The sequence below is a fragment of the Rhyacophila brunnea genome, unplaced genomic scaffold (assembly GCF_057557595.1).
Source record: "Rhyacophila brunnea isolate RB1 unplaced genomic scaffold, BYU_Rbru_1.0 scaffold_10, whole genome shotgun sequence".
NCBI lineage: Eukaryota > Metazoa > Arthropoda > Insecta > Trichoptera > Rhyacophilidae > Rhyacophila > Rhyacophila brunnea.
The window spans coordinates 41122303-41243770 of NW_028232752.1; the positions used below are offsets into that span (position 1 = coordinate 41122303).

Sequence of the window (121468 nt, forward strand, 5' to 3'; positions counted from 1 at the left end):
CAAAATATACTCTATTCTTTGATAGTTTTCATTTCACTTTAAAATGAAGTGAAAATAAACTTAAAAATATACATATTATTTACAATACAATACGACACTTTAATAATAGTATCAGCTCATACCACAGTTTACAAAAAATAATTTGCCTATGAGAACTTATGATGTCTATCAATCAAGTAGTTAGCCCAAATTTTGCCTGCAAAAATACAAGAAAATATTTAATTCAAGGGTCGATATTTTATTACTGTAATATTAATAACAAATTTATTATCCGCTTGCTTTATTTAACCCAAGCCCTTTAGGCTTAGCTACTGTAAATGTTAACCCAAAAAAAGCTTGTTATATTCTATTTTATTTCCATTCTATCAGGGATGGGATCTGAACCTGCACCCATGACTACAGGAACAGGCACTCCATAACCTATCCCACCGTAAATATATACATAGTATTAATAATTATATACAGAGATGAATACATTCAATTATAGCAATAAGAACAGAATAGAATAGGGTGTGAAGATATAGAACGTGCCTATTTTCAAAAATCGATAGGTCCACAATTCAATATTACAATGTTTCCGTCAATATGTTAAGTATAATTAGTTGTTTTTAAACATACATAATTTCAAAACACCTGTGAAAAATATATATCCACTATAAAAAATCTTTTTGAAAAAAAAATGTGACACCCAGCAGGATTTGAACCCGCGCTCCCTGGGATTTGTGCCCGTGTGCCCTTTTCCATCGTATTATATTGTATTTACAAATTAGAATCAATATGCAGTGAAACCTCGATTTTATGTACCCAAAATTCACTTTTTCCCGCAATGTACGTGTAATTTCTGCTGTCATGTTTTACAGTGTAGTTTTTACTACAAGACGAAACCTACAAATCGTTTTATAATATTGAAGAAGTTTTATATAAAGAAGCCAAAAATATGCAGTGAAGCAATTTGAATGATTTTTTAATAGAAAATAATTTTTGCAATAAATTTAATATAAGCAAGATAACATTAGATTCGGTTCTGTAAACCATTTTGTGTTTCGAGTTTTTGAACATTTTTTTATATGATTTTGCTGGGTTATAGAAGATATAATAATTACTACATATTATGTGAAATCACACATAGATTATTATGTACTTATTTATTTTTTGTTAATTTCGACAATATGTGACATCGGTTTTTAAAAATATATGTCCCATATGTATTTTTTTTTCCACATACATTCTTCTTGAAGTCCTGAATTCAATTTTATGAGAACTTGATAATATCATCTGGTAAATTTTTAGTGATATAATTATGTAATATTTTCCATTTGACAACCAATGCGAATCGTATGCGAAAGGCGTTAATAATGTGCTTTCACTGTATTGATTTTTATTAACTTATTAGTCAATACATTTCTACATTCATATAGACAATCCGTGTTCGATGTTCTTGTTTGTGAACTACTTCTGCAAAAATGTTCTAAAAACCGATGCTAAAGTGGAACTGCAGTGAATTTTGGGAACAACAATCCTTCCACCAAATATTTGCGTACACTTGAAACATTTGTTGTTTGTACAACAATATAGACTTACCTTTGTTCTAGTCATTTCAGATTACGAAGATACTTTATCGAACGATACGCAAATACACAATTTGTGATTTAACTTTATAGGGTTCCGTTTATTATGTTAAATGAAAGAAAACTTGTTTCACTATAGGTTAGACTGAATAAAAGGGGCACAGCAATCCATGCGCAATCAATCACGTCAGCAATGATTCCTCCATAGTGCGACCTCTATATTGTGGCTAACTAATAAGCCCACCCGTTAATTTGCACATATCTCTATATCCCATTTAACGCTTACTACAAATCCCCCCTCTAGTTCACATACTTTTTAAGGACCTTAACCTCCCTCCCCGCTTCCATCATTTCACAATACAGTGCTCTGACATATGCGCCACAATATAGAAGTCGCACTAAACATCGTGTTGTAGGGATGAATGATGATGATGATAAAGATAAAGGAAACAAGCAGATTAAAATTTGGACACGAAATTTATTAAAATGAATGATGTAGAAAAATAACACATTGTTACATAAATTTCACCTTTCATAACTATATATATTAAAAAAATCAACATAAATTTTTACACATCAGCAACATCAAACAAAACAATAAATGTTATAGATCTAACATTTTTTTACAAAAAAAAATGTAAGGAAAATGAATATTTTATTTGGAATAAATTATTTCCAATCATTGGCGATTTTTCAAAGCTTTGCCGCACGCGGTCCTTTCCTATAAATGTATGAAAAATGTTGTGTTAAATGAATTCAAAACTAATTTCTGAAAGATATAGGATTTTAAAACATTAGTAAACTTTGAATTGTAACAATGAAACTTAGATATAGATAAACCTTCCGTACAAAGTGTTGTGGCACACAAACAACTATATTATTTATTTCACTTTATAATTTTATTAACATTGGATATTAATTTATCAAAGTTAATTAAGATGACTTTTTTTTTTATTAAATTAGCAAATTGTTAAATTCGACTTTTAACCATACTGACTCAGTCAATGTATTATAATAATTATATACATAGTATAGTTATAGTTGGCAATAATATGTGCTTATGTATATAATATATAATATTGGCACCACATCAAACACCTTATCGAGCAATAAATTATTTCAAGTACCTACACTGTCACTCGATGCATGTTTCTGACAAAAACATTTATAAATCACCGACATCATATTATCACGTTGTTTAAACAATAATTAAACATGTCATATTAAAAACTCTACTAAAAGCTATGAATTAAATGACTGCAGAATTTTTGAAACTTGTTAAATATAACTATAATTAAAATAGTGGAAAGAATGGAAAAGCAGTCAAAGATCTGATATGATATGATCCAAGTGGTAGAACAACATGTAATGAAAATTGAAAATAAAGGTTCATTTATACAAACCTACAGATGAATAATCTTTTGCATGCAGATTACAAAAATAGTACATAATTATAAGTACGGTATGGTATGCACTACAGACTACAATAAGTACAAAATTAAGTACATATTATGTTTGTATGTAAAAGTAAAAGTGCTTAAGTATATACAAAATAATTATTGTTTCAAAACAAATATTTAACAGTCAAACTACTTCAGAAACCCAAGACGAAATATACCAAACAGAAACAAATATTAGTCGACAATGTCAAAATGCCGTTGAATCTTTTATAAACAAATTCTCCAGATCTGGTTTACGGCTTTCATCTCCTTGATTAACATGCTCAGTCTCCTTCATTAACATAGTCAGTTTGGACAAAAATAAACTTATACATTAGGTTGAATAATGAAATTCATACATTCAATCATTAAGGTTGAATTATGAAAACTTTGTCACATTTCGATGATCTGTAAAAAGGGTCGCTACCACCCTAAGTCTATCTTTTTGATAACAATATTAAAGCTTATTACTTATTAATTTGCTCTACTATTCGGCCATAAATGTCAGTACCGATTATAAAATAGATTTAATTGTCTATAAACTTCGCTTCACAACATGAATGGAAAGAATAAAAAATAAAACCATCAACATTTTTTGCGAAAACAATCTGCATTCTAACTACATAGGATATTTAATAGGTATCAGGTAACCGACAATGAATAATATACCCCATAAAGTCTAAAATTTGGATGACTACTTATATATAAATTTTATACTGTAAACCTATTATACACCCAAGTAGTAAGGCAACAATAATTATTATTGATTAAGTAAACTACAATGCATACTAATCAGTGATGCACAACCTTTTTATCAGTAGAGCCATATACTCAAGACAACTTATAAAAGTTATCAATCAGTCAATATAATGTCCGTATGGCATCGTCAAAGTGCAAATGAAGCAAAAAATACTGATTTTAACAACTCTAGACAACAGCACATTATATCAACGATATCTGTCGTAGTACAATAATTTTTAAATAATCAATGAATGAAAGCATTTTATGATGTTTCAATGACATCCTCCGTTCACGTTAATTATTAGGGTATGCCCGGATTTTTTCGCATATATCGTTAATCGGTGGACCATAATAAATGGCATGGCGGGCCATGGGTTGCGCACCGCTGATCTGAATACATGATTGATATCTGTTTAAATAAAATTGATAAAAAGGCTTGGAGAATTAAACACCGATAAAGCAGCATCTAAACACACAAAAAAATATCTTAACTGCTACTCACATTATCTAACCTAACCATTATAAATATGATATATTTAGATAAAAAAATATATAATATAAAATTTAATATTATTATTTTTGTAATAACTGCATTAGCGCGAACAAAATAATTTTGACAATATTTGAAACCGAAAAGTGTAGATTGCTACTTTGATGAGGATGAATGCATATTAAAAGATACGGCCATTCCATTGGGTGATACATAATATGTAATGTGTAAATAAACTGATGGCTTACAATAATAGTTCAATAATGCATGAATAAATATGAAGTAGTTAGGTATGTATGTAGTTTACCCACTATTAGAAACAGTGAAATATTAGCAATATTCAGGTAGATAGCTGAAAACATTCTAAAGACAAGCCCATGTTATGTTTTATTGAAAATTCATACTTCTACGCACTATAATGTATTATTATTAAAGGAACACTAAATAAATCCATTCAACTAAAATTAGCAATACAATGTCATCAATCTGTATCATAAAAATCACTGCTATATTTGTTATGTAACAACTGATTTGAAGTAACTGATGGAATTAAATATTTTACTCATAAAATAATTCCTCAGGAATCTTTGAGTGTAGATAAAGCATTTGTAAAACCACAGCTGTTCTATCACACCTACTCATACTGGTGTTATTATTGTTAATTGACTTAGCATTTCATTCTTGAATAGTGAAATAATTACATAATATGTACTTTCAACTATAATTTATTATAATATAATAGCTATATCGGCTTTTACACCATTATAAAGATTACTTACTGTGCACAACTAGACAGTATTGATAATTGTGTAGAAGTCAAAATATAAAACCAAATTACTGTAAATAGAATTACAGTTATTCATGATTATCCAGTTGCAGATTATCGGTCCATGAAATGAACAGGTTTTCGTAATGTTTAATTGACTCTCATAAACAAATAAAAATTAAATTTTCTCAGTAGGTTTATTAAAATATGTTTTGGTTTATTTTGAGTTTGGGTGTTTATAATAGGTTGATTTTTTGCATCTAATTATATATTGTTTATGCCACAAGTTTAGTTAGATTGTTTTTCAAGAAAATATTGCATTTTTTATAATATTAAAAAATGTTGATACTTCGGTATCGATCCTTTCCGTCTTACAAACACGGATATAAAGGACATTACTCTATGTGAATGGCAACCATTGACTTTGTGTTCGGTGCCAATTCTCATTGAACAAAATATAGTATAAAAACCTGATACATAGCAGTGATTTTAGGTAGATTGATGATATGAGCGCATTCAGGAAGATAAAATAAGTCAACTAAATTACACCGTGATATGTTAAACACAAGACTGATTTCTTTTGGTAACAAGAGGAGAGTGGAGTGGTGATGCGCTTACATGTGCTCGGGGTGACTCCGGATGCAATCCACCATGTCGGCGGGCTTCAGTTCGCCGACGCAGATGCGGTGAATGGCCGTGAACAGTGGAAATCTACGCAAACAATCATCACTTTATTATTCCAATATAGATTGTCCAAACGCCCACGGTGGCCGCGCGGCATAAGCGTTGGGCTATAAAGCCGTGGGTCCCAGGTTCGAATCAATTGAAAAACAATATGGCAAGTACACATATTGTTTTTCAATTTGTGTGTGTCAGGGTATGGACCTAATAGGTTGAGCAAGTGGCTGACATCCATTTCTCGTAAAAAACAAAATCTGTCAATACAAACCTCCACTCTGTGGAGGCCCATATGATCCTATTAGGATCGGACAAGGTCGAAAAAAAAAAAAAAAAAATAGATTGTCCACTCTGTGACTGTATACCGGTGTGAAAATCCTACACATTCATTTGTTAATAATTCTGCTAACAATTAAAGTTTTAAACGATTAATGTCTAAATAATTCTGAAAAGTATAAAAATACGGTTGTAAAGGGTAAAATGTGACTATTCACCCCATTTCACAGTATCAATAGTTTAATATCATCATACAGCATACTAAACTGTTAATATAATATAATAAAGTTAATATAATAAAAATATAATATGTACAACTCCAGTGACACTCGTGGAAAATATTTTTTTATAGTAAAATATATATTTTTGAACAGTATGATTAGAAACCAAGATTTAATTTGCGATCCTGTATGGACAATTTATTCCAGTTATCAATACACAAGTTAAGGTTCAAATACATTATTATCACATTATGTGCTGTCACAGTAAGCTGCCGCTACGGGAAGAAATAAAATGTTATCAGAATGATGCTGACATCCCGTAACACATTGTCGGTAACCGCATGACTCAATGAACGTTTTTTATTTCTTACAGGCCTACACATTTTCGACTCATGTTTTGCTTGTTTGTGGTATTTTTCTCTGTAGATTTTTTAAAAATTTTTATCTATTAATTTTTGTCTATTTTTTTTGTCTAATTTTTGTCTATTGGATATTTTTTTTAGTTCTTGCTTTTTCGTATAAGGTGGTTGTTAATAATTTTGAACAATCACAAACACCCAGGCTTTGAGAAAAGCACATAAATATTGTGTCCTCACCGGGATCGAACCCAGAACTCTCGAGTAGTGTAGAAACTGTTAAAATTAATTGAAATTAGCATGAATAATGAATAATAATTCAAAATACTAATACATTTGGCACTCTCGACCATTGAATTTATAGAGATAGTGATCATTCAAAATATTGTGCGGAATGACGAAACCATACACTAAATTTGTCGCCGTACCAGCATGTGACAGTACGTGACTTGATCATAATGTAATTATTGCAGCATTAGAGATGTTTTAAACTTTTTAAAAGGCAAGTATTCAGTGCACTACCACCTAATAGCGGCTGTACATGTGCATGGATTTACTGGCAACAATATCGTGTAAATTAAACTATCGCGACAATAACTGTTTATACACAAAAGTGCTGACTTTCTCGCCAAACTCATTCTTCAAGCGTAAACGAGACGCGTTGTTGTCATTGTATGATGCTATTTAATAGATTGTGAAAATTGGCAAACGTCAAAATGCGCGGTATAGTTCGTATTTTTTCCATCAGGTTTGCCACTATATTTCTAATGCGTATGCGCAGATATCGTGCAAGTTGCAACTATCGTGTAAAAATTCAGAAGCCGCTGAACTTTTTTAATTCATGCATGCAGTCTTACAACTTGCACAATAATACATGTTCACACTTCACGCATTTTTTGTGCATGTGTAAATGGGCTATAATGCTAAGGTGAGATACAAAAAGTTTAAAAAAAAAACTCCCTCTAACATAGCAGTACATATGTATCTCTACTTTAGTCATTGTCCCAACGTATCACAATGATGAAAAATTACAAATCTGCAAATTCACCAGGATGTAGTCAGTAGGTACATACTTGTCTTCCATTCCTTTGTTTTTGAGCATATGATTTACTTCTTCGGCAGTGAATGGTCCTTGCAATTTTTGTCCGTTGAGCATTTCATCTTCCAGCTCCTTTATTGATTTACCCGTCTTGACAAACGCTTCTGAAACACGTCTATTACGCCCTCCTATGATAAAACAAACATTCCATTGTACTTAACTGCAATATATAACACATAATACAATATGTACATAAATGGCAAATACATAATTTTGAAAAGCCTTACAATATCTATTATTTTTCAAATAGGTATATTTTTGAGGCTTTTAAAAAGATGTATTTTCAATACAAAGAATGCTACCTTCTTATATCTTGTGAACATTGTCTTGAATAAAAAATAATAAATAGTTTTTAGAATCAATCAAAATATCAATTTTGCATCGATACTATTAAACATCCTATAATTTTGTTTTGTATACAACATGAATTTACTTTGGGGCTAAAGAAACTATAGCCCTCCTTTCTCCCGCCCCTAAATTGACAGGGACCTCGGGACTAGAAAAGTAAATTAAATGACATGGGGAAGTCTTTTTCCAAACTGTCGCAAATTACAAGTCATTCACTCGACACTATACTTTACTGACACTTCAGTTACCACTCCCGCCAACATAGCCAACGTAGCGTGATAAGGTACCAAGTGTATGTGCAACTGCCATACAAAATAAATTCAATATTCAAATGTACATCAACCATTGGCGTAAGTAGGTTAGGTAGGTACATACTTTCATTTTCTAGGTAGATTTTTATTAAACAATGTGATTTTTCAAATGAAAATTATATTTTTAAAACTCAGTTACATACGTTTTAGTAATTAACTTTTTGGACCCCCCCCAGTGGTTTTACAAGGGTAAATCCGGCCCTGCATACCATCATACCAAATAATAATGAAATAAATTTTATGACATTTTATGTAGAAGATATGATACCAGATACCAACTGCAACCGAGACTTGATATCCATGTTAATCATCAGGATTACAGAATGACTTTTTCAAATAGTACCGTAACACGTAGTGATGAGATCTGCCACTCCGCAAGACTCGAAGAAGGTGGTCAATTTGCTGCCGGGATAGAAGACGTCCACGAACTTGATCATCTCCATGAGACCTAATCGAATGACAGCCGCCTTCGTGTTGTCTCCGAAGCCTAACCCGTCGATGAAGCCTGCACCGCAAGCCACAATGTTCTGTATCGAATAAATAAATAGCAATTTGATTATTTAATGATTATCTTGATTCATAAAAATAATTGAAATAATTCCTTCATTTATATATCATTTCATCTCAAAGTCGCCTTAAAATATAGTCAAATTAAATCTGAATACTAGCAAACAATAACACCTTAGCAAGTATTATTACTCGATTTGATAATTACTTAACCCTTAGAATGCTACGCAACGATATATCGTTGTTTTTGATAATGGCCAGAAATGCTAACAACGATCATCGTTTTGCTTTTGATGCCTGAAATGTTAAGTTAATTTAGGAACATACTACTGCACCAGTGGTACGAAACATTGTTTTATCTATTTAGTTTTATTGTTGTGTAATATAACACGATTCATATATGTTTTGTGACTGGGTAGGTTTAGAACTTATAACTATTGTATTTTTTTTCATGGCATCACCCTTTTTACAATAAAAACAATTCCAAATACAAATTTCAGTTTACCATATAAAAATTTGTTTACAGTCAAATTCTTGGTGGAAGGACAATGTTTTATTTTATTTTATGCATTTGAAATAATGGGAAAGACTTTTACTCAACTCAGTGTTTAAAGTAGAGTGGATTTGTGCTATATAAAAACAGTTTCATTCATAAAAAAATAATGAAATAAAATCATTTGCAATACATATTTTAAATGTTCCAATAAACAAACACCATGAAGACCTTTTTCACAAATCACGCATATTGTACGCGTGATTTGTGAAAAAGGCCACCATGCAAAATTTTTCTTTTCAGCCGGGTAGTTTCCTAATTCCACTACTTTGTATTATCCCTCGTGTGGGATAACCGATTGTTTCCAATAACTGATAAAAATCAAAACTCTGTGCACGAATCATGCATTTCGCTCGTTCTCGCGATCGCCCGTATGATAGAGCGAGAAAGAGATATGTCAATTACTTGCCTCGTTATCTATTCAAAACAATAAATTAATTACGAAACGTGTTTTCATAATACTCCGATTTCGCAGAATCAATTAGAGTGGTAAGGTGTCTAAAAATAATACAATACTTTAATTTATCGACAATTATTGGTAGCAATCCTCGACCGGATTTTGCACAACATCGTAGCAGCCAAAGGGTTAATTAAAATAATGTTAGTATTTTGTCTTTGCGCAATTTCCTTAAGCATGACATAAGAAACTATCGGTTGCAAAGATATATTCACTGCGGATAAATCGGACAGTGTTTTACCTTGAGAGCTCCGCAGATTTCAACGGCATCTTCATCACTGACCACGACAACTCTGAAGTTGTGAGTTTGAATGATGTCCCTCAAAATTGGAGCCAGTTTCACGTCCCGACAACCGATTGTCGTTTCACAGAATTTCTCCTCCGCCACCTGTCGAATAATTACACATTAAAAAGGAAACAAAAACATAATGGATTTGAAACATGAAGAGAAATAGAAGTTATTTTCAATATATCATGTATTCCTCGTTTTTTACGTATGTTTAAAAAATGAACTTTGCTACCATCAACAAACATGTTTAACATCATATTATATTATATTGTTTATTGCACCTCATTCCCTTTTTGCACGGGTTTTTTTTACACTGTTTTGCTTTAACACGGTTAATTTAAACAAAAAAAAAGAATGTTGTAATCCAATGAACACCATATTTTGTTATAAGAAGCGAACCCGGCAAAGAGGCGCTAATAGAACATCATGAGACATGTGTTGGCAGTTTTTGACATTGTGACGATAGGCAGGACGTGCCGCACTTCCAGCCTCGGCTGGAATATGTATCTTTTTATTTACCAGATACAAAAAAATAATCCTGAAATTCTTACCGAGAATAATATTTTAGGTCATCTTCAAAAGCCTTCAAAGCTTCAAAGTTTTAAGTTCGAACATATAAATAATAAGAACTATAAAAAGAAATAATGCTGTTACTAAACGATGTGTAGTAAAAGATAATATTTTTTTTTGCATGGAGGTCTGGAACGTATGCGCAATGCAAAAAGAGAATTAAATATAATTATATTGATTGTATGAAGAAATGATAATATTAAGCGCAATTTGAAGTAGGTAGGTACGTAAATAGTACAATAAATAAAGAATAATGTGAAACATTACCTCTCCGGCGAGATTGGCTCCCATAAGGACATGGCAGGGTATTTTAAGGTTTCTTGTGATGATGTGAGAAATTAGGTCAATACCGCCTCCTTCCGCAACATCAAAGCCCTACATAATTAAAAAAATAACATAATTTAAAACAACTTCGAGTTTTATAAATACCAAACAAACAAACAATGAATACACTCGCAGTGGAGTAGTGGCAGTGTCCTCGTGTGGTTTAGTGTGTTTATTTAGCAGGGCTTCAAACCAGAACCGAAATGTTAACCGAAAACCGGAAAAACTGTTATTTTTGACAGAACAAAAATCGGAACCGAACCGGAAAAAAAAATATCAGTATTTTCAGTTTGGTACATATTCAAACATGATCTTACTCCCCACTTCAGTTGTCGTAGTATTTTAAAAATTTATGGCTGCACACTATCATGCTGCACTGCATGGCCGTATATCCATTGGTTTTCGAAGTGTGGCGCCAGGCTATCATACAAATAGCATAAAATGTTCTAAATTATGGTAGAAAATAAATTTTTAATACAGATAAAAATATTTAAAAATTAATCACTTAGAGATGAACCGAAAACTGGAAAAACTGTAATTTTTTTTCAGAACGAAAACTGGAACTGAACCGATATATATTTTTATTTTTACAACGTTTTTCTTAGCTCGATCGATTTTTAAGTAACTTCCTAACTAGCTAGACATTTGAAACTTTTTGAATATACCAGAACACGATGCCAATGCATTTTTTTAATACTTTTAGCCATCTTTAAGTAGAATTCATTCTTCAATTCTTCTTCTTCATTCTTCTTCTCCTCAATTCTTCATTCAATTCATTTTCAGTTAATTCTGTTTTGTATGAAAAGTAATTTCGACACCATTATTGGTTGCTAGAGCTCTGGGGTCCTAGCAACTAAATTATTAATATATACGTGTGTTACTATGGAAATCAATATGACATGTCAAAATGACATTTCAGTATTATTTTTCTATTAAGTACAAATTTTTTTGATCGTTTAAGCTAGTCAAGTCAAGTTTATATGATTCAACAGAAAATCTTAAAACGTTGTATATAAAAAGTTTTTTTATCATGTAATTATTTTATTTGAACTGGAACATAAACCAAAACAAAAAAGAATAATGGTTTGAAAGTAAGGCATAGAATATTAATATATTTTTTAATTTGCGCATTGAAACATGTGGCATTCTTTATAGCTGGCAGTTGACGTTAAAAACACAATAATTGACACTGTCAGTCCTTTCACAGCCATTTATAAACTACATTACATATAATTACAAAATTAATGCTTCGATATCAGTACAAGTCAAATATGTCTAATGTCGAAATAGTCAACGATGTAATTAAAATGATAAACTCTATCAGTAACAAACACAAATTTCAGGGTTTTCTTGACAATATCTACACATTCAATAAATTATGGAATTGACTGTCGGAGTGAATCTAAAAATGCGCCGAGATGCATGCGGCTTTTGACAGATACAAGTGATTATAGTGTGAAGGTTGTTACTAATTTCGCAATGCAAAATAACTTGCAACCAATTTAAATGTTAGTCAATTATCAGTACTTTCTTTGAGCTCCGCTTTCACATACTTATACTCCATCTGGTAGAGAAGGTTTTCTTCAATGTCCATGGGTAAATAATTGTAAAACAACTATGATACTATATACTATGCTATGTAATTTAATTGTTGTTTTTTTTACCTAACCAAAGATATCTTAGATAGGTATATTGTTTGTTATAATATCATAATGTATGATGATAGGATATCCTAGTGATTAGCTGGAATGTATCAGTACTTAGAAATAAGTAATAATAATGTAGTAAATTATTTTTATCATAGACATGGCATATCATAATATCATATCACAAAATAATATGCTGATATTTTACATAATATTAATTTAGGTATGTACTTGAAGATAATAATAAATTATCTTTTATCTATATATTATAATATGAGATAAGTGTACATATTATGATTTATATTCATAATGTTGAGTTTAGTTGTACATATACATAATATATAATAATATACATATATGTTCATTCAACTGATTCAATAATAATAATTGTCCACCTGTACAGGTAATGAAATAATGACTTCTAATTGAATACATACAGAGAATTTCTTTTCTTGTGTTAGTCAATTCATGGTGGAACTGCATTGTATTATTGATTGATTTAATAGAATGCAAAATTTTTAGTACTTTTTCCACTTTTATTATTTAATAAATTTGGACTAAGTAGGCACTAAAAATGTTGCGTTTTATTAAATTAATCAATAATACATACAGAGCAATCGAAAACCAATCAATTTAAATTACCATACAAGAACATACATTCTGTAGTCATGTCAGTTTTATTGCAACTGGCATAGTCGCATTCGAAATAAATCACCATAGTTTTCAAAATGCTGCAGTTTAGAATTTTGTTGATATTTCTTATTTATTTATATTGTTTTAGTGAAGACTTCACAAGTAGTACCTAGGATTGAATTACAGATATCTTTTATTATTTAAAGTTTAAAATAATAATATTGAGCATTTCAATTTACTTTGATAAATTTCCCTGACATGATAATATAAGATGTATAATTTATCTATATACAATTAACATGTCACCTACAGTGTAAAACGCAAAATGAAGTTTGGAAATGTGTAGGTAAGGTTACTCGTTGTTTAGTGGCAATACCTTAATCAATGAGAGTCCTGCGGCTGTGAGTTTAATTTTTCCAAGGAGAGTGGAGCAGAGGTTGCGGATAAACTGATGAGGGACTACGAAGATCAGAATATCAGCGTCTTTGGCTGCTTCCACCACATCTGGGACGGCTACCTGCAATGCGTTATTCACTATTAGAATGACTATCCACGATGACTGCCAATAAAATCATGTTTGATGAAAAATGTTTAATGTAAACCTAATTTACCCATATTTACTTTTTTTAGTTAACAGTTTTGTGCTTTTTAAAAAAACAATTATATGCACGTTCCAGATAAAATTGGTTGATAGAGAAGAGTAATCATATTTGATTTCCAAAGGGACCTATTACTTAGACCAGTGCTCCGCAACCTTTTCTTACCCACGTCACACTAAAGGTCTTCGCAGAATTCCGCGGCACACCACACGTAAAACAATTTATACACCCCCCCTAGGCTATGGACCCCAGGCTAGAATCTTCGGCGCCCCCCTACCTATCGCTATGGTTAAAGACAGTGTGATACTTTAAAATAACGTTTTTCAAATGGTGTTCGAGGTAAAATTAATTGTATTGATTCTATGTTTAGCGTTTTTTTTGTATATATGAATACATCCACTTGAATTATGGTTAGTTGTCGGATTAACAATAATAAATTATTTGTCGAGTATTGATACAATAACAATAAATTGTATCCCACAATCGTATGTGTTAAAATATTAAAGGGGGACATGCTCAGCGTAGGTCAAAATGGAGCTTTTATTCTATTTTCAAAGCATGATCCTGGACATTCCTTAAACGTTGTAGATAATCTATTTATATAATTTTGAAACCTTATTATCCTTTATATTTATTTTAAACATTTGATGACTGCATAAAGTATTTTTATTACATAAAATAGTATTCTTTTAAACCTCTCGCTCAAATGTTTCAGAATATAGTCATATTTCAATACATAAATGTGCAGTGGTGTTAAGATTTTTTACGTTTATTAATTTTTAAACGCATTTATAAAACCATTAGTATAATTTATGTCGGCATTATTATAGTGAAATATTTACAATAAAAAATTATATTGATAATCTCTGTGATCCCAAATTTGACAAGAATTAGGCATTTTATTATTCAAAAAATGGGCAAGATTAACACATTTGAAGATAATTCTAAAGATACTAATTATAAGCTATATCTTTGACCATTCAAGTGTGATAAACATCCTACGAATAATGATTGCTTTATAATAATTATTGACCTAAGAATAAGGTAGTATTTTTTTGAAATACGCCATTTCTTTTGGCATTCCCCAGTGGTTAAGCTATAACATACAGCCGTATCCATAAATTGAAAAACTAAAACTGAAGTAGGGAGTAAGAACATGTTAACGCGCGTGTTTGAACATGTACGAAAAAAAAATCTTTTTTTTTAAACGGTACAACGGTCTAAGTCAGTGCTCCGCAACCGGTGTACTGTGGCACACTGGTGTACTGCGAGACGATGCTAGGTGTGCCGCGGAGCATTGCTTCAAAAAAAACATGAATAATTTTGTATATCATACAATACTTTACTTAACAGCCAAATTTGCGTACATGGCTGGTAATACATTTGAGCACCTGCATGGACTTCATAAAACAATGCCAGGTGAGAATGAAAATATATTGACGTGATCTGATAAATTAGATGGAGTTAAGACAAGGATCTCTACAAATGTACCAAAGGACCTACCAGAACACCAATGAAAACAAGCCATAAATTTTGGATCCGTCTCAAAAACATTTAACTTTGCTTCAAAAGAAATTTCATCGTTACTTTAATACAATCAATACGACTGGATTCGAAACCCTTTTGCAACCAATGCCAAAAATTTTATAGAATCGCTTATGCTATTTTCTGGATTTCAGTTAATAAAGAATATCCTCATATTTCTGACAAGGCTACCAAATTAAGTAAAGTAGGGCTAAAAACTTTTACGTTCATTGAAACAAGCTCAGGTATCATTAATTAGTTATCTTATTGATAATTACGGATAAAAATGGGAATTTATCTTACATTCAGCTCAACGTACTATTTGAAAAGGTCACAAGCTGCTAATCTATGCTATTGAAGTCTTACCATTAGCTACAATATACCTAGCCTTTAGCGGTAATAGGGTATTATCGAATGTTTACATAATACAAGTTATATTAAAAAATACTCCAATACTGATAGCTTTATCTTATCATCAGTGGATTGACTTTAGCAATAGGGGGATTAATAATTTTGTTACTTGGCAACAATTTTCACAGTGTAATAAATAGACATGTGGTGTCGTCATACACGTGCCCTTCAAATAACTGAATAGGCAATATTATGAAAGATTAATTTTTGGCACGTGTCACTGGCACCTCAGTAAATATATTTTCATTGTTAATGGTATGGCTATACATGTACTAACTACCGCAACTCTTCACAATTGGGTCAATGCACATTGCGTGTGCATAGCCAATATATTATTGAAACAAGTTTAATGAATTTAAAAAGTTTAAACAAGTTATGAATGAATATTCGAGATTACAATCATGGCACCCTGCTCGATTTCTTCAACCGAAAATACTGGCATTTAAAATTATGGAATTCTGGAATTAGCTTTTGAATTATTTTTTTTTTGACTTTACTAAAAAAATATAATTTACAGGTGATTTGGAAATAAATAAAAAAAAAATTCTATTAAATATGTATTTTTTGCACATTATTTTACGGTGAATACAAACCTCAGTATAAATTCTTACATAGTAACTGAATCATAAGAAGATTTAGTAATATACATACTATAATATAATATGTATTACTTATTATTACATGCAATCATGCAAATTGTATATTATATAATTTATTTTTGTTGTTGGTGCAGATAGTAAAAAACACTTTTTTGGAGAATATTTTTAATCCCAGAACAGAAAAAATACTAAAACTGTAATTGCAATATCTCAATTCTTCCATGACTGGTATGGATTACATTGCATGGTTGAGTAATAACATGTATACTTAAATTGGTAATAATCAAATTCACATGTTATGTATACAAATTTTAAAAAAGATATGTCATAAAAATTACCATCTTAAAAGCATATACTTATTGAAAAAATATCTAATAATTCAACAAAAAAAGAAGACCTATCCCTTATTTCCTAATAACTAGTAATTAAATATATGATTAGGTATATGTTTTTTGATATTCCGTGTCAAATTGCATTATAACCTTTTTACATTTTAGGAAGTTAATTAATGGTGAGAAATAAAGTCTAATGTCAATTATTATACAGTTCGAATCGAGGGTGCCTAAAGCAGTTTAGAAATAAGATACCTATTTCAAGATTGCTATCAATAATCTCCGAGTTACAAATTATAACAGCCACAAAGGTTAAAAATAGAGAATGGAATTCAAAATAAATTTTAATTTTATGTTTCAGATAAAAAATAATCGGAGAGATATCTATAAATGGCCAACAGTACACACTGAAAGTATAGATTACAAAAATTGAGTGATTTGTTTTCATCTACTCAATAATTATGTATTTATTACCATTATAGTGCATTATTTGTCATTAAATTTCATAAAACAGATTAACATTAAACATTTAAACTACCTATCGATGAATGGCTTTTAAAAAACAATAGATAAAAGCAGCAGAAGCTATGGAAACAATCAAATTAACTATAAAATAGATACAATTTGGAAAATTCAGCGCGTTGTGGAGGAGAAGCCAGAATTGTCACCACTTTTTCAGTAGGTCACAGGTTCGAATCCTGCAGCTGGATTTGTTTCACATGTTTTTTCCCAATCAATCCACGCATGTGTGCCTGGATTCAGGGCATGGACCCAATTGTTTGAGAAAACGGCTAATAACCAATACACAACAGTCTGTAAAGATACTTCCACATTGGAGGTTCATAAGCCCCAGCTTCGAGCTGAAACAGTGATTTACTCCGTCTTCGTAGCTCATTACGACACTATGCAAAAATGCAAAGCATCAGGGCCAAGCTAGACGAGGGGCTCTAAGTTTCCGTCGGATGTATGTTTTTGAGGAAAGACTCCTGTCACATTATACTATTATAAAACGCTCACAAATAATTTAATCAGAAATCGTCCCAAACGAGATAATTTTTGACGCATAACTTAAAACTGATACTTAATAAATTACACACGCAATAATTCCTGTTGTTCACTTGCTTTATAGCGTATTGTTTTAGTCATAAAATATTCAAGCACGCTTGATAAGGCTCATGAATGAATTCATTTTGTTTCAATGTCAAATCTTTATTTTAAAATAATCATATTAAAGCAATTTGATTCCATCTAATTATGGCATCCCATATTAAGAAACATGGAAATGGGAGGAGGGGCTAGTATATTTTTAGTTTAGGGGCCCAATATTAGGTGCGAAAATGATTCACCATTTTTGTAGAATGTATGTAAACCAATAAATACCAATAATTTTACATATATGGAGACAGGTTGCACCAATGTGTTTTTCAATTCAAAAGTTTAATTTAAATACAGTACAGTAAGTACTCTGATGATGATACATATAAGCGACCTCCGCCAGGGGATGGCACGACAAGAAGGTAACTTAAAATGTCTTGTATTGTGCGCACAATTTAGAAGGACCATTGCTACAATGTCTATAACATCTAAATCACCTTTCTTGTATTTTTTACTAAAATTAGATATATTACACTGTAGTTGGAGGGCACAGTGTTCATCAATTTTATTTATTCATAATGCTTTTTAAATGAAACTAAATCAAGCTCGTAACCAAAAAACTCTATATGAAACTCTCCTGTGCCCAGTATTAACATATGGATCAAAATGCCGGGTATCTTTGAGAGGAGTCTTATCTTAGGACCAATATAATAAGGAGTTGTACATACTTTATGGGAGTGAAAAAATCATGTGGCATATAATACTCCAGAGACTACGCTGGAGCATGTAAAGCCGGAGGAGTTACCGGTGAGACAAGCTATGTACGCATCCCTTGAGATTTAAGAATGCTCACCCAAAGCAACCGGATCATCCAGGATTTAAAAATATTTCGACACCTCCTAGGTAAAAGCTATTTTATACCTTTATTATAATTTTAAAGAAAACGATACCATTAAAAAAAAATCAATCAATATTTCATAGGCATAATTAAAAAATTTCAATTCCGGCATTTAAATTAACATTGAGGTCTAATTAAAATTAATTGAAATCATACTACTGAAAAATTACCATTTTGCATTTCCGACCTTATGCCGGGTCCACACTGGCAACATGTCGCGCGACAATCTCGTTAAATTTTACGATAATTAGCATACTTATCGTAAAATTTAACGAGGTTGTCGCGCGACATGTTGCCAGTGTGGACCCGGGATTATACATAGGAAGGAGGTGTAGATTTGCTTTCACTTGGAATTCTTTCAGTCATACTGGTTACTATGGGAAGCATAAGACATTGAGATATCTTTATTAAGTTGGCTCAATTAATAATTTACATAATCTAGCTTACTGCTTTATCACGAAGAGGTTTCTAAACAGATGTTTTGTTTTACAAGATATGAATGTTAGTCACTTGCTCAACCTATCAGGTCCATACTCTAGGTCCAAACAATCATTGAAAAACAACATGTGAATTTGTACCAGACCCGTGATTCGAACCCGGGACCAATGACATTATAAGCTTGACGCGTAGTCGCTCAGTCAATATAATAAATTTTTAAACATTAAATTTTAACAATCGATAAGTAAGTATATGTAAGAAACTCATAAAGTACAATGATGAGTACACACTGTAATAGCAGTGCAACCGTCAACATAATATCAACCAATAACAACTGATACCAATTTAAGATAGATAAAAATATCAGTATGTATCTGATAAAATGTTGAATTACTTATTATGTAGTAAAAAATTATCGATTACTTACAACATTTGCGGGTAATATATGTCCTGGGAGGTATTTAACATTTTCGTGAGTTTCATTAATAATTTCAGTCAGTTTTTTCCCATTTATCATCTCTTCATATACATACATGGTAACCCTGTCTTCGAAATTCGGCAAAATGGCCGCATTATGACCAACGATTTTGGCTATGGCGGAACCCCTGCAAACAAAATCATAAAAGAAATGTAATCGATGGTAACAACACCTTGGCCCTTAGTGTAAAAGATTATTTCACGGCGGCCTGAATCATAGATAAAATATATGATTAAAGACCGTCAGAAAAATAATGAGACTGCGGCTGTAGTCAAGCATCAACGTGAACGGTGACATATGGTAAATAGAGTTAAACGCTGATTGATATAATTAAAAGATAATTCACTTATAGAATTTTATTTTATAATTATTATTTTTAGTGTTTACTGCCTATTAAAAATGACCATTTTATCCAATATGGCAAAGATTCACATTTTACTTAGCTACCACAAAAGGGAGCCGCTTCAGGGTGTGGAGACCATGCTCTCATCCTACTTAGGCTACATGATAAGGGAAGATCAGTATGCTGCATAGAAATAATATCGTTTGATAAAAACAGCCACAGTACATATGAATGGTTTTATGTTAATTTGTTTGCAATAATCCTGCTAAGATTTGAGATTCTTCAGAATTCATCAAACCTTTCGACACACCGCCATATTAATGTGACAACATTTTTACGCATTTACGCTAAGCGCTGTCAAATTATATCCATTTCGCTCTGAGCTGATTACTCAGATAGATAGTGAATACGCATTATGAACCATATTGCCACTGAATATAAAGTAATCCCTTATATAGGGTGTAACAAAGACCTAATGATTTTCAAATGCTTATTTCTCAGCCACCATTTTGATTAGAATAGTAATTGGTGGGGGAGCTACATCTCAACGGGTGCCATTTTTTTTTGACCATGTCCGATCCTAAGATCACATGGGCCTCCACAGAGTAATCCGGCACCATATGCTGTAATCTGTATTCTTAGTTCAGTAAAAACAAATAAGTATGACTGACAAAGTTTAGTGTGCACTATTTATGTCAGATCTCCGCAGCCTACCTTCACCCTTCGTCACCAGTCTATATTCAAATGTTGTTGTCAATTAAATTGCTCAATGAATCGGTTTTTGATTACAATTTTATCTTTGAAAATCATTAATGTTAATAAAATCGAAAGGCAGTAAAAGTTGTCAAACCAGCAGCAATTGAAATTTGCAGTAATATATAAAATCAGTAGTTATATAAAATAACAACATTTATTTGATGAGTATCAGTATATAATAGAATAGCTATCGAAAAAAGTCATTCATTGGAATGATGCAATAAATTTGCTGACATTTTTTGTATCAAATATCTGATGGAAATAACAGTGTATAAGTTATTTTTTACACACATTTCAACGTTAGTAGTTTAGAGAAGAATTATTATTGGAGCTAATTTTAATAAAACTACTGAGTGTTTTGAAACATCCGTGGGGTGATTCTATTGGCGATGAGCCATTTATTGGAGTAAAAAAGTATTATGAAAGAAATAGTAAGCAGCAATACTAAAATACTACTTTGAATCGGACAACATTATGCATTTTGTACATCAAGTGAGATAATTGACTTAAAGCAAAGTCTTTTTTTATAAATACACAATCAGCACAAAATTCCTTCAAAGTAACATGGATCTATAATATTATATACTTACTTTCTCTTTGTTTAAATTACGTCCACTAAATTTAAATATTCTATTAGCAATTTGTAATTCTACTAATTGATTTAAGGATGAATGCATAGCATATTTCAACTTTTATACTATGATTTATACCAGTGGTTCTTAACCTTTTGGAAGTCACGGTGCACTTTTGATCATAAGAAAAAACTGCGGTGCACCAAAATCAAACGGTCAGAAAACAAAGAAAAATACGCGGACATAACTTTTATTACAAAATAAACAGATTACATAACAGTCAAAAATATATTAAAGAAAAGATATATTTATACATATGAAATGATACCTATATACATATATGGAAAAACTGTAACTAAAATTACCCTTAACAAAATGGAATTTATTTGATGTGAAAATCAATTAACATGATACCTGAGCTTGTCGGATATTGCATATTTCAGAAATATTAGGTCGAATATTTGATATAAGTAGCTACCCTCAATTCTTTGTCTAAATTCGTAAGTCTTTCTCGTTTTTTAGTTTGTGATTTTCAGCGCCCTCACGTAGAGAGCTGGATATTCATCTTGGATAGAAATCCGAAATTTCTCCATAGTTATTTCAGAAAATTTAATATTTACACAACGATCCGTTGACAGGGTGACTAATTCTTCTTCTTCTTGGTACGAAAATTCACAACTCGCAAACGCAAGAGTGAGAAGGCGGATGGTCTGGCGGGGTATTCTAGGGTCCGGCAAGTGGCGCCTGAGGCCAACGGAAGACGCAGAGTGCGATCGATTCGGCAAGATCGAAATCACATTAAATCTTTTGTCGGCTTTCGTAATTTCACGAAGGACTTTTTTAGTTTTCACTATTTCGCGGATTTTTCTGCTTTTATCATTTTTTCACGGTGCACCGGTTAAGAACTACTGATTTATACAGTAATTGACTCTTCATTAACAGGGGTCGTGTAAATCGCCACGAATTAACAATACATACATAGTTTTGAATCTAAAATCTATAAAAAGGATAACCGTAGTACATGTGAGTTTTCATTGTAATTAGTTGTGAATAGGAAAAAAACATGTCCCTTTCACATTCAAAATTTTTTGAAATATATTATAACTTTTGAGGATTGTCTATGTCCACCTAAAAATTCAATTGTCCATGTATGGTTATTACTGCACCATCAGACAATAGTATTATGCACCAATTCTGGACATTCATCATAAACATTGTTTTCACACGATTAAATTCACAGTACAGTATGTTGATAAAAATATTTATTATGGATTCATTAAATAACGCGTTTACGATTACTTTTGCAGCTAGGTAATTCAAATGTAGCATTTAAACATTCAACACAATCAGTAAAATGGAATAGGAAAATTGTGACAATTCTGTATGTTTGAATATTAACAACTCAACATGATTATTAGGTACCAATACACTTGGGTTGCTTTAATCTTCAGTTTTTAAATTATTGCACAAAAATAAAATCAAAATCTATATTATGCATTACACTTGCCATAACTCTCTTAAAGTGACTGTGACGTGAAAGTGACTGTCACTAGGTAACGATTTGTTAATTATGACTAAATAAAATTGATCAATTTGTATCGACAATTTGCTCAGTCTGTTTAAACGTAAAAACAATAGCTTATTCTGTGAGCAATATGTCGCTTGCTACTCCAAATTGACATATTCAAAGAAACCGAACAGCCTTAAATATAAGTACTCAAGCTCCGTTATAAGCACAAAGTTTGAATTCTCCAGATGCTGTACAGTGTACTCGGATCCGTGGCCGGCAACTTTAATGGTGGAAGTTCTACCACTACTCCACTGCGGGTGTGATTCATATTATCGGTTCTTCTGTTTTTTATCACTTCGGCTGCTGGTTTCAATCATTTTTTTTAATTTCTCATTCATAATCCACTATTTAATAAAAGCCAATACCTCTTAAGCGTCTATGACATTGAGCTACTTTACAAGCTGCTTGTTGGCGAATTTACAATCTGCTTGTAAACTCCCCCAGTGTCATCATCGAACAAGCAAACAAGCAGATTATAAACAATCTACCGAGAAAAGTTGAAAGCCGGTCAACTTTATGCGCTACACATTGGCGTGTGGGCCTACTGCATCTGTGCAGTAGAGCGATGGTAACGAACTCCCGGTAAAAAACGAACTACTCAATACGTCCTATCAAATTAGTACCAAAAATGACGATTTCAACTCGCTAACTTGTTGGCTTCTGATCGAGTGGAAAGTTTTGTATGTCATCATCACAATCGCACTAACTGACTCGCCCGCTTTTAAATTCGCCAACAAGCAGCTTGCAAAGTAGCTCAATGTCATTGACGCTTAACTCAAACAAAACAAAACGATGATACTTAAATAAGTAAGTACCAACATACTTTAGTTAAATGTAGGTAAATAATTAGATGACAGTAGGTATGACAATCTGCTGAACACTAGATGCTTAGGCAAAACTAAATATCGACAGTTGCTATGTTGAAAATAAACAAGATTGTGTATCTATGTACATTTATTTATTTTTAAAAGTTGGCAAATTAAATAACTTTCAACACAAATAAACCAGTCATTTGTGACACCATAAAAATAACACTATTGTACAAAAATTTATTTCCGTCAATATGTTGCAGCCACAGGACAGCGTTTAGTAAAATAGCGATCACACAACTTTCATCTATGGCATGCAAACAATAAATTTAATTTCAAGGAGAAGCATTATTATGAAAGGTTTTATTTGAAAACAATATTATGGAAGAAAGTTTTACTTGTTTCGCTTGCAATTGTGACAGTAACATTTAAATGGTAGGTTAGGTGACTTACCAGTTTCCCGAACCGATAATACAAACACTTATCTTCGATGACATTTTAAAAAAAATTAAACTTCAGCACGCAGAACAGACAAGAACGACCTGTGCTGTGCGGTGTGTTGTGTGCGCTGAAAGACTAATTTTTTTCTCGTTCTTGTAGCAATCACGAAACACGATAAAGATATTGCTATTTCAACGTCACCCAACTCCATGCCATACAAAACAAGATCTTATTGCAGCCAAATAAATGAACGTTGATCGGCTCGACAGGAAAACATTTTCATACGCGAAACATTAAATACTACAAAAACTAGTCTTTCAGTTATCAGTTATCACACGTTCGATTCAAAATGCCTTCATTTTTGTCACTATTTATTTACCAAATAAAAAAAAATACCGAAGAGGTTGACCTTGTAACGTCAAAACAGACCTCTATGGCATAATCGCATAATCGCGCGCCGGCGCAAGCACGTTTCAAACTTGTCAGTGTGTGTGTGTGTGGATGTGTATGGGCGTGTGTTGTGTGTATATGTGTGTGTGTGCGTGTGTGCGTGGTTAGACAAAACCAGCGATCATAAACTTCGTGAACTTTCATAAAATAGGATAATATATTATTTTTCTGTCTATTTGGTTCTGTTCTGTTTTATACTTTTTTTAAGTGCTATTTTATCTTCGATTATTGGATATCTACATAGTATCGTGGGTTCAGAATAATTTTGCCAATATTATGTTTTATCTACATTTTTGTTTGATAATAAACAATACAGAATTGGTGGGAGTTTTGGGCATATTGTTCAGCGCGAACCTGATAACCTGATAACCTGGAGAGACTGGTGGTTTTGGGTAGCCTCCAGGGAAGGCAAAGCAGAGGAAAATCATTGGAGCAACCGATTGAAGGAGCTCACCGGGGGGGGGCAGCCTTCACTCTGCTCTGAGAGAAACAGAGGACCGAGAGGAGTGGAAAGTCTTGGGCACTCAGAAGATGATGGAATTTCAAGGTGGTCATCCGTGAGGGAACGACCGAAAAGAGAAGTAGGATTCAGATCTTTCAATAAGGAATTACCCTCTACTCCGAAAAAATGTTTGTTTTTCGTTTAGCAATTTATTTTTTTGCAAATATGTAGGTACTTAAAAAACGCATCGGGAGGGGTTAAGGACTAGTTCGGTCGATTCAAGAAATTTTAGGCACCGGTTCTTGTGAACCAGCTGAATAATTAGTTGGATTGAATATTATTTATCCTTCTTCGTCTGGACCTCATGACTGAGGATCGTAACCCGAATGATTTGGCTGTCAATCAGCCTTCTCAACAGGTAGACCTCTATCCTCTTGGCATTGTACGACGCGCAAGGCCTGTGTCAGTGGAAGATCCGTGGAACTCATACATTGGTGTAAATATCTGAGGTATTCAATGGTTGCTTTAATATTCTGACGCGGCATGTCTAAAAGACAAGACATTAGTAATCATAATAGTTATGACTCTTGGACCACTCGCACTCGATAACCACTTATGGACACAATAACTTATAGTTGAGCACCCATAATTATAGCTGCAGGCCAGGTGTTCATCACTAGACTCAAAATGCAGTGTCTGGGTATGAGAAATGTACCAAGAAAATTGGGGCACTAAAACGACGAGAAGCTATAGGTAGTCGGCGGGATAGATGTGGAAGTGAGTGGCACCTGCTAGATCTTTTTAACCCCACCCCCTCCTGCCGCCTTAAAAATCATTAAAAAATGGTTATAGATATTCTTTTCAAAATGCACACAAAATTATATTTTAATTTATATTATCTAACCAATGTGTTAATACCAATGACATTAATATGGATGAATCATCTGGGAAAAAAAATGACAATCACTTTATTGTCGGATCTGCCGAATGGCATAATCTGTTCTAACGCCATTACAATAAAGGTGATATTGCTATAAATTCCTGATGCTTTTTGTTGGGTCTGCCGAATGGTTCGATTCGAACGGGTTCGCTCAAATGAACATTGACATTAGAAACACTGCTCTAACGCCATTACAATAAAGGTCATATTGCTATAAATTCCCGATGCGTGATATCGCATAATGGAAATTGCGTGACGTCTACCTATACATGCGAATTTACTTGCTAGCTACTGTATTGAGTGCGTCGTCCATTAATAATGTCATTGGTTAATACATATTAAATAATAAATTATAGGTAATATTTACATTTCATTTATTATTATTATTATGATGTAGGTAGCACTTGTGTTATTTCCCACTTACTTAACAATAGTTAATTATTATCTGATAGTCAAGGATATTGGAAATCTGCCATACAATTACAATGAGACAGTGGGTCAAAACTTTTCTATTGCAGATCTATTAATAATGTACTTCTCAATGAAAAGATACGTACACTGAAGATTGAAAGTATTATTTGTGAGGTGCATTCTCTTACATGGTTTCATATTCCTTCGAAAATTTGCCAAGTTGAGCTGATAATTGATAAGACATGGATAAGAGAAATAATAAAATTCATACTTACCTACTTTCGGTGAATGGCTTTGCAGGGTTTCTCAAACTATGTTCCGTGGAACGTGAATAGGTGTTCCGCGAATTCATCAGAAGAGTACCCCAGTGTCTCAAATCAACTTATTATTGTTTTACTTCCGTTTACAATAATATATTTATATGAAGCAAAGTTATGCCAATGGAAGTGCAACCAGCTTTTGTAAATAAAAAAGTAATTATAACACGGTTGTGGTTGGATGTTAACCAAATTTATCGAGGACATTTTTTACTTCCAAATAATCATTGAATCTGTAACCCAAAGGATAAGAGCAATCACCCGGACAGTTAACTGGATGGCTGCCAATCACGTCTTAAGACGCGAACTTTTCCGTGAATGGAACGCCGCTAATACAAAAATGACATCCCGCTTTAAACGGGATTTTACTAACATAAATCAATTATTTTAAACATGCAAATAAATTGAACCCACAACGACATATATTGGGAATATCGTCACATACTTAGAATTGAAACAGAATTCGTTTTTACCACTTGAAACGTAAATTGATTTTAATTTTTTATTTTTGCAATACAATTCGCGGCGTGCAAGATACCGCCATACATACACCTGCCGGCAGTAAAAAGGTTAAAGGTGTGACTTCAATTTCTAGTTGGTCTAACTTTTTTTCTAGGATTTTTTCTAATAAGCATGTTTCTGAGGTTTCAAAATTATGTATTTTCATAAGTATTATCTTTTTAATTTTTTGTTAACCTCTTCACTGTTTCTCCAATTTTACTAGGTGGATACCTGTAGGCCAGTTGTTTCTGAAATAAAATAAATCACTTCAAAATCGAGTCTTTCGTAAATATTTTCATACTAAAATGATACCTACCATATTGGTTCAAGTTGCAATACCATGTTTATGTGAAAATGAAATTATTAAACAATCTCAATAGTGTTTAGTTCAATTTAGAATATTTAGTATGGGTTTGAGAACCACTTAATGTATTCTGTATTATAGTAATACAGATAACAATAAGTTGCAGCACAAAAATGTCTTGCATAAATAGTGAGTCAAGATTGATAGCAAGTATTCCACGGAGTACAGGCATAAGTATAGAGCTATATGGCTTACGCTTACATAATGTTTATTATACCATCTAAATAAACGTTGACAATGCAATCTCAAGCAATGATAAATTTTCATTTTTTCTACAGCTTATTTATGTTGCAGTATCATGGTTCTATCTGACTGCAGGATGAATGCCCTCCCTGATTTGATAATAAATTATAATACATGATTATTTTTATTAAATCATCAAGCGAATTCCGGGAGTGATTAATGCTTCAGTCTCGCTTGCATGTGTTGAATTAATTGAATAACCCACAGCCACTTTAGTTTTTTTTTATTCTGAGATGTTTCATCATTGCAGGAAACAATAATATAAAACATACAATTACCCATAAGATACCCACTTAATCTTTTCTGTGATTCAGTGTTTAGTTGGTGGTAATTCCATGACATTTTTTTAAATTATTCATTAATTATTTATCACTTGGCATGTATCGAATATGTGGAATACCTTTTTTTCATTGTAAAAATTGGAAAACCGGTATATTTCCATGCTGTGTTTATCCTCTCATAACAGAATGCCCCAATGAAACAGTATAACGTCGTTGCGCCTTCAAAATCTTCTATGTGTATAACTTTACAGGAGAGGCTAAACACAATACGGATTATAATGCATGTCGCCTACAATATCGCAATATATTTTTTAAAGCATTTCCAGAATACATTTTATAATAATTATTATATTTTTTCCTTGGTATAGAAGAAATTATTATAAAATTTTTGGTACAAAAAACCTGTTTTGTGAAATTTATGCACATTGCTGATTTTCATTGATTCATATTTTGTACTCGTTTCAAACTGAACATAATATGTATATATATTATATACCATAACCTATAAAATATATTATCAGAGTATGTCCATGCGGTGACATGGCTGTAGCTAAAGTACTGTAATATGTATTTTTATTAACCAGTAGTAAATGAAAAATGTCTGTATGTAAAATAAGTCACTGAGAATTAGACACATCAATTTGCATATATTTGTATGGCTGACAACCTATCATGGTAAAATGTCTGTTAAGACAAATTCACACTGTGAAAATCCATATTTTCCATTATACTATAGGTAATGATTTATTTTAAAAAAAATCATTATTGTAAATTCTACGGGAGTGGAAAAACTCAAGAAATGTAAAATAATTATTTTTGATGCATTATTTATTAGTTATATAGATAGAATACATTATTAAGACATAGGTACATATACATTATCTAAAATGTTAATATTTAAAATGTCATATTTCATAGTCATAAAAAATGGCAAGAAGTTTTAAAATCAAATTATAGATAATAATATAAAAAAATATCATAGGTAAGTACTTCACAGACTTATTATTTTTAACATTAAAGCAAAAATGGCCTCCACAAAATAAACACAATATGTATATAAAATGGGAAAAAAATAGAGCTTCAAAGGCGTCAGTAATCATTGCTCTTAATTAGATACTGACATAAACAAGCAAACATAGAAATTAAAGGATAGTAAATACATACATAGATATGTGAACATTATTATAGGTCAGTGTTCTCAAGATTCCAAAATGGTATAGCTTCTAAATGGCCAAATAATCTACATTTATTTTTGAGTATTCTTACGATATTTCTCTAATTTCACAATTGCCTAAATGTAATAGCAAAGCTGGATTTTAAAACCTACAGACAACATTGAGATTTAAAATTGTTTTATGAGATTTATAATAATATATCATTATGTTTACTGAATTAGTCTTCTAATCATTAACATATTTCATTACAATAAGCTAATACAACCTCCAAAAATCTGGTAATAATATAATCATTTTTTTAATAACCAAAATTGAACTAGATTGATTCTAGATTTCACACAAAATATTTCAGCAATATTAACACAATTTATTTTTTCAAATATTTATGTATATAAAAGCGACTACATTTCAAATCTGTGTGTTAATTGAACATCTTTTACACTCTAAAAATAAAGCCACACATTTAAAATTATTCTTCAGATGGGTACGTAAGATAATTTATAAATACTTCAATATGAGATAAACACGCCCAGAGAATTGCCATGGTTAGTAATATAATATAGTAAATTGTTTACAGATAGGTTTAAATTGTGATCTATTCTTCCACGGCTTGAGAAGCCACATCCAGGATGGCCTCAAACGCAAATGGCTGGAATCCGTGGCCGGCTCCTTCGTAAAATTTGCTCTGAAACTCCACCCTGAAAAATATCAATGGATTTTATCAATGAAAATTGTTTTGTTTACTGTCAATCGGTCTTTTGAGATATAATATGCATGGGTATTTTATTTAAAAATGGACACTATGTACATGTAATGCATTAGACGAAGCAAGCTAATATTGTAAATTAATAATATCAACCGAGAGAGAGCCCCTCACACCTAATTCATTGTCAAGAATCTGTGTATTGATTCATAGAATTGCGATACCAAATATACACTTTGCATAGTTCGAATAATTATATACATATGTATTATGCAAATACAAGTGTAAACTGTTAAACTGCTGTGCATAATATGTATGTACATATCACTTTTTTGGGTTAAAATCAAGACCTGAACAAAACAGGCAATATGACAGAAAAGGTAGTCAGAAGTGCTTAGTGACAGTTAGACGATGAGTTAGACTCAATGACATTAATATGGACGAAGCATCTAGAAAATAAAATGACACTCACTTTGTGTCGGGTCTGCCGGATGGCGAAATTCATATTTTAATATCGGTATCCTACGCTCAAATGAACATTCTGCTTGCAAGCGGTTTGGCGACACCGCTGGGTCTGCCCATACAAAATTTCTGACTGTCGGGTTTCGACTCCACTGTTATTATTGTGTTACAAAATGCCAATGTGCCTAGTTAAAAATTGTAAAAAAAATCTACTAAACACTCCAAGAAAGATGGGATATCACTTTTCATGTGTTAGTATTATTCATTATTTATAAAATGCCATTTTAAGATAATGTTTATTCAACGCAATTGAATGACAGAAACCATTGGACAGTCGCCTGTGATACGCTGGGCTCACTTGCGTCTAATCTCCGAGAAGTCGTAAGTAACCGAGAAACTGTTTCTAACGCAATGAGTCATGACACTAATACGCCATTACAATAAAGGTTATATTACTATAAATCCTCGAAGCTTGTATCGCATAATGGAAATGGATACGTCATATGGTCACGTGACATCTACCTATACATCTGTGAATGACTTTCATGCACAATTTCTCGTGTGCGCCGGTATGAAGTGAGTTGTCCATTTAATATGTCATTGGTTAGACTAAGATCATATAAACTGCAATGTGCCGTGAAGCCACAACCGCAGTGAGTGTTCGGCTTATAGGTAATGAAACAAATAGTGCAGTGTTTTATTAATTTAACTTATGTTGACCAGTGTGCTTTATTTAAACATTATTTATATAATGGATGATTTATTAGCATGTCTGTAATGAAGTTTAGTATCCAAACGGAGAAAAACAGAGGACGGTATAATGCTTTAATTTTTCAAGCACGCAAACCTCGATTATCTGATTTGCAATATGATCAATAGTTTTACATAATTATAAGAACATCTTGCGTAATTGTGTGCCTTTCATCTTTGTAGTAATGATAATTTATTTTAATTGTATTAAGTACATATTGGTATTTAAAAATAAAGGTGCTCCTTATCCATGTAATATGGTAGTTAAACGGTATGGTCTAGTCAAGTTTCGGTAAAAAGGTCTCCTAGGAATAAGCGGGGACGATTTTTAGTCTCTGACCCCCCATTCCGCATGTCCCTGAGGTATACCTAACATTTAGTACGATCGCTAATGAGATTTGAGAAGTATTCATTTTTGCTTACCAATGCAAACGCAAGGTGTGCAGGAAAGCAGATAAACCTTCCATCAAGACCAGAATGCCGACAGTGAGCACGGCCCAGAAGGCAAATACGATCCACAGCATGATGCCTCCCACCCAGCCCTCGTAGATCAGACCTGCATAAGTAATAATACATGAGAGGCAATCCAAATAGCGGTGATCCGAAACCTTTTTATCAGCAGTGCTGACATATCTATTTTTGATATGCCGTACAGGATTCTAATATCGCAAACATCTTTGTGATTTTGTCAAACCTGGGTGTTTTTGTGATTATTTTACTGCTACTACAACACTAATGCAGTTGAGTCATGTGGCCTGTTATTGTGTTAAAAAAGAGAAAGAGATTGTCATAACTAATAAACAATACACTATCTCCGTCAGTAAATTTTTAGTCGCTTGTTTGGGGACACATTATAAGGGGCATGCAATTTCTGTCTCCAAACTCAATAAGGATGTGAGCTACTTTCAGAAATTAAAATTGTCTGGTGAGCTACTTATACACATTCCTTCTTTATATTTTTTTTATCATTATCCTTTATTGGTACGCCATACATAATATTATTATATAACTTAAAATAAATTAGGACGTCGGACTTCCAATAAAACATAAAATGCGTACTTTAATTATTTATTTATAAACAAAATAATAATTGAAAAATATCTTGGAATATGTGAGTAAAAATAATGGCATTCACTTTCCTCCACAATTTTTTCAATTCTCGGTGAGTACCTTGTCACTCCCATCCGAATGCAATTATCAAGATGTACATCTGTGAGTCTGTTTCTACTTTTAACCACTTTCATAGTGGAAAACGTTGATTCACATAAGTAGGTAGAACAAAACAATGCCTTCATTTGATTTCGGAGTCCAATAATAAAATTTGAGGAGCAAATTTATAAATATGATAAAATAACCTACGCGAGCTACCGAAAATGCCGCCCCGAGCTACCGGTAGCTCACGAGCGACCGTTTGACGATCACTGGTATTGTCCAATTGTGAGAATGCATTGTTTTTTTTATCAATGTTGCTCCCTGCTTTTGGCGTTTTAAAACGTATGTGTTTATTTCTTACTTACAATTTGACACATTCATTGTTATCTTATGTGCCGCACATCAAGCTATGGCAAGGGCAATACATATAACTATAGACTAGATAGATCTTTAATTGATATCAATGGTATGTAACTTTACTGTTGCATCATTAAATTCAAGCAGCACTAACACTAACTGAACGCAAAAATGTGTACTTCATGAAAAAAATATAAAAATTTCTTTCCAGACTTTCAGCTCGACAGATTTGTGCATCGTGTAATTATTGGCATAAAAAATGTTGACTATTTACCGTTACGCATGACCATATTCCAGAGGACCTCCGCAAGTTGGGCGTGGGCCAGGGAGAGAGCCCACAGACGGAGGTAGGACGCCGTGTGCGATACACTACCCAAGACATACTCAATCGTATGAATACCCTGAAAAAAAACAAATTCCTCAAATTATTAATATTTTCAAAATAAAATACTCACTGAGAAACAAAGATTATCAGAAATGGCTTTGAAGCAAAGTTATTTTTTTGAATACTATTACATATAATGGAGTTATACCACATAAACACCAGTTCAATTAATAAATATTCTAAGGTTGACTATCAATTTACCGAGGTTGTGTTAACCAAGCGGTAGCGGGTAGACTAACCATGATGGAAAGAAAAGCGATTTTTTTAAATAGGAAAATACTTTTTATGCATTCGAATAAAATTTTCTATATGTGGTCACTCTAGTAAGTACCATGTGATCTACTATTACTGGTATATTTTTATGATTGACTCATTTCATGTCGTTGCCATTGAGATCTGTGGGTCTATTCTATACACAAGGCAGCTATCGGTGGCTATCGACTGTAGTTTATCATATTTATGTATTGAGGAGGTTAATTATTACAATAAGTTAACTGTCTAAAAGTGCTATGTTTAACGGCCCCTCTCATGGCTGTGTTAACTTTTAGAGCGAGATAGGCAGTTTTGACGGCTAACTTATTGTAACAATTATAATCCTCAATATATAAATATGATAAACTACTGTCGATAGCCGCCTTGTATATAGAATAGACCCACTCGATGTTCGACATGTGCAATGAGATTGGGTAGGTAAGTGTAATATGACAATTTTATTATATACATAGTCTATATTATATAATATTTTCATTGATGTTATGGATTTACCTGGGAAAATCAATTATCGAAGGAATAGATTTTCACATAAACTCAGAAAAATCGTCAGTCAACTTAACTCTGATATTATTGAAATACATAATATTGGCCAGTGGCGAAGACTTGATACTTTATAGTTATTTAACATTATTATACTTTGACTAATTGTAAACCGACACCATTTCTCATCATCATGTCTCTTTAGTGTCTCTTCTCAATAGTGACTTTTTCAAACAATGTTATGAAGAGTTTAACCCAGAAGATATTTTTTTTTTTTGATGGTTTCGATGATGATGATTTCAAATTTATCAATATCCAGATTGCCTTCATCCCCAATAATTAGCCTGGTCAATCGAAGTTCTATTTAACTGCTTCAGTTAGTTAACATCGATTTATTATTCAAATTAGAACATGAGAAACAAGTGACATCTATAATTAGAATGAAATAATTAATGGTCTTAACATGGTCTTAACTAACATTTGTATGGAATCCACTAGTTTTGTGAAAATTTTAAAAATTCAGAAATTTCTACGCAAGAAGAATAGGTTATACCGAATAAGCTTGAAAGAATTACCACTATTACATACTTAGCATCGCTGTCTACCTATAACACAGTGACTCCTAGTGCATTTTTTTCATTTGCAGGCAGTCTTCGCCACTGATAGTGACAGCTTTCTTGAATAAATCGCACTAATCGATTATGAACATAAATCTCTTGACTAACTCCAATGATAATATTTTAAGAGTACGATATCTTAATTACCATGAGAAAATTTTATTATTTGTAAATAAAAAGAAATTTATTAAAAATGCAACGGAGATAGGATGATTTTACCTGATGAATGAACATGTCTTGCATATCTTCAGCGTGGCTAGCCTTCTGAGCTTCTGTCATCTGTGTATTTTGACCATTGCCTCCAACGTCTCCATTCTCTCCAGAATGCATTGGCTGATGATTCATCTGCAACAGGAATGTGCTTGAAAATTCTCTCAAAACAGACTGGTCCAATGATAAAAAAATCAATGCTTCCATTTAACAAAAACAATAAGGCATCTTTTACACTAAATTTAATATGCCCGGCTGAAAATCATTTTTCAGATTCATTTGTAGGCTAAATTCACACTTTTATGCTCCGAGATTTATTGGCCTGGGCCATACCGAGATAAAATTTACTCTGCATTGGTGTTGCGAGCCCGCAGTCCAGTACACATATAATTTATAAAACAATTATAAAAGGTTCATTGGCAGAAAGGCCTCATTATTGTGTATCTATGATATTTAAATAAACATTATTTATTAAAAAAAATATATTCTATTTATATAATAAGTCAGAATTCTGGAATTGTAAACACTAAGCAGTACAACCGCTTTAAATATAAACAAATATAAAAAGCGGAATACTGACGGTTCGCATCTTGTGCTCTCGCAGAATGTAGTATGGCTTAGCGGCGAGCATGATGGGCACACAGAAGAGAGCCAGGACCACCAGCATCTTCTGAATGCCCATCTGCCCTGCGTACATGGTCTCCGCGCAGTGCTCCCGGATAGGCGTCGTCTTGAACAGCACCATGTTGATGAACGTTATCAAAATAGATGGCGCGCAGTAAGGTGACGTTTGCAGATACTCTGAAATATTTCAAATATAAACACATTATGATTAGTCCATCTACGTACCCAAAAATTTGACCTGTTGTGGTGAATCTGTGAACATGCTTATTAAGTGAATAATAATTATGATTGATTTTCGCATTGAAAAGCTATTTGATGATGTTAGAATAGTTTCCCATATAACACCGCATATTTTCATTTTATGCTATTCAATAAAACTACACAGATTGGCAACTTCATGAATAATTACATACATAATGAAACATACGTGGAATTGACTGTTTCGGGGAACTACACCTGTGTTGAAAATTGTTATAAGTGAATTTGAAACTGATGAGGACTTTATGAGGTTGTTGGTTTCAAAGTTGGTAACGTCCATTTAAATTATTTTGATATTTTTCGTGATTCCGATTGTTGAAGTACTTTTCCACCATTATGTATATTCATAAAATATCAAATCCAGCTGTTTGTTAGTTAAATGAAATTAAACTGGAGGTTGATTGCAAAGTTGTTTACCGCCATTACGTTGCTGTAGGATTGGTTTGTCGAATAGACCAAATGTCAAATGTTCAGGAGACGAAAAACAAATTTCATTATCCTATATTTTAATTAATGGAGGTATTTAAATTGTTGTTTTTACAGCATATGAATGCTGTATTCATTACAAATCAATTTAAAGAAAAGGATGGTTCTGGTCCATTTAGATACAAAAAATCATTCTGCATTAAAAGGTTGATTTCGACAAAAACAGATATTCGACAAACCAATCATATAGAGACGATTAGTCAACCACCATTTCTTTATATTTTATTATAATACTAGCTGACCAGGCAAACGTTGTTCTGCCATATAAATTATTTCTAGTGAATATTTTGGTTGTTAAATAAAAAGTGACGAATGTATCGTAAGTGTGTGGGGATGGGATCTATGACAGAAAGAGGAATAGAGCACTGTAGACGATGACCGCCGATAAAAACAAAAAAACATCAACCATTCATTTTCTCAATTCAAAATGAGTAATGATGTTCATAATGAATGAATTACCTGTGACAGGATCTCGTTGTTTAATGTTTATGCAATATCCGTCTTGTCCCTTCCAGAAAATTAGCGGATATTGGAGGGCGTCGTATGAACGGTGTGTGTCAGCGATGAACTCCAGATTATTGTTTCTTCTTCGAATCACGATTTCTATTATTATATTTCGATGTGCGGTCGCCAACCATGATTCCAGCAATGTCGTCAACAACAGTCGCATTGAATCGACGTACGTGCTCTCCAGCTGGTGTTTTATCAGGATTGATGACAATAGCGTGATTGTCACTTTGCAATTCGTACATGTGTGCTTTGAAGAATTTCAATAATTCATTGTGCTCATTCAACAGGGCGTCCAGTTCGCCGACGATGCGCCTGGCATTAGGCGAATTGAGGCTATTGTAGCCGCAACGTGCATCCACATGATTGATGTCCTCACCGCCGCGCCCATGAAGTAGATTTGTAAAAATATATGTGGTTCGTTTGGCATTAGCAGCAATGAGCCTACTTTGTGGTATACTTGACCTTTGATTTTGAACGTAGAATGGAATTGTTGACCATTTGCCGCAGTATTGTGAACTATTTCTGTTGCTCCGGACGAAGTCATTTGGAAGCATGAATTGAATGTGCGAATGGACTTCAGGAACAGGTTTGAATCTGGAACCGTGCCAATGAGCAAGCTGTTCAATGGTTCTGGTGGTATCTCAATTTCTGGTAGTTGCACTTTTCCTGATGCGCAACACATCCCGGCTGACTCATGTTTGAATTTGAGCGCATGACAATGGGGACATTCTTTGTCCATAGCACCAATCAGCACTTTCGGATGAGCGGAATATTCAATATCTGGTTCGTACTCGAATGTGAGACGAAGGAACGAAGCGGATGTAAATGTTCGATGTACTTGTTGGCGTTGTCGGTCATTTGCTCTGCGTGTGTTAACTACGAATCGGCGCGCTTGGCTCCGTTCCAATTGTCGTTGTTGATTTCGTTCAGCTCGTGCCTCTTGTGATTGAGATGCACGCAATTGCGACATGCTTACACGCACGTTTTTGTTATCTTGTTGGATTTGTTCTTTCTACTCTACTATTTCGCATGTTTGTTGCTTTATTCGTTCGACGGCCCAAATGGCCCCCCTTGCGTCTTGCTGGCATTGTGCACTGTAATACACGCACATAAAAATAGATAAATTAAAATAAATCGTACAAAATTTTGCACGCACTGCGTTGTGATTTGCCGAATGAAATGTCAAAATGACGCGACGCTTCTCTTGAATTCTTCTCGGACGTAGTGCCATCTGTCATTCAACAACATAAATAATTTCGTTCTGTTTGAAATACGAACGACAGTTAAATTTGTTCATACAAAAATAATAAAATCGCGATTAAAAATGGGAGGATGGGGGTAGGAAAGTGAAAATTTGAGGTTATGGGTATTTTTTTATGCCAAATAATAAAAAAAATACAAAAAAAAAATTGTCAAAAAAATTAAAGAAATTTTTTCTGGATAGAGATACCCTAATCACCTAGCGGTATGAAATATACTTGTTGACCTATTCTCATACCTAACAAATATACATAAAAAAAAATCATAAAAATCGGTCAAGCCATTTCGGAGGAGTTCGACCACAAACATCGTGACACGAGATTTTTATATATATAGAGATTAAATACTTTAATACATTTTATTTCGCTATTCGGTTTTTATAATTATTCACTTATATGTTTACAAAATAAAATATTCTATTTCTAGTTCTAAAATGTGCTATATGGTTTATTGCTATAATCTCAAAATGGCAGAATATGAAGGTTACCGATTTTGAAACCAACAGGCCATAGGTAAATTAAATTTTTTTCAACAACTTTGTGATTTACATACCTTTATAAAGGAAAGTGAATATAATATGTATCAACTTGTAACTAGTCATTTGGACGTGTGCAATTTCAATGTGATGACAGCATATTTAAATGTGGTACACCTTACATCATATAACCAGCACCCAAATGTGGCAAAAGCTAGCAATACTTTACCTGGTTCCTGAGAGCCATAGTGTCCAGGGCTGGGTCCGTAATTAGTCCACTTAATGAAGATAAGCAACACCATGTAGAAGAAAAGGAAGGTCAAGAACACAATCTGTGGAATGAAGTCGCAGAAGATGTTCAGTCGTTTCTTGAAGTAGCTGAAAAAGAATTAGATCTCAGGTATTGCTATTAAATATACAGTATAACCTCGTTTTTACGTGCCCGGAATTCACGTTTTCCCGGCAATCGCGTGTAATTTTTTCAGTCCCGATGTATTTAAGTGCATTTAATACCCGCATTTGCGTTTTTCTTTCCCGTGATTTACGTCGGAAATATTCAAAATATGCGAGTTACGCGCGCTTGACAATGATTGGGTCGTGACATTCGAACGGCGTAAGGTGGTTGGAGGGAAAACTCCATGTCTTTAGAACGGCTCACGGTGATTGGTCGGCGAGCGACGCTGTGATTGGCCCGAGTTCAGCGCATAACAAGTTGATTGGTCCATTGGTCGCCATCTTTTCTTTTGGCATCGTGTTTGTGTTTTGTATACACTCCGTATGTCATTATTCTGTCATCAGTTTTACAAGTTACAAGTTCGCAGTTTATTTATTTCATATTGCTTTCGGTTCGATTATTATTCATTTTTACGTCCTCATTCACATAATGTCTAACCAAAGGAAAGCTTTATCAGTGCAAGAGAAAAGGAACATTCTCGAAAAAGTGAATAAACACGTTGGCTCACGTGTTTCACTGGCCCGAAATTTAGGAATACCCATTACTACTTTGGCCACAATCATCAAAAACCGTGAATCTATTTTTTTTAGAAACATAAAATTTAAATGTTCTTTTTTTCGCAGTATTTCATATCCCGCACGATTAGTTGAATCCAAAATTCCGGTATTTCAAGAATAAGGTTTTATATAATTTTCATCTAAAATATCTTTGTTAATTAAAGATGTACAATATAAATAAAATAGCTATAGGAACACCAAAACATAAAAACGTTCAGGGAGTGAAGCAAGCGGGACAGTGTAATCTGATTTGAAGGATTTTTTGAATAGGTCTGTTTTTTTTACTGAGGCTATTCCAAAATACATTTTTATCCATGTACGATCCTAAGATCATATTAATATAATATGTATGTATACGGACAATAAAATTAATACACTGAAATACTTACATATGGTTCCACAACGAAAGCGATACTCCAAACAACATGTGAATGATTCCAATTACCACTGATATTTTCATTTTAAATGCGTTTTGGAAAATGATTTTATTTTTGGCAAGCTGAAAACAGAATAATACCAAATATTAATGATGATGAGCAGAAGGAACAATAAATCTTGCTTTTATAATATGCTTAACCAACAATCTCGCAATGTGAATTTGTTACCAGTTATCGCAAAGGTTTCAGTTAGTTCACTTAATATATGAGCACAACTCAGATGGTGTTGCATTCAGAAGACTAGGTAAAGATTACCCGATGTTGGCATCGAGAAATACTGTGAAAAACGAGCAATGCATTACTAACCTGCCAAACGGGATCCATGCCTATAGGATAAGGAACCTGATAATAGTCATCAGAGTCGGGATTGAGTTGCAGCTGCTTCTCGCTCAAGACTTTGGTGGCCGTGTAGTTCACCCGCCAATATGAGCCGAATATATTCAAACTCTTTGAGAAGATATCATTATATATCAACCCCGTATACATAGAGAAGATTCCCATCAGTAGAATGATGTAGCGACCTCCGAAAAAGATGTTCCATATCTACAAAAGCCGACTACTGTTAATGAATTTTGTGACATCATTGTAAGGCTATCCATCAAGGCAAGTGAAAGACATTTCAAATAAATAATTTAACAATTATTAGGATTCCATTTTTTTGTAAATGAAATACAATTCATATTTTAGAAAAAATAAAGGAACTCAAACAATATTATCTAGTATGCAAGTGCTTTTATAGGTTTACAAAATTAATTTCTCTAATTGAGCAACCTTAGTGGTGACTAGTTAATAAGTCTACTGCGGAGAGAATTTATTTGTAAAATTACAAAACGATAATAGGTCCTCCATAAAAACAATTTGTAACAGTATATTATTAACTACATAATATTATATTAATTTTCACATGTTAGTTTTCTTCAAGTCGATTGCAATTTTGCTTGGCACACCATTGTACACTGAAGCAGAGATGTGACCATTGCTTAAACCTAACTTAGTTGTTTTAAAATCAAAAGATATGCATGTTCTAGCTACAAAATGCATCAAAGCAACACTGTGGTTTTTTACTAGTACATAATATTACACACTGTCGTAAAATGAATAATTCTACCAAGTAATTATTGCAATCTCATTAATAATGCAGGTTTACAATATAATAAGTGTGGTTGTTGATATTGACCTCGCTGTCAGATTTCTTGGCAGCCAAAGGCTTCTCCTTGATCACCATCCACAAACCAAAGGCGGCCATAATAGCGCCGTGACCCAAATCACCAAACATAATGGCAAACAGGAACGGAAAAGTTATGATGGTGTACGGAGCTGGAAAAACAATAATAAACATATTGATGAGAGAAGGTATCGGTGACAAAAATATGTCCAACAGGGTATGAAATAAGTAAATTGTCTGCAAAATATGCTAGATTTTCTCAAAATTATAAAATAGCTCAAATATAATAAATAATTTAGACTGCGTAGAGTGGGTGTCTTTGTGTAAATACGAAGCTGTGAGTTGCAGGTTCAGACCTGTAGCTACAGATAAATGCATGTTGGTTTTCAAACATGTATTTTAGCTAGTGTAACGACCCAATGAGTCAGGTGAATGCCTAACAACTATTATTCCTTGCAAAAAATCTGTTAATACAACCACCACTCCGTTGAGACACATATTATGGTTCTCTTGAGATCGAACATGGTAATTTACTTATCAAGAGAATAAAGATTGAAGAAGAACTTATTGCTTTGTGACCGACAAATAATACAATTAAGAATGAATTTCACCAATTCAGTGGCATATACAGTGGGTTATAGTGGCAGGGTAGACCCTTGGAGCCATGGTAGCAACTTACAATGAACAGGTTGGGCAAACGGTCAACAACCATTCCGAATTTATCTACGACATTTATAACATATTTTTTTACAATAGATTTGTCAGTTTTACTGCCGGTAGGTATATGTATGGCGGTACCTTGCATGCCGCGAATTTTATTGCAAAAATAAATCAATTTACATTTCAAGTGGTAAAATCGAATTCTGTTTCAATTCTGAGTATGTGATGATATTCTAAATATATGTCGTTGTGTGTTCAACATATTTGTATGTTTAAAATAATTGATTTACGTTAAATGTTTACATAAAATCCCGTTGAAAGCGGGATGTCCAAAGACGTCATTTTTGTATGAGTGGCGATCCGTTCACGGAAAAGTTCGCGTCTTAAGACGTCATTGGCAGCTATCCGGTTAAGAGGATACGCGAGTGAAACACAAAAAAAATGCAAGGTTATGAGGCACTTGTTTTCATAACAAACATCTTATGACGAAGACTAAATAATACGATTCTTCAGAAAGAAAGATATGTTTATGAAAGTATGCAGTTAATATTTTTTTATACATCAATTTACTTACTCAATCTTCAGAGGTTATTTTATACCCCAAACGAAATATCAAAAGTTTACATAGAAATATTGAAAAAATAGAAGTGATAATCATCTAGTCTTTTATACCAACTACATACATATATAGTAATAATCTTTAATCATTGATATGATTTTCTTATTTGATTCACTTCAAAATTATATCAACAATACAACAATTATTATTATTGCATTACCTGGGACTATATTTTATTAAATTGGATATAGAATCGTGCATTTGACAGCAGCTGATTTGGTCACCACAGAGGAATTTGGATGAATTTACGCTATCGCATGGTCTTAACGCATATTATAACAAGCGTGATGAAAGGGAGAATATCATATAAACCCTGGATCTAAAATACATAATACCCGGTATTAATTAAATGAAAGTGACATAAAATAAGTAAATAATGAAAGGTTTTTAAAACCTATATGATATAATATTATTTTCCACTCGGACCATTTTGTATTTTGTTGCTGCTTATTTCCACTACACTTAATCGATTCGTCAAAACTAATATTATTTTATAGGCAAATATATATTTTATAAACACTTATTTCTTACCAGGGTTGACTTCCCTGTAGGAGGCGACTCCATAAGCGTCAATCAAAACCTGGAAAGCTGACGTGAATTTGTTGGTTCGGTTGTAGGTGGGCGGATCCTCGAACGTCTCCATGCGGTTCAAAATTGGCGGCACTGAACTTCCGCTCCTTTCCTGAAACAATTCCAAATATAAATATCACGAGACGAATAGAATAATGATTGACTCCGACTCGCCGTAATTTCTCGGGTGACACTAGATGTTGCTAGATGTTGGTAACGTTAAGTAGAATATACAGCGCGATACAGCTGCGGCTGGTGTTGCTTGTTATAAAATACAAATTCATTTATTATTAATAATGTAGGGTAAAACAAAGTTATAATAATTTATGTAAACATATTATTTTATACAATATAGATTAATAACTCAGTATTCAAATCTTATTTATTGTATGTAGTGTATATTACAAATTATTGATTTAAGACGTTCACAACATAAATTAATATGCCTAATTGTGAATCGGTAAATCTATATAAAATTGACATACATATTTTAATAATATCATAGTAATTAATTATACTGATGATTGATGTAAATATAATTTTGTGGCATGTTTAAATTTATTGTATATAAAATCAATATTATTACCGTATTCTAAAAATATGACCAAATAGATAAATATTGACTCATATGTCCATTAAAGGGAATATTTTATTCAAAAGAAAAGATTATATATCATATTTTATATTTACACGAATGTGTATAATATTGTTTCGGTGAATCGATAAAATACACAATCCACTAGTGAAATCATCATTTATTTTACCAACGTCATTGGTGTGTATTTTATGTCAATTTGTTTCTAACAAAAACAATTATAATCATAATAAATTCAAAGTAAAATTATTCGTGTATCAATATCGTATACCCTACTTAAAACTAATTTAAACACTACCCCTGTGTATTATCTCCGCGAACCTAACCTCCATAGTTTTTGACACTTGCTCTGCCACAGACAATAACTGTACGTATATGGGCACGTCTGTTGACAGTTCGACATATTTAAATGGGGTAGTTTGAACTGATCTGTGCTGTGCCCACTAACGTACAGTTATTGTCTGTGCCATGTTCAACCTGCTACTCAAACCACCTAATAGGATCATATGGGCCTCTACAGGGTGGAGGTTTGTATTAACAGATTTTTGTTTTTACGAGAAATGGATGTCAGCCACTTGCTCAACCTATTAGGTCCATACTCCGACTCCAAACACAAATTGAAAAACAATTTGTGTATTTGCCAGACCCAGGATTCAAACCTGGGACCCACGGTATTATAAGCTGACGCATAAGGCGCTCAGCCATCAAGAGCATCGAGAGGCAAGAAATATGCCACCTTAAAATCATTTTTTTATTTATTAAGCTAAATTAACTCAATATGAATACAAAAAATATATTTTTAGATAATTAAATATGTACTACATCATTGATTGCACTTGTGAAAACAATGTGCTTCAGAAAAAAAAACCAGCTTACGATATGAATACAACTTTGCTGGAGCAACATTGAACCCTGTGAACGCAGAATGTCTTTGATTCTCAGCTGTACCCGGTCAGAACGCTTGTACAACAGATGCTTGGGGTGGATACTTTTTCAAGAATGAGCAAATAATCGAGCAGATTATGCTGTCTCTTATCACATCTAAGGTGACGGATGCGAACTTGACTTAGCTCGGCCATGTTGTACAGACATGTCGAGAGTCGCAACCTAGCCTGCCACTAATTCCAAGCGTAGGGTGCATATGGCGAAGCTCCGGGATGCCGACATGACATGGGAAGACGCAAAAAAACTGGCAAGCGACAATGATTCTTGTAGGTACCATCCGGTGTCGACATATTGAGGAGCAGAAATAGACATAGACAAAAAAAGATGATTTTTGTAGTGTTCAACGGGTAAATATATAACTGCCACCGGTAGTATGACAGCCATGTAAAAAGGTGTGGAATATGAAAGAGCACTCACAGTTCCTCTCCGCAAGGCGAGTTGAATGGTCTCCAAGTCGAGAGCGGGCACCCAGCACTCGGCGATGAGGCACTTCTGTGTCACGTCCAAGTTGAACAAGTTGAGCGTGTGATAGATGGCTTTTATCTTGCGCACCTTCACAAACCAGTTCTTGATGTTCTTCGCCGCGGCCACCAGCACTCGGTGACGGTGGTCTTGGGTCTGCCCCAGAACCTAAAAAATTTTAAACACCAAAAAATTAAATTGTGTCAAAATTATATAATATATTGTAGAATACCTCATCCTGGGTCTGACAAGTACACATATTGTTTTTCAATTTGTGTATGAGTCAGAGTATGGACCTAATAGGTTGAGCAAGTGGCTGACATCCATTTCTCATAAAAACAAAATCTGTCAATACAAACCTCCACTCTGTGGAGGCCCATATGATCCTATTAGGATCGGACATGGTCGAAAGAAGAAAAGAAAGAAAGAATAGCTCAACATATACAGACATACTTTGATTCAGGCAAAGATGGCAATCTTATCTATTTGATAGCTAAAGAAATAATATGCACCCCTATCACCCATCACAAGCTGACCACAAAAAAGTGTTTTTTTTTCATTATGAATTTCACTTTCATTGATTTATAAAAAAAATGAAATGATAAACAATATATTGGTGGTACTTTATGACAGATATAAGTTCAATAACATATTTTGCATTTTCGAGAGGTTATTCGTTAAGACAGAGTTATAATGTTTGGTAGAAAATATTACAAATTGCCAAAGTAGAATATTTAAATTACAATAAAATTACATTAGAATTTAATATGGAGTCCGCAGTGCCGCATCGTTGTAATATTCCTGTATTTATTTCTTAAATTTTATTAATGGTCACCATTAGATATTTTGAAGTATTTCTGTATTATTTTCCTGTTCGAATTTTGTGAGGTTTTTATAGGTTAATTTCATAATTATGTTGTGTGCACAGAGTTCGCGTTTCAATTTCCAAGGGCTTTTTCTCCCAGAAAACCCTTTTCAGTTGTTTTTCCGCATAAAAATAACTAGAATATTTTTTGTTTCTTCCAAAAATGTTTTTACATCGAAACGGTTCACCCACCAAAAGAACATTTTTGCCCAGTACCGAGAGCTTCTTTTTAGTTCTGAAAAGATTTTGCGTTTATGAAAAAAAAACCCAATCCTTCACCTCCAAATCCAAACCGATTTCCTATTTTTCGGTGTTACGTGTTGGTACCGTTAGTGATTTTTTTAAAGAAGGTTGAGGTTCACCACCACTGCCCTAGTATGTCACAGAGTATCCTTGGAATTTAAATAAAAGCAAATACAAGGTATAGAAAGATAAATAGAAATTAATTACCGTGTTAAGATCTTCAATGCGTGTCATGACACCCATGGCCATTTCCCTGCGGTCGGCAGGAGCCTCAGGGCAGGGGTACAGGGTGGCACGAAACCCTTCACAGATTTTCTTCACACGAGTCTTCAGTTGGTCTCCTTGGAAGAAGATGATGAACACCGACTTGAACACTTGATCGCCCTGTAGAGATGACATTTTTAAGATAGGTGTGATCACAATACTAAAACTCGATTCGATATAGATTTCAACGTACAATACTTTTATTTTCTGTAAAAATCATTTTTCAACTATATTAGAATTATGAATTATTGAAAAACCGCTTTGACATCTTTGATAGAACTAAGTAAACTACATTTTAATAACAAAAATAACGATGAATACTGTCCCAACAAAATACATTTTGTATTTAAAACTATTTGTAATCGAAATTATCAGTATGTTATATTGAGTGCGTTGTATTTTATAGCTGTCTGCCCCTAATATTGTTTCCGTTGCAATGCACTTCATCTTAAAAGGTTATATATTTATTTTAAGATGGCAGCAGTAACTACTATAATCACATAATAAAATCATACCGATGTGGGATCTTCCAGGGGTGTTTCGATCTCGGCTTGCCTCAGGAAAACGTTTCCTCGGCATGCTCGCCACAGCATCCTCTCGAACGCCGGAATCCTTTCGCGGAGTATAACGCCGGCAACGAAACTACATACAGCAATTCATATTGGTCAGTAACGTCTACATTATCAGTGAATACGGAAGACTGAATGTATTAGTACGACATGAATGAGAAATATTATGAGCATTTGCATATTAATTTAGATCATAAAAGTGAGATGAGTATACGGAATTCTTGAAAATCTAGGGAATGATTCCAACTGTTTGGCTCCATATAGACCAGAGAGGCAATTTGAGTTATAATAAAAATGCGCTTTTTTAGTCAATCCAAAAAACAAATTTCTTTAATTCTATTCAGATCTCCCAATCAGCACGATTGGGAAGTGTGCCATAAGATATTGTTGCGCATTTATAACTTCAATCGTTCAATTTCATTTGAAGAATGGTTAAACCCTCGAAGTTTAGTTTAAAAATTATTCTGGTTTAAATTTCTCTACCATTTTTCATCACATATTTCTGCGAGTGACCGTGCTCACCGAGAGTCACAATAAAAGACGGCAAAAGGGTTATCTTTAAAATTTTATCACAAGTAATTCCAAATAACTCTTGCAAGCATCGACCCAGGCATTAAAAGAAGTGCATAGAAAGAAAACATAATGTTTTTATACTATGTATATTTCATTATGCTATCATGAAAAACCTATAAGTTTACCTTTCATGTTGAATATATATATATATATGAAATGGATATTCTTTAGTGTAGTATATGCGAATAGTGTGCAGTGACACGCAAAAGATTGGGAAGCACTTCTCAATTTGTTTTTATCCACCATTCGTTAATTCAATTTAGCAATGAACAGTGCTTGATTTCACATAACATGTGCATTTTAGTTAAAATCGCATGCATTTTATAATACTATGATTTAGTTTTATGATTACACTGAAAAGTTACGAGCAGGTTACCTCTCTGGTCGACATAGTATTACATCTACAATAAAATAAATAAAACCAAATCAAACTAGTGAATTTGTCATCAATTTTAAAAACACTATGATGAAATTTAGTGAGGAAAAAAAGCCTTCAAAAATAATTGAATTTTCCGGATGAAATAGCAGAAGATAAAATATTGAAGGATTTTATTTAATCTTCCAAAGGTAAAGTGCCTTTCAAATGGTAATTGTCCAAGGACAACAGAATTTACATATTCTATTCTTTTGAATGGTGATAAGAATTGTTTCTTTATAATAAAAAAACATTCATGTAGGTATATTGCTATTCAAAATTATAATATTTTAAAACCACAGTTTTACACTTATAAAACACAATGAAGATGTGCGAGTCAAAATTTGTTTGAGGTATTACCATTTTTCAAATACAATTAAGCCTGGTTGGCAAATCTTCATTTAGGTTTGTGTTTTTTTGTACTGTGTACATATTATTAATGTTTAGGTCTTTGAAAGAATGATACCGAAATATAGGCGAAAGCTAATTATTATTGATATTATAATTATATTTAAAATGAAATGAATAATAATATATCTAAAATAGTAATCGCTGAAACTCTAGACCAATTTGCACAACACAAAATGAATGACATTTAGAATCAAATCATCTTAATACGTTTTAAATTATCAGTTGATACATGTTCTTCAAAACATTTCAATTTATATGCTTTATACCTTGCGCGTCAGCAGCATGTACCTTTAACACAGTGGTCATGAAAGTATTGAACGTGAATCTTTCTTATGATAAGGTAAGTAATAAGTAACATGCTAGATGCTAGTGGTGAAGGGTATTCTGTATAGATCCCACAAAAATAGTGTACACCAAACTTTGTCAGATATACTTATTTATTTCATTGAACTAAGAAACAAATTGCAGATAGATTTTTAAAATTCAATTAAACTCTGCCTAAAGCAAACCATAATAGATATTAAGGGGCCTTTCATCCAATATTTTCGAATGCGATTTTACACCAGATGGCGTGCAAAACGTATAATTTCGTTCATGGAGATTTTGTACATAAGCATCTTGCCGAACCCGAACACCTAATGCCCCTCTACCATAAGCTTAGCGAACTGATTGCTAAACTCGGCAGAGTCGATTTTTGACAGATTGCAACTGACAGCCCGCGTTTGTTGATAATTGTCATACCTAGGTACTTGTTTTCTTCCGTATTTCATTATGATTCAGTGAATTATTTTGATTATTGTCTAATGGTATTATCTATTTTACAATTGATCCTATAATTGGTGCTTCATTTTATTCAATCATGAATGCTTTATTTATAGGTACTAAACTTTGCTTTCGTAGATGAAGCTAATTTACAATGCCGAAAATTTAGTAAAAGCGGCTACGCTTTCGAATTTAAGAGTCTCGTTAGTAAATACACATCAGACGCAGATTCATGAAAATCAAATAAATATAATATAATATTTTTAAGAACTCAATTCGCATGATTATGCTGGAATCGATTTATGCATAATAGTTATATGGTAGGTAGGTATACTATCACGATAACCATTTACTTTCATTAGTTTATATTGTAATGATTATATTTATTCAATAACGTTTATTCAGCATTCAGATTATCCGACCATAATGTAGTATTAATCGAAAAATATAAGAAATAATGAGTATGTAAATGACGTAGCGATTTTAACATCTTTCATTTTCAATATTGGCATTACTACAGGTATCTCGCGGCAAAATGCAAAAATTACGTCCTGTGTTGTTTTTGTTTGACGTTTAAGCGTCCATAGACATCAAACTTGTTAACAAGTGACCATAGAGAAAGATATTCTTCTGATTTTGGTAGAATGAATACTTGATCCAAATATGCGAGCATACCCGACACTATGATTTGAGTGAAGCATAACGGAACACGAAGCGATGTCTGTATACAGTTTCGCAAGCACTTCCATGAACACTCGACTAGTTAGTAAATGGTTGTAAACGGAAACAGCGTAAGTTTGGAGGGTAATAAACGATTCGGTTTGGCTTATTCCATGGATAGGGTATAAATAAAAATATTCTTCCATCTATAAAATATCTAAAATTACTACATTAAATCATATATAACTTTAGGTATTTTATAGATAGGAGAATATTTTTTATCTATTATGGTTTGGCTTACGCAAGGTTTAATCGATTTTCAAAAACCATCTTCAATTTGTACGAAAACTAATAAATAATATGTATTATTTTTGCCAAATCTCCACAGCCTACCTCTACTATGTTATGATTTGGTCTAGGTAGGATTTCCTTGAATTTTAAAAATTAACCCATTCCATCTGTAATTTGTATTCTTAGTTCAATGAAAACAAAAAAGTATGACCGACAAAGTGGAGTATGCTCTATTATGTTGAATCTCCAGAGCCTCTCCACAGAATCTCCACCCTCCGCCACTGAAAGAAAGTGCATCATCATAATGCATGCTACTGGTTTTTGTCCCGAACTGATGATGACGATTACAGTTTAAGACGGTTGTTACCAATTTGTTTTTATTCTTCATAAAAATATAACAAGCGAAAATTGAAAACTGTCAATTGTGAGACCTGACTAATGTTAGTAAGTCCTAACGTTTGAAAACTTTACTGGCCACTGGTCTAGTACTGTACATTTTTTATTAACCCTTACATATGCAGGCAGTATGCCGATACCTATGTGAAATGTAAACGAAAAAAACTAACCGCAGATTTGAAATGATTTGAAGTTAGACCACGGAGATAATATATATTTACCTCAATGATCAGAATTTTATGTAGCCACCATTGTGTATTTAATAGTGTGCTAATAGGAGGTGAAAAGGTTTCCATCGAAAGAGTGAAAAATAAATGTAATATTCCGTTTCATCGACCGAAAATACATATTATGATGATTTAATTCTAGTTTTGATGTATTAATGAAATTTATTTAGTTAAATATCAAGTTCCATGCTAAATAAGATGAAATGAACAATAATACAGATATGTACAACGGTACTGAGACGCTGGAAACAGTTCATTGTTAAGGGAATAAAAAAAACCTGATGGGAATTGAAAACTTTGTTAGATATCACAAAACGCCATTTGCTAAAAATCTGATGTCCCCAAAATGTCACTAAAAAACTTCCATGCAACATACAACATATAATATTATATATGATTCAATGATTCAAGTCAACATTTGCATAGAAAATACTAACCAGGGCATAAATTCCAGTGCATCTGAAGGTTTATCCCGTAAACTAAATGGTATTTATATTGTTATTTTAAATGGTCATGTGTTCAAGTCGAAGTAAAACAAAACAATAAAATAATTGACAGATAATAATACCTCTTAATCTATCCGACAAGGTTAAAAAAACAACAAGAGTGTAATATTATTAATTAATTATACAAATTTATTTTACAGCCAATAGTTCAACCAGTTCTCACAAAACAGTGTGGATTAGTGTTTCCAAAAATGTGACACGTGATGGATTTGAAAACCAGAAAAGTAATATGAATCAGAAACAATACTATGTATAGACGTCGTCGACATGAGAAAGCAATCCAATATATTTGAATCTGAATTGAAAATTTCCAATTGGTACCTCAGAAAAATGAGATAAGCCAGTAAAATCAATGTTTCTAATTATTTAAATAAAATAAAAAATCTATGGACAAGTAAGTTTGGGAAACACTGATGTAGATGATCAAGACTGCTCTCGCCTTTATAATGCATGTTACAACTGACTGAATTTGAAACTACAAAAAAACAAATTTGTACAATTTACCATAATATTATTACATATCTGACCAATATAAAATGACATTCTACCGAGTGAATGATTCACTAAGCTTAGAAATACACATCAATCTATTTTGTTTACAATTAAAACACTGTCTCACTGTACCATAGCCTTGTGATTAAATTTAGTGTTTTAGTTATTTATGGAAGTAGATTGATTCTTCAACCTACATTCAATATTATTGAGATTATTGAAATACAAATCATTTATTAATAATGTGAGGCAATTCATATTATTAGGAAATTATTGATTTTAAATATATATATATTAATGCTAATTTGATTATTAAACAAATTAAAAATGGTATTTGTTTTTAAAATATGGCAGATCACAATAAATTATTAATTACGGTACAGTCCTATGCCACCCTGTAAAAGCACCGATAGTATTAACATAAATGCCGATATAGAAGGAAAACTGCATAGCTTCTTTTTATGTATTATTAGCTCCCGTATCGCATTGACCCATCTCTGCAAATTCACATGTTGCTTTGTTCAATGTGCGTGTTGGTCTAGGCCAGGGGTCGGCAGTTTGTCAAGTGAGAAGAGCCAAATTGTCAAGGAAACAGGATAACAAAGGTACTAGAGAGCTGCATATTATGTATTATACATATGTATATGGATATGAATTTATAGGGGGGAAAAGTTCAAGATTTTTTATTAAAAAAAAAATATTTAGAACGGCGTCCATACATCGATTTTGATGGCTCTACTATATCTGCCAAATAGCTACTTATTTATAATTGAATACAAATGATTGTAAGTTTTCATCCCTTATTCTGCTTCTAAGTTTATTTTTTATTTGGTTCATAGATGAGAATTTTTGTTCACATATGTATGTAGAGCCAAAGATTTTGAGAATACCAAAAGCTAGTTTTTTTTAACGCGTCATGTTTCAGGCAAACTTTTCCATGTATCAAATATTATTGTTTCTATTTTAGGCAGTTGTTTTATAGCTGTCCACTTGTGCTGAGAAATCAAATTGGATTTCTCTCTTTCGAGTTCTTCCAAGCGGCTGGTCAGATCTGTGAATTTGTTGCTCCAAAGTTCCTTGCTTTTTAAATCTATAAACTGCATCTGGAGTGAACCAGAATATGAATAGAGTAAAGAGTGGTAGAGAGTATGCCGTACGAGTCTAAGTTTGTTCGGCGGCTCTATCACATAAACTCATAAGTTATAAGGCTGGTTGAGATGAGGTGAAATTGGAGTTTATGTCTGAAGAACCACAAACGTCTATGCAAAGAGCCGCTAGGTCAAGGATCCAATAGGTTTAGCTTGAAAATGGTAATCCACCGTATACATAATCTCGGTAGTGTCGTTAATGTAACATATTAAAGATACTGAAATGAAATGTCAGTGAACACTTCAACATTAAAAACACATCAAATAGATAGTCAGTTTTCCTTCTATAATAACATGAAAAACATACCCTCCACCTGGTAATAAAAAAACCATGCGTCAAACCCTTGCAAAATAAATGCCTTACATCAAAAAATCCATACAGTACCCGAGTATTTGCCCTGACATTTGGAATAAAGATTTAAACTAAATTCAGATGCCACATTTGTATATAATTTTTTCTTTTTCTCTCACCAAATTATGTTAGTAAAACATTTCTCAAAAGTATTAAACAAATTAAAAATATGTTTTAATTGTACATTTATGTCATAATGACTAATTATTCGTTAAATATTGTATTCATTATACAGCTTATTGATTATACCAGGTGATATAACCCACAATCATTTTTGACATCCTATCATTCATCACAAACACAAAACAGTGAATAAATTACATTTATTTATATTTTTCATTAGGTTCACAATTCATACCAATTTTGCTATTAAATTGGCAAACGGTAAAATTAGATACTTAATTACAAATAAATTTAATTAGAAACCAAAAAAGTTTTGTACAGCAACATTGTTTTATAAATAAATACTAAATTTAATAAACCCCTTTCATTCGGAATAGAATAGAATATTATTTCAAAATGGTTTATTCATATTATTAATTATGTTTCGGAATAAATGGTTCCTGCTTATCATTTCAGTTAGACTTAGGACGGACAAAGTGAATAAATATACGTGTTTACTTATAAGTACTTGTAAGTTGTAAGCATTTATCAAACAGTTTTGACTATAACTAAAAGGAGTCATATTAACTTTGTATATTAATACATTTGACAGCAATTCCACAGCATTTTTTTGTGTGATTGAATTGGCAGCGATAGAAAAATGATATACATTATTATCCTGTATACATTTGGAACATATATGTATGACATACGGTTGTTTGCGATTCTTTGTGATCGTCCATCTAAAAAATACTAATGGTTCACCATCCACCCATTCTTAACAAATTCAAGTTTCGGAATTTTTCTCGACAATATCTGCACATTTCATAATTTTTGATTGTGTGGTTATAAAATTGTGTTGTAATACTAGTGGTTTTGGCACATGTGGACGGTAGAATAATGAAGTTCGCTACAAATGAATCTGCAATCCAAAATGACTTGCAATTAAGCAAATCATCAGCCATAGTAGCCTTTTTTCAACATCACTTTTAACATTTAAAAAATATTTTTCTGTACCGTGTTCGATCCTATTAAAATCATATGGGCCTCCACAGAGTGGATATATATATGTATTTTTTTATGAGAAATGGATATTAGCCACTTGCTCAGTCCATTAGATCTATACGGGTCAAAAACACACATTGAAAAACAACATGTGATTTTTTGCCACACCCAGGATTCGACCACGGGATCCGCAACATTATAAGCCGACGTGGCGACGGCTTGGCCATCGTCGGCGATGACATTTACTGTTTAAATATCAAGTAAAAGTAAATACTTATTTTTATTCACAAGAACTTAGTCACTTATAAAGAGTGTTAGAGATGGTTAGGTGGGTGTGCGGATTGAAGTGATAATAGTGGTACATACCCGAGCTGCACTTGGCCAAAGTTAGACTGATTGTTGTCGGTAATCAGGGCGCGGGTCATTGACTCCGTGGGGTTCATCCCACCCTCTTGCTAGCACGCACACAAACAACAAACAATATTACATCAAATCACCCGCTTACTGTCAATGTGTGCGGTGTGCCGTGTGCGAGCACTGTCAAACAACTCGACAGTCTCCACATCAACGCAATGAACGCAGGACAAAAAAGAAACAAAACATAAAACTGCCAACCCGGGTAACTTTTTCCTTCGGCCTAACTTTAACCAGCATAATTTTGTAAATAAAAATGATGCGTGCCAAAGTTAGACCGGTAGACAAATTTAACCAAATTGATGGAACTTAATTGAAACAACTTATTCTGAATTAAAAAATGTCTTGCAGAAATAAAGAAAAGCGCAGAGTCACCATTGTCACAAAAACTGATGATGTAATCAGCATAATTTTAATGAATTCGATTTTACATTTGTTTTTTTCTCCTTACGATGAACAAAAATGCAACTGTCTACATCTCAAAAGAAAATATATTATTATATCATAATAGTATCATACTTGTGTTATTGCATATTATAAAAATAAACAGGTTTTATGGGCATAAATAAATATTAATTGAAATGAATCAGAATCAAGTAACTTATACTTATAGACCAACTGTGAACTACCTTAGTGATTAATGGAAAGGCAACGGCAACATAAAGCAAAAAGGTGCATGCACAACTACTGATTAATTTCATTTACTGACAAACAATATTAATATAATGTTATATTAAATTTGATTGATTAAAAGCGGTTATTCATATTAATATCCATGAAAAAAAAGCACTGGTAGAAAAAATATATTTAAAAAGCATGGCATAGTTTCCTAATGAATAACTTCTCGGGACATCAGTTTACTAGCTCAAACTATTGTACTTACTTCACCGACATCTAATGAATAGATATCAATACACTCATTTTATTATTTTAGTTAAGGTTTCACCACCAAGCTTTTATCTAAAATTTATTTATACACACTCAGGCAGCACACAAAAACTATATTAATTTAAAAAAACCCCTAATCATGGATTTAAATTCATCAACAATAGAAGCTTCGAATGGATAGAGAGGACAGCATCGAATCTATATTTAGAATTTCATTTCGTTTTTGTTATAACATGAGACAACACAGTTAGAATTATCTAGATCTGGATAAGCAGTAGATCCCTTCGATTCATTGATTAAAACACAGGGACATGAGTATTCACGCCATTAAAAAAAATATGGAAGCAGAATTCAAATTACTATTTCTCGGTAAAAGATAAACAAATGATTTATTTATTTTCTTTTCCTAGAAGAAATCATTTGTGTTGCTGTGGATGGGAATTATTTCAAACTCTTCGCATAGTTAGTTAGTGATTGTAAAACACTTTAGGCGATGTACACAACTCTGCGGGACTGCCGTTTTTGAGTTTTCAAAAACAAACTGCAAACTTATTTGTTTTTTAATCGAAGGGGCGTGGCTTGCCTGAGTGGTGAACGATACTCTCCCGTGTCAGCGTCGCAGTACAATCGCTGCAAAAATAACCATACAACCAGTAAACAACCCTTCAGTCGCATTATTCACATCATTAAAATAGTCCATTACATAAACACCTAAAAAAACGATTAATCCTTCAACTCAACAACAAACAAATTTACTTTTAAAATCCGCCTCAATTCAAACTCAAAATAAGATTAGGTACATAAATTTATTGAAATGATGATAATTGATGATTATTGTGGAGTTCAAAGTATTTACAGTTAATTTGGATTATCTTTCATTACCATAGATAACTTAACAGATACGTCATAATAGTGATGAACTACTATGAGCCAAATTAAATACCGAAAGGTTTTGGCCTACATTTATCCACACCGATCATTTTACAAAACAATAAAAATTTATTCATTAATCGACATATTATTAAAAAATTCTAGCAGGGCCATAGAAAATTATCCTGTGAGCCGCGGATTGATCATAGCTGGGTTAGAGATATTCCTACAAATGAATTAATTAATCCACTTTTGAACAGCAACACTTTTAATAAAAATTTTCGGCCCCATTCACATATTACATAATTTTATTACAATCGGAAAAATGAGAACATTATTTGATGTATAAAATAAGGATTGTTAAATTAATTTGTATTACAATAGATTAATGAATCGAAAATGGACAGTGTTGACGATTTCGTAGGGGAGCTGTGGCGTGTAACTAATTGATAAGTTGCAAGACAAGAGTGCTCAGCTACTACTTCAATGAATGAGCCTGTGACGACTGAAACGTTGTCCACCGGTGTGCGAGTGGATTGTGAGAGTCGAATGGCATACCCCAGCTTGAGAGCCTGTCCGCCGGCCCGGAGGCCTTCTTCGCCGAGCAAAGTGACCTGCTCCTCCTCACGGGAAGGGTCTGCCATCTTCGGGAATAATGTCCAAGTTCATTTTACAAAATATACAATGCCGACTGTCTATTAATAGCATTAGCAGTCGTCAGGCATCTAAAAGTGATTAACGGTGATTCGTTTTCCAGTAACTCTTGAGTCATAAGGTAAAACTAGAAAATGAATCACTCTGAAAGGCGAAGTTCAAGATCTGGCTACAGTTTTCAGTGTATTATTTCATTAATATATGTAGCCGTTACAATGTATGATGATCGATATATATCTCAAATTATAAGTTAATATAAATAATACATTATGCGTAATATATTTGTATTTAAATAATAATAATATAAATATGACAACGATCAAAACCTTCACCGTCTGATGATGGGTAATAAATCAGAATCGGACAGTCCGACTGAACGTCTTTTAATAAAAATTATAAAATAATATATATTATTATACATTTGTTATTTTAATATTATGAAATATAATATTCACAGTTACATATTATTACACATATCTGAGATGTGAAATAGTTCATTGTCACAGATATTTGAGCAGTTTACATCGAGAGAGAGATAATTCAAATGTCACACTAAAATAATGCTTTCAACACATCAGTTTTGTGCGGCGAAATGGAGACCCCCGTAAAACCAATGTTAAAGTAACAAAAAGAGCATTAAATTTAAAAATCAATATTATTATGTAAACGTGTATATTGTAAATTAAATTTTATATGTAAGCTAATTACTAAAACTGAAAACTGTTTTTATTTAGATACAATGTTCAATTACAAGTGTAAAAATGGTATTTAATGGAGAGTATTGAAGCAAATCAAAAGCGTTTGAATGTAAATTGTGACAGTTCCAGTATTTCCATTGTGTTGTTTGCATAAAACTTAACAAAGGCGTAACAAATCATAATAGTTCGATGGCTTAGTCATGCTCTGTAGATTTTTGATATCCCTCTGATATATAAGCTATAACTTATAACAGCTGAGACCTAGAACCCACCACGACTGGCAGTTACACAACTATTAAAGGCTGTTTGCCTACTGTACAACAATTGTTATGTAGATTTAGTATGGCATATAATATTAGCATGGTGAATTCATATTAAGTTCTTATCTCAAATCGTTATAGCATAACCAATTTATTATTACTGAGGTGATGAACATTTTATAAACCCTTTTTTGCAGATGTGAGATGAGATAAGAAACTATTAATATTAGTAACTGATTCAGAATTCAGTAGGTAATCCTGCGAATAAAATACATATTATATTAGGTATGTGTCAAAAATAAGCATTTCTATTAGTGTTGCCATAGGGAATGTTTTATCAAAAATTAATTAAACATTGACACAAAGATCTAGATTAAAATTGTGTCACAAATCAAAAACTGAATGTTGACGAAAGCGGCTTCCATTTTTAAGCTTTTATGATTGATGGGAAAATCTTTCTCTAAATAACATACGCAATCTTTAAAAAGCTTGACGTAAATACTGCAATGTCAAAGAGATATGTCTCCAGGCGGAAAATTTAACTTTATCACAGAAAAACAAAAAGAATTCAATGTTATTTCTGCCTTTTTGAGTGTCAGCCAAATAGCAAACGGAACAAAGAATTATGCAATATTACACATCAGAACAGCCAAGTCTTTTGTAATATGTATTTTTTTTTTGTTCCCTGGCGTTCCCAATATTGTGTAAATTACACATTTATACACAAAAGACGCCTCCAGTATACTTTTTTCAAACGGCTCGCATGAGCGGGCCCGTTCAACTTACCTCATCGAAGAAGACTTGGGTCTTACGCAGAATATGTTTAAGTTCCGTCAGTTCCAGGAAGTTTCTCTTCAGAGCCTCTGCATTTTGATTCACTTCACGGAGCTCATTCTCAAGTTTTTCGAATGTCGCCTACAATAAAAGAGACACAATTATTTGCATATGAATGGTAAGCTTTTTTCTTGCATAAGAATGGAATATTCTAAATAAGGGCATCAAAATATATTTCAAATGACAGTTAAATACCATAATATATACATATTTTAGTCATTTTATATGAAATAACTAACAACAATGTTTTTACAACAGTTCACTACATCATTTTATTTTCGTAAATAGATAATCATCATGATCATCGTGATCAGCCGCTGTCTGATGGCATTTGTCCTTCCTCGGTTTCTTTTGTGGTCTTTCCACGTTATGCCCAACATGCATCTCTCCACGACACATTGCATCCTCGTATTTATTGGATTTATCTTACATTAAGAACGCATGTATCACATGCATACATGAGCGTTGATAGCACACATTGGTCGAACACTTTGCGCTTAAGACACAATGAGAGGTAGTGGCGAAGGGTGCCTCTTGAAGGAAGGTAGGCTGAGGTAGGTAACAGAAAAAACATTTTTTTTACCATATTCGATCCTAAGGAGATCATATTGGCCTCTAAGGCCTGGCGCGCATTACCGATTAAATAATCGGCCGTTCGCAGTCGGACGGTAGTTGGTTTGCTCGCACATGATCCAATTTATTATCGGCCGATATGTGTGAATGCGTACAGCCTGCTTCATATCGTGGGCAATGCGCGCACATCGAAGAAATGCGATAATTAATCGTTCATGCGTGCTAGGCCTTATAGTCTAAAGAGTACAGATTGTATTAACAGATATTTTTTACAAGAGAGGATGTTAGTCACTTGCTCAACTTATTAGGTCCATACTCTGGGTCCAAATACATATTGAAACATGTGAATTTGAAGATCCGGAATTCAAATCTAGAACCCGCAACATTATAAGCCGATGCGGTAACCGCTCAGCCATCGTGAGTATGGACAGCTATATTTACGGGAATTACATTTTAATTTTGTTTCATCTTCAATATTTTATGGTTACAATTTATTGAACATGAAATTTTATATTTTACTGTTTTATAAAAGATATTTCACTAAAAAAGACAAGATGCACTTAAAAAAATGGCTAGCTAAACGTTCTGTCAACTAAGCCATATATAGGCTTTTCTGTATGAACCTCACCCATTTCATATTGAAGCAGACAATGAGTCATGTCTTAAGGACAAACACCATCAAAGTATGTAAGAAAACACTTTGGCTTATAGCAAGCCCTTGTCGCATGTTTAGTAACACTATGACTATAATATCTATGTGTACGTGAATCCTATTAGAGACGGATTTACGGATGATACTAAAATAAATAGATGGTACTGCTGCTTAGTAAATAAATATATCTCTGATCACGGTTGAGATTTTTTTACCTATGAAATGTCTTTAGGTTATTTATTATATTTCTTAAGAAGGTAGGTTTTAAATAATCGCCTATTATGGAATCTTCGCCACTGATGGGAAGTTACTTTTGAAGATACTATTCAGGCGCCCGAATGCACCCCATGCCAGTTTGGTTCTTCGGGCAAATAGTTAATGAGAAAGGTAAATTCACATCTCCTAATAAATGGAGATTATAATATTAACAGACTCTCTATGGGAATGGTTATCACTATCAGTCATTCAATTAATTCATTGGGTCTCCGTTCTGGGTCAAACACATTTTGAAAAAACAATTCAATTTTGCTAGATGTGGTATTTGACAGAGACAGACACTCTGCCACTATTCTACCATGGGTACAAGGATCGATTATAAACAAATACATAGTCAGTGGATTACATTGCAATACACATACAGTGGAACCTAGATTATTCAGACTTGATTATCTATAAAACAAACAGAAAAAATCTGTTGGAAACCAGAAAAAGACCTCATGTATAATGACGGATGTAAGAAGTGTCTTACCTCAAGATCGATCATCTCTCGTGGCTGCGGCGCCTCAGGGCTCTCCCCGGTGTCAAGCATGGGGATGCCATCCTTGCGGATCTCCTTCTCCAAGTAACGCAGCTTGCGCTCCATTTCATCGCACCTGCGCACCTCATTTACGAACTTGCGTTGAAACGCATTCACATCAGGGTTAAGCTGAAACATTGATTTACATGTTTAACTTACTAATAATAAACAGTATTTTGGGATTTTAACTGCACAATACGGGACACTACCTTCATTCTTGTGAACATATGCCACCCTGTTTGGGTTCATATACATCTGCTTTAGGGCCAAGTCACACAACCCTGTACCTTGCAGCAAAATTGTCGCAAACTGTTACTTGTTGATTCCAACAGATTGCATTAATTTGCTTCAAATTGCAGCGTTGTGTGTCTTAGCCCTTGGTTGCAAAAAGTGGCGAATAAGGGTGGCCAAATTTGGGAAATGTGAATGTATCTTGTTCAGGTTCTAGGTCTTCTGATATACCAACAGAACTTTTTCTTTATAGATTTAGATGTAATTAAAATTATAGTACAACTACTAGTGCAGTTGACGAATGAACACTGCGCGAATCACTAATAAGTCACGAATAAAAGTCCAACAGTATACCCCTTAAAATCCTTCGTGTACCACAGTTTCGGCTTCATAATACTATTGATGGGCCTAAAGAAGTTGTCTGGCGGCCAAATTTAGAACTAAAATCATCATTATCAACAAAGAACTAATGTTTAATTGTCACTATATTAGATTTTATTTATATTTATAACGTTTTTCTTATCATTTACGTTTTTCTTAGCCGGTAGTTGTTTGTCCGGTACAGCTCTTGCAATCGATTTTTAACGAACTTCCCGACTAGCAAGACATTTGAAACTTTTAGAATATATCAGAACACGATGCCAATGCATTTTTTTAATACTTTTAGCCAACTTTAACTAGAATTTAATTCTTTTTCAGTTAATTCTGATTTCTATGAAAAGTTATTTCAATACCATTATTGGTTGTTAGGGGTCCTAAAAACTAAATTATTAATATATACGTGCGTTACTATGGAAATCAATATGAAATGACATTTCATTATTCAGTATTTCTATCAAGTACAAATTTTTTTGATCGTTTAAGCTAGTCAAGTCAAGTTTATATGATTAAGGTGATACATCAGTGAAACGGCAAATAATTTTCAACTATAGGCGCGACGAAATTTTGGAATCGCTCGCATTCAGTGAGAGAACGTCGAGTTGGAAACACGTCTCTTTGTTTCGTGATGGCGACGGGCCAATTAATTGTTAAATCGTGTAAAGATGACTAAAAACGTTACAACATTACAACATTAAGAAAACGTGTCAATGAATATCGGTGCTGCGTATAAGTCATACATTGATGGTATCGGGGGGAAGTTAGCGTCAGATCCTAAATCATTTTGGAATTACGTTAGAAGTACGCGCGACTCTTCTGCTCAATTATCATCTATGTCTCTGGAAGGGAATGTTTTGAGTGGCTCCCAGTCCATTGCTAACGGTTTCGCTCAATATTTTATGTCTGTATATTCTAAAGCTCCTTCGATATTGCCCACACCTCACCCGGATAGTATTTCATCTTCCTGGCCGGTACTAGGTATTGGTCTTCTGGATGAGACTGACATGGTGTATGCTTTCTCTCGACTATATCCAAAATCCTCAGTAGGTCCTGATGGTATCCCCCCTTGGATTTTAAAGGGCTGTCATAAGCTGTTAACTGACCCCCTACTATATTTATTTAATCTCAGCCTAAGTACTTCTGTCTTCCCAGATTGTTGGAGCCTAACCCGTATTCGTCCGGTGCACAAAAAAGGCTCGCGCTCTGAAATAATAAATTTTCGCCCGGTGGCTGTTCTATCTGCACCAGCTAAGTTATTTGAGTCTATTTTGCATAGGTATATTTATAAACATGTAGACGGTCAACTGACTGACGCTCAGCATGGATTTCGATCAGCTCGGTCAACAGTTACAAACCTTATGACGTATACTGAGTACATATCTCATTCGATGAACGTAAATTGTCAAGTGGACGCAATTTATACAGATATGTCAAAGGCTTTTGATCGGGTAGATCATGATATTCTCATTAACAAATTAAGTGCAGTAGGTGGATCTATAAATTTTATCAACTTTTTCAAATCTTACTTTTCGCATCGCTGTCAATATGTGGAGTATGCAAGGTGTAGATCCGACGTCTTTCAAACTTATTCAGGTGTTCCCCAAGGATTAAATCTTGGTCCAATTATGTTTCTTATATTCATCAATGACATTGTCAATGTTATAAATGGAATCCAGTTTTTACTCTTTGCAGATGATTTAAAATTATATGCGTCAATTCACAGTGAATTAGATTGTCACATATTACAAAATAATCTCAACTCAATTGAAATTTGGGCGAAAAAAAATAAACTCGAATTTAATACTGATAAATGTGTGTGTATTAGCTTTTCGAAATCAAGATCTCCAATTATTTTCAACTACAATATGTCAAATAGATTACTGAACCGTCAATCAGAAATTAAAGACCTTGGCATATTGTTTGACTCACGTTTATCATTTCGCTCGCACATCACTTCTACGGCATTGCGTGCGAGCAAGCTTCTAGGATTCGTCATGAGACAAGCCAAGTCATTCAAGAATCCAACTGTTTTACGTACACTCTATGTGTCGTTAGTACGGAGTATTCTTGAGTATGGCTCCATCATCTGGAGTCCTTATGAAGTTTCCTATAAGCTTGTTTTAGAGCGTGTTCAGAAAAAATTTCTTCGTCATCTCTATTTTAAAGTTTATAATTATTTTCCTTTTGACACCTTCTGAAACGAGTATTTTCCGACTAACTTTCTTCAAGGCATGCTCGCCTTTCATTCTCTTGAAGCTCGTAGGTCACTTCTGCTCTTAAAGCATTTTTCCCTGCTCTCACGTGGTATCATTTTCAATCCCGATATTCTAGAAAATTTAAATTTTTACACACCCGTCAATTACATGCGTGGTCGCAGCCATGACCTATTTTGGGTGAAAGCTGTTTCCTCATGTCAGGCTCACCAGGCACCAATAGCGAAGGCTGTGCGGTTGGTCAATGCACTCCCTAGAGATGTAGATATTTTTGGCGATCCATTATATATTCTGTTTTTTAAATTCTATTTTATTGTTTAATTTGTATTTTTTGAATCATTGTTGTTTTCTTAAATTTTATTTCTTTTGTATAAAACTATTTTTGCTTTCTTTTTTTCCTCCACTTTGTTTTTTCTGATTTTCTTAACTGATTACTTGTAATTTTTATTCTAAATGTCATGTTGTGAACGTCCTGAATTAATAATTTGTTATGTACTCAACGTGTCTTTTTCAAATAAATAAATAAATAAATAAATAAACATAAAATGGACGTATGTTAGATTTATATGACAAATTATATTTCGTTTGACAGGCGTCATTTGCACCCGCGACCCGCAATCCGCGCATCGCCTAGCCACGATCTTTTTAGACCGTGCCTCAAATGATGTACAGCCTTAAACAGAAAATTTAAAAACGTATATAAAAAGTTCTTTTTATCTTGTAATTATTATATATTTATTTTATCCACAATGCAATATTTCTTGTTGACACATTGTTGACAGCAACATGGAATGGTTGTTCAATTTAGCTTAGCATTGGATTGATAGCTCTGAATAACCTACAGCCTTTGGCTATAAGTAGTCATAATTTTATTTTGACTACTAATTAGTATGTACCTAGATATTGTAAGAACGTAAAACATGAGTGTCCACAATATTTACCAAGTGAGACAATGTAAGAAGTTTACATAAGATAAGGTGAGTATTAAAATTACTAGGGTCGCTACATATCTAATCTTAGGTAAGGTAGGTTAGGTAATTTGTTTGATTTATGCAATTACTCAATTATTGTGTAATTGAGATTAATGTTATCCCAGAATCTCCCTTTACGCAACAGATTTATATATGTGTATAAACTATATGACATGATAAACAGCCAAACACCCTCAACGGAATAAAATATTTTTAATGCAAAATACGTTTAAAAAACCTGTTGTCACCACAATATAAGCTATATCGATAACGAGTACCAAAATCTGTGTTTGAGTTTATGTAATGCACATTGCCATTACAAAAACAAATACATTTTTTATCAAAATCAATAAAAAATTTAATTGGATATTAATTACTTGATCAAAATGAGAGAAGACAAATTCTTCAGGGTTAACAATTGTTTGTTGTTGAAGTTGGGTCAGTTTATGATGCAGGTGTTCATGACTAGTTATTGTTCTACTTTCTTCTTTTGATCATGTCCGATCTTGATAGGATCATAATTATGGGCCTCCACAAGAAACAATATGTGTATTTGCCAGACTCGAGATACATAGGTACCTGGGACACACGAAATTATAAGGGGACACGTTAGCCACTCGGCCATTGTTCTACATCTGGTCCAAATATTTCCATCTTCAATTGTATATTTGGCCAAAAGTTTTTAAGCGTATACTACGTCATACTTATATTTTTATGGACAAAATTTTTTTTCGGTGTCAAAAATATATATCGAAAAAAATGCATTGGCATCGTGTTCTGATATATTCTAAAAGTTTCAAATGTCTAGCTAGTCGGGAAGTTAGTTAAAAATCGATTGCAAGATTTGTACCGGACAAATAAGAATACGAGCTAAGAAAAACGTAAAATATGGATAAAGATACAATACCTACTCTATATTGCTTTTGTGTTGAAGGTGTTTTGAGATCGAAAACCAATCAAAAACCTAACACAACTTAATACCTACTGAAAACAATCGGAAACCGAAGGCGACTTACTTATTTTTGGTTTACAGTAGGTTGTGTTGGGTTCTGTATTTTTGGACTCAAAAGACCCCGATCGTAGATATAGAGTAGGTATTTACTGTATTTTACCAAATTCAGCTATTATTGCAATATAATTCACTTACATTGCATAGATTGCTCTGACATGTAACGTTCTATTTGATTTCGACACTCAAAAATGCAAATATTGGACCTTACCACACTGTCATATGGTTAAATATAAATAATAATTCATTAATCATTAACTGCGCAAGGCGGCGTCCTTTATGGATTTGAATGTGGTAGCCCTACATTATAATCAGCTATGAATTAGATATTTCTACTGACGCAAAAAAAAGCAATTTGATCATGCTGTTCCAAGATTAAATGGGTTTTTTTGTTTCGTATTGAACATGTAACCTTCAACAGTCATGGTGTGTATCCAATTTAATTTAAATCTAACAAAAAACGTAGGTAAGATGGTACCTATTTTATGCGGAAAACTTTTTGTGAGCAAAAAACCCAAGCAATTACTACGAACTACTATGAACTAACGATAATAATATAATATGGTGAATGGTGGAGTAGAGGGGGAAAGTGAAATGTCAAAAGAGTGTGACGTAAAGATCAATTTAAAAAATATTTGTTATGAATAAGTAATAGGAGGCATTTAAATAAAAAGGTAACACTTACATCCCTGAATTGTACGAGTCCCAGTTCTCCTAACTCTGAAACGCATGCATAAGCAGCTTCGCTTTGCAAAAATAACTGACATAATGTCATTTCTTCGCTTCTAAAAAGCGAACCCATGGTGGTTTATTGAGGATAACTACAGATTGATAAATTCACTAGGGCGCTATGGCAGGCGCTCTCACCCCTTCTGCCAATGTATATTATCGATCGGTATGGCAATTACTGCCACGAAATCGTGTACTTGTCCGGAATCAGAAAACAATGAAACACTCAGCGCAAACGCAAACTCCAACACTCCGCTTCTCTTTCCCCACATCCCCGGGCAGGCAATTTGACGTAAAAATAGTTTTTGAATCTTGCCAGCTTACAAAATATTTTTTATCAAATATCGAGGTGAGAATATAATATTATATCAAAACCAAAATTTTAAGTGTTTTTTTTTTGCAATGGTAGTAGGCATTCTATTGAAATGGTTTTGAAAAAAATTAAAACAATGCTAACTAACGGCGCGAGTATGGTTCACTAGTTTTTTTTATTACATAGACAAAATTTGGATTCATAATTTTGTAAAAAAAATATAGGTACCCACCAAAGACATTGAACGGTGCTAGTGCGAGTCTAATCTCTTTAATTTGGTATGTAACCAATAAATAATATAATATTTTCTAGCCAATTAGCTTTCGATCAATTTGAATATTTTTGTAACCTGCAACACGTATAAATAATATCTGTACCTCAGAGGCAGACGGATGCAAGTGCCAAATACCCAATTGTTCATCAGAGCCAAAAAACAATTTTTATTTTAAACGAATATTCATAACTTCTAAGAAAATATACATATTATAATGATCATTATTTTTTTTATTCTAATTCAATTAAAGTACTTCTGGAATATGTAAGAAAGGAATAAATGTAATACAATTTTATAAGTATCTAAAAAAAATAAAATAAAAAACGTAGTGTGGATTTGCATCCTTCTGCATCTAAAGATATTTTGTTAATATGTAATTTGTATCTTATTTACCTAGCCAAAATAAAACAAATTATAAGTTTAAAAAATTTATAGGTATAAATATAACAAAGCAAAACACATTTTTTTTTTTAAATTTCATTATGTATTCATCATCATCACCAGCCTGAATTTATTCACTGCTGGATGAAGGCCTCGCTAATCTCCAAGTTGATTCCACTTCTCTCGTCCCTGTGCGTTGCGTTGCCAAGTTTTCGATCCAGATCTACCTTGAGGATGTTTTGTACCTCTTGGATACCACTGGATGAATAAATTTGTCCAACGATTGTTCTTTCTTCGACCTATGTGTCCAGCCCATTTCCATTTGAGGTTTTTAGCAAACACTATCACATCATTAATCCTTGTCTGTTCCCTTATCCACACATTCTTCTTTTTGTGCGTTTGCGTTATGCCCAGCATGCACCTTTCCATTCCACATTGTGCTACTCTAAGTTTCTGGATCTCTCTTTTACTTAGGGTCCATGTTTCACACGCATGTGATTACGGGAAGTACACACTGGTTGAACACTTTGAACTTTAGGCACAGTGGGAGGTAATTTTTGAAGAAATTATTCAGGCGGCCAAAAGCACTCCAGCCTAGCTTTACTCTGCGAACAATTTCATCAAATATACATCCATCTATAGACACTTGTTGTGCCAGATAGATGTAGTTTTTCACCTGTTCGAGCTGAATGCCATTGATGAGGATCTCTTTTTGGCCCGCAAAGCAGTTGAACATGACTTTCTTCTTTGACACATTTATTTTCAAGCCTACTTTGTTGCTTACTCCAGCGAGTTCCTGCATTCTGCTTTGGAGGTCTTCTGAGTCTTGCAAACTACTATTTATTGTCATCGGGAAAGCGCAGATGACTCACGTTTTCTCCATTTATGGGGGCCCGCGTCATTCCAGTCAAGTTCTCTAAATAAGTCTTCAAGTGTAGCTGTAAATAGTTTAGGTGAGATTGTATCACCTTGTCGGACTCCTTTGCTGATAGGAAATGCGCGATGGTTTATGGAGATGTTGTTGCGCTACTGTATATATTATTGAAAATATTTATATAGCGCCCGGGGATTCCTTGATTTCTGAGTGCATCGAGTATTGAAAATTTCTTTATGGAATCGAACCCTTTCTCATAGTCTATAAAACCCATGGATAGCGGCAGCTTGTATTCTTGTTACCGCTCTGATTTCTCTGATGACTTGTATATGGTCCATAGTGCTGTATCCTCCTCTAAAGCTCGTTCTCCTGGCTGGTTCTCGTCTAGTACATATTGCAGACGGTTTGAGAGAATTTTACCTTAGTGGATTATTGGATTTGCATCCTTCTGCTTCTAAGGTAGGTATGGCACTTGCATCTTTATTCTATGCATATCTAGGACTAGGATTTCCATCTCTCTGCCTCTAATAAATAAAGCCTTTAGCATGACGATTCTTAAAAAAAATCATTTTCCCCAAAAATGGAGTTGCATCCGTCTGCCTCTAAGGTACAGATATTATCTATGCCTACAACAGCTGGCATCACTTCGTCTGACAATGTCAGCTGTCAAGATAAAGTATATTAGTCTATGGTCAGTAGTAAAATAGTAGTTGTCAACAAAACTTATATACATTTAGTTCTTAGTTGTCAATGTCAGAATGAATACTGAAATGTGGTATGAAATACCGGATAGCGATACATATGGTTATTTTATAAAATATTGCACCAAAAAAGGTAGCCATACCTTCTACGTGTCTAATTTTAATGGAATATGGGACTTGAGATTATCAGATGACGAGCTGTCATCTCTAATACAGGTAAGGAAACTCATCAATATGACTCACGTACTTATACATAATGATGCTTCAAGACTTTCTCTCGCTTATATGGTCGACTAATTTTATATTCAAAGCATGGCTTAAGTGAAAACTCATAAATCAACTTTCTTTGACTTGTAATAATTAAGATATTTATTTACTCATGCTCCATGATAAGTCCTTTTTTTAACTTTCTGAGCTGCCAATTGAAAATTTTCGTAAAAAAAATTCATCTGCATTCCCTTTCAAATATTACTACAGTTTGTGAAACACTGCTCATGAAGACGTAAAAATCGTACAAGAGTCGACACATAGTTACCTGCACCTAGCGATATAAACTCTCATTGGCTACAAATAGCTCTATCTATAACAATAATTTAGCTTTAGATGATGCATCCTCCAAATACTTCTTCACCTTTATTTGTTGTGGATAACTTCCACTTCTTTACCTTTACGGTAGCTGTATTTCCTCTTATACCATGATCGGGTCACAATGCAACTTCCTTTATTAGGTACAAGTCGGTTATGGGGAAGCCAGACGGGAACCGCGCTAATTGTCATAGCCGATTTTGGGAAAATTCATGAATTTCAAGAATGAAAACCTAACCTAAACTAACCCAACCTAACAAATAATCCAGTACCTAGACTCCGATTTCTATAAGCAGCGTCACATTGACGATGGAGTTGACGGGGGGGCGGACGTAATGCAGTGTTAAGATGCTGAAGCGGGGGGAATTTAGTTCCACTAGTTCATAAAAGAACCACGATGATGTGTACACCAGCTTATAGAAATCGGTCTCTATATTGGCAATTTTCAAAATGTGCTTACCGCTGACTTCCCCATAACCGACTTGTACCCTTTATTATTGTCTGCACTCTATTGTCCTATAATTTTATTCATAATTATATTGGTTACAAGGCTATCGGTATATTTTTTATGGGTGAAATTTAAATACAAAGTTGATAGGTACAGATTGGAGGTACAGGTAGAGGTTAGAACGCTCACCTCATATTCCATAGGTCGCAGATTTGAATCGCATTCCTGAGTGGAATTCTCATAGTATTGTCTTTTTCAATCAATATATAAGTTTAGATTGATATTGGTCCGATTCATCGAGAGAATGGCTAAAAACTAATAATAATAATTGTAGAAATACTTCCACATTATGGATGTGATGAAATTTTATTTAAGTACCTTTTTGTGTTTCAGAAACAAAATCCATTGCTTGTAGGCGACCGAGACACATCATTAATCAAATTCGCAATGAATCTGTTTTTTAAAGGCCTATCAGATAAAAAGATTAATGCGAATATTTCTTTTCATGAGCAAAATACTTTAATATTGGAGACAAAAGTTCGTGAAGCGCAATATCCTTTGAAATTCTGCTTGGATCTTATGTCATCATCATCAAAAACCGTAAGTTTTATTCTTGTTAAAATTCTTTCTTCATCAGCAGAAAAACGACTAAGTACTACAAAGTTTTTTTATTCACCATAACCGCTCTTTTTGGAGTTTGTGAACTCATATGCCAGGTCGTGGAGGAACGTTTTCTTATTTGGACAAACTTTTTTATTTGGATTGGGTATTAGCCATAGGGTAGTTTTATGATGGAAGAGAAAAGTGGCCAACATCATAATTAGCCATTCCTTGGATCAAAATATACATGCTAATTTTTGAGAAATCAACTATGCCAAAAATCTACTTTAAAATATTAGGCTACAAACACTCATCTCTGAAATTTCAATGTTACGTTAAGCTATTTTTGCCTATTTATAAAGAGTCTTTCAGATAAACTTTTCTTAGTAACAAAATTGTACTTTTATATTGGAAATGTGAATAATTTCTGTGAAGGGAAAAAGGAAATAGGTCTTAATTTTTTTTTTAAATGAGTTGAAGTAAGTTTATATGCATAGATGACAAGAAGATTGAATCGAATCACTTTTGAAATACTAAATAACACATAATTAAATAAAAACATAATTGTTGCAAATTTGTCCAAATCTTGATCTTTCTTTGGCTCTCCTGAAAAGTAATGATTTTAGAAATATCACCATTTACCTTTCGCACGCAGAATTATTGATAGAAAGCCATTCTCTTTCATATATTTATATTTCCCTGTTTTAATCTTTCAGTTATTTGACCAAGTAATTCTCCCACTCATGACGAATTTGAAAGAACTGCAAGCAAGCGAAAAACATTTAAAGGAGCTAATTCAAAAAAAGGATTTGGAAATATTTGAATACAAAGCTGAAGGAGCACTATTATCATTAAGTAAGACTTAATTTATTGCTAAGCCAAATAAAATTAATGTGGTGATTTAAATAATTCAATCCAAGTCACATAAACGGTACTTAGGGGCTATACTAAGAGCTCTCACAGACGGGATTCCGGTGTCGAGCCACTGAAGAATCCAGCCACTCTACACTGCAGTGGCTATGGCAGCCACTGAATTCATATCGCACCATCACAACTAAACCGCCACAAGTGCAAAATTATATGATTTGAGTTAATTATTACGTTCAATCGCTTCACCGCGGAACATTTAATTACTATTTAAATACCACGTTTAAATAACATGCTAATTATATATAATGGCCACCAAATGAGGATACAACAGCTGTGCTGTCAGCGCTGTAAGGATTAATAGTCTATCATTCATAGTAGGGGAAATGTGTTCAAAATGGCACAGTGGGGAAAAATAAACTTTTGCTCTACTGGCGAAATGGTGCAGTCTAACATGATGCAACTAGCTCAGGAACAATGCATGACCCTTCTTATTATATATTGAGTTTACTCAAAACAGCCGTACAAGAAGATACAGTGGAAAGATTTGTGTACCAAACGAATATTTTTGCAGCTTGTCGACAAAAGGTAATATTACATGTAGTATTTTATATTATTAAATCTATATATATATATATAGATTTAATATAAACCAGCTTAAGTAGCCGTTATTAGTGTTCATGTACGATGTAAATTTATCATAATTACTGAAGTGTAAACTGCATGTTTTTTTAACGAATTTGCCAAATTCATTTGATTGTGATAAAATGGCATTCATTATGGTAGGCTAAAACGGCATATTATGTGATTTATGATTTTATTGTTTCTGAAAGATTATGTTCCGAAATTACCTACGTAAAACTCTGTAAGAGACATGGGATACAATGAAAATAAATCAGGCAGTTTTAGCTGTGAAAATGAATGGAAGAACTTAAAGAAGGCATTTTTTAAATATAAATAAAACAATAAAAACGGAGATAAACATCTTGGAAGATTTATGACTACTTTTCCAGTGGAAATTGAATGTCAAAATATGAAATTTTTATTTGATAATATATTTTTGTTTCTATTTTTGACAAATATTTATGTCGTTTGCCATTTTGTACAACCGGAGGGGTGAAATGATTTTTAACTACACGTTTTTACTTCTTTTTTTTAAGGTAGTTTTACTTTATTCATGCTCCGTTTTTATAATAAATTATACGTTTTGATATTCATTTTTTCATTAAACTAAACACTATGCCATTTTGTACACCCTTCTCCTACATGTACCGAAAATTTCATATCTATAAGTCAAAAGATCGTTCAATTTCTAAATATATTTCGAAAACACAGTACAAAAATGTGAAAGGTAAAACCAATTTTGCGTTAGGCGGTTTAATTTAAATGGTGCGGTTTCATTAGGTCGTCTAATTAATAATAATATAATAATAATCACATGTTGGTCGACGAATACAATACTATTATTATTATTACGTATTATTATTATGACGGTGAATCTAGCCGCAATAAAAATGTTCTTTGGTCGATGCAGTAATAACAAACCATTTATTTTATACAATGCGTATAGAATACGTTGTTTAATAATTATATGATATCTAATAGCTTTTTCGCAGGTACCTATAACTAATATAGATACATACAAATACCAACTAATATATACCTAAAGTAATACTATAACTAACTAAAATATACTTACTAAACGTTAATTTATTTAGATTTAGAATATTTTATATCTACTTATCCGAAATGCCACACTATACCACTTACCGTGATTAAATTAGTTATAAGACCTTAAGTAGATAAAATGCAGGCTAACGTTCATTTCTAAAAGAACACACGCCCGTTCTATTCAATCATGTATTTAGGTATTACAGGAGCGAAGGGTGAAGGTAGGCTGTTAAGATCCGCCATAATTAGTGCACATTAAACTTTTTTAGTCATACGTATTTGTTTTTATTGAACAATTTACAGATATTATTGGTTAGATTTTTAAAATCAATTAAACCCTGCCTAAACCAAACCATACTAATTTTGGTATATTTTGGGCGTTACGACAAAATTGTGCATACCTTTTCATTCATACTTATTTGTTTTCGTTGGATTAAGAATAAATATCATTACACATTTTGTTGGTTGTTTTTTTTTAATTCATTAAGCCTTGTCTAAACCAAACTATAAAAGATTAAAAAAAAAATATTCTATCTTTAAAATATTCAAAGTTATGTATGGTTTAATTGCATAATTTTAGATATTTTATAGATAGGTATTTTTTTACTATTATCTATTATGGCTTGGTTTCGCAGGGTTTAATTGAATTAAAAAAACGAAACAACAGCTTCTGTAAATTGTGGTGTTATTTCAATGAAAAAAATACTAATACCTGATAAAGTTTAGTGTGCACTATATATAGTGGATCTTAACAGCCTACCTCCACCCTTCGCTACTGAGGTATTATTATTTGATTTAAATATATATAACGTGGAAAGACACATGATTCATGACATGCAACGGCAGGTACCTTCCTACATATTTCATTCAAAAAACACTTTTAGAAAATAAAAGGTTTTTATTTTTTTTACTTTTTCCACATTTTATTTCATAATTTTGATATACAAGCGCTTTTATCCTAGCATAAATTTTCAATTGAATGACAGTAAAAAATATAGGTACATATTATTGAATAAAAAAAATTATAGAGAACTTCTGTTTCGATTGTTTACTTAAATTAATACTAACTTGTTGGTGATATTTGTACTTATTTATATACATTATGAGATTGCCTAATTTTATCATAGAAAAATTTGCTGTGTTTAAAATTCACCTACCGTATGTTAAAAAAAAAGGTTCCCTATCAATGACAAATTTTGTATTGTACATTGTAGTTCTGTTATGAATGCTCGATAAATACAAACTTCATTATTCCCATCCTAACCAAATAATAAAAAAATATATTTCCTATCTATAAAATATCCAAAGTTGTGTACCTATAATTTAATCGCATAATTTTAGAGTATTTTTTACTATTAGCTATGGTTTTCGCAGGTTTCATCAAATTTAAAAAAACTTAGTACACCATCTGCAAATTGTAGTTTTTTTTAATGAAAACAGAATAATATTAAATACGATTTAATAACAATAAACAATAATTTAAAATTTATTCTGCTCATTATGCTCTGCCTAATCAAATAATAAAAAATATTATCATATCAATAAAATAACCAAAGTTATGTACCTACCTATAATTTAATCACATAATTTTAGATATTTTAGATGCCTATTAATATTAATTATGCGTCAATGATAAATTAAAATTTACAAAATAAATAGCGCCGAGGAGTTCAATGAAAAGACAATAGGTAATTAGACCTGGCTTCAGCAATAAAAATAATTACACGACAAAGTATGGCAAATACATTGAGAGAAAAACTTGTTAGTATTTATTTCTTTACATACCTACTTAAGTAGGTATTTTGAAGATGCTCGACCAAACTGATCTATTTGATTATAAACTATTGTCAATAATGAATTTCATCAAATCGATCGTAAGAAATTTTCTCACCAACACCACCATCTGTAAATTGTCTTTTTTATTGAAAACAGAATAATATTAATTTTTTTTTTCAGAATCTGGATCAGTATGAAACACTGTTTTCATTTATGCATTTTATTTTGAAGAAATTTCTATTTAGCTAAAAAACATGCCTATTAATATTAATTATGTTTCAATGATAAATTCAATTTCAATAATAATAATAGCACACGTGTCGCTGCATCAAAGCAGTCTTTGTGTTAATTATTATTATTATTACGATGGCCGGAGTTTCGACCGTTTGCAAATAATAATGAGTTCGAGCGGCTTGACATTGTGGCGGGCAAAGGAAAAGTGTGCGATTCTAGTAAACACGAGTATCTTCCGTCTGAACGCTCCCATTTAGTTATGTGTAAATGCGGAATCTCCGCCACACAGGTGGCTTAAAAAAAGTGCGATACGGGTGTCTTCCGTCTGAACGCTCCCATTTAGTTATGTGTAAATGCGGAATCGAGCCACGCCGGTGGCTCGACACCGGAATCCCGTCTGAAAGAGGGCTAAGTTGTGCCATACTTTAGACTGCGGTAGCCCTATTTTAGCAGCTACTAATGCTAGAATAGGCTCAGGCAGAGCAGTACTATTCCAATTACGTAATAGAATAACATTGTTTCATTATATTTCTGATTCCATTGTGTCACGGATATATTCTATGGATAAAACAAACTGTTAACATGACGTTTTTATTTGATAGCATGTTTCACCTTTCATGAGAACTCGTGTATACTTTGTCTTAAGTTTCATTTGTGCAATGCTCTCTCATTGAAGTTTGCATGCATGCTGTCAGTTTGACATTGTATGAAACTTAACCTATTATATAGCATAAAAAAAACCAGGTTGAAACTTTCTTGAGGCGTCCGCAAAAACGTGGCCAAAATATTTTCAATAATTAATTACAATGGCAATGTACCCATCTCAATACCACGTGACGAGTCATAGCTGACACCCCCACGATGAAGTTGTGTGACTTGGAATATGCCGACGATGCTGTACTATTCATCAACTCAATCAATGACATTAAAGAGACAATCGACAGGCTACATAATAATTCGTCTTGCGTTGGTTTGAAAATCAACACGAAGAAAACCAAGGGCACCTGTCCCGATTTAGATTTTCCCCTAATAGAAGACTAGCAGACCATTGAGAGTATTAATGCTTTAAATACTCAATGCTCAGATGCACATCACGGGAGATGGCACTTTGCGAAAAGGGCTCAATATTCAAATAGGAATGGCTGGAGCAAATTAAACTCAATGCGGAATGTTTGGGACTCACGACTGTACTCAGCTAAAATCAAATGCCGCCTGTTATATGCTGTGTCCATATGCTCTAACTGAGGAGAAGATATGTCCGCGAAGACGTGTCGGCCAGAATGTAGAAGCTAGATTTTCAGTTAGTCTGTCCACAAGTCGGCATGTGTTCCACTGTGGTCATTAATATTATTTAGATACTACTACTGTTACCTGTCACGCCCCAGCGCTGGGGCATAGGGCAAGCACAAGTTCACGCCACTTCCCTCAGTCCAATGCCAACTCTCGCGCCTCCCGCCATGTCAGACCTGCAGTGCGTAGGTCAGTTTTGTAGCACCACTGCAGGGTGAGGGAGGGCCGGCCACGGCGACCGAACCCTTGAGGCTGCGCCACAAGGGTACGAAGTGTTGTACTCTCTGGCGACATTTGGTACACATGTCCCAACCATGTGAAGCGTCTCTTCATGATTACCTCAATCACCGAGGGCTGTCGTATCTGCTCACGTGCTCAACCCTAAGATTCGGCGGAGACATCGATTCTCAAAGCTCAAAAACTGAAATCTTTGAAGCTTTGTAAGATGCCACGTCTCACAGCCATACAGGAGCACAGACAGCACACACACATTGAACAAACGACATATGGTCGTTAGATATAATATGGATAAAATTTCCTTTTTTTTAGTTGTGATGAGCGAAACTCATTTTTAATTGCGAAAAAATTAATATTACGATTTGTAGTAGATGTGGTAGGCAGTCAGAATTGTGAAAAAAATTTTGTTATGCTGAATTTAGAAATAACAAGGTTTGAATTACCGAGATAATACTATTTATTATAGTAAGTATTTATTTACAAAAATACTCAACTTTGTATTTTCAAAATAATTGCAGAGCATTTAGAGACGAAAACATTCGATGTGGAAGAGCACAATCAACAATTCAAATCAGCCAACGAAATATTTCATGACTCAAGCAGTATAACATCTGTACTAAATGCTAACAAACAACCGGATGAAACACGTAAAGAAATGTAAGACAATCTATTTTATTTATTTTATAATCAATAGGCGAGGCTGTCTGGACAACATTGATCATTGAAGTCAATGGGGAATCTCTGGAACTCACGACTATACTCGGTTAAAACCAAATACCACCTGTTCGACGTTTGTATTCTGACAGTGCTGCTTTACGGTAGCGAGTCATGGTACGTTATGAAGGCTCAGAGTGACCGTCATAGCCCCCATAAGGGGTGGCTGACAGGGCTCTAGCCTAGGGGCCCGGCGCGGTGGATCGACCAGGCAAGTGAGAAAAACACACCACAAATTTGCTCGAATAGTAAATCGCCTGCGGCGCTATTTTCCTCAAGGAATATTTACATTTTTAAATACATGGCTGTGCGATGCAATTTGATGTGATATGATGACTGATATAAGAATTAAATGACAATTCAAGTGTACAATTTTATATTATAATAAATTATTTTAAGTGTGTTTCCTGACTTACAAAATGGCTATTTACCCAATATGGCGAAGGGTTGCATGTTACTTGATTACCACAAAAGGAGGTCACAATCAGTATTTTTATCAGTTTTCACAAATACATGTAGTGTTTATTGGTCTTTTTCCAATCTAAACGATGATTTGATGCATCAGGTAGAGTTGTTGCTATAATAGCATGAAGCTCGATAGTTTGGACAGAAAATATGACATAGTTTTTCAAGGTTAAGTTGTTCCACTATAGTCTGGACATCACAAATATTTAGAACTTGAATCTGGATAATTTTTTTTCTGACCATGTTCGATGCTAATAAGATCATATGGGGGGCCTCCACAAAGTGGAGGTTTGTATTAACAGATTTTTTTTGTTTTTACAAGAAATGGATGTCAGCCACTTGCTCAACGATTTACTATAAACTATGAAAACTATAAATTATACCTTGAGATAGAATAAAACTACGGTAATGACATGACTTTATCTATGGACATGACAAGCCAGACATTTATTCCACTGCGTCGGTCAAATAAAAAATAAGCTTTTATTTTATTGTGTAAGATTAAATAATGAATAATAAATAATACTTATTACATTCTTGTTTTATGATAGTCGTTGTTTTGTGTTTTAGGTCAAATGATGTTCAACCTAAATTAAAATTAGAATCAATCACCGCTGCAATAAAACGTGAATCCGACATTGAATCATCTTCAAGTGTACCAATTAAAAGGGAAATAAACGAATCAAACACTGTTTCTGAATTCAGCAACAGTCATACAGTTAAGGAGGAACCTGCTCCCGCAAAAATGAAAAGAAAAGCACCAAAGAGACCTTTAAATTTTTAATTAGGAACTTTACTAACATAATGCATAAAGTGAGACATAATCATAAGCCAGGCCATACTGAGCGGAATTGCGGAACAGGAAATTTTGGCATGATTAGTGATTACATTGATAGCTTAATTGGTAAATGCATACCGTCCAGATTGTGCTACAGGTCCATTTGGGAAAAATATTTTCCTTTTTTAATTTCAAATAGGTATATTGCTGAGGTGATGGTGTGAAATTATGTACCACATTACAGCAGAACGGAGCATCTAATGTTGCAAAGCTGCCGCATCTCATTCATTGAGTGGAAGAATCTTATGAGTGGTGTCCAACCGCTCCCCAATTACTGACATGATTTCTACATTTCTGACGTTTACTACATAACACATATTAAATTTGTTCTTTTCATACAGACATTTTTTTGTATTGATTCTACAATAAATTCGTATTTTCAATACATAATTTTATCTTTTCTTTACTTAAGAATACATTTCATTATTACTTATGGGACATAATATGATGTGTTTTCAGTTTTTATTAAAAAGAGAATAGAATGAAACCAAATTGCATGTTTGTGTAATATCAGTTGGTCCTCGTAGAAAGAATTTGAAATCTCTAGAAGTCAATATTAACCCAATGCTTAAGGGCCCTTTTAATTAATTTTGTAATTAACGTGTTAATTTGCATTTGAAAAGTAATTAGCAAAAACACAATTTTGTGCGGCCCGTAAACATTGGGTTAGTACAATTGTATATTTTTAAAAACTATAAGGTGAGACATGGATCTCTTACCTTCTGTTAAAACTCATTTAATGCTGGCCATTAGATGTAATTAACATGCTATTTAACACATTGATCGCCAACTAGTTTTACATAAAATAGTTAAAAAATGATTATTTGTTTCTAAGGTATTTATTATTTGATAGGTTATGAAAAAATATAATGTTTTTTTTTCATTTTGATGATTTTTTACGTAAATATTGGTTTTTATGAAGTGCCGGTCACATGTGTCCGTCGCGGCGCCAACAAGTTAATTTATTATATTGCGCCGGGCCGGCCATTTCGCCGGTCACCTGTCCATATGTGTTGACGAGAGCATGGTGCCATTTTGGGGTCGAATTATATTTAGATTTAGATAGTATAATAAACAGAAAAGGCACAAATACGGAATAAAAGTTTTCAAACTGGGTAGTATAATACCTGGTTACACATAAACTGGAAATATACGTGTATACATACATTATAATCATTTTTATTATTTACATAAATTTTATAACTTACATTTTTAAAATCTATTTAATTTTTATTTTTATATTTATATCAATAAAAACACATTTACAATTTAAAAGGAGAACTTTTTTTTTCATTATGTACATTCTTTACATTAGTGAGTCTATATTTTGTGACTGGGAAGACATATTTTCAGGCCAAGTTGCAGTAATATACAGAAGGGCTATGCCGGTCACCGTGTATCGACAAATTCACTGCGCGAGTGCCCGCCGGCGCTGTACAACTCTAAGGTTGTCTTCTTTGCCGGTCACCGGTGACCCCCATGGCCCTCTTAACGTAATCCAACGCCGGTCACCGGTGACCCCCATGGCGGTCAACGTGTTAAATGTGGTAATTAAAAAGTAATTAACAGGTCAGCAGTGATTGCGTTAATTTTTGAAGTTTGTGTTCGTTGTGTGGATAATACATAATATTTTAAAAAGATTAAATTAAATTTCTTCACCAATTTGTATATATTTTTATATCTTTCTTTTATTACACTTTAACATTGTAAGATAAAATATCTACGACCACACAATAATTTACCTGATATTTTTCCAGTATATATTTCAAAGAAATGCGACTACTAATGACAGCTTGATTGAACAAAAGAGAATCGAGAAACGTTCTTTCTACTGACGTACATAAGTAGATGAATAAAGGCAGAGAACAACTGTTGTGGAGTTCTATTTTATACATTGTACTTATTGTCATAATTCTTATAGATATCGGCCATATTTAATTGTTACTTTCTTCTTTCTTGTGTCCTCATAAAATAATGATATGTAATATTGAACACAACACATTTTTTACCTATTCAATTTTGTTGTTCGTTCCATGGATACTTTGATAATGCTATCTCTGCTTTCATCCAATTTGGAAGCTAGAAATTAAATTTTAAAATATTTTAGAAAGTAATTAATTACCTGGGCCTGAAGGCCCTGTGGTCATTTAGAGCCTCACGGGTACAACTCTATTGGATGACCACCGAGTGACATACAAGTCCATACACCAGCTCGGTGCACTTCCTCTTTATCCGTTGGTTTCTCTTGTAGTATTTCTGTATTGACTAAATTATATTGTGGTCAACCAATGTGTGTTAAGAGAAATTAAAAAATATCAAGTAGCCCAACGAGCTACGGTAAAGTGCACGTTGCAAGGCATAACGTGGAAGACCACAAAAGAAACCAATGAAAATCCTTATTCAGTAGAATCTCACTAATCCAGCACTATCTGAAGATCTTTTAGTTTTGTGTAGATTATGGAAGATAGTTATAAGGTAAGAAAATAATCATTGATAAGATATTATTTTGATAGATATAATTAATCAACATAATGCTGACCTATTTTTCAAATTCATGTGTTGAAAATAGTGTTTTCACATGTTTAGTTCACAATTTTTCATAATTAATATATTCTGTTAATCCAGTTTTACATTGTGCAGAATTTTTAAGATTCAAGTTGATAATTGAGTTTAATACTCCCTAAAAGTTTCTACCTAAGCTTGTACAATGCCGCCCATTACGATGACTTAACCCGACCACAAATCGCAGATTGTATGCAGTCCAAGCGAATATTTCAGTGATGGTTTGGCCATGGTTATATTACGCGGGGGATGTGGAAATGTCGCCTGTCCGGCAGTCTCCAGCACGATCAATCGATGAGCGTGCGACATCTTCGCATCTCCATGCGTAATGTCCCCATCTCCGAACCTTCGCTAAGAAAATAGTTAAAATAAAAATAGTTAAAGCTAAAATGTTCGCCTAGGATTCTACTTTCAATGATTTGTGGTTATGTCTAGTCACCGTAATGTCAGGCCTAAAAGTTCTACTTACCGGTCCCATTGTATCAAAATCATTAGTATTTTCATTTCCTGGCAACTCTTCTGAACTGACCATTTCTTTCTGTCGCAATTTAGCTAATGGCACTGTGGTCTGCACAAGTATCAATATGCTATGTTGTAGAGGGTAAATTCCATCTAATGTTAATACCGATCCACTGTCTATTTGATCAATTGATGAGTAAAGGCTAGAATTTTAAGAGAAACAGTTAGTCATTTTGGTTCATAGATGATGTTCAATATCTCTAAGGCTGCTCGCACACAACATTCACTTGTGTATGCAACAGGTTACAAATTGGGTGTTCATTGCACGAAGGGTCTGGTTAAGAGGAATGCATGCGAGAAATACCGGTGTCCCACAGTGAAAACAATGATATATGCGCGTCACTCCAATAAGAAGAATACATTTGGAGAAATGTCAGATGAAGCAGACACTACTTACCGTCCCGACACACCAAAGAATTTTGAATATAAATAGAAGGAGGAATGTTATTTCTGTTTTGACATTTTAAATAATTTAGCAAAACGCATGAAGCATAGTTTGATAAATTCCACAAATATTAATATTGCTCAGTTGGCATTCCGATTTTATGACACACGGAATGGCTGTAATTTTTTTAATTGCCGCTGTGATTACTTCCTCGGCTGCAGATATAAACAGTTTTACATCAATTTTACAAGATTTTTCAACTAAATAATAATGCCAAAGTGTAGCATTATTAGCTGTTTATCTACTCATCGTGGTGGATTGTCTTTTTATATGCCCTGAAAGTTATGCAAATAAATGTCATTGCAGTAGTATGAAGTTCTCTAGAAAATATGATCTTGCAATACGAAGTCACTTTTCTTGACCATGTCTGATCTTAATATGATCATAAATTATGTGCCTCCGCAGAGTGGTAGAAACAGATTTTTTGTTTTTACAAGAAATGGATGTTAGCCACTTTCTCAACCTATTAGGTCTATACTCTGACTCCAAGCGAAAATTGAAAAACAATATGTGTATTTTGCCAGACCCGGGATTCGAACCTGGCAACCACGACATTATGAGCAAACGCGTAAGACGGTCGGCTATCATGGGAAGTCACTTTTAGGTAACTTAATTAGTGGACCAATGGTCCTTTTTTTCTTTCAATTTCATACATTTAGCCTCCATCTCCATAGAAGAAGGTTTTTTTTCAACATCTTTGCAACACGCAATTTCCGTGCATATATTCTTCATGTCTAGACACATGTAATGAAAACCTGGCCTTGTATCAGTGATTCGATTTTTTTTATGGAAAAAACCTTTGAAATATTTTGTAAAATCTCAGGGAACTCCTACGTGTTTGACATGTAAAAAAAATTACAAATGAATTTACCAAAACAGGAATTTGGGTATACGGCAACAGAAGCAAATATTCTTCCACATGGCAGGCATTATTATGATGATAATCAGTTAAAATTAATAAGTATAGGTTTCAACAAACCCTATGAGTGTAATGGGTTTCACTATGGTCTCTGGTAAATATGTTGACATGAGATAGCTGGTAAATAAACTTGTGGTACTGCCATTCAGTTGATCCAACTGTAAATAAAAAGTAGTTAATATCTCTAGGAGCATTTATAAAAAAATGATGATTACTTACGATACAATAATAGGTCATAGGTACTTAATTCATTAAATTTAACATGACACCTCGACATTCAGAACATGACAACGAATAAATTTAGAATAATAATAATTGTGATATATCAAGTACCTAAATAGAAAGTATTCAACTATGTACATTACAATTAATAATTTGTGACACAATGCACGTAAAGATATGGAGAATTATGGTATCAGATAGAAAACGTGTTATTGAAAATGATATATCTCTGATTATGTATCTTTTTAAGATTATGCTCGATTCAAATTAAAGTAATTTTTGGACTGCATAATCAAAGTGAAAATGTTTAAAAATCAACATACTAGCATTTAAATAAGAAATTAGTGTATTATCCAACAGATTTTAGTATAATTATTATAGGTATTGTTATGTTGAGACTAGCCTACGAAGTGAATAAATACATGTCCATGGATGCATATAATAAAACAATCAATTTAGAGATTATGTGAAATCAATTACAAATTTTATAATAATTCACTTAGTGCATTCATTCTTTATAATAAACAGTTCCATAATATTATAAGAAAATCATTTCCATATTTTTCAAATATATTCAGCTTTTTTTTGTTTAACATTTTAAAATCTGGGTGGCCTTTTGTTTTGAATTTATGGTCCATGTTATGCACCCATAGGAAGAACACACTGGTTAAACACCTTATTCTTCAGAGATAGTGGAAGATCGCTCAAGAATATTTTATTCATTGTAAAGTAATTTTATTATTACAGTAGAACAGTGGCGAAGGGTGGAGGTAGGCTGTTATTAAGATTCAACATAAGAATATAAGATTAAGATCAAAGAATACAATGTGTAGATAGTGTTTGTTAGTTTTTAAAATTCAATTAAACCCTGTATAATCCAAGCCATAGTAGATAATAATCAAAAAATATTCATTTGTTATGTTACGAGATGGCTGCGCGACAAGCGTCGGCCTATAATGTCGTGGATCCTAGGATCGAATCCTGGGTCTGGCAAGTACATATCCTCGTTAAGATAATATGAAAACCTCGTATCGAAAAATGTTAAAATGTTCAGGAGGATGAAAAAACAGTTTTGCTCAAAATTTTCTTTAAGAACATGATCAAAGTTGTTTTAGAAGATGATTAATTAATCAAGTGGGGCACTTTGTACAGTTTGGATTTGGTTTGTGGCTTATAGATTTGGCAGTATTTAACTTAGAAAATGAGTTGCGAGTTTTTTTATTCCAATGTAAGATTTTTATTGAGTAACGAGGTTTCAATGTTCATAATAAATACAGTTATATATTTTATTATCTTTGAAAAGAAAACACATTTTGGACATTTGATTTATTTAATAATCTTTAAAAATGAGATGAAAAAAATAATGAAACAATAAAATAATTATTCAAATTTTAAAAACTTATATTAAGTAAGATTGTTTAAGATACGAGTATTACAACTTATAAAAAAATATAATTTTGATATACGAGTTTGTGATTTTTGTCAATATCTCCGTAACTGTAAATAAATACCACATACAAGTTAGACAGCTTAATAGCTCATCAAATTGAGTATAAAATAAGTAAAAAACCAAAATCGTGAAATTTTAAGTTACGAGGTTTTCATATCTTAACGACGATATATTGTTTTTCAATTTGTGTCTGAGTCTATGGACCTAATAGGTTGAGCAAGTGGCTAACATCCATTTCTCATAAAAACAAAATCGATTAATACAAAACCTCCACTCTGTAGAGGCCCATATTATGATCTTATTAGGATCGGACATGTTTTAAAAAGAAAAATATCGAAAATTATACCAATTTCCAAAGCGCTTGTACAATATGCTGAATTTTATAGTACAAAAAAATTGGCCATATTACCACCAGACTGGTACCATAGAAAATCAAATGAGTTATATATTTAAAATAAGCTACCTTTGCTAGAGAGCTATGTTGAGACCACACGCCACTTGAATTCTGACTATCTTTGGAGCTTGTACCATTTTCTGGTAAACCATATCTTGTACCCCATATAAGAATACAGTTATCAGCAGTGCCAACTATTGTATATGTTGGTCCGCATTTCACCATCTTTAAAATTCAAAATACATCTAATTAATAATAAGATTTTGTTATTGGAAAAATACACAATACTTAAAAAAGAAAGCTAAGTAGACTTGATCTCGAAAGTGTATGCGTACCATTATTTCAACTTCATCCAAGTCTTGAATTCTAGTTGGAGAAAAATATGAAGATGTGCTCTCAGACAAAGACACGAATGATTCGGGAGGGCAACCTGTAAGATATATTGCAGTTCTGCCATTGGGCAGTTTCACTGCTACTGCGGCATTAATTACACCTATACTGCAGTCAACAACATGACCAGGTATCCCCACAATCTCTTTCTGAAATATGATAAAAATTATTTAACATCACTGAAATATGTGTCCATTGTAAATCCCGATGGCCCTCGTGGTCCAGTGCGCAAGGTACTGGGCTCTCGCCCGAGGGCTCCAAGTCCGATTCCTGGTGGAGTCACAATACATTTATGAGATTTTCTCAAAAAAAATAAATATATATTTTCAGTGGAACCTCAATTTTACGTGCCTGGAACTCACGTTTTCCCACAATTTGCAGGTAGTTTCTGCAGTCTCATTGTATTTTAGAAATCCCTGTTTCTATTATCCGAAATATACGTCTGAAATATTAAAACTTATATCATCATCATCATCATCATCATCAGCCTGAATCTATCCACTGCTGGATGAAGGCCTCTTCAAGTTGCTTCCACTTCTTTCGGTCCTGTGCATTGCGTTGCCACGTACTTCCGCAGAACTTTATCATTTCATCGATCCAGCGGCCTCTAGGTCTACCTTGTCGACGGTTTGTACTTCTTGGATACCACTGGATGACTAGATTTGTCCAACGATTGTCTCTTCTTCGAGCTATGTGTCCAGCCCATCTCCATCTAAGGCTTTTAATAAACTCTATTACATCGCAAACCCTTGTCTGCTTCCTTATCCACTCATTCCTCTTTTTGTTCTTTCGCGTTATGCCCAGCATGCACCTCTCCGTACCACGTTGTGCTACTCTAAGTTTCTGGATCTCTCTTTTACTTAGGGTCCATGTTTCACACGCATATGTCATCACGGGAAGCACACACTGGTTGAACACTTTGCGCTTTAGGCACAGTGGAAGGTCACTTTTGAAGATATTATTCAAGCGGCCAAAAGCACTCCAGCCTAGCTTTACTCTGCGAACAATTTCATCAAATATAATTCCATCTATAGACACTTGTTGTCCCAGATAGATGTAGCTTTTCACCTGTTCGAGCTGAGTGCCATTGATGAGGATCTCTTTTTGGCCTGCAAAGCAGTTGAACATGACTTTCGTCTTCGTTACATTTATTTTCAAACCTACTTATATATATATATATATATATATATATATATATAACAAAACTTATATATTAAAATTTATATTCCAATTATTTATTTCAACACATTCAATCCAATGCATGGCATCTTGTGGGCGTGTTCTATTTATAGATATCATGACTGTAGTGCCCAAAATTAAGGTTATACAACGCGTTGAAGTTTATTAGGTTTTTTGTTTATGCTCATTCTAATGTCTCGGCAAAGGAAAACATTGTCAGTTCAAACAAGGGAAACATTCTCGAAAAGGTGAAATCACACATTGACATGATATGCTCCAAACCAATTTATATGATTTTTAATATAAAATAAATTGATTTGTTATAAATTTTCAACACCCCCAATTTCTGGTTTCCCTTTATTTACATTTTTTATCAGTCCTTACAAACATAAAATCGGGGTTTCACTGTAATTACTACATACATCATTGGCGAGGGGTGGAGGTAGGCTGTTAAGATTCGACATAAATAGTGCACACTAAACTTGTTAGTTAAATGTATTTGTTTTCATTGAACTAGGACTACAATAATCTGTAGATAGAGTTTGTTAGTTTTTAAAATTCAATTAAACCCTGCCTTATCCAGGCCATAGTAGATAAATTCAAAAAATATTTTATAGATAAAAGAATATTTTTAATCGATTATAGATAGGTATAGGCAGAGCTTGATGAATTTAAAAAAAACTACTCAACACCATCTGTAATAATATGTATTTTTAGTTCAACAAAAACCAATAAGTATGACTGAAAAAGTGTGCACTATTTTCGTCAGACCGCCCATATCATACCTAAATTATTATGGTTTGGGTCAGGGAGGGTTTAATTGAATTTTAAAAACTAACTAGCACCATCTGTAAATTGTATTCATAGTTCAATGAAAACAAATAAATATAACTGACAAAGTTTAGTGTGCACTATTTATGTCGAATCTTAACAGCCTACCTCCACCATTCGCCACTGACATACATTGACGATTTTTAACACGAAACATGTTCAACTTAAACTGAAACGAAACATTCACATTTTAATACAAATCAGCAGTGCCTGTGAAAGGACAGTCCATGTCTTTTATTATTACATAATAAAAGATATATTTAATAATAAAAGATAGGCAGCCAAATACACCAATCCATCATTATTTAGAATATTATTTTAAATGAGCAATCTTAACGAATTGCAAACAGTGGATGAATAATGTCAAAACAGGCAACCATATTTCAATGTGCCAAGAATATTAATATTTCTATGACTGCTAATTCAACTAAACGATTTTCTGTAATTGGGTATAGTCCAAAATCTTTGGATATATCAGATATACAGATTCTGTATCAGTTATGAAATAAAGATTAGGTATTATTCACAATTACCAAACTTGTAACAATATCAAAATCAAGTGATTGCGTCCTTTGAGTAAAATTAGCTTCCTCCATTAGAGCAAGGCGATTATTTTTATTCCATCCGCAGGACAAAATGGTACCTCTCGAAGTTACTGCCATTGTTGCTTGCATTCCGCAGTAGACAGATATCACATTTAGTCCAAATGGTACAAAAACTTTAGTCGGTGTACAGCTGGAATTAAATACAGGTATATTAAAATTATAATTGATCTAGCTATAGTATTATTCTATTTTAATGGTTTTTAGCGACCTTGATTTCGATTTTGTTTGTGAGCAGTTCTCTCCGCATGCCTCTCTATATAAAGTGGCCGCTTTCCAATTCAGTGCCCCCAGCACAGAGTCACGGCAGCCATCGTTAGCTCTATCTAATCAGCGAATTATTACGATTGTCCGACATTACTCTCTTTGCTCATTTATTGCCATCTACAGTGCACATGATGCAGCCATTGCAATTTTCTACTCTTAATGCATTGCACCGCACAAAATGGAGTGAAATAATGCCATAGTGATACTACATAAGCTATCACTGGATGAGCAAATTAATCTATCAAATATAACCATCGAAAGATCTTCATAATATTGGGTGTATTATGGATTATGTTTATTCCCATAATCATATTAACTTCATTATTATATTTGTGCGTACGACTGTACACAACAATATCTTGCAGTAGTGAAGGGTGGAAGTAGGCTGTTCCATAAGATCCGCCACAAATAGTGCACATTAAACTTTGTCAGTCATACGTATTTGTTTTTATTGAATTAAGACTACAATTTACAAATGGTGTTGGTTAGTTTTTAAAAATCAATTAAACCCTGATTAAACCAAACCATGATAGTTTTGATATATTTCGGGTTATACGACAAACTTGTGCACACTTTTTCATTCATACTTATTGGTTTTCGTTTGATTTAGAATACATATTACATATTATATTGTTGCTTCATTTTTTAAATTCATTAAGTCCTGCCTAACCACACCATAATATATAATAAATATTAGTCTATCTATAAAATATTCAAAGTTATGTATGATTTAATTGCATAATTTAAGATATTTTATAGACAGATGAGTATTTTTTGACTATTATCTATTAATTTGGCTTGGTTTCGCAGGGTTTAATTGAATTTTGAAAACTAACCAAGACCATCTGTAAATTGTAGTCTTATTTCAATGGAAACAAAAACATATGACTGACAAACTTATTGTGCACTATTTATGGCATATCTATCTACCCACTGATATCTTGTATTATAATTTTATTTAATGCTAACCTGTTGTTGGTAGTTTTGAGTCCAGTTTGCCCCTTATTTCCACTTCCCCAAGAATAAATCTGACCATTATTTTCCAAGGCAACCATATGATCTGATCCACAGCATACAGAAATCATCAAGTGTCCGTATAGTGTTTCTAAATAACACAATAAACACTTAACATATAAATTACCAAGCGTAGTGTTTTCAGTGAAGCAAAGCCTCAAAAGAAAGCAAAATGTTATTCATTTGTCTTAGATTTTTACACGAGGACGAAAAATATTATTGCCACAAACCCCAGAATTACCTTCTCTTTTTACCTTATACTGTGGCATAGCTAGAAATAATATTGGGTCTATGCAAAAATCACGCAAGGACCCCCTCAGTGTTTCAAAAAAATGTGTCCAAACTCACAGGCGAGAGCTTTTTTGGTTATCCTTTCAATTTTGTTTCACTCCCATCTAATCCGGCTTTTCTACTCAATTTCTCTCCATTCAAAATCAATGCCAAGAGGTTAAGATTTCCTTCCTTTTTTTTCAAATTTCCGTACGATTTATTTATAATTTATATTTTTGGGAACAATTTAATACATGGGTACTATTCGAAACAAAACGCATTAACAGTTGTAGAACTGTTATTTAAGGCCCATTGTCCGGCTGGACCCCAATGCTTTGCTAATTCCAGCCATGAGATAATTACGCCACTGCATTAGGTATACAAGAACGAATAAAGGTAGGTACGCATTGTGATATGCACAACACTGACAACATGGTTACTATATTATTTAATTGTACGGGTTTTTGAAATGTATTTGCTATTTTAATTCATCGGTCACTTAACTTTAGACAATTCAATAATTGAGATTTGGTGTGTGGTTGTCATAAAAATTGCAATTATATACGTATTGGAGACAAATGGTGCTCTAATATGATATTATTACCAACAGATTTAGGCAGAGCACAATTGCTCCAGTTACCCTGACCTAAACATCCCAGAGATCCTTCTCCACATGTAAAAATATTTCCATCTTGAGTCAAAAATACTGAAAAATTGTCGCCAGCTTCTGCCCTGTAACAAAAATATTGAAATTTCAAAGTGTTTCTAAAAAAATATGAATAGGTACCTAATATTAATTTATCCAAAACAGCGGTCAGTTATTAGAAATAACTCGAATATTGTATAATTAACCAAAAACTTTGTTTTAAAACCATTATAATGGAGATCTATTATATAAAGCCAGTTCAATCAATAATTAAGTAATATTTTTTATTATAATAATACTAAATTCTGAATCCTCCATGGGTCTATTTCCTTGATAGCATATATCATAATAATTGTGTACCTATGTCATGGCCGCCACATCCTGAAGCGGGCCCATAGGCCAGGATCTTTGGCGGGTCCCCTACCTATTGCTAGGATTAAAGATAGTGTGACGGTTTACAGTAGCATTTTCCAAATGGTGTTTCAGGTAAAATTAAGGGAATTCAGTGTATCTTTAACGATTTTTTTGTATTAGAAAGTGTATAGAGCAAATGTATGAAGTGTATTTATCTCGCTTATCTGGTCGAACCGCCACCCCGGGCCCCCCATTAGCCCGGGCCCCCAGCCCTAATAATTCTCATTGCGTTGATATTTTTCTAGAGCAATGATAAATTTCAAATAATGTTGTACTTATGTAAATTAAAAAAATATATAATTCCTTTTCATATGTAGACTTACTGAAATATTTTGTGTATTTATAATAAAATAATTATTAATAATATGATGCACAGTAAATACAAATAATTTATACCTATATGGACTTCCGTGTATTATCTATAGGTGAACTATTGCTTAGTGGTATTTCTACATTACGTGTTAGAACATAAAACACGGAAGTCCATTCATTTATTAATTCTAAATGATTTGGTCTTTCTATCCATACTATGGTCACAAATAAATTGAATTATGAATGATACCGTTTACAGACCCTAATTATTATAGTTATTAAAAAAGTTATAGAGTTTCAATCATTTAACCTACACAAAAATCACTCTCCTGAACAAAAGTCCAAACATGACTTCCGTGGTTTAATCCTCTAATGTATTGATATTATTTATATAAGGTGTTACATATATAAGATAATATTATTATATAAGGCTTGGCTAATGTTTATACTGTCTATGGTCACTATTGCCGACAGTGTTTAGATGACTGCTGCTGTATTAAGTTGTTTTGCTCGATTCCCTTTTCATTTTTGTTTTTTACCTGAACTAATGAATCTTATTTACAATGTGATATAATATTTACAGCAACATCTATAATTGGAACAGTTGAGCACTTCATTACAAAATTATTTTCAGTAGGTAACATTTTCAAGAAATATTTTACTACAATACGATAGTCATGAAAAACAAGCGAACACAATCTTTCCAATTTAGAAAATTCGTATTTTTAAAAGCGTAATTGCTTGACTCACATAATGATATTTTTATTTAATAGAGCATCTACCGATAGTGGATAATGTCTCCAAGGTTGAGTACCTCCATGGCCGAGCTGGCCTCTTAAATCTTCTCCCCACGTAAATACCAATCCCTCTATAAAACGAAAAATGAAATTAACAACTAACATCAGTAATTCAACCTTTTTGAATTAATTAGACATTTTAAAACTAATTAGGATTTCATGACGCACCAAAATTGTTAAATTAAAAAGTATTGCTTGAAATAGTAACACACTCACACTTATTATAGTTTTTTGCAAACATTTCACAACACACTGGTTGAGAATATAATTTAATTATATTGAATTATAATTTAATCATTAAATTATAATCTTATTAAAAATAGTCTTGAAAACCTCAGAAAGAAAATAAATGATCCTAGAAAAAAAGTTAGACCAAGTGGGATTCAAACTCACATCTTTCAATGTTCAAGTGAATGCTTATAATATCCTTTCAGTCACCAAACTGTGTATGAATCGTGTGTATTAATCCTAACAACAATGTTAACCGAGGTCGAAAATGCCACCGATAGAAGGGTTGCCAGCATTTGTGATTAATCAAGATACATAAATTATAGTACGAGTACTCACATGATTACCTTTATACATACGAGTTTTATATTATATAGATAATTTAACAATTTAACAATTTATTACCACAATATATTTACCATTTGTGATGACAATGAAGTGATTTTTTCCTGTGGCCACGTGTACCACACAGGCTTTAGGAGGTAACTGAATTGGGTTTATATCAACGTTGCTCTCAAATGACTTTACTTGATATAAAACTGATCTGCAAGATACAAATAAATGAAATTTCAATCTAAATATTTATTAACGAATTGTATCTATTACGTACTATTCACCAGATATAAAATATATTTTACATGCTATGCTCACATAATAAGCTTTATGAAGGAAAACCAATTAATAGTTTAGAATAACTAGAGATAAATAAAAATATTAACAACCATAGCCCGTCCTAGCATGCGCGTAAGACTCCTAAGTGCGAATATTACATTCTCCTCCAAAAATCGGTAGCCCTAACTTGCTTAGCAGTGTGAAAAATTTATTTAAAAGGTATTTTTTTAAAAACCTTCATTATTAATAATACATAATTTGAAAACACCTCAGAAACATACATATTAAAAAAATCTTGAAAAAAATTTGGTGCCGGGCCGGACTTAATCCCACATCCATCGGATTCCAGCCTACGTGTTTCACTAATTTAGCCACATGCACCCTACCTGAATTTTAGTAAATTTTAGAGGTGCTTCCAAATTATGTATGTTCAGGGCTCGAAATGGATTGGCGCACACCGGAATGCAGCTCCGATATGTCAAATCTCTGATATTATCGCTCTGTCTAGTGGAAAAATTAAATATTATTCCAGTTCATGAATTATTAAAAAGTAATTAAATTCACTTAAGTCCTTTATTTATATATTATTATATTTAAGGTCTATCGAAACTTGTACAAACATAGTAAAAAAATAATACTTATGACATGTCATAAACCCCGATATTCATCTAGGGCGCTGACAACATTTGCAGGGCCTAATCGTATGTGCCACAAGTTGAAATTAATTGTTATTTGAGCTTGGTAGGTAGGTATATAACAAAAAAATAATTATAACTTATTTTTTTATAATATTTTAATATTTATCGAGCGATCCGGTTCATAAAATTAAACAATAAAGAATGTTGCATTCCTAAATCTTGTGAATTATTCATTGAATAAAAAGAATAGTTTATCAATGGTATCTATGTGGTGAATGCCAAGCCAAGCATAGATACATTTCATAAATTATTAAGATTTACCAGCAAATAAACATTGAATGTGATGAAAAAATGTAATATTTGATATTGTTTCTTAAATCTTTATTTTATTGTTCGGTTTGTAATTTTACTGCAAATTTATTGTATAAAATTAATATTTCATAACCTGGGACCCAAATATGCATTGAAAGAAGCGGTGCAGTAATGGTTAGATTTCAGTTGGGTACTACGTAGATAGTTAAGGTAGAAATTTTCACAATTTTTCAGATCTAATTAAGCTAAATGAACTACCTTTTCGTATGGATACCTTCTAAGAAGGCTACTTTTGAACCCGACATATGAACAAATTTTTCAACATATTTATATCCATTTGAACCGAGAGCCATTAATATCTCTGGAATTCTCTCCTCGTTCACTTCAAGAGCTGACGGTCTGCATTCTGGATTTTGTGCCAACAGTTCTCTCACCAAGTCATTTAACTTCTTCGAATATCCACTCGGAATAGGTTTAAAATCTCCCTAAAAAGTAAAATTAGCTCGATTGAATGAAGTCTGTATTTATATTATATTTTCAGATGAATATAAGCAATAAGCATACAAATAAGATATACCTTCATTATTTTATTAACCAAAGCGGGAAGACTCGAAGCCTGAAATGTTCTATGCAGGCAGCACATTTCATATAGTATGCACCCCATAGCCCAAATATCAGATTTCTCATCATAATCTCTTCCCTCGCACTGAAAGAAAGAAAACATTGCTTGCAATAAAATTATTTTAAGCACTGATACTCTTATCCAGGACACACCAGAGGAGGGGCCTTTTTTACCTGATCCTTGTGACTAATGTCACAGGTATTACATCATATTATATATTTTTTATATTATCTGGTTGCATATCATAATATTGTCTATGATGTGCCTCTTGGCTGTTGGAAGTGTTTGAGATAAATGAGACAAAAATCAAGGGGAGTACCGACTTAATCATAATTCTCTCAATACAAACTAATTGATATTGACAAGAGTAGGCGTTACATATTATTCTTACCATTTCAGGACTAATATAGTATGGTGTCCCCAGAACAGTTTGCGCTTGAGCATTCGTTGTAAGAATTTTTGATATCCCAAAATCTCCAATTTTTATACAACCATCGGAATTCATAAACACATTGGCAGTTTTCAAATCCCTGATAAAAATAGATTAATATTATTAGTTCTCAATTTTTAGATTTTTATTTTACAATGTTCACATCATAATGTAAACGTGCTACACGAGACGCGGCAGTGCCAGGATATACATTATACAATGCGGATACATATTATTATTATTCACGATTACAAAATGTATATTTTTTAAATTAAATTATAACAGCAAAGTACATTAATAATTATACTATCGCAGGTTGTTGAAACGTGTATTGAAGGTGATTTAAAGATTGTTATAGGTAAAACAGACGCTCGTTTACAAATTGATAATATAAATTTTATTAAATTCTGATGCTTCTTTCCAAATTGTTAAATGTCATTAAATATGCATTAATCGCATCAAGCCAAGCATGTCTGGAAATCTGAGAAAATATGGCAAAAAAAAATAACAAATGGTCCCAGCGACCACCACAAAAAAATTAACTCGAGAATAATCAATCAGAAAATATTTAATTGTATTGTACAATTTAGTTTCGCCACTGATTATAATTAAAATTAATAATAATAATTGAGAGATTTCCTGAATATAACCTACCTATGAAGAATATTATTAGAGTGCATGTGAACAATGGCGTCAGATATTTGGTGCAACATTGTAAGAATTTCTCTCTCTGGAATATTTTTTTCTTGACTTGTGAGCATTTGCGCAAGTGTTCCTCCATCAGCATACTCCATTTCAATCATAAGAACACCCTGGTGCTCAAAACTGCCCCCGTATCTTAAATACAAGTAGTTTTCCAATATTTAACGTTTTGTAATTATTATTTGGTAGATACATATTATTATCTACCTACTTAACAACAACGAAATAAATACAAGTACCTATTCATAATTCCTTGATATAAGTGTTAGGAATCAATCTACACACATCTCAATCTACAGGAAACCAATCTTGAGTATTAACTACAATCCGGTAGGTCAATTCTTTATGAAGCATCATAAACTGTTTTGTTCTCTTGCCTCCTTTAAAACAAGTTCCTCCTCAAAAAATTAATAGATAGCTGTGTAAATTTATTATTGTCTATTTCAGACTATTTATTGATTGACATTTATCAGCTGAATTGAACTCGATAGCCAGTGGTATTGGTGGTAATCTAGATTCTAGAAGATGACTTCTCCCTTCGGATGTTTTTTCATCCACGGCCGCCAACCAATTTTGGGACTCTAGGTTATATAACTCCAGGTTCTATACATATAGCTCTAGGTGTTTTATGGTCTATAACTATATAGTAAATGCAGCCCTAGTTGTTAGCAAACCTTGCTTACATGGTGGAGTATTATATTTAAATCGCAATATAGCTCGAATCGTAAAACGACGCCAATACCGATCAGACAAAATACAAAGATAAAATATATCTTCCATAATAGTAAACATCCTTACGCGATTATATTTGGATGATGCAGAGAAGACAAAACTTCCACTTCATTGAGAGCCATTTGTCTCTCAGCCGGAGTTAAATCGTGCGTGTTTATTTCTTTTATCACCACCATCTGATTTGTCCTTCTCTTTCGGTACAATACTGCTATTCCAAACGCACCTATGAAAATCAATTCAATAGTAAGAATATACGTGACTAGGTATCTACTAAAACTTCGTCACCTAAAGTTAAATTGTAAGGTCACAAAATTTGGAGTGTCTTGTAACCAATTTAATAATATGTCATTGCTTGTAACAGACTTCTGGATCAAAGTTCCATCTAATATTTGTGCTGATATCAACAATTGATATTGATATTATTAAATCATACATAATATAAGTACGTTAATTAGTACATTTGAGAATTTATAGTTCTATATTTTAATCTGTTAGCTTAGATACTGATAAAAAAACATCACAAGTTTACGACATACCTAACATAGGTATCTACTTATTGTAAACTGCAATATTATGAAACGACAAAAATAGGGCATTCCCCTGTTCCCAGCTTATTTTCCAAGGAAAGATCAACGGTAGGTAGGTATGCGTAGCCGAGAAAGACGCGGTTTCATAGCTTTAAAACGCATGTCGTCAGTACGAGTGCAGCTCCACCGCACAGCTCCAAATAACAGACAGCAAAATTGAACAACATGGTCCTTATTGTGGCTGACCTTTCGATAGGTGATGGTACATCAAAAATAAGAATGTAAGTAGGTATGTATTATGTAAAAATTAAACCCAGGTAAGTAGTTAGTTATGCACAATGTGTCATATTACCTAATATATTATATTAGGTAGGTACCTATATAAAACATTAAAATGAAAATAATATTGAATAATTTAAAAAATCTATATTTTTTACCTTTCCCGACAGTTCGAATTTTGTCGTAATCTTCCATTTTCCTAGTGGATTTTTTAATCCTTCAACAATAAAACGAATGAAGATCGTCAGGTCTCTACCTAAGACGAATCTGAAATAATGTTAATTTTTATTATCCAACGTGAATCTGTGACATTACTTTAATTTTAATAGTAGGTACTAGATAAGTGTTCCCAAATTATCTATACGCACTCTAGGTTCCCAACGTTATTATTTGGAAGAACCCTAATAAAATTTTAGAAAAACATTTTGTAAAATTTCTGGGTTTTTTTTTAATGACAAACATTTTCATTTTAAATCTGGCTTAAAAACCGTTGCATTAATACATTTATGATTAAATTGTAATATTTTTTTAAACACTCATATGTACTTTATTGATTTGTATCGTTCAATAATAACAAACTCTGCCCTCAACATTGTAGTTTATATAAAAATTGGTAAGTACCTACATAGTTTTAATTGAATTGGCGTTTGTGTGGTAGAGCTGCTCTATTATAAAGTTTTTTGGTAATCCTCAAAATATTAACAAATAAACTAGTAAGATGTCAATTATCATAGAATTGTTTGTTTGTTTTAAAATATTTGTAAGTGTGTACCTAGGTACATACTATTTTTCGCAAGGTTTACATATTATTATTCTCGCGGAAGTGTTCCGCGGAATTCTGGTGGGAAATTTTATAAGTTTGGTTACTGACCTGCCTATTTTAAACCTCTATTTTCCTAACAATATATTTTATTCAGTGACGTCCCTAGAAAAAATGCCGCCCCTCGGCAGCGCTCAAATGCCGCCTCATTTTTTTATACATTATTTTTATCATGCTGTCATGAGTCTAATATCGAAGAAATGTGTTGTATGGTTACATTACTATCAAAATATCAGACTAATTATTCGCAAATCTGCTTGTGTCGTTTCTGGTCACCAAGGACGTCGAAGGGCAACAGAAGTAAACTAGATAATATCGCGAACCCAACTAAACTAGTGAGTTAATTTTTTAATGTAAAGATATTTTCGTTATTACATACTAAGTTTAGGTAGGTATTTCTATATATTCCAAATGATTTTCCTCGATTTGCCGCCCTTCGAGTAACTGCCGCCCCCAAATGACGCTCAATCTGCCTACCCCCACGGGACGTCACTGATTTTATTAGTATTACTAAACTCGTTAACAATACAATACAACACAAATCAAACGTACTTAATCACCGAGAGATCGACAACGATTCCGAATCGCCGAATATAACCCTAAAAAAATACGAAGTCAAAATAATATATTCTAAGTAGGTAGGTATTTAACAATTATTAATGTTATAGACATAGAACAGATTAATTAGGTACTACAGTGTTTCCTGAGTGTAGGAGATCTAAAAAAATTAGAGCATCTACCTAACGCTACGTGGCAAGTAAAAAGGAAAATTGAATAATTAAGAAGGCAGACAAGAGTAAGTACCTACATGTAATGTACCTACATAATATGTCAAGCTGATGCAGTGACAATTAACTGACCAGTGACGTCGATAGAAATAGTGGTCCCCTATAAATACAAATATCAATTATGTTTGGAAGCAAAATGAATAGGTCTCCTCCAACAGTTACTTTTATTGAAGATTTAGAATTTAGATTAATAATGCTCCCTTTTTCAGAAAGTTCCAAAAACATGTAGGACCTAAGCCCCATGGCCCCCACATCCTGAAACGGGCTCCCAGGCTAGAAACTTTGGGACCCCCCCTACCTATCGCTAAAAGGCAATGTTACGCTATACAAACATTTTCCAAATGTTGTTCGTGGTAAAATTATAGGTATGCAGTGTAATTTTAGCGATTTTTTGTATTTTTGAAAATATCTACTTAATTGAATTATGTAGTTATCGAGTATTGATACACAATAATCAAAAATTGTATCGTATAACCCGCCACACCGGGCCCCTTTTAAGCCCGGCCCCCAGGCTAGAGCCCTGTCAGCCCCCCCCCCCCTTTGTGGGGGCCATGACCTAAGCTGAGGTTTTTAAGTGTAACAATATTATTTCAGCATAATTTAACGTTAATGGAGCTCACGCTCATTACGACGGCCAATCCAGCCGCTGAATGCGTCGTCACGGAGTAGGCATAGCCATACGCAGTCCGCATAGAGTGTATGCTGTGAAGTCGATGAAGAGAGAGAAAGCGAGCGTACCGCTGCGGAGCTGAAAAGGTGAGGTAAGAAACGCATGAGGTCATATATGACATACGCATGAGGTAAGAGAGGACCACCATGCGTCGAGAACGTCTAATTTTTGGCCCATCCATCAGCCGTTACGAGGAATTTCAGCGGCTGGCCATCGTAGTGGGCGCAAGCTCTTACGTAGGTTTAACACTCAGTGGCAAGTTATCGCTACGGTGGCCATCCGTTTTTTTTATTTTTGCCGATTCTGAGAAAACATCAGTCACCGAAGAATTTACCAAGTAGGAACTTTCTCCTTCTTTTTTCTTTTGACCAGGCCCGATCCTAATTTCCTAGCAGATTTTTGTTTTTCCGAGAAATTGATGTTAGCGACTTGCTCAACCTATTGGGGCCATACTTTGACTCCAAACACAAATTGAAAAACAATGTGTATTTTTCAGACCCGGGATTCGAACCTGGAACCCACGAGGATATATGCACACCTATATGGTAAGTCTCGTAGCAGAAAAATGCTCGATGAAATGCACGAATTGGGAATTTCAGTAAGTATCTGATATATTGGACAAGATAATATTGTGTTCTCTGTCAACTTCAGGCGCTGCAAGCTAACGGGAAAAGCGTCCTCTCACCAAGCAACTTGCGAAAAGAAAATTGTTCACTATGGGAGCATTTATTACAAGGCCCCGATCCATCTAGCGTTACGTCACATTAATATCGTTACGTGGCACTAACTTGTCTTTCTTTCACGGAAGAAGAAGCTCCGAATATGATTGGTGATATGGAAGAGCCTGATTTTTGAATTGTTTATTTTAATTGTACATAGGTAATAGGTATGGCCTATAGTAATGTCAATCGGCCTGATATTATGGGTAGGTAAAGAAAAATTACTGAGCATTATAATATAAATAGATATACCTACCTACCAATAATGCAGGTATATAAATAATACGTATAAAATAGGGATCTACGTAAGTTGATATTTATATTTAATTTTTACACGATGTAGATAGGTACTACGTCTATATTTACATGTAGGTATTATGACGTACCCGATGTGAAGCTTTGTGAGAGTATCCGGTGAGTGTAAATTCAATAAAGGTCTCATCTGCTCCATCTTGTATCGTAATGAATCTGTTGTAATTTCACGGATGATTGCTTTCAGGCAGCTTGCGTGAAGCCGACAACAAGAAAACACTGTTTTATTTTCAGGGCTTCAAAATGATCAGGAAAGACTTGCCGAAACTTATTTGGATCACATAGGTAGGAATAATGACATTCAATGTTGATCTTAATTAAATTAACCCTCTGAACTTCTCCTCGAATCTTCTGTCCCTTATGTTATTATGTGATTAAGATTTCTTGTCTCGAGAAATAATGAGTACGTAGTTGATTCTCAATTCTCTAAATTGTTTTATTAAAAAAAATCGAATTCTCAATGTACTCGAGAAATCATCAATGAGAAACTCGAGAATTTCTTACCATGAATAAATGTGAGATTCGGAAGCAGCCTGCCACCAAAATAAAAAAACTTACTTCAATTTGCATTTCCCGGAAAATTGGATTTTTGACTTTGATTCTGAACTGAATTTCTTAAATTCGTGGGTGTATTTTTCTAAAAAACGGTCGGATTTTTTATGTTCGTAGCTTATTTTTTCCACGAGATTGAATCTGGATGGATTATTTAGTTTTGAAGAGAATTAGCATTCTAGTTTTTTTTTCAATGACTATCGAGTACCTACTCGACAAATCAATAAATCATTCTCTAATTCTCGAGAATCAAATATTCTTGAATTCCAGATTCATAGAATCTTGAAAGTCGGAAAATTATAAGCTAGAGTCTGTATGTGTAGGTATTGTGCTCCGTAGGTTATTCACTTGGCCGGACCATCGAGTAGGAGACCTCCCTCTTCCGCGTTGTCCCTCAACGTTTCCGCTGTTTATGAGCCATTGAAAATTAACCGTCATCGCTTCTGGCTATACCTATCATGGTCAAAAGACTGTAGAAATATCTGGGTGTAGTAGGTATAAATAATATCGTATACGATGACTACAGAGTGATATCTTGGTTTTTGGAAAAATCAATTGCCGTTTCAATTATATTTGTCGAAGAAGGTACGAGTAGATAAGAAGAAACATAAGAATAGTATCTACTTTCTTCATCTTCTTCGACCATGTCCGATCCTAATAGGATCATATGGGCCTCCACAGAGTAGAGGTTTGTATTAACAGATTTTGTTTTTACGAGAAATGTCAGCCACTTGCTCAACCTATTAGGTTCATACCCTGACTCACACACATATTGAAAAACAATATGTGTACTTGCCAGACCCAGGATTGGAACCTGGGACCCACGGCATGATAGTCCAACGCTTATGCCGCGCGGCCATCGTGGGCGTAGTATATATTCATAGTACATATATTAATAATTAACATCGTTGTCCAGATTATGATTTGGCAATGAAGACTTTTAATTATATTTACCTTTTTAATTGTTGTTTCTTTTAGATTTCATCCGTTAATAATAAATTTAGTTTACCTACGTCATATCGTCTGAACACCCCTGGCTTTTATTTGTGCATAAAAGGCCATTTTCGTTCCAATTTTTCCCAGTTGGGAAATTTAATCGAAAGCTTCAGGACTCCACTCATGGGCAGGGTGAAGTGGAACATTTAAAATGAATTCGCCCGAAATTATTAAAACCAATTCAAAGCTTCGCCAGGAAGCAGATAAAAAAGTGAAAATTATCTTGAATAAATACAAAAAAATTGGTCTCAAGGATGGTGATGTCGCAGCAATTGTTGTATCAAAATTAATCCAAAAGCCGGTCATAGGAATAAAATTGAAAGCTTTCATCTTTACTCCGATATTTTTACTTGGCATTCTTTTTTATTTTCTCTACAGTTTTAGAGACGACGACAGGGTAAAGTTAATACATATGTACATATTTTCGATTGAATATAATTATGTTATCGAAATTTTTGAGATTTCCAGCGATTATTGAATAAAATGTTGTGTTTCGAAAAATTCTATTAAGAGGACTATTACGTGGACGTACACGGGTGCATTCAATATAATCTAACTAAAATAAAACTAGTTCATATGTATCTACTATCTAGTCACTATCGATAATGGAGAAAATTAATTATACCGAGACATTACAAAACGGTTGCAATGTATCTGTATGTAATTTTGAATAATTCGAGATAACACCGAATTTAATGAGTTGCATGAGTATATTTCACTTTTATCCATGCCTGAATGATACTGTAACGACAAAGTAAACAAAAGATTATTTTAAAAAAATCCTGGAATTAAAATATAATTTATTTTTTCTACTGCTCTCAATTATTGTCCTGACGGTCAACTCCCCGTGATTTTTTAGAATTTTTATGTGGTTCGTGAAAACGATCTTATATTTCCGTGATCCATCCGGATTTACCCATAACTGAACTAATAATGTAAATATTGGGGCTCCAAGATAATACATTTATTTTTTAATGTAGCAACCTAAAGATAGTAACCTAGAGATGTAGACATTTTTAGCGATACAATATGTATTTGTTTCTAAAATTCTATTTTATTGTTTAATTTGTATTTTTCTTGAATTACCTATTGTTGGTTTTTTTTTTGCTTTGTTTTTACTCTAAGTTGATTTACCTGTACTTTTTATTCTAAATGTCTCGTTGTGAACGTCTTGAATTTAATAATTTGTTATGTGCTCAATGTGTCTTTTTAAATAAACCTACTCAACATCTAATGTATAGATAGGTACATATAAATTTTCTCGTCATTCGAGAAAATGAACAAGATTGATTGACTGTTTTTTTTTTTTAGTTTGTAGCAATCTTGGAAAAGACTTTCCTCCTCGCCAAATGTATTAATTTATATTCAGCCCCATGCCAATTAGGGGATCCCCTTAGCCGGCTTAGTCCTATGGTATATAGAGGCATGTTGGCACTCAAAGAAGCTGGGGCACGTCATTAACGTCACACAAAACCCGGGTGACAGAATCCAGGGGGTTCCAAAATGATTATAGAAACCGCGATAAAAGTTAATAATATATAGACACCGTCTAAGCTTATTTGAGAGGAAAAAATGTTACAAAACAACTCATGAAAATTTAGGTGGGGAAAGTTTTTGTGGGACGATCTCAGAATCGAATTAAGGCAAGATACATTGGACGAGGCCTCGTAAGGATAATATGTTGGAGGCTGACATAATAATTAAATAATATTGTTTTAGTGCTGGTTCAGTATGCCAGGAATGGTGACAAAAGCCACAAGACCTCCCGAAAGATGTTCCATGTGTTCTGATATCTCTTCTGTCATCCGGCTGGCAAATCTGACTCCGGACATTTTCGAAAATGAATACGCATACAATGGGATACCAATAGTCGTCACGGATGCCACTCTAACTTGGGGAGCTATAAAGGTATGTGATTGTCATATTTCATTGAATACCTATATTAAGTATGTTTTATTCGAAACACTCTAAACTCTTTCTCACCCCGGGCAAACGATATAACAGGGGAACGGGAAGTACCTCTAGCCCATCGAGTAATTCAATCAAAATCACATTCGGTTTGACTGAAAACCGTAATAACATAATAAATAAAATATTACGTAAAGTTAATTATATAATTAAATTGATAAACAACAATTATTGACGTGTTGTACTGTGTTCTGCTCAAATATCGGCCCATTTAAATAATCAATCCGCCACTGTCTCTATATTATTTTTAACATGTTTCAGATATTTGATTTTTGGTTCTTCAAAAAAGTGTACACTGAAACCGATATTGGAAATGCTGCCAGAGATTGTCAATTTTTTCCTTACAAAACAGAATTTAACAGTCTTTACGATGCTTTACAAATGAACCACGAGAGGGCTAATTTAACTAAGGGTTCAAAACCATGGTAAGTTTCAGTGTTCTATGTGTACCTACCACATTGTCCACATTATAACACTATCGTACGTAAAGTTCAATAGTTTGAGCAGGAAACAAGATCAAATGAGAGAAGCACCGAGTGGCACATGGCGAGGTGTGATCCAAACACCGCCAGCGATAGCGACCGCAGGCAATAAACACATTTGCTAAACAAATCGGCACCTTAATTATTCTAAATGTTTTTGATATGTATTTCCGCTATCAATTCAGCGGGGTGGCCATGTAGTGCCCCTCGGGTACCACTATATATATGTACACACACTTGTCCCGCAGTTATTCATTTACCAAGCAAACTTATCCCGTCCATTGTTATTTCATTAGTAGCCTGGTGACATGCATCGCATTGCGTACTCTTGTCTGCTTCCTTATCAATTGGTTTCTTTTTGCGGTCTTTTCACATTTAATTTTCAACTGCACTCTAACTTTATGGCCTATTTATCATGTCTCTTCAGGTACATTGGATGGAGTAATTGCCACGATTCTGTGGCTAGAATTTTAAGGTTGCATTACAGTCGACCATATTTTCTACCTGAGTCGGCAGAAAACAATGCGGTTGACTGGATCTTCATGGGCGGACCGGGCAACGGTGCACAAATGCATGTAAGACAAGCTTTATATTTAGATACCTATATTATATCAGTTATATATTAACTACTATCAAATATACCAAGCATAAATAATTTTAAATATCCTCCTCTCAGAAGACATAGATGGAATTTTAATATCATTATAATGCGTTAAATAAATTAGTAATGCTGGACAAACCACCCGCCTGCATTAGAATGTATGTAATAGAATGAATCCTATAACTGAATCAAATTCACAAGCTATTTTGTTTTGTGTGTTTGGATCCAGATTGTGCACCATCTATGATCCAGAGTCTGAGTTGGGTTGCTAACATGACTAATAAATTAATTCTCTTTAAAAAAAAAAAAAGGTTAAGGGATAATCGTCCATGCCGAAACCTCTAATCAGAAAAATATATAGAATTGAATTTTCGGTGGCATCGAATTCCCATCTCAGGAGACAAAAAAATATTTATAAGAGAGTACTGATTTTCAATCATCATTTCATAATTACTTGAATTTCGAACTGATTTTTGTAAGACGTAAAAGAGGTTTCATCGTGGACATGACAATATAAAAAATAATGAGTTATGATTATCATCTGCTAGTACCTAAATCTTTGAAATTAACGGGCTAAAATATTAATCAATTTAGCTTTAATAGTCTGATATGGTTTGGCAAAATATTGCTTAATCTAGCAATCATTATAATGGTGATGATTCTTGATGGACGCCATTAAAATAAATAAAATAAAATACCTAGTAGATAAAGCTCACCACCTAGAATGCGATGAATGTCGTGTCAAGTCTTACTCGGCACATTTTAAAAAAAAAAATTCTGTGGTACGTTTTTAAAGTTATTCAAAATTATGTAGGTATGTTCAATAAATAAAAAATATATATGTAATTAATAAAAATGCTTTTTTAATGACATTATCAATAAAAGATTTTTATTCCACTAAAGATACAAATATGGAAAAAAAAACCTATTTAATCCACACAATACAATAAAGGATCAAAATGATAAATAATAAAATTATAAATGTAGCACAACTGCAAATAAGTAACACCATCGAATCATGTCATTTTTACACAGGTTGACAATGTAGTACATCCATCATGGCAGGCACAGCTCAAGGGACGCAAGCAATGGACTCTCTCACCCCCTCCTGAATGCTTCTACGCATGTATGTCGCTTCAAGTTACCATCCAGCCAGGAGAAATCAGTAAGACTTCAAAAATTTGTAATAATATATACCTCCGTTATCCGGACATTTTAGTTTTATGTGTTACCATTAGCAGTCAAAGTTTAAAAGCCACCCACCACTAAAACTCAATTTGTGAGGCAAAATGATGTTATGCATCATTATTTTACACTTAACATTCAGTGGCATAGTGAAGCCGTAATAATTTAAAAGAGATACTCCAAGCTATATTTATAATATATATTAAATGTTATTAGTGGTGATGTCATAGGTAGTCGTTATTCATTATCTTCAATGTCAGTGAATATGCAATAGTTTATTTGAATAAGCTTGTGAAACTATCAATTGTCTAGGTATGACTCGTTTATGGATTACTATTAATTTGGGTATGGCCCACACAGTCAATTGATAGCAAGCCAATACAACTGGTGCAGGGAAAGATGCATTTTGGGCAGATTTAGTATGTGAATTGAACCCATCTCCAAAAAGAGCGTTATCATGATAATGCTAGTTTTCAGAAAATCAATTCAAATGATGTGTCATACGAGCCAAAAATAATTATACAATCAATATATGCATTAGACCAATGTTTCTTAACCTTTTTACATCCGCGGACCACAAAAAAATCAAAAAATGTTTTGCGGACCATAAACTTTGGAATAAAATAATAAATATTTATATTTACACTATTTTTGAAACAATGTAGAAATATAATACAACCCCACTTCAAATGTTGGGTTTCTAGGTAAACCACAGTAAGTCCTTCTATGAAACGATTTATGACTATATTATACAATAGTGTCATCCATTCCGGAAATGACTAAACTTGTTAATTTATTGTGAACCCTTGTAGGTGCACGAGTTCTGAAAGATATTTATTACTTGAAATTTAATATAAGCTTTTAAAAATGGATACTAACTATTGACCCACCCAAAAATGTTCGTGGACCACCAGTTAAGAAACTATGCATTAGACCAGGAATCGGCAATGCGCGCCCGCGGATAATAATTGATGCGTCCTCAAGATCATCTAATAAAAAAATCATGATCACATTTCCCAAATCTTAAACAGATTATTAAAAATTTGGGAGAAGAAAACCCTATTTGTACATTATATATATAAAGATTATGGATACTCTCATAGAAGAGTTTTCTTCTAGATTTGAGGAATTTGTGTTATTAGAACCAGTAGTGAGATTTTTTATAAATCCATTTACTGAAAATGATACAGGTACCCAGTATGATTTCAACATATTTTGAAATAAGTAATAATGAAGACCCAGAATTAAAAATAATAAATATACAAAATGAAATTATATTAAAAACACATTATATGATAAATGTTTTGGAATTTAGTCGAAGAGAATTGTTATTCTAATTTAGGACAATCTGCATTAAAAATATCTTGATACTGTGCTTCGACATATTCTTGCGAGTCTGTTTTCTAACATGAAATACATAATCAAAATATGGATCAAGACTTACAGACCCTCACTTGGATAATTGCTTAAGTACAGGTAATTCTAATTATGTACCTGACTATAATAAGTTAGCTGAAGATTTACAGTGCCAAGTGTCGCATTGATTTTTTTGCATAGCATGTATTCGCATATAAATATATGTATGTATATTTAAATATAAGAACACCCATTTAAAAATACATTTAAATTTATAATAATGTTGAAAATTTGAATCTTGGTTTTATTGCTTAACCTTTTTAGTATCTGTATTTTTCATTTTAAAGCTTGAAATATTAGTTATATATTTTTTTTGTTGATTTATGTCGATATGTATGTATCATCTCATTAATATTAATTGATTGATTAATATGGTGTTTAATTTATAGAACTCCATATGACTAATAATGCAGATTTCTGTGATTTTCGGGATTAAACCAAGATTTTAAGTTCTATTGGGATTTTTTTTAGTTATCAGCATTAAAGAAAAGTTTGTACTTATATACTATATGCCCTCAGCTATGTTCAAAATATGTATTGCGCCCTTCATCGCAACAAGGTTGCCGGTCCCTGCATTAGACCATTAGTGATGAAACCCAACCATTACACATATCACATGATTTTTGAACTGATGTGTCTATTTAAACACTTTTATCTCAAAGTCAAGATTTCAGGATAGAGCTACATATTTGGAGAGGCTTACAATTTATTGTAAGGTCAAGATTTAAATTTAATATTCATATTACCCGATACTTATCTACTAAATAACTCCTTTGAATATGATACTTTAGCCACAACCACTAACACAGTCACTTGCGGTTGCCACACACTGCCGACTGCATTTCCCATACTATTTGTCTGGGATATTTGTACATTTACTGCTACGGACCACCAATGTCCGTGTGCACACATACCCACCAGCCACCGTGATAGGTCTGGCCAGTCGATAATGCGGAATTCCTAACATGTGGCCACAAGAAAAGTAGTCGTGGCAATGCATACAATATTATACAAAAGAAGTAAGCTTCAAGTAAAAGCTTCATAATAAACACACAATAATTTTTAATATTGTTTTCAGTTGTTCTTGACACAAACCGATGGTACCATAAGACAGAAGTATTAGCAGGCGACATAAGCATCACAATAGGAGCAGAATACGATTAATCAGCTATTTTGTTCACAAAAAAATCAGTTATAAAAATATATAAACATAAAAATTATTTTTTAACTTTTTCCAAATTTTATTCATAACATTTAAACAGGACAGGTTTTATTCAATAAGACGTTTTTAACTGATGACAAACAATTTAACGTCAAGTCACAGCAGTCAAACAGCCAAACTTTGAGACGTACAGCAGAGCAACAATGCTAATGCCGAGAAGACAAATAAATATGTGAAGCTAGCCGGTGAAATGGAAAAAATGTGGCACCTAGGGAAGACCACTGGTGATATCTACTGTGGTATAGTACCACGTAAACTGAATACACAGTTGGGGGAGCTGAGGATCGCACACCTCCTGGAGAACACACATTTTACATGGCACAATAAGTACTTGGGAACACCCATTACCAACTGCAAGAAATGTCTTGATGCTAAGACAGTAATAATGGTGTAATTTAATAGTAATAGTCATAAGGTATTACTATAGGCCCTACGGCAATAATAATTAACAGTAAAGGAAATGAATTACATTATAAACATCTGCGTATTGGTTTATTTGATGATGAAAATTAGAAGTAACTAAATAGAACTAAACTTTGTATGAAAAATATTTCGATAATAAGTGGAAATTTGAATTTCATGGATACATGCAGCAAAATATTAAATATATAATATACATCTGGTGGTAAAATAATTTTAATAATAGATATTGGTTCAATGGACTATAGACTATGCTTGCTCACCTGTTGTTGGTAATTATTTTATTTTTAACACTTACACTTTACTTTTAACAGTTTGCAAATGACGACTTTAGAAAATAATGTATATTATGATTCTGACACAAAAATGGATAGTAATAAAATAAAAAAATTATGTTGCATGTTTACTAAGCTTAGTCACCATAGATACAATAAGTGAAACATTCAAAAATAATTACTGCAGTATCTTGTTGTGTATCAGCTTGTGTGATTGGATCGCATGCACATAAAATTTGATATTATAGTTCAACATGATATGTCAGTACAAAACTAATTATCATTCATACTATAGTATACTAGGATTGGTTTGTATTTCATTCAAAATTCAATAAACCAGTGGCAAAGACAAACATTTGCTAAATATAATTCAATGCAATTTCCACAAATAGTGCAAATCGATTTATTATTCACTCTGTAATACATAATTTTAGCTTTCAGCTATTTTATAGATAGAAGAATATTTGTTATGTTTTCTATCATGGCAGGGTTTAATTGATTTTTAAAAACTAACCAACATTTCAAATTTGTATTACTAGTTCAGTGAAAACAAATAAGTATGACTGGCAAGGTTTAGTGTACACCATTTATGTCAGATCTCCACAGCCTACCTCCACTCTTCGCCACTGTCGAGCTTGTCTAGCTTAGTCCCCTAATATTGTGGTAAATTTATAAATAAAACACATTAAAATAAATACTGATATTTTATTGAATGTAATAATTATTATCAATAATTAGTTTCTACCTACATATTTAGAACATGAAATAAATTATTTTTACAGGTATGAAATAAAGAGAACTTTGGTAGGTACCTAATTTGTAACATTATTTTGTCTCCAAATAATTTATTATAACTATCCAAAATATTTGTATCACACTAAAAAGTTTTTCATGTGCAACTTTCAAAAACATAAACAATAACTTAAAAACTACTAAGTATAATATAATTACTAATAGTTCAAATATCATATTTTATCACTAATGATACTATTTATCGCTACATTTTTTAGTATTGGTACTAGCTTCTATGACCGCATCTTCATTGAATGGGAAATTATCTAATTTTACAGTATCAGGATTGACACGTGCTTCTGCGGAAAAAAAAGATTATTTAATTTAACGCCATGTGATGCCACCTAATACAATATTTGCAAAAGCATACTTGCTTTTCCCTCCACTACCAATTTTAATAAAAGGGTCAAATCATAATGTTGAAATTTGAGGCAAATTTGTTTAGGAACGATAATGTTGTTGTTAAACTTGTCTATTTGGTTGAAATTAAAAAAATGATTGAATAAATCAATGCAAGGACCACTAATGCATTCACTGATTTAAAAAAGACAAAGTGAAGGCATTCATAAAAATTTGGAGCTTTAGAAATCAAAATTACAAAAAAAATAAGTTCGTCATGTTTCCATTTTTAAATGATTTCTGCGCCAGATATACCTATTGAAGCAAACAAAAATCTGTTAACTGAGTTCTTGGTTAGTTTGCTAATGCACTTTTCACATTATTTTATTATTAGTAAAAAAAAGTCGCATGCGGCACTGCTTTGTTTCAGGACTATTAAATATTTTAATATGTGGTTCTGCGTTGCAATTTGATGTGATACCTATATGATGATAGATATACCTAAATGATAACCCCCGTGTATAATTGAAACACTACATTAGAGCACCACACTGCTCTTAACCTCAGCGACAGGTAGGTGGGCTCGCCAAAGATCCTGGCCTGAGGGCCCACTTCAGGATGTGGGGCCCATGATAGAATCCATTTGTCAATGAACGATGATGAATTTGAATTTCGGGACAGTGTGGCACTAAAATCTTTTCGTTCTGACACGTTTATAGCGTCATGGAAGGCGGCCGTACACAAACCGCGGCTGCATATACATGGCGGGTGGAGATGGGGAAACTCAAATCATTGACTACTGTTGAAATTGATTGTGCTAATAAACAAGCACATTCGTCACATGAAAACCAAATTAATTTAAAAATGAATATAAAGTAGTAAAACCTTGTTTATTTTTATTTATTTTTTTCATTTTTGTATTAGTAAGTACATTATTGACTATTTAAAGAGGTGTCTGTATTATTATTTAATGAAATAAAAGGGGGGGAGGTGCCAAGACTAGATTTTTTTTAAAGGGAGGCGTAGTAACTCTATTGAAAAATTGTCCACACAAATGTTTCCAACCTCCGGACACGGATATTTTATAGAAAGTATGGTTTGCTTATTATTAAAGCCAAATTTAGAACGTTCTTCACATACTTACTCATTTCCCACAGGACGAATGTCATTAACTTATGCTATTTTAGTCAACACATTTTTTCACGGCCTAATAATTTAACGCCCACGATGGCTAAGCAGCTTATAATGTCATGGGTCCCACGTTTGAATCCTGGGTCTAGCAAAATACACATATTGTTTTTCTATTTGTGTTTGGAGTCAGAGTAAGGACCTAATAGGTTGAGCAAATGGCTAAAATCCATTTCTCGTAAAAGCAACAAATCTGTTAATACAAATCTTCACTCTGTGGAGGCCCATATTATGATCTTATTAGGAACAGACATTTGACGAGTTAATTTATCCATACAAAAAAATTGGTGAATATTTTTGTACATAATTTATATCATATCAACATCCACAATGTAAAAATTAGAGAAAACGTTATACATTGTTAAAAACTTTTACGATTCGCATTCATAAATCCAACAGCACACTTCAATACAATATCATTTAAATCAGGCCTGGGAAAACTATGGCCCGCCAAGTATTTCTGTGGAGCTCACGAGCTTTAATCGTATTTCTAAAAAAAATACTTTTTTCTACATTTTAACGCCTTTTTTAAAAATAAAATTTGAATATAAGTACATGAATTGCAACATCAAGAAGAAATCTGCAAATATTACAACAGTCTTAATTCGAACAAAATCAAACATCTTAATGATTGACGACTTGATGACATTAAAAAAATATTGAAAAATGTAAAACAGTTTCATTCTTCTCATTAAATTGTTGGCTATTAGAGAATCATGTATTTTTTTTATGTTGAAATTTTTTTTGCATGATAATAAATAATGTACAGGAGGACCTCGACTTTCGCAAATAATTGGTTCCTGAAAGTGTGTGCGAATGTTAAATGTTCGAAAGTAGAGGGAAGTAAAAAAATGTTTAAATTGTATGTATTTTAAAATATTTATTTATCAAGTAACTATAAGATGTTTCAGAGGCGTTTAAGAGACATGTTTAAGTGGGGTTTGCGGGTGTTTCCCTTAAAAAGTTATCAAGAGCTAACTGTTTGCCACTCTTCTTTTTCTTATTTTAAATAAAATATTTTAAATGGTAAATTATTAACTTAACAATATTGCTTAACTGCTGGCACGAAATTTAAAGTGAACCAATCTTTAAATATTAACCCAGGCTTTTTTATTTGATTACCAAATGACTGGAAGCAATTCTTTATCTTTCCCTTTCAATGCTCTGGGATTTTCTGGTTGATAAATAAGCATTGGCATCAATTTTAAATCACAAGCTAAGTTTCCAATAAGAAGCAATGTCAATCGGTTTTTAGAAGGTTTATGCCCAGGGGCAACTGATTCTTCCTTAGATAAGAATGTACGACTAGGCATTTTTTCCAAAATAAACCTGTCTCGTCTACATTAAATATTTGGCTAGAGGAATATTCTCCATCTTCAATAATTTTGGATAATGAGGAAATAAATTCTTTTGCAGCATCTTTATCGGCATCAGCCGATTCTCCAGTGAATTTAATATAAACCAACCGTTACTTGCTTGAAAATCGTGTTAGAATCTTCTTTTAATCTAGCCTTCCAATCTTTGTGCAAACTAAGAGCCTTCGCTTGAATAATTGATCCATGATGACAAAGATTTTTCCATTTCATCCATAACTATGCCGTGTCTTTTGGAAACAATCTTTAAAAATATATTTCCACAATTATCACAACATAATATCGTAGACCTGTTTGTACCATACGAACGTCCGATTGATGGAAAAGATTCACCGCTATCAGAACGTCTAATAATTTCCATCTTTGTCTCGATCGTGTGAAGTTTATGAGTCCTTGATTTCTTTTTGTTCGTATTAACACTGCAGTTTTTCCGTTTCTCACTCACTAAACCTATCCTAGCTAGCTCACAAGCAAAGTGACGGGTGTGAGCAGGATGCAAGTGATGCAAGAAATGCACTTGCTTGTGAGCGAGTGAGAGGGGGAATCTTTACCCCACAGCGCAACGTTTTAAAAAAACCATTATTTTTAAATGTGCGAAATAGCGAATTGTGCGAAAGTCAAACGTTCGAAAGTCGAGGTCCGCCTGTATGTCTAAAAATAGTATTTTAGTTGTGGCCCACCGTTCTTTTTATATTCCTAATGTAGTCCTTCATATAAAAAGTTTTCCCAGGCCTGATTTAAATTATATTAAATTGTGATGGATGATTTTTTTTAAGTCAATAGTTATTTCTGATGTAATACCATTCATTGTCAAGAATGTCTAGTCTTGAAATAGACATAAAAAAACATCCTGTCGAATTTAATATAATCTATATTATCATTTGTAAAATGGAATTCTACTAAGTAAATGCTGACTCAATTAACCATATTATCTCTCGCTATCTATACACACTCGCCCAGCAAGCGAACATCGTGCACTCCAAATAAACTCAGTCCAAGATATTTCTTATACCTAAATATATTCATCTGCTCAAAGTTATGCTAGTCTTGATTCTTATTTATATTATTGCAAATAAAAATAGCATAATTAAAAAAAAACTTGTTGACTCACCATAAACACCTGGTTTTACTTCCTTGGCTTGTATAACAGTTGTTCGCAGTTCATGTTCTACAGCCAAGCCATAGTTCAATAACTAAAATGAAGAAAAAATATAAGTCAGCGGCCAAGCGGTAACGTGTCAGCTTATAATGTCGTGGGTTCCAGGATCAAATCCCCGGGTCTGGCCATATCAGTGGCGAAGGGTGGAGGTAAGCTGTTAAGATTCGCTATAAATAGTGCACACTAAACTTTGTTAGTCATATGTATTTGTTTTTATTGAACTAAGACTACAATTTACAGATGGTATTAGTTAGTTTTTAAAAATCAATTAAACCCTGCCTAAACGAAACCATAATAGATTTGGTCTAATTTGGGCAATGCGACAAAATTGTGTACAATTTTTCATTCATAGTTATTTGTTTTCGTTGGATTAAAACTACATATTACACATATTTTTGCTTCATTTTTTTGATTCATTAAGCCCTGCGTAAACCAAACTATAATAAATAAAAAATATTATTCTATCTATAAAATACTCAAAGTTATGTATGATTTAATTGCATAATTTTAGATATTTTATAGATAGACATGTATTTTTTGACTAATATCTATTATGGCTTGGTTTCTCAGGGTTTAATTGAATTTTAAAATCTAACCTACACTATCTGTTAATTGTAGTCTTATTTCAATGATAACAAATATGTATGTTTGAAAAAGTTTAATGTGCACTATTTATGGCGGATCTTAACAGCCTACCTCCACCCTTCGCCACTGGGCCATATTATTATAGAATACATCATTTTCACATCGACGAGGCATAGCAACCGCTGGCGACAAGATAGACAGAAGGCTGATTCTGGAACATACTCTGTTCACTGTCCTTGTACTTTGTGGCCACAAATCGTCAACTCGAAATTTCATGATCAGATGCGATCGGAGCAGATTGTCAGTGTGAATCGTTGAATCTGCCAGTGTAATTGGCGCTAAGCATTATTTAAAATAACAATATTCAGAACAGTATAAACAAACACGGGACAAAGATTTTAAAGAAAACCTTTTTCTATAATCTATATAGATGGAACATAAAGATATGAAAGTCTTCTTTCTGAATGACATATGAATGAAATATGATAACCCTGGTGAAACTCACTCGAGCACTATGCTTTCTTTATTTCATTAAGGTTATATTTATGTAATTTGACTATTATATTTTCAAAGCAGCAAAGGAAGCATGTAGTGGTAGTAAAATAGCTAACCATTTCTAGTAAAAAGAACTCCATCATCATAACTATCCCTCTGTGGAGATGCATATTATGCTCCGCTTTGAAGAGGAAATAATAATAAACTTTTTTAAATAACTAGGTATCATTAACTCAATTCACTGTGGACCTGTTAATACTATTTTATTACCACACTTAATTAACATGCTAATAGTATCTAATGGTCAACTAATTGGCAACGCACCTGTTGCGTTGGTCGCACGGAATGTATCGGAACGCACGGAAAATATCAATCCACTGGTGGATGAAGATCTCTCTAGAGGTGTTTGGATTCCTTTCGGTCACATGCATGAATTTCGTTGCCACCCATGAATTTCCCTATAACGTACCCATTTCATCGATCTCGGACGTTTTATACCTTTAGGATACCATTAGGTTGTGATAATTTTATAGTACTCCATGTTGTCATTGTGGTTAAGATGTTTTGAGACCAAAAACAACACAACCTACTTCTTTTTGGGTTACAGTAGATTGTAAGTTTTGGTTTGGTTTTTGGTCTCAAAAACCTCGATCACGAAAACGAGTCACTATAAAATGTCCCTATATTTGTTTTTAAGATTCATATATCATACCTCCTGTATTGATGTTTCATCAGTTACATCTTTACTTTTGCGAAATTCTAAATTTATTTGATCTCTCGACAGTTTGAGAGCTACATCGTCCCCATTAAATATAAATAATCTTGTTTTGTGAAGTTGTTTGAAACATCGCAGCACCTTGAAAAAAATAGTATCCAATAGTATCAATTTAAGGGACATTAGACATTGCGTGGTTTTTCAATATGTTCTATAAATTATAAGGTTTAATTATACTTCGCTTCTTAGAGAGGTCATTTTCGAATATACGTATTTAGATTCACTTTAGAAGACTGTGAAATAATAAAATTACATTGCAAATAGCGACCATAGATATTATATGTAAGTGACGTTTCGAGGTTATGTTTTAGATTTCATCAGTGTTGCCATCTTTTCAAAGTGGAATTATAGGAGCCCACAAAATTATAGTATTTGGTGAAAAAATACATTGCGTGTTGTCATCTGTTGAAAATGTAGGTACGTTTTTTGTTTCGGAGAAAAAAGAAAAAACGGAGAATTTGAGAAACTCCGAGACCCCTTTTTATTTAGTTACCCCTTCCGACCAAAAATGCTTACCGAATAATTCAAGCAATTTCACTTTAAACCAAAGTCAAGAGATTTTTTTACGTTTTTCGAGCAATTTTTTTACCCAAGTTCTCTAAATCTTATTATATTGCGAAATTATAGTATTTTGGGCGTACTGTACCTGTTTTATATCGTATAGTACGCGGACCAAAATTATAGTACAAATACTATAATTATAGTACGGTTGGCAGCACTGAGCGTAATTATAAGATACAGCCAAAAAAAAAATATAGTATTTGGGGGAAAAAATATAGTACGCGTTGTTATCTCTGTTGAAAATGTATAGGTTTTTTGTGATCAGAAAAAAATAACGGAGAATTCGAGAAACTCCGAGACCACTTTTTATTTAAGTACCTCCCTCTTCCGACTAAAAATGCTTTCCGAGAGTTAGAGTTAGAGTTTATAGGCACTTACACATTGTTATTTAATTTAAACATACAATATCGTTCCCTGATTAACACAAAAACGTATCGACAAAAAATGCGTTTTTGAGTTAAGTATGCAGTTTTACTCAAGAGTAACGGTTTCTACCTGATGGACAAACAAAAAATTTAAAAATGTCATCACAGATCGAAATAACCTAAGACGTATCTCATATTATGTTACTTTCATAAGAAACACACAAACGTATCGCTTGATACGTTTTCGTGATAACAATATTCGTCCTAAATTATTATTAACACACAAACGTAACAGCATAGTGTTTTACAATTCAATTCACTTTTTAAATGTTTTTGAGAAGTTTTTCTGAAAGTAGAAGTAAAAAACTATTGAATACATAATAATTATTTAACTTATATAAAATCTTTTATTTCAATATAAATTCTTAAAATGGATAAAATGTTTGAATTTTATAAGGAAAATTGCCTAGAAAAGAATATTTTTCTGAAATATTATTATCTTATAGGTGAGGTAAGGGATGTGTGATGGGGTAGGTAGGTTCCAATGAGTAGAAGGATTTGTGCGTGATAAAGTAGTCCCAATTTATTTTCCCTTAACCATCAAAAAGATACAATCGTTAATACAGATTCGTACAATGAGATTAAATGAATTTTACAATTAATAATTACGGAGATTGTGTTGCGAGAAAATTTACTAGCGTTGGATCGGAGATGCGTGTAGAGAGTTGAACGGCGTTAAGACTTATGAGTTATCGATGTTTCGCATCCTCGGTTTTTATAGTAAATTGAGACAAAGGAAACGTAAAGTCAGTTTAGGATGAATGACCGCTGTGGGTTCATGCCCTGTAGACCATTTCGTAGAATTCTGTCTGTGTTTGCACTATGACAAAATGTTATCAATAATACAAAATGTTACAAATGTCACAATGTTACAATTATAAAGTATTTCTTGTTACAAAGTTTGCACGCTTGCTCGCTATTTATTCGCAATAACAATCGGTTTGAATTTGATGCGTTGACATTCCATAAACTCTTATGAATGATGGATTTAGCAAGAAATATAATTTACATGTTTTATGAGTCGGTTTACTCAATCGGGTTCACTGACCGTAGAATTATATCATTGACAATTATTGGTTTGAAAGACACACTTAATATTAGTTTTACAATGTAACATAGTTTTAGGCTATTAATCATAAACTTAAGATGCTAATTAAAACGGTACACTTGGTCTGAAGATCCTTGTAATCCTTTCATAGGCATGACCCATTCGCTGCGGAACTTTTAATTACTTTATATTTAATTACCACATTTAAATAACATGCTAATTATATATAATGGCCACCTGATGGGACACAGCAAATTTAAACTCTCTTCTTCTCGGTCGTGCACTCATGGCTGAGGATCATGACCACATTTAAATTTCGCCATCCTTTGAGAGGCCAAGACTTTCCATCCTTCTCGATCTTCTGCTTCTCTCAGGGCAGAATGGATGGTGCCCCCAGTCAGATCTTTCACTTGGTCGCTCCATCACGCAGACGCTCTTCCTCTGCTTCGCCTTCCCTGGAGGCTACCCAAAACTACCAGTCTCTCCAGGTTATCCGGTCCGCGCCTGACAATATGTCCAAAATACTGCAGAATTCTTCTCAGACATATCGTCGAGAGCCGTTCCTTTATCTTCAGTCTCTGGATGATTGACTGGTTCGTCCTGTGCTCCGTCCAAGAAAGTTTAAACTAAAGTTCCACAAACCAAAGAAAGACATTTGCGACCTGTGCTATAAGTTTCATAAAGCCTCTGATTTTGAAAAGGCAAGTTTATTAGAAGAATATAATGCACACATTGACAGAAAAGTGAAAGGTCAAGAATTAAAAAAACCTATTTAAGCATCGAGCTATACCTACTGCAAGAAATTAATTTTGCTGAATTTGAAATGGAAACGGTAAGGTATTGTGGTAAACGGGAAAGACTTTGCTTTTTTACTCGATGCTTAACACAGATAGACACTTAAGTCTGTCCTGGTTCATGGTATTTCTTAAAAACGATTTAAATCTTTTAAGGGTTGAAAAACACCTTTCACTTTCCACAGATGTCATCGGAATTGTACAAATGATTTTTTAAAAGTTTAGTACATTGGGAAAATGATGTCATTAAATTATTATTATAAAATAATTGTAAAATAGCTATAGCACCATCCGCGTTTTTAAAATCGTCCCTATTGTAAATTACTGATAATTCGTGTTTAAGTTTAAATTTATCCAAAAAGTCATATGATTCCAGGGTCATTTTAAAATCATTCTCAGGAAAAACGACATCATTTTAAAACACACACACACTTCACTGATTAAACAATCATAATATATTATTCATAATTTCTTTTTACGAAGAAAGTTATCGAAATAAAGTGATAAACAGAACGTGACTTTAGATCGCGGCAGCAGAAACTAAACTGAACAGTGGACTGCAATAATTTTTCAAGAAAATATAAAAAAAATAATATATACAATATAATTATCGTTTGTTTTGAATACGTATTTTTCGATGCAGGATATTGAATTATTGACGACAAGGCGCCAGACCCTTTGTCTACAAAATAAAACAAAATAAAATAAATTCTAAAAATTGCGTCGGCAATAAAACTTAGTGCGAGTCAAGTATTGTTAAGCATATGACATCATGTTCACTCACTTGCTAAAAGAACATGTTAACTCAGATATTATTTTTTTATAAATTATATTCAAATATTTGCAAATATATAACGATTTAAGGATCGTAACCATAATATTTATGTTGATAGTCAACTTGTATTCAATATCAGCCTATTTCCAATGAATTTATATGAGATTTAAATAAAGAAAATCTATTTTTTATCAATCCTGCTAAATCTCAGTTACTACATTTTTCCGCGTATTCCTACTGTTTTTTTTTTTTGTGTCGAATTTTGTGAACTGGTCGGCGTCCCAGAGGCAATAAAATCTTGTGTTTTTATGACATGTTTATTAGTTTCACATATCGGGTTGAACTGTTATTACCCAATGTAATATGAACGGCAAACTAAGATCCATATTTGTGCGTTCACCACGAGCGCTCGATTTCGGTGACTGTTCACTGAGTACATGCTTTTGGTATAAATTTACATGGATTAAATTGCGATAAATGAGTGATGACTTATGAATAGCATTGTTGCACATTGAGTGATGTTTAGGAAAAAGCAGTGCAGCGCACATGCATGGTGTTAGAGGAGCCGCCGCTGGTGGTGATATTCGTGAGAATAATAGTGAAAATGAATGGGACTGAAATTGTTATAGCTATTCTAAATACTATATTATTTAGTGTAGGGAGATATTGTATCTTACAAAGGCCCACCGTGTGGGTGTTAGACAGGATGCGCCTTCGTACACTATACATAGGTTTTTTTAATATTTTTACGATTCAATTTATTCTTATATTGTTTGTATTATATTTATAATCAAATATATTTTTAACATTTATCATCAAGCTGAACTGTCGATTCTACCTTTTTTAAAATGTCTTCCATGTTTGTAATCTTAACATAACACAGTGATTGTATTAATTAATTTCTCTGTATATTGAGATTAATGTTTTTCCATCTAAAAAAAGTTTCTATTAATCTGTATGAACCAGAATTCCATAAGTATTATAATAAAATTATTTCGAACAGGTCTATTTTTTCTCTATTTTTACTATTGATGATATTTTATATTATTATTTCTAACTTTATTTCCAAAAAAACTATATAAATAATAGCAATGTATATAGTTTTAAGAATAAATAAAATAAAACTTAAAATAAATAAATAATGATTATCATTTTTGAAACCTTATTGCTTATCCAGTGATAGACTGAATATTTGTTGGTAACACGAAAACGTAAGTTGGTCGACTTTTTTTAAAACCAGATTTTTAAATATATATAATGAAGTAAAAATAACATAAAAACAATTTAATTTAAAGAGAAATGATCATAGATTAAGACAACAAAAATTTCATCTTTCTACGATACTTAGTTTTGCTAAAAACCTTGTTTAAACAAAAAAAAAGTTTGTTTTGCCTCTCCTGAAAAATCGACTTTTTGTTGATACGTTTTTGTGTTAATTAGGGGATGATATGATGGAATAAAGAATCTTAAGTTAGAATAACGAATTTTACCTTATAACATAAAAACAAGTTTCCTGCAAATAGGTATTGAAAATGTTGACATATTATTGCTTTTTATACCTACCTAACTAGATGCTTCAATTCAAGAAATTTCATTACCAGTCAAGGGATTTTTTTACGGTTTTCGAGCAATTTTTTTCCAAGTTCTCCAAATCTTCTTATATTGCGAAATTATAGTACTTTACACCAATTCATCGAACGGAAATATCGAAATTTTAATACTTTTTACATATTTTTTCCGATATTCAAAATTACTTCGATCCCGAGAACAATCTTGATAATACACATTTATATATTTTTTTACTTTAATCTTTAATAACCACACTACTGAGATAGCGACAGTGTCGGTGTATTAATACCTACCTACATTATGTATGCAAAAATATAAATAAAATTTAAAAACTATATTATACCTAGATAAAATATTATTATGTATGTACCACGGAACATAAAAATAATTAGTAGTGCATAAC

General features: G+C 33.0%; 7 protein-coding genes across 12 annotated transcripts in view; 2 read left to right on the forward strand and 5 right to left on the reverse strand.

Moving 5' to 3' along the window:
* Gpdh1 (Glycerol-3-phosphate dehydrogenase 1) overlaps nt 1-24274 on the reverse strand; it is a 24299-nt gene extending 25 nt beyond the window's left edge. Inside the window, exons 1-9 of one of the 3 annotated variants that reach the window (XM_085954197.1) lie at nt 24150-24274; nt 19596-19773; nt 13649-13789; nt 10937-11044; nt 10052-10198; nt 8637-8820; nt 7609-7762; nt 5623-5715; nt 1-196 (exon numbers count right to left, since the gene is read on the reverse strand). The exon at nt 1-196 is cut by the window's left edge and continues 25 nt beyond it. In XM_085954197.1, coding sequence (XP_085810323.1) covers nt 181-196; nt 5623-5715; nt 7609-7762; nt 8637-8820; nt 10052-10198; nt 10937-11044; nt 13649-13789; nt 19596-19773; nt 24150-24193 — 1065 coding nt within the window. In that variant the 5' untranslated portion in view covers nt 24194-24274 and the 3' untranslated portion in view covers nt 1-180. Of the gene's footprint in view, nt 197-2026; nt 2290-5479; nt 5716-7608; nt 7763-8636; nt 8821-10051; nt 10199-10936; nt 11045-13648; nt 13790-19595; nt 19774-24149 lie in introns of those variants that run through there. The other 2 variants (XM_085954187.1, XM_085954206.1) reach the window with 2 other exon arrangements.
* Nucleotides 24275-29542: 5268 nt separating this feature from the next.
* Vha100-1 (V-type ATPase subunit a family protein Vha100-1) lies at nt 29543-66432 on the reverse strand. 4 transcript variants are annotated; one of them, XM_085954145.1, is made up of 18 exons: nt 66135-66432; nt 60600-60776; nt 58579-58707; nt 54375-54463; nt 50841-50882; nt 46615-46741; nt 46043-46219; nt 44683-44895; nt 42687-42837; nt 40889-41028; nt 40018-40254; nt 39664-39773; nt 38493-38641; nt 35231-35451; nt 34660-34785; nt 32960-33086; nt 31600-31732; nt 29543-29959 (listed from the first exon to the last, which is right to left on the reverse strand). In XM_085954145.1, the coding sequence occupies exons 1-18, from the start codon at nt 66249-66251 to the stop codon at nt 29857-29859; spliced, it is 2568 nt and encodes an 855-aa protein (XP_085810271.1). In that variant the 5' UTR covers nt 66252-66432; the 3' UTR covers nt 29543-29856. The 4 variants fall into 4 exon arrangements, with proteins under 4 accessions (XP_085810271.1, XP_085810246.1, XP_085810261.1 ...); XM_085954120.1 differs by lacking the exon at nt 50841-50882; XM_085954135.1 differs by lacking the exons at nt 50841-50882; nt 54375-54463 and adding an exon at nt 55894-55940.
* A 2282-nt stretch (nt 66433-68714) lies between these two features.
* Nucleotides 68715-79612, forward strand: LOC147079205 (non-homologous end-joining factor 1-like). The gene is made up of 5 exons (XM_085954215.1): nt 68715-68937; nt 70148-70354; nt 71071-71209; nt 76948-77086; nt 78179-79612. The coding sequence occupies exons 1-5, from the start codon at nt 68779-68781 to the stop codon at nt 78390-78392; spliced, it is 858 nt and encodes a 285-aa protein (XP_085810341.1). The 5' UTR covers nt 68715-68778; the 3' UTR covers nt 78393-79612.
* A 481-nt stretch (nt 79613-80093) lies between these two features.
* On the reverse strand, nt 80094-86037 carry LOC147079206 (uncharacterized). Its single transcript, XM_085954230.1, has 5 exons — nt 85293-86037; nt 85027-85182; nt 82952-83049; nt 81478-81670; nt 80094-80525 (listed from the first exon to the last, which is right to left on the reverse strand). The coding sequence occupies exons 1-5, from the start codon at nt 85293-85295 to the stop codon at nt 80460-80462; spliced, it is 516 nt and encodes a 171-aa protein (XP_085810356.1). The 5' UTR covers nt 85296-86037; the 3' UTR covers nt 80094-80459.
* A 330-nt stretch (nt 86038-86367) lies between these two features.
* LOC147079207 (serine/threonine-protein kinase Nek8-like) lies at nt 86368-97029 on the reverse strand. Its single transcript, XM_085954160.1, has 12 exons — nt 96920-97029; nt 96022-96178; nt 95176-95358; nt 94483-94621; nt 94047-94175; nt 93728-93954; nt 92327-92451; nt 91633-91750; nt 90115-90242; nt 89196-89331; nt 87891-88092; nt 86368-86456 (listed from the first exon to the last, which is right to left on the reverse strand). The coding sequence occupies exons 1-12, from the start codon at nt 96954-96956 to the stop codon at nt 86412-86414; spliced, it is 1626 nt and encodes a 541-aa protein (XP_085810286.1). The 5' UTR covers nt 96957-97029; the 3' UTR covers nt 86368-86411.
* A 6320-nt stretch (nt 97030-103349) lies between these two features.
* Nucleotides 103350-108590, forward strand: LOC147079208 (uncharacterized). Its single transcript, XM_085949081.1, has 5 exons — nt 103350-103526; nt 103848-104011; nt 104496-104643; nt 105705-105834; nt 108349-108590. Exons 1-5 carry the CDS (start codon nt 103350-103352, stop codon nt 108432-108434), a joined length of 705 nt encoding a protein of 234 aa, XP_085805207.1. The 3' UTR covers nt 108435-108590.
* Nucleotides 108591-109877: 1287 nt separating this feature from the next.
* LOC147079209 (complex III assembly factor LYRM7) lies at nt 109878-116234 on the reverse strand. Its single transcript, XM_085954244.1, has 4 exons — nt 116071-116234; nt 115831-115974; nt 113991-114072; nt 109878-110278 (listed from the first exon to the last, which is right to left on the reverse strand). Exons 1-4 carry the CDS (start codon nt 116089-116091, stop codon nt 110175-110177), a joined length of 351 nt encoding a protein of 116 aa, XP_085810370.1. The 5' UTR covers nt 116092-116234; the 3' UTR covers nt 109878-110174.
* Nucleotides 116235-121468: the final 5234 nt, after the last annotated feature.

Excerpts from the sequence above, each read along its gene's own strand:
- Vha100-1 (XM_085954145.1), bottom strand. The coding sequence starts at position 66,251 with ATGGGTTCGCTTTTTAGAAGCGAAGAAATGACATTATGTCAGTTATTT. Across the intron at positions 39,774-40,017 it reads GCATGGATCCCGTTTGGCAG|CTTGCCAAAAATAAAATCAT; the intron begins GTTAGTAATGCA and ends TTCTGTTTTCAG. Across the intron at positions 38,642-39,663 it reads CTTTCGTTGTGGAACCATAT|CTACTTCAAGAAACGACTGA; the intron begins GTAAGTATTTCA and ends ATTCTTTTTCAG.
- LOC147079205 (XM_085954215.1), top strand. The coding sequence starts at position 68,779 with ATGAATACTGAAATGTGGTATGAAATACCGGATAGCGATACATATGGT. Across the intron at positions 71,210-76,947 it reads AGGAGCACTATTATCATTAA|AGCATTTAGAGACGAAAACA; the intron begins GTAAGACTTAAT and ends AAATAATTGCAG. Across the intron at positions 77,087-78,178 it reads GATGAAACACGTAAAGAAAT|GTCAAATGATGTTCAACCTA; the intron begins GTAAGACAATCT and ends TTTGTGTTTTAG.
- LOC147079206 (XM_085954230.1), bottom strand. Across the intron at positions 83,050-85,026 it reads AACATAGCTCTCTAGCAAAG|TTGGATCAACTGAATGGCAG; the intron begins GTAGCTTATTTT and ends TTTTATTTACAG. Across the intron at positions 81,671-82,951 it reads AAACCCATTACACTCATAGG|CCTTTACTCATCAATTGATC; the intron begins GTTTGTTGAAAC and ends TTAAAATTCTAG.
- LOC147079207 (XM_085954160.1), bottom strand. The coding sequence starts at position 96,956 with ATGGAAGATTACGACAAAATTCGAACTGTCGGGAAAG. Across the intron at positions 92,452-93,727 it reads GAAGGTATCCATACGAAAAG|ATCAGTTTTATATCAAGTAA; the intron begins GTAGTTCATTTA and ends TGTATCTTGCAG. Across the intron at positions 88,093-89,195 it reads CTCAAAACTACCAACAACAG|CTGTACACCGACTAAAGTTT; the intron begins GTTAGCATTAAA and ends ATTTAATTCCAG.
- LOC147079208 (XM_085949081.1), top strand. The coding sequence starts at position 103,350 with ATGCCAGGAATGGTGACAAAAGCCACAAGACCTCCCGAAAGATGTTCC. Across the intron at positions 103,527-103,847 it reads TAACTTGGGGAGCTATAAAG|ATATTTGATTTTTGGTTCTT; the intron begins GTATGTGATTGT and ends AACATGTTTCAG. Across the intron at positions 105,835-108,348 it reads CATCCAGCCAGGAGAAATCA|TTGTTCTTGACACAAACCGA; the intron begins GTAAGACTTCAA and ends TATTGTTTTCAG.
- LOC147079209 (XM_085954244.1), bottom strand. The coding sequence starts at position 116,091 with ATGACCTCTCTAAGAAGCGAA. Across the intron at positions 115,975-116,070 it reads TGACCTCTCTAAGAAGCGAA|GTGCTGCGATGTTTCAAACA; the intron begins GTATAATTAAAC and ends ATTTTTTTCAAG. Across the intron at positions 114,073-115,830 it reads ATGAAACATCAATACAGGAG|TTATTGAACTATGGCTTGGC; the intron begins GTATGATATATG and ends TCTTCATTTTAG.